The sequence below is a fragment of the Canis aureus genome, chromosome X, assembly GCF_053574225.1.
Source record: "Canis aureus isolate CA01 chromosome X, VMU_Caureus_v.1.0, whole genome shotgun sequence".
NCBI lineage: Eukaryota > Metazoa > Chordata > Mammalia > Carnivora > Canidae > Canis > Canis aureus.
Window position 1 is genome coordinate 67,361,825 of NC_135649.1, and position 121,896 is coordinate 67,483,720.

General features: G+C 41.0%; 2 protein-coding genes and 3 long non-coding RNA genes across 12 annotated transcripts; 1 reads left to right on the forward strand and 4 right to left on the reverse strand.

The window, feature by feature from the left end:
• Positions 1-3,126: 3,126 nt before the first annotated feature.
• Positions 3,127-5,210, reverse strand: LOC144307855 (uncharacterized). The gene is made up of 3 exons (XR_013374543.1): positions 5,168-5,210; positions 4,414-4,489; positions 3,127-4,216 (listed from the first exon to the last, which is right to left on the reverse strand). It is a non-coding gene; the product is annotated as an uncharacterized LOC144307855 (long non-coding RNA).
• A 41,105-nt stretch (positions 5,211-46,315) lies between these two features.
• On the reverse strand, positions 46,316-47,281 carry LOC144307954 (uncharacterized). Its single transcript, XR_013374602.1, has 3 exons — positions 46,975-47,281; positions 46,704-46,776; positions 46,316-46,459 (listed from the first exon to the last, which is right to left on the reverse strand). It is a non-coding gene; the product is annotated as an uncharacterized LOC144307954 (long non-coding RNA).
• A 6,100-nt stretch (positions 47,282-53,381) lies between these two features.
• On the reverse strand, positions 53,382-54,190 carry LOC144309218 (uncharacterized). Its single transcript, XR_013375281.1, has 3 exons — positions 54,032-54,190; positions 53,671-53,822; positions 53,382-53,516 (listed from the first exon to the last, which is right to left on the reverse strand). It is a non-coding gene; the product is annotated as an uncharacterized LOC144309218 (long non-coding RNA).
• Positions 54,191-54,254: 64 nt separating this feature from the next.
• Positions 54,255-87,670, forward strand: LOC144309217 (doublesex- and mab-3-related transcription factor C2-like). 4 transcript variants are annotated; one of them, XM_077890434.1, is made up of 6 exons: positions 54,255-54,421; positions 79,819-80,037; positions 80,139-80,296; positions 80,974-81,110; positions 82,274-82,418; positions 83,395-87,670. In XM_077890434.1, exons 2-6 carry the CDS (start codon positions 79,823-79,825, stop codon positions 83,505-83,507), a joined length of 768 nt encoding a protein of 255 aa, XP_077746560.1. In that variant the 5' UTR covers positions 54,255-54,421; positions 79,819-79,822; the 3' UTR covers positions 83,508-87,670. The 4 variants fall into 4 exon arrangements, with proteins under 4 accessions (XP_077746560.1, XP_077746562.1, XP_077746559.1 ...); XM_077890436.1 differs by lacking the exon at positions 54,255-54,421 and adding an exon at positions 75,105-78,135; XM_077890433.1 differs by lacking the exon at positions 54,255-54,421 and adding an exon at positions 78,161-78,542.
• Positions 87,671-106,604: 18,934 nt separating this feature from the next.
• On the reverse strand, positions 106,605-116,858 carry DMRTC1B (DMRT like family C1B). Of its 5 annotated transcripts, none has more exons than XM_077887537.1 (6): positions 115,833-116,858; positions 113,931-114,149; positions 113,672-113,829; positions 112,858-112,994; positions 111,550-111,694; positions 106,605-110,573 (listed from the first exon to the last, which is right to left on the reverse strand). In XM_077887537.1, the coding sequence occupies exons 2-6, from the start codon at positions 114,143-114,145 to the stop codon at positions 110,461-110,463; spliced, it is 768 nt and encodes a 255-aa protein (XP_077743663.1). In that variant the 5' UTR covers positions 114,146-114,149; positions 115,833-116,858; the 3' UTR covers positions 106,605-110,460. The 5 variants fall into 5 exon arrangements, with proteins under 5 accessions (XP_077743663.1, XP_077743660.1, XP_077743664.1 ...); XM_077887534.1 differs by lacking the exon at positions 115,833-116,858 and adding an exon at positions 115,426-115,808; XM_077887538.1 differs by lacking the exon at positions 115,833-116,858 and adding an exon at positions 114,980-115,385.
• Between the last annotated feature and the right edge of the window lie 5,038 nt (positions 116,859-121,896).

Genomic DNA, 121,896 nt, shown 5'->3' on the forward strand with positions numbered 1-121,896 from the left:
GTCCTTTACTAGCTAAAGTTTTCCATTTTGATTAATATTTGAACATTAAGTCAACCACATTCTGAGTTATACCTCATTTGTTTGTAAAGTGTTATCTTTTTAATGTAATGTTGGGTTCAACTTTACAATATTTTGTTAAAGATTTTTTCATTTATGCTAATGAGTGATATTGGTATGTAATTTTCTTTTAATGTCTTTCTTAAGTTTGTTACCAGATTAATGCTGGCCTCATAAAATGAATTAGGATTGTTCTTTGCTCTATTCTCTCATAAAGTTTGGCTATCTTTAGCATCAATTTTCACCATATAGTGATTGAATTTACCAATGAAACTGAAAAATACAGTGGGATGCCTAAGAATTCTTTAGCAGAGACTGTTCATGGTTTTCATCAGGTTTTTCAAAGGATTTCTCCAAATTGTTAAGAACATTCTGGATATATATATCTGATTGTGGTGGCATATGGTTTTGGCTTTTTTATCTTGTGGAGTTGAGAGACATAGGCTTTGGTAAAAGTTTTTTTAAGTTGTGATGTTCACTTAGACTTCTAATTAAGTGTTGTTAAATGCCTTTTAATAATTTTATGTAGCAAGTAATAATACATTTTCACTCTAGAATATTTTGAAAATTACTCAAATGAATTCTCTGGAGTCTTCCTCCAAGTTTGTCAAGTTAAGGTCAGTTATGCTTCAAAACTTTTCTTTTTTCCTTGAGAATGTTATGTTCTGTTACCTTTCAAGAGAAGCTGAGGAAGAAAAAAAATCCCAAATAAGAAAGAACAACCTGATGTTGGGGGTGATATGTTGTTGGTGGGATTCTGTCTGACAGTGGAGTGGTGATGGTCATGAGTTCATTACAATAATAAAGTTTAAGGTAAACTTTCTCTAGAATCCTGAAGCAACTTCTCTCCTAACGCTGCTCCTTTTGAATCATTGCTCATCTCCCTTATATATGAGGTGTCGGCATATAGAGATAGATAGATGATAGCGCTGAAGATTGATAGCTGAGTAGACAGGTATTATTTCTTCTTAACCCTTCATGGAATAGTCCCACTCAGTATGAGAACTGACGTCTGTGTGTGTGTGTGTATGGGGGGGGGAATCCTGAAAAACTAAATCACTGCCTACTGGTCACAGTTTTCTATTCCATGAATGAGTCAGGAACAAGCAGTAGTGCCCCTAGATGGTGGAGGTATAGCCTCAGAGGGCTAAGTAAAGTGGTATCTCCCTATAGTGAATTCCCCACTCCCACCAACCCTGACAACCTCCATCCCTGAGGGTGCTGCCTATTTTAAACAGATGCTACAAATATGATGAAGGGAAAAATAAGCAAGCATGCCAGCATTATTATAAAACAACCAAGAGAATAACGGTAAAAATTAGGTGAATGTGGTAGTAGAGGAATATTTATATTTAAGGGTCTGTGTTTGTAGCATACATGGTCTCAAATCATGGAATTTGTGTTTGTATTATATCCTTTCCTATGAAGGAAAGAAGAAGGTCAGCTGGTCCTGGGAGAACCTTAAAGTTAGAAAACCTAGGGATTCTCCTGGTTTATCAGAAAGGGGAGACAGTTTGGAAGGGAGAAATCAAGAGACCTAGAGATTGGGACATTGCTGTCACCCAAAGCATTTTGTAAAACAATCCAAAGTTCTCCTGAATGGGGTCTTCCAAGATTCACGGGGAGCAGCAGGTTGGCTTGGCAAGCCACTGTCTTCAGATTGGTTCTGCATAATATCAATCAACACAACAAAGGCCACATGTTCCTCATCTGGATTGTTGACAGCCTGTAGAAAGATAGGAAATATCCTCACTCTAGTAGTCCCTACCAGCCATGTCATTTCTCTCTTCAACTCAGACCTGGGAAAGACACCCAGGGTTCTTCCTTAAGTGATGTCATACTGTGTATACAAGGCTGAGTCTAGAATTGAAGTCTATCCGCTCTTTCCCTTCACCATTAGATTCTTGAGCTATGAGATCCCTTTTGCACATCCCCCACCCCCTGTTTGAGAGTGGTTTGTTTTTATTTGGAAATTATTCTTAGAAAACACAATCTGGACAATAAATGCATCAATTGAGTCTAAATCTCCTAAATAATATAATTGTTGCACTTGATAGTTTCACTTTACTTCTCCTAAATTAATAGGAAAAGTCCTCATGCCATTCTACTGGCATAGATCCTATTCTGAAAAATAAGCAGAAATGTCTATTTCTTTGTCTTTACTAAAATAGAAAATCTTTTTTTGTGACAACTGTGGGATCTGCCCCAACAAATTGGATACTTCTATAATAAAATAAATCATTGTTAGTGTTCATCCAGGCAACCCACAACTCTTCAAATGATCTAAGATGCCACTGCCCAATGCAGAAAGCCTTTCTTGTATTTGCTCGTTCGCTTGTTAAAAAATGTTTATTGAGTGCTTACCATGTGGCAGTCTATCATTGTGAGAGCCAAAAGTCTGTTTTCCATTGTTGAGTAAATTTAAATGTCTGAGGTAATTGAGAGGATTGAAGAATTCCCCTATGCCTACTGAATTTACTTTATCAATTGCCTATCATTTCCATTTTTCCACATAGATATATTTTTGTCCCCTTCATTTGTAATGTGTTGCATACAACAGACTTCCTCTGTCTAAATGCTTCTCTACTCTTCAATTTTGTCTGGTTCAGCTGACTCATTTGAGGTGTTTCCTGGGCCATAACTGCACTGGCACTGCTGATCTTGGCCTATCCAGCTATCCTTTCTCTCTGTTCCATTCCTTTGTTTCCACACAGTGACTCTCCACAATTTTGAAACATATTTAGCCAGATTCCAAGGTTTATCTTGTATTTAAACAGTGGCATGCCATTTTCCCCTAATAAGACAAATTAAAGTAGAAAATGAAGAACTAATTTGTTCAAGTCTTTCTCTTACCCGTTGCGTATAAGTACACAACTCTAAAACTCAGGTCACACAATATAAAATTTAAATATTTCCACAAAATAAAAAGCTAAAACATTATATCCTAAGTTAAAAGCTAAAGAGGTCAGCTTAATCATTGTGCTTCTCTGTCCCCTTCTTTTAACTTGTAGTTAGATACCTTGGAGGCCCATGAATTGCGTGGATGTCCTCTCCCTCTAGCTCCTGAAACATAAGACACTGATTAAGAACATTTTTTTTAAATTCCATGTACTTTGCTTGTTGCTCAATTTTACCACCTATGCTATATTTGAGCTCCAGGAAATCAAGAAAACGAGGACACACAACGTATGATAATGAGTCTTTTTGACAGAACATTGCTGCCAAAGTCAAGAGATAAGAGTTCCCAGGGTGTGGCCAACCACATAAAGCACCTTGGATAAAACAACATCACATAATCTAGCCCTTGCAACTAACTGCAAAAATAACTGTGTTGCCACACTTACACTGCCATATACAAACATCCATTCATATTGACACAAGTCCTGTTAGTAGAAGATACAAGAAACAGTAGCAAAATCACACAAATATTAGTGAAATGATAATAAGACTTTCAATCACTGAGGAGAGTAGACATTATTTAGGTGAATAGTTTTGTAACAACTGTTTAACTATTTGAGGAAGATCAAGGTGACTTTCCAAAGCCATGAGATGAACCTGAATGTCCATCATGATTAAAATATTGTTTAATAACGGAAATCTCAGTTTTTAGAGGTGCACAGTAGAAACAAGAGACGAAACTGAACCAATATCTTAACAATGTTGGTTTGGGCATATGTTTGTGAGGGAAATACACCATTTGTATCGTACAATTTAAATCTTTTTATGTTTTCCTAATAAAAGGGAAAGATAGAATTGTCACATCTTTCATAGGTGAAGTAACGGTGACTTTTAAAACTTTAAGCATATTTTTCCATATTTTCTAGTATCGTAAAAAATTACCACCTCTTGCATTTTGAAAAGGAGAATCTTTGTTAAATCATAGATATACAGAAAAAAGTGTAAGCAATTAAACAAAAATCACTTGAATTACATTGTTCAATAGTATCATTATTAACCGTCTCTATTGCCTTATTGCCCCTCTGTATTGAGTGTGTGTGTGATAAAATTTTATACATTGAGATATTAATGCGTATGTAACATAAAAGGCATTTTTGAGGTTTTTGTAAGTATAATTCACTTACTTGCCCTCTTCCCATCAAATTAAGTCTCGTTTGTGATAACTGTCATATATTGTGGGTGTCAGAAAAGAAGCAAATGCCTTAGAAATCATGAGAGAATAAATAACATGTCAACATAACCAGAGTTTTCAATTACCATCCAGTGTCCTTCTTCTCAAGTGATACCTATTAGAAGCTGGGTAACAGTGAGAACCCTGAATGTGGGGGCAGAAACTCCCCTGGGGCTCCCTATCTAATATCTGGGGTCTAGGGCCCTGGTAAGGCAATGATTTGTTACCAGTGTCTTCATCAATTATAGTCATGATAATTAGCAGGTACAGCCAGCTAACTTTTTCCTGAGTTCTTGCATGGGTCTGAGAAAAATTAGAAAAGAAGGTCAGAATTTATTAAACCAGTACTCTTGTAATGTGGACCTATTGTTTCCCCAGAGGTGTATCCATGACACTGTACAACACTTGGCCCCCTCACAAGGTTTAGGTTTAGGGATTATAGGGGCCATTGCAGAAGTGTAGACTGTTGATTATGCTGGTTGTAGTGCTGTGAGTCAGATTTCTCAAGGCCTGAAAACACGTCTGGATCACCTTCAGCTTAATTTAGTTTGAGTGACATACAACCAGAACAGGCTGTGGCTGACCTCAAGGCTTTCTAGATCAGACATGGTTCATAGGCTGATAAGATTGCATTGGCAAAACGTATATTCCTGCCTGGAGCTCTAGTATACCTGTGAGTTCTCACAGACGAAAGTACTGTGTAGCCTGGGCTGTGTAGCCAGGCTACACAGTAGGCATTCAGGGTTCTAAATTTCACCTAATTCTTTTGGGTCATGTTTCACCCCTGGCTTTCTCTATGCCTGGAACACCCAAGCCCACAACTTCCCCCAAATAAATCTCTCCAGAAGGTAAACCTCCCATGTTCTTCTGGGAGGAATAAAGGAAAACAGTTTTCTGGTTGAGTGGGTCATAGAACAGATCTGGGGGTCTAATACCTCCTTAATAAAGTTTGAAACAATTCTGTGGTTTTTTTATACTTACCACCCACTCCTCTCCTTAAAGATACCTGGTGCCTCCACTTCCTTAGCATTTCTGAGGTACTCTGACTCCAATCTGCTTGCACCTTATTGGCCATAGAACACTGCATCATAATGGGCCTGCTAGGGAGACACAGAAGTAACTATCAGGAAAGATGGGTCCCTGTGCCAGTATCATTAGAGCTTTGGTTTAGTTTTTTTCCCTCTTCCTTGACCTCTTCTGTAAAATAGAATAAAACCTAACCCTGTCACACACCTAGAAATGTTGTAAGATATAAGGAGGTTCCAACTATGAAAGCACTTTATGTTTACAGAGGGGAACAAAAGTTGAATGTTGTCACCATCAGCAATAAGTGACACACAAAGAGATTTAGGCATATCAATTGAACACAGTGTTTATTCTTCATATTTTAAATAATCCACTGGTGGGTTGAGACAGGTGTCTGTACCACAGGATTCCTATATGATATCACTACCCTTTTTGTTCTTACCTTCTGCACCAGTTTACTGGCAGCGTTTTCCCCCATGGAGTGGGGTTGACATCCTATGGAGTGACATCCCACGTAGTACACCTACCTTTTCCAGATGTCTCTTTATTTTAACCTAGCATACACATGTATCCATAATAATTGTTTTTTAAGTTATTTAAATTCCAGTTAGTTAACATATAGTGTAATATTAGTTTCTGGTGTACAATATATTAATTCAACACTTCCACACATCACCCTGTGCTCATCACAGCAAATGCACTCCTTAATCCCCATCACCTATTTAATTCATGCCCTACCCACCTCCCCTCTGACAACCAGCACTTTGTTCTCTATAGTTAAGATTCTTTCTTGGGATCCCTGGGTGGCGCAGCGGTTTGGCGCCTGCCTTTGGCCCAGGGTGCGATCCTGGAGACCCTGGATCAAATCCCACGTCGGGCTCCCGGTGCATGGGGCCTGCTTCTCCCTCTGCCTGTGTCTCTGCCTCTCTCTCTCTCTCTGTGTGTGACTATCATAAATAAATAAAAATTAAAAAAAAGATTCTTGTTGTTTTTCCTCCTTTTTATTTAAAAAAAATTTTTTTAAAAATTTTTAAAAAGGATTTTATTTATTTATTCATGAGAGACACAGAGAGAAAGAGAGGCAGAGACACAGGCAGAGGGAGAAGCAGGCTCCATGCAGGGAGCCTGATGTGGGACTTGATCCCGGAACTCCAGGATCATACCCTGAGCTTGGCAGACACTCAACTGCTGAGCCACCCAGGGATCCCCTGTTTTTCCTCTTTTTATCTCTTTGTTCATTTGTTTTGTTTCTTAAACTCCATATATGAGTGAAATCATATGGTATTTGTCTTTGACTGACTCATTTCACTTAGCGTAAGAATTTCTAGCTCCATCTAAAGTCATTGCAAATGACAAGACTTTAATCCTTTTAATGGCTGAGTAATATTCCACTGTGTGTGTGTGTGTGTGTGTGTGTGTGTGTGTCTGTGTATACACACTATATCCTTTTCCCCCTTGGTTCTAGGGTTAAAGTTAAGATTAAGGCCAGAGTTATGGTTTTGCTTATGGTTATGCTATGCTTATGTTTATGGCTATGGTTATGGTTAGGGCCAGGGCAAGATTATTTGCCTTATATCCTGCAGTTCAGAGATCTCTCCAGAAGCTTACGGTGAGGATTAGCATTAGGGGTTAGGCATTAAGAATCACGGGTTAGGGTTAGGGTTAAGGTTAGGGTTAGGGTCAGGATATGTGCCTGGCATCCTGCTGTTCAGAGACTTCTCCAGAGAATAAAACTCCAGACTTCTGCTGGGGTAAGAATAGACATGGCATTCATGGACTGAGCTGAGGCAAGAAGGCGATTTATGGCTCTAAATACTCTTTAAATAGATATTCAATTACTCCTGCTGTTTTATCTCTACCTTCACACCATTTTTCAGAAATATTCCAATTCTTAAATGTTTGGGATCTTCTCCAGAATAAATAGGCTGTTTCTCACCTTCTCTCATGATAGGATCAGGAACCCACTTTCTCAGATCTAGAGTTGAGGTTAGAGTTAGGCTTAGGGTTAAGGTGAGGATGAGGATATGTGCCTGGTATTCTGCAGTTCAGAGACCTCTCCAGAGGGTTAGGGTTAGGTTTAGGCATTAGGGGTTAGTGGTTAGTGGTTAGAGGTTAGGGGTTAGGGTTAGGGGTTAGGGTTAGGGTTACGGTATGTGCCTGGCATTCAGCACTTCAGGCTCCTCTCTAGGGTATAAAACCCCAGACTTCTGTTGGGGTGAGAATAGACATGGCAGCTATATACTGACCTGAGGCAAGGAGGGGTTTCAAGGCTCTTAATACTCTTTAAGTAGATACTCAATTGTCCCTTCTATTTTTGTCTCTACCTTCACAACCATTTTCAGAAATATTACCTACTCTTAAATGTTTGTATATTCTCCAAAATAACCAGGCTGCTTCTCTGCTTTTCATTATTTTTTGATTGTTTAATGTTTTTACTTAAATTCCAGTTAGTTAACATATAGTGTAATATTAGTTTCAGGTGTACAACATAGTGATCCAACACTTCTATACAATACCCAGTGCTCATCACAGCAAGTGCCTTCCTTAATCCCCATCACCTTTTCAATCCATCTCCCTACCCACCTCATACACAGCAACCACCAGTTTGTTCTCAAGAGTGTTTCCATTCTTGAGAAGATACTAAATCTTTAAGAATTGGTAATATTTCTGAAAATGGCTGTGAAGGTAGAGATAAAAACAGAAGGAACAATTGAATGTGAATTTAAAAAACATTTTGAGGCCCAATTTCTCTTCTTAGCTCAGTAGATAGCTGCCATGTCTGCTCTCACTCTAACAGATGTATAGGGTATTACTCCCTGGAGAGATCTCTGAAGTACCATGATACCAGGCACACACCATAACCCTAACCCTAAACCTAACACTAAGCATAGCTGTAACCCATAGCTCCTGATGTCTACTCATAACTCTTACCCTAATGCTACCCTAAACCTAACACTCTGGAGAGATCTCTGAACTGCAGGATACCAGGCACATACCCTCACCCTGACCCTAAACCTAACCTTCACCCTGTTCCTAACCTTAACACTGGATCTGAGAAATAAAAAGAAAGAAACAGACTCTTAACTATACAGAACAAACCGATAGTGACCAGAGGGTAAGTGAGTGGAGGAATAGGTTAGATGGGTGATGGGAGATTAAGGGGTGCACTTGTGATGAGCCTTGGGTGTTATATAGAAGTTTTGAATCATTATATTATACAAATGAAATGAATGTCACACTATATGCAAACTGGAATTTAAATAAAATCTTTTTTTTTAAAGAGTGTGTTTCTTGGTTTGCCTCTCTCTCGTTTCCCTCTGCCTGCTTATTTGTTTTGTTTCTTATATTTCATATGTAAGTGAAATCACATGATATTTTTCTTTCTCAGACTGACTTATTTTGCTTAGCATAATACTCTCTAGCTCTGTCCATCATTGTAAATGGCAGGATTTTGTTCTTTTTTTATGACTAATATTCCATTGTATTTTTTTATCCATTGTATTTATATACCATACCTTCTTTACCTATTAATTAGCGGGTGGACTCTTGGACTGTTTTCATAGTTTGGCTATTGCAGATAATTCTGCCATAAACATCGTGGTGCATGTATCCCTCTGAATTAGTATTTTTGTGTTCTTTGGGTAAATATCTATGTGCAATTGCTGGAGAGTGGGGCAGTTCCATTTGGAAAGACATTCCATGCTCATGGATTGGAAGAACAAATATAATTAAAATGTCTATACCATCCAAAGCAATCTACACATTTAATGCAATTCCTATAAAAATACCAACAGCACTTTTCACAGAACTGAATCAAACAATCCTATAATTTGTATGTGACACTAAACACCCTGAATAGCCAAAGCCATCTGAAAAAAAGGAAAGAAAAGCTGGAAGCATCAAAATTCTGGACTTCACATCATATGGTACAGCTGTAGTGATCAAAACAGTATATTATTGGCACAAAAATAGACATGTAGATCAATGAACAAAATAGAAAAGCCATCAATGAACCCACAACTCTATAGTCAGTTTTGACAAAACAGGAAAGAGTATCCAATGGGAAAAAGATGGTCTCTTCAGTAAATGGTCTTGGGAAAACTGGAAAGCAACAAGCAAAAGAATGAAACTGAACCACTTTCTTAGAACATACACAAAAATAAATTCAAAATGAACTAAAGACCTAAATGTGAGACTGGAAATCATAAATTCTTAGAGGAGAACACAGGTAGTAACACCTTGGACATCAGCCATAGCAACTTCTTTCTAGATATGTCTCCTGAGGCAAGGGAAAGAAAAGCAAAAAATAATCATTGGGACTTCATGAAAATACTGGCACAAAAACAGACACAGAGATCAATGGAACAGAATAGAGAATCCAGAAGTGGACCCTCAACTTTATGGTCAACTAATATATTCAACAAAGGAGGAAAGACTATCCACTGGAGAATAAAAAAAACAGTCTCTTCAATAAATGGTGCTGGAAAAATTGGACATCCACAAGCAGAAGAAAGAAACTAAGCAACTCTCTTGCACCATACACAATGATAAACTCAAAATGGATGAAAGATCTAAATGTGAGACAAGATTCCATCAAAATCCTAGAGAAGAACACAGGCAACACCCTTTTTGAACTTGGCCACAGTAACTTCTTGCAAGATATATCCACGAAGGCAAAAGAAACAAAAGCAAAAATGAACTATTGGGACTTCATCAAGATAAGAAGCTTCTGCACAGCAAAAGAAACAGTCAACAAAACTAAAAGACAACCTACAGAATGGAAGAAGATATTTACAAATGACCTATCAGATAAAGGGCTAGTATCCAAGATCTATAAAGAACTTACTAAACTCAACAGCAAAGAAACAAACAATCCAGTCATGAAATGGGCAAAAGACATGAAGAGAAATCTCACAGAGGAAGACATAGACATGGCCAACAAGCACATGAGAAAATGCTCTGCATCACTTGCCATCAGGGAAATACAAATCAAAACCACAATGAGATACCACCTCACACCAGTGAGAATGGGGAACACTAACAAGACAGGAAACAACAAATGTTGGAGAAGATGTGGAGAAAGGGCACCCTCTTGCACTGTTGGTGGGAATGTGAACTGGTGCAGCCACTCTGGAAAACTGTGTGGAGGTTCCTCAAAGAGTTCAAAATAGATCTTCCCTACGACCCAGCCATTGCACTGCTGGGGATTTACTCCAAAGATACAGATGTAGTGAAACACCAGGACACCTGCACCCCGATGTTTCTAGCAGCAATGTCCACAATAGCCAAACTGTGAAAGGAGCCTCGGTGTCCATTGAAAGATGAATGGATAAAGAAGACGTGGTTTATGTATACAATGGAATATTACTCAGCCATTAGAAACGACAAATACCCACCATTTTCTTCAACGTGGATGGAACTGGAGGGCATTATGCTGAGTGAAATGAGTCAATCGGAGAAGGACAAACATTATATGGGCTCATTCATTTGGGGAATATAAAAAATAGTGAAAGAGAATAAAGGGGAAAGGAGAAAAAATGAGTGGGAAATATCAGAAAGGGAGACAGAACATGAGAGACTCCTAACTCTGGGAAAAGAACTAGGGGTGGTAGAAAGGGAGGTGGGTGGGGGTTGGGGGTGACTGGGTGACAGGCACTGAGTGGGGCACTTGATGGGATGAGCACTGGATGTTATGCTATATGTTGGCAAACTGAACACCAATAAAAAATAAATTTATAAAATTAAATTAAATTAAAAATAAAAAAATTAATAATAAAAAGATAAAAGATAAAAAATAAAAAGCTTCTGCCCAGCAAAAGGAAATAATCAACAAAACTGAAAGGCAACCTGTGGAATGGGAGAAGATATTTGCAGATGACATATCTGATAAAGGGTTAGTATCCAAAATATATAAAGAACTTATACAACTCAACACTGAACACAAATGATCTAATTTTAAAATGGGCAGAAGATATGAATAGACATTTTTCCAAAGAAGACATCCAGATGGCAATTATACATGTGAAAAGATACTCAACATCACTTGTCATCAGGTAAGTAGAAATCAAAACCACACTATCACCTCACACCTGTCAAAATGGTTAAAATTAACAATATAAGGAACAACACTTGTTGGCAAGGATGTGGAGAAAGGGGAACTCTCTTGCACTGTTGGGATTGCAAACTGGTGCAGCCGATGTGGGATACAGTATGGAGGTTCCTCAAAAAGTTAAAAATAAAACTAGCCTACTATCTGTAACAACTTTTAATAAAAAGAAAAACCTCATAGGCTGTGATAAAATACAGAACATCATGTGAAGGTTAACGTGTCAAGTTGCTTAGGCCATGGTATCTAGATATTTGGTTAAACAGTATTGTGTGCATTTTTGCAAAGGTACTTTTTAGGTTAGATAAACATTTAAATCAGTAAACTTTGAACAAGGTAGATTACCCTTCATTATGTGGGTGGGCCTCATCCAATCAGTTGAAGGCCTTAAATGAAAAAGGTGAAAAGACTGACCTCCCCTGGGGAAGTAGGAATTCTACCTGCAGACTGCTTTTGGACTCAAATTCCCACTCTTCCCTGGGTCTCCAACTTGCCAGTGTACTTGGACTTCCCAGGCCTTACAATTGTGTGAATAAATTCCTTAAGATTAATCTCCCCCCTCTCTTCTATCTAGTCTCTATCTTGAGAGACAGAGAGATAAATAGAGACAGAGAAACTATTTTTATTTTTCTGGGATACTTTACTAATACAGATCACAATTCCTGACTTTCATAAATGAACTGTTAAATACACTTCTTGGTCTCTTATGTTCATATTAATTGTCCTTCAGTAGCCTGCACAATGGAAGTAAATTCTGTAGTAATATGGATTTTTGATAATAATCTTTCTGTATAGGTGATAGGTTCTTGGAGCCAACATCCTCAAAATACAGCTTCCGTTTGATTTAACAAATGGATAACTATGTCTACTCTTATCCTCTTATGACTATAGCAATCAAATATTCTTATACTCAACTGTCATCAAATGTTTCCTAACATATGACTCTGGATAAAGAATACCTGCATGTTCTTATTGAAAAATCAATCTCAGTCATGAACATGAATTCATATCTTCTCATATTGTAAAAAAGTTCAGAACTATAGCAACAAAGAGGACAGAGTGACAATCCTCCTATAATTGACCTCCTGGATATAATCCCTGCTTCCTTTACCTTGGTGTATTGTTGCGTAAAGTGTCTCGCACCATAGTAAGCCTTTGACAAATATTGTTCCCTTCCAGTCCTGTCTTTCCAGGTCTTATAAAAGAGAGAACTTTTGTCTAAACAAAATATCAAATTTAGCAAAGAGAACATTTGAAAATGTAAGTGCAGGAAGTGAAATAAATATGTGTTAGCATTATACTTGTCCCTCTGGCAGGCACTAGGTGTGAAGCCCAAGACAGAGCTATTTTATTTTTTTTTATTTTTTATTTTTTTAAATTTTTTTTACTTATTTATTTACTTATTTAGTCATACAGAGAGAGAGAGAGAGAAGCAGAGACACAGGCAGAGGGAGAAGCAGGCTCCATGCACCAGGAGCCCAATGTGGGATTCGATCCCAGGTCTCCAGGATCGCGCCCTGGGCCAAAGGCAGGTGCTAAACCGCTGCGCCACCCAGGGATCCCCTATTTTAAAGAGACTTGCAGCTTGTTGAGTGTTCTTGAATCCTGTCTTCTTTCCAGCTCTTCTCTCAAGTCAAAGTAATGATTTCTTACTATATTCCATGACAGGCAGAATGAGTATATGGAATATTATTTCACTCTCTCCCAGATAAAAGGCAACTCAGTCTCAGACAAGCTACTCAAACCTTCACTTAAAGTGAAGACTCATCTGTGGATATAAATATGTCCCCAAACTGTGCATATGTCAAATAAGGAGCAGGTCTCAGAACTTTGGTTTTCTTTGCATATTGCACAAATGTGAAAAGGAGAAGTAAAACACATTATATGGTATTGAATGGAGGAAATAGATTATATCTACTCTGACTTTATTTCAAACTAGTGGTTCTGCTTTGAGTGTGCCATGTGCCAGGCACTGCACATTCTCCTTGTCCTGCATGACCTCATTGATTCCTCACAACAACCTATTCTAGTGGGTGTTAGTACCCTTATTATCCTAATGAAGAAGCTAAGGCTCATGTCAATGATGCAGTTTGCCTAAAATCACCCACATCTAGGAAATGTTTGAGCCAGAAACTAATATTTTTTTGCCTGCATGTTCTATACTTTCTTCTATGATATACTGCCTAAAAAGCACATAAGTCTATATGATAACCAGGTGAGACTTAGTCCAAGGAGACATATGAGTTCTCCATCACCACCATTAGCAAGAGGTGATATTGAGTAGAAGTCATACATGTATGTGTGCCTGATCCAGTGTGGTAAGAGAAAAGGTGGAATGTTTTTGGGACTGCCAGTATACCTTGAGTCCATAGGTCCCATAGGTTGAGAAGGCCATTTTTTTCTTGAAATTTGATGTCATCAAGATACCTAAAACAAAGTTGAAAAGAGTGATGATAGAGTATTCTTCTCATTTAATCAATTTTAAATAGAATGTGTGGGAAATATCAGAAAGGGAGACAGAACGTAAAGACTGCTAACTCTGGGAAACGAACTAGGGGTGGTAGAAGGGGAGTAGGGCGGGGGGTGGGAGTGAATGGGTGACGGGCACTGGGTGTTATTCTGTATGTTAGTAAATTGAACACCAATAAAAAAAATGAAAAAAAAAAAAAGAAATAGATTTAGAATTTCATCATTTGGAAGAATGTTAACTCACAGATTCTGGCATTTCCATCCTGATAACCTACCTGACTACTTGAAGGTTTCCTTAGAATTAGCTGAGAATAGTTTTCCAGAGAGTCAGTAGAGTATAGAGTTTGGGTGCACAAATGCTGGAACTGGGATCCCTGTGCTGAAATCTTAGGCTCTGGCACTTATCAGCTGTGTAGATTGGCAAATTACTTATTTATCCACCCTTCTGTTTCTTCATCTCCAAAATAAGGATAACAATATCACCTATACTGTGAGATTCCTGCGGAGATAAAATTAATAAGTATACACAGAGTGCTTATTAGAGTGCTATAAAAATATTAGGTTTTTGAGGCACCCGGGAGTCTGCCTTCAGCTCAGGTCATGATCTCAGGATCCTGGGATCGAGCCTCACATTGGGCTCTCTGCTCAGCAGGGAGCCTGCTTCTCCTTCTCCCTCTGCCTGCCACTCTGCCTGCTGTTTTCTCTCTCTCTCTCTCGCTCTCTCTCTCTCTCATAAATATATATATATATATATATTTATGAGCCATATATATATATGGCTTTCTTATTATCAAATGCATTTATATTATCTATTGATATGTGTAGAGTTTTCTCCTTTTATTTGTTCACCAAGTGAATTACGTTGCACGATTTCCAAATGCTGTTTCTTTTTTTTTTTTTTTTAAAGATTTTATTTATTTATTCATGATAGTCACACAGAGAGAGAGAGAGGCAGAGACACAGGCAGAGGGAGAAGCAGGCTCCATGCAGGGAGCCCGACGTGGGATTCGATCCCGGGTCTCCAGGATCGCGCCCCGGGCCAAAGGCAGGCGCCAAACCGCTGCGCCACCCAGGGATCCCTCCAAATGCTGTTTCATGCATTGATTTGAAAATAATTTATTGTGCACTAATATGATCTGTCTGGCATTCTGGTGCTAGAATAAATTGGTAAACAAAGCTGGCAGTGAAATACTGGCCTTTTGGAGCATTCAGGGGAAGTTGTCAGTTTTATTGAAGATGACCTCAGGACTCAGGGTATCAATATGGCTCAACACAGCAGATACTTTTGGGGGCCTTCTATGTTTAGGCAGCCTTCTAAGCATGTGAGGTAGAGCACAAAACAAAATAGATACACATAATTACCCTTATATTCTAGTGAAGAGAGAGAGAAGCCAAAATAAAATAAATCAGTAAAGGGGATATTAGAAGATAATAAATGCTATGGGGGAAAGAAAACGTTTAGCTTTCTAGATGTAGAAAATCATATCTTCGGGGATCCATGACCAAATGGAGTTTATTCCTGGAATGCAAGGTTTGTTAAACATAATAAATAAAATACAGTTTATATCAAATAAGCAGAGGAAAAGGGGAAATGATTATCTAAATTGATGAAGATAAAATATTTGATAAAATAAAATTCAATGCTTTTGTTGATAATGCTGCTATAAACATTGGAGTGCATTTACGCCTTACAATCTGTATTTTTACATCTTTTGGGCAAATGCCTAGTAGTACAATTGCTGGATTGTGGAGTAGTTCTATTTTTAACTTTTTGAGGAACCTCTATACTGTTCTCCAGAGTGGCTGCACCAGTTTGCATTCCCACCAACAGTGTAAGAAGGTTCCTCTTCTTCCACATCCTTGACAACCTCTGCAGTTTTCACTTTTGTTAATTTTAGACATTCTGACAGGTGTGAAGTAATATCTCATCGCGGTTTTGATTTGTACTTACCTGATGATGAGTGATGTTGAGCAACTGTTCACATGTCTATTAACCATGTGTTTGTCTTCTTTGGAAAAATGTCTGTTCATGTCTTCAACTCAGTTCTTTCTTTTTTTAACTGGAGTTCAATCTGCCAACATATAGCATATCACCCAGTGCTCATCCCATCAAGTGCCCCCATCGGTGCCCATCACTCAGTCACCCCAAACCCCCGCCCACCACCCTTTCCACTAACCCTTGTTTGTTTCCCAGAGTTAGGAGTCTCTCATGTTCTGTCATCCTCACTGATATTTTCACTCATTTCCTCTCCTTTCCCTTTATTCCCTTTCACTAATTTCTATACTTCCCAAATGAATGAGACCATATAATGCTTGTCCTTCTCCAATTGACTTATTTCACTCAGCATAATACCCTCCAGTTCCATCCACATCGAAGCAAGTGGTGGGTATTTGTCATTTCTAACGGCTGAGTAATATTCCGTTGTAGACATATACCACATCTTCTTTATCCATTCATCTTTCGATGGACACCGAGGCTCCTTCCACAGTTTGGCTATTGTGGGCATTGCTGCTAGAAACATCGGGGTGCAGGTGTCCCAGTGTTTCACTACATCTGTGTCTTTGGGGTAAATCCCCAGCAGTGCAATGGCTGGGTCGTAGGGAAGATCTATTTTGAACTCTTTGAGGAACCTCCACACAGTTTTCCAGAGTGGCTGCACCAGTTCACATTCCCACCAACAGTGCAAGAGGGTGCCCTTTCTCCACATCCTCTCCAACATTTGTTGTTTCCTGTCTTGTTAATGTCCCCCATTCTCACTGGTGTGAGGTGGTATCTCATTGTGGTTTGGATTTGTATTTCCCTGATGGCAAGTGATGCAGAGCATTTTTTCGTGTGCTTGTTGGCCATGTCTATGTCTTCTCCGGTGAAATTTCTGTTCATGTCTTCTCCCCATTTCATGATTGGATTGTTTGTTTCTTTGCTGTTGAGTTTACTAAGTTCTTTATAGGTCTTGGATACTAGCCCTTTATCTGATAGGTCATTTGCAAATATCTTCTCCCATTCTGTAGGTTGTCTTTGAGTTTTGTTGACTGTTTTTTGCTGTGCAGAAGCTTTTCCTCTTGATGAAGTCCCAATAATTCATTTCTGCTTTTGTTTCTCTTGCCTTCATGGCTGTATCTTGCAAGAAGTTACTGTGGCCAAGTTCAAAAAGGGTGTTGCCTGTGTTCTCCTCTAGGATTTTGATGGAATCTTGTCTCACATTTAGATCTTTCATCCATTTTGAGTTTGTCTTTGTGTATGGTGTAAGAGAATGGTCTAGTTTCATTCTTCTGCATGTGGATGTCCAATTTTCCCAGCACCATTTATTGAAGAGACTGTCTTTTTTCCAGTGGATAGTCTTTCCTGCGTTGTCGAAAATTAGGTGACCATAGGGTTGAGGGTCCACTTCTGGATTCTCTATTCTGTTCCATTGTTCTATGTGTCATTCAACTCATTTCTTAACTACATTATTTGATTTTGGGGTGTTGAGTTTGATAAGTTCATTATAGATTTTGGATACTAACCCTTTATCAGATATGTCTTTTGGAAGTATCTTCTCCCATTCCATAGCTAAAAGTGGAAAGAGCCCAAGTGACCGTTGACTGATGAATGGTTAACGAAGATTTGATTATATATATATATATGTATATGTATATGTATATAATGAAATATTTAGCCATCAAAAATAATGAAGTCTTGCCATTTATAATGACATGGATGGAGCTAGAGGGTATTATGTTAAGTGAAATAAGTCATTCAGAGAAAGAAAAATGCCATATGGCTTCATTCATTTTCACTCACATGTGGAATTTAGGAAAGAAACCAGAGGAACATATGGGAAGGAGAAAAAAAAGAGAGAGGAGAACAAATCATAAGAGACTCAACAATAGCATTGAGGGTTGATGGAGGGAGGCGGGTGGGGGATGGGCTAAGAAGGTGATGGGAATTAAGGAAAGCACTTGTTATAATGAACACAAGTTGCTATATGTAAGTGGTGAATCACTAAATTCTACTCCTGAAACCAATATAGCACAATATGTTAAGTAACTAGAATTTAAATTAAAATTTGGGTAAATGGTAGGTATTCGTCCTTTCTAATGGGTGACTGGGTGATGGGCACTGAGGAGAACACTTGACGGGATGAGCACTGGGTGCTATACTGTATGTTGGCAAATCGAACTTCAATAAAAAAATATAAAATAAAATAAAATTTGGATAAAAAGTTCAAGATTCTTTTATGATAAAAACACTCAACAAACCATGACTAGAAAGAAACTACTTTAGCATGATAAAAACCATATAAGGAAAGCACATGAATAATAGCTTACACAATGGAAAAGCTTTTTCTCTAAGATTGGGAATAAGACAGGGATCATGTTTTTTCACCATTTCTATTCAACATAGTTTTGCAAGACCTAGGGACGCCTGGGTGGCTTAGCAGTTGAGCATCTGCCCCCGGCTCAGAGCGTGATCCTGGAGTTCCGGGATCCAGTCCCACATTAGGCTCCCTGCATGGAGTCTGCTTCTCCCTCTGCCTGTGTCTCTGCCTCTCTCTGTGTGTCTCTCATGAATAAATAAAAAACATCTTTTAAAAAAATAAAAATAATAAAATAAAAAATAATAAAATTTTAAAAATATTTTTGTAAGACCTAGCTAGAACAATTAGGCAAAGAAAAAAAACAGGCCTACATTTGTAAAGGTAAATATCACATTAACTCTGTCACACATGACATGAACATATATGTAAGAAAGCCTAAAAAAAATCTAAAAAAATCCTTTAGTACTAATAAAATAATTCACTAGATTTGCAGAATACAAAATCAACACACAAAAACTGGTTTAATTTCTGCACATTAATAAAGAATAATCTGAAAAGAAAATTTAAAAATCAGTTCCACATAGAATCATCAAGAACATAAACTGTCTTGAGAGGGGAGAATAGAAATGTAAAGCTTTAGTGTGCATTCAAAGTTAAGTTGCTATCCCCTTAAAATTGACTGCTATAAATATAGCATGTTTGATAATAATCTTTATGAAGGCCACAAAACATAATTCTATAGTAGATACACAAAAGATGAAAAGATTCAAAGTGTACCACTACAGATAAAAATCAAGTATAAAAAAGAGAGACTATAAGAAGAACAAAAGAACAAGGAATTACAAAACAGAAGACAATGAACAAAATATGAATAGTAAGTCCATAATTGTCAATAATTACTTTAAATATCACTGGACTAGGTATTATAATCTAAAACCAGAGTGGCTTGGGACGCCTGGGTGGCTCAGTGGTTGAGCATCTGTCTTTGGCTGCAGAGTGTGATCCCGGGGTTCTGGGATCAAGTCCTCCATCGTGCTCCCTGTGAGGAGCCTGCTTCTCCCTCTGCCTATGTCTCTGCCTCTCTCTCTGTGTATCTCATGAATGAATAAATAAAATCTTTAAATATAAATAAGTAAAACAAGAGTGACTGACTGAATTTTTTTTAAAGGCATGATCCAACTATATGCTTCTTACAAAAGAATCACTTCAGCCTTAAGGACATACACACATTAAAGGGAAGGACTAATATTCCATGCAAATGGAAAACAAAAGAAAGCAGGGATAACTCTACTTATATCATAAAAAATAGATTGTAAGCCAAAGATTTTATCAAGAGACAAAAGAAGGTCACATATAATGATAAACAGGTCAATCTAACAAGAAGTCATAGGTGTAAATATTTGTGCACATGAAAATGAACACCTAAATTTATAAAGCAAATATTAACAGTCCTCATGTTTTGTCACCCTCTCTGATTTTTCCCAATCACTTTCCCTTATAATCTCTTTCATTATTTCTTTTTTTTAAGATTTTATATACTTATTCATGAGACACAGAGAGAGAGAGAGAGAGAGAGAAAGGGAGAGAGAGAGAGGCAGAGACACAGGCAGAGGGAGAGGCAGGCTCCATGCAGGGAGTCTGATGTGGGACTCAATCCTGGAACTCCAGGATCACGCCCTGGGCCAAAGGCTGGCACTAAACCGCTGAGCCACCCAAGGATCCCCCTTTCACTATTTCTTATATTCCCCGTATGAGTGAAACCATATGATGATTGCCCTTCTCCGATTGACTTACCTCACTCAGCATAATGCTCTCCAATTCCTAGCTCTGGGAAACGAACAAAGGGTAGTGGAAGGGGAGGCGGATGGGGTAACTGGGTGATGGGCACTGCGGGCGGCAGTTGATGGGATGAGCACTGGGTGTTATACTATATGTTGGCAAGTTGAATTTCAATAAAAAAATAAAAAAATAAAAAATATTAAAAGCCCTGATGAGAGAAATAGAAGACCATACAATAATCGGGGGGAGGTTAATACCCTACTTTCAATAGTGGATAGATTTGACAGAAAATCAATTAAAGAACATTGGACTTAAACTATACATTAGACCAAATGGACTTAACAGACATTTATGGAACATTCTAACCAACAGCAATAGAACAAACATTCTTATCAAGCACTTATGGAACATCCCTGAGGTACATCATATATTAGGCCACAAAGTATATCCTAAGAAATTTTAAAAGATTAAAATCATATCAAGCATCTTTTTGGATATAGTGATATAAAACTAGAAAACGATTAGAGGATGGAAACTGGAAAATTCACAAATACATGGAGACTAAGCCACATGCTTATGAATGATCAATAGGTCAAAGCAGAAATCAAAACAGAAATAAAAAAAATATTTTGAGACCAATGAAAATGTAAATAAAGCATACCAAAACTGATGGAGAGGGAACCTTATAGCAATGAACATGTATGTTAGGAAAATAAGAAAGATCCCCCCAAATCAACCTACATTAAACATCAAGAAACTATGAAAAGAAGAACAAATCCCAGAGCTTATAGAATTAAAGAAATATCAATTATGAGTGGATACAAATGAAATAGATGCTAAAAGACAATAGAAAAGTTCAATAAACAATGGGCTAGTTTTTTAAAAGCTTAAGAAACTGACAAGCATTTAGCTAGACTCGCCAGGAAAAGAGAGGGCTCCAATAAATAAAATACTGAATGAAAAAGGAGACATGTTACAAATGTTAGCACGTAAATAAAAAAGGATCACAAGAGACCACCATGAACTATTATAAACCAACAAATTGGATAATCTAGACAAAATGGTTAAATTTATCAAAGCATATAACCTATCAAGATGGAGTCATGAAGAAATAGAAAAACTGAATAGGCCAATTTCTAGTAAAGAGAATGAATCAGTAGTCAAACCCTACCAACAAATACAAGTTCAGGGCCAGGTGGCTTCACTGATAAATTATACCACGCATTTCAAGAAGAAATAATACTTGGGACACCTAGGTGACTCAGAGGTTAAGCGTCTGCCTTCAGCTCAGGGCGTGATCCTGGAGTCCTGGGATCGAGTCCCACATCAGACTCCCTGCATGTAGCCTGCTTCTCCCTCTAACCGTGCCTCTGCCTCTCTCTCTCTGTGTCTCTCATGAATAAATAAAATCTTAAAGAAAAGAAGAAATAATACCAATTCTTCCCTAACACTCTTAAAAAAATTGAAGAGGAGGGAGCACTTCAAAACTCATTTTATGATTCAAGCATGATCCTAACACCAAAACCAGACAAGGACACAGCAAGTAAAGGAAATTATAGGCCAATGTCTTTGATGAATATAGATGCGAAATCTGTCAACAAAATATTAGGAAACGAAACTCAGTAATACACTAGAAATGATACACCACAAGCAAGAGGGACTGACACTAGGAATACACGGATGGTTCAGCATCTACAAGTCAATCAATATAATACAATGTTAGGAAAATGAAGTATAGGGGTGCCTGGATGGCTCAGCGGTTGAGCGGCTGCCTTTGACTCAAGGTGTGATCCCGGGGCCCAGGACCAAGTCCCCCATCGGGCTCCCTGTGAGGAGCCTACTTCTCCCTCTGTCTATCTCTCTGCTTCTCTCTGTGTCTCTCAGGGATAAATAAATAAAATCTTAATAAAAAAAGAGAAAAGAAAATGAAGTATAAAAAATCACATGACCATCCCAATAGATGCAGGAAAAGCACTTGACATAATGCAACATCCATTCATGGCAACAACTCTCAACGAAGTGACTATAGAGGGAATACGTCTCAACATAATGAAGGCCATATATGACAAGAACACAGCTAACATCACGCTCAATGGTGAAAAGCTAAAAGCAATTTTCTAAGGCCATAAAAAGACAAGGATGTTCGCTCTCACCCCCCTTTTATTCATTATCATAATAGGAGTCTTAACCAAAGCAGTTAGCCAAGAAAAAATAAGCAGAAGGCATCCAAACTGGGAAGGGAAGAAGTAGAACTGTTTATTTGCAAATGATGTGATATTCCATATGAGAATTCTAGAGACTCCACCAAAAAAAAAAAAGTTAAAAAATGAATTTTAAAAAAGTTGCAGGATACAGAATCAAAGTAAAGTAATCTTTTGCACCTCTACACACTAATAACAAATCATCAGAAAGAGAAATTAAGGGAACAATCCAAATATGATTGCATCAAAAATACCAAGGAACAAATTGATCCAGAGTTAAAAAGCCAACACACAGAAAACCATAAGATGTCGATGGAAAAAATTGAAGAAGTCATGGATTAGAAGATTTAATACTGTTAAAATGTCCATGCTGCCCAAAGGAACCTACAGATTCATCCAGTCTGTATCAAAATCCCAATGGCTTTTTATAGAAATAGAGAAAGCAATCCTAAAATTTATGTAGAATCACAAAATGTCCTGAATAGCCAAAGCAATCTAGAGAAAGTAAAACAAAGTTGGAAGCATTATACGTCTGGGTTTGAAGCATTATACTTCCTGATTTGAAACTATATCACTACTATATAAACTGTATAACTACTACAGTAGTCAAAACAGTATGGCATTGGCATAAAAACAGGCATATTCAACAGTAGAACAGAATAGAGAGCTCAGAAATAACTCCATGCATATGTAGACCATTAATTTATGACAAAAGTGCCAGGAATGTACAATGGGGCAAGGACAGTCCCTTCAATGAATGGTGTTGAGAAAACCAAACAGTCTCACATGAGAAGAAAAAGAAGAGGAGGAGGAGGTGGTGGAGGAGAGGGACTAGAAGGCGAAGATGAGGGCGAAGGTGAGGAAGAAGAAGAGGAAGAAGAAGAGGAGGAGGAGGAGGAGGAAGAGGAAGAAGAAGAAGAAGAAGAAGAAGAAGAAGAAGAAGAAGAAGAAAGAAGAAGAAGAAGAAGAAGAAGAACTGCTATCTTACATCATACATGAAACTCAACCCCAAATTGATTAAACATTTGAACAGAAGTCCTGAAACAATAAAACCCCTAAAGAAAACATAACGAGTAAGCTACCTGACATTGTTCTTCAAAAAGTTTTTCTTAAATTTGACATCAAAACCACAAGCAACAAAAAGTAAACTTAAAAAATGGGACTACATCAAATCAAAATCCTCTGTACAGCAAAGGAAACTGTCAACAAAATGAAAAGGCAACTGATTCATGAAAGAAAATATTTCCAAATCATATACATAAAAATGTGCTAATATGAAAAATATATAATGAATTCATGCAATGCAATAGGGAAAAAACACAATAAAAATGGACAGAAAAAAAATGGACAGAAAATCTAAAGAGGTATCTTTCCATAGAAGACATACAAATAGCCAACAGGTGCATGGAAACACATTCAACATTACTAATCATCAGAGCGTTGGAGACCAAAACCACAATGAGATATGATAGGACATCATGCCTGTCAGAAAGGCTATTATCAAATGACAAGAAAGAATAAGTGCTGTTGAGGATTTGGAGAAAAGAGAATCATCATACATTATCAGTGGGGATGTAAATTGGTGTCTCCTCTATGTAACACAGTATGGATAATGTTCAAAAAGATTAACAATAAACCTCCCATCTGATCCAGCAATTCCACTTCAGAGCATTTATCTGAAGAAAACAAAATCACTGTCTTGAAAGGATGTCATCACGTCATGTTCATTTCAGCTTATTTACAATGGCCAAAACATGGAAACAATCTAAATGTCTATCAACAGATGGATGGATGAAGAAAATCTGAGAAAGATGGCAGAGTAGTAGGAGGGCCCTAGGCTCGCTTCGTCCCTCAAATACAGTCAGATAAATATCAAATCATTCTGAATACCCAAGACATCAATCTGAGGACTGACAGAACAAACTGCACAACTAGCGGGAGGGAGGAGTCCACACCGTGGAAGGTAGGAGGTGGGGAGATGTGGTTTGGGGGAGAAACAGATCATAGGCACTGCACAGGGGAGAGCACCCTGATAGTGGAGAGAGGCAAGAGAGAGAGAAGCACACAGGGGATCCCACAAGGAAAACACTTCCCCAAAGCCATTGACTGGGAAAACAAAAGAGGCTGATTTTTATGAATGTTTACAGCTAGTGGGGCTCAAAGACTGGAGTTTTGGAGGTCTGTGGCATGCCTGAGGGCACTGCAGTTCTCCTGTAGAGAAGGCAGGCATGTAACCCGGGGGCAGACAGCTCGATCTGAGCATCCCCTGAGATGCACTGAGAGAGACAGTTCCCCCTTCTTAGAGCACATCTGAGGGAGGTGGCATTGCCTCTCTGGGGATAAAAGAGCTGGTGGGCTTCATTTCCTTCCCCCACCACCCCTCAGCATAGGCACAGAGACACTTGCTGCGGGCAGTGAACCTGGACATGGCTCCTTGGGGTGCGTGCTCCAAACCCCATGCTCCTGTGCAAGCGTGGTGCGAATGCCCTCCTGGGTCAAACCTGCATCAGTCCTAGTGTGGTGAGACCTTCCTCCAGAGGACAAGCACAAATCCCTGCCGCACCAGGTTCCTAAGGCTTGGGGTTTTGAAACTCAGCTAGCCTGGGTTAGAGCCCAAAATTGCATTGTATAGCAACCTGGACACAGACAGTATGAGAACAGCGATCAGAAAAACACCTAAGATGCACTGGGAGAAATTGTGTGCTCTTTTGGGAGGGCTTCTCTGACAGCAGCAAGCACAAACTCCCCTCTCTAGGGACAAAGGAGCTGGCTGGTGCCATTTCACTCCCCTGCGCCTCAGCATAAACTAACTTGGGTAATAGCACAGTGAAAACACTGGCTGCCTAATCTGTTTACACTAAGCCCCTTCCCTCTGTGATCTGCTGGTGCTGCTTTCCTTGGGCAGCTGTGCCTGAGAACTAGTACAGCAGGCCTCTCCCCCAGAAGACCAACACAAATCCCCACACCCACTACATCTAATGATCACAGAGTTCTGCTTCAGCTCTAGTGGAAAAAGGACCAGGTCTCTTTTAGCAAGCAGACCAGAGCACACCTATCTAAAGATCACCACACTCTGGCCAAGGTCCAAAACTCCCCACTGCAGGCAAGGAGAAACTCTGCTGAGGACTGCCCTGAGGAATAGAGCAGCCATAACACAACAGCAGAGTGCATGCAGCATACCCTAGAGACCCTGGACCAAGCAGCAAGCTCTGGACATTATATGACACCTTCCTCATGAAGCCACTACTCTCAGAAGCAGGAAACATAAACAGGCTTTCCTAATATGTAGAAGACAGAGACCTAGGCACTGTGCAGAGACAGAAGAATTCATTCCAGAGGAAAGAACAAGGTCAGAGCCAGAGATCTAATTGAAACAGATATGAGTAATAATCCTGATCAAGAACTTAAAGCAACAACCATAAGGATATTAGCTGGGCTTGAGGAAAACATAGAAGACATCAGGGATACTCTTACCACAGAGATAAAAGAGCATAAAACCAATCAAGCCAAAATGAAAATGCACTAACTGAGATTCAAAGCTGACTGGGTGGAGGAAGCAAAGGAATAAATAAGTGATATAGAAGATAGAATTAGAGGAGGCGGGGCAAGATGGTGGAAGAGTAGGGTCCCCAAGTCACCTGTCCCTACCAACTTACCTAGATAACTTTCAAATCATCCTGAAAAACTACGAATTCAACCTGACATTTAAAGAGAGAACAGCTGGAATGCTACAGTGAGAAGAGTTCGCCCTTCTATCAAGTACAACTTGTTTGGCCACTCTGCACTGACCAAAATGACTAGAAGGAAAAACTAACCACAAAAGAAAGAATCAGAAACAGTACTCTCTCCCACAGAGTTACAAAATTTGGATTATAATTCAATGTCAAAAAGCCAATTCAGAAGCACAATTATAAAGCTACTGGTGGCTCTAGAAAAAAGCATAAAGGGTTCAAGAGACTTCATGACTGCAGAATTTAGATCTAATCAGGCTGAAAATCAATTAAATGAGATGCAATCCAAAATGGAGGTCCGAACGACGAGGGTTAACGAAGTAGAAGTAGAGTAGAAGAAGGAGTGAGTGACATAGAAGACAAGTTGATGGCAAGGAAGGAAGCTGAGGAAAAAAGAGAAAAACAATTAAAAGATCATGAGGATAGGTTAAGGGAAATAAATGACAGCCTCATAAGGAAAAAATCTATGTTTAATTGGGGTTCCCGAGGGCGCCGAGAGGGACAGAGGACCAGACCGTGTATTTGAACAAATCATAGCTGAGAACTTCCCTAACTTGGGAAGGGAAACAGGCATTCAGATCCAGGAGATAGAGAGATCCCCCCTAAAATCAATAAAAACTGCTCAACACCTCGACTTTTAATAGTGAAACTTGCAAATTCCAAAGATAAAGAGAAGATCCTTAAAGCAAGAAGTGACAAGAGATCCCTAACCTTTAGAGGGAGAAGTATTAGGTTAACAGCAGACCTCTCCACAGAGACCTGGCAGGCCAGAAAGGACTGGCAGAATATATTCAGGGTCCTAAATGAGAAGAACATGCAGCTAGGAATACCCTATCCAGCAAGGCTCTCATTCAGAATAAAAGGAGAGATAAAGAGCTTCCAAGATAGGCAGAAACGGAAAGAATATGTGACCCCCAAACCAGCTCTGCAAGAAACATTAAGGGGGGACTCTGTAAAAGAAATAGGAAGCCCAAGGAAACAATGCACAAAAAAAGGGACGGAATAGGTATCATGATGACACTAAATTCATATCTTTCAATAGTCACTCTGAACGTGAATGGGCTTAATGATCCCATCAAAAGGCACAGGGTTTCAGACTGGATAAAAAAGCAAGACCCATCTATTTGCTGTCTACAAGAGACGCATTTTAGATGTAAGGACACCTCCAGCCTGAAAATAAAAGGTTGGAGAACCATTTACCATTCAAATGGTCCTCAAAAGAAAGCAGGGGTAGCCATCCTTATATCAGTTAAATTACAGTTTATCCCAAAGACTGTAGTAAGAGATGAAGAGGGACACTATATCATACTTAAAGGATCTATCCAACAAGAAGACCTAACAATCATGAATATTTATGCCCCGAATGTGGGAGCTGCCAAGTATATCAATCAATTAATAACCAAAGTTAAGACATGCTTAGATAATAATACACTTACACTTGGCAACTTGAACACAGCACTTTCTACAATCGACAGATCTTCTAAGCACATCTCCAAAGAAACAAGAGCTTTAATGATACACTGGACCAGATGGATTTCACAGATATTTCAGAACGTTACACCCAAACGCAACTGAATACACATTCTTCTCAAGTGCATATGGAACTTTCTCCAGAATAGAACACATACTGGGTCACAAAACAGGTCTCAACCGATACCAAAATATTGGGATCGTCCCCTGCATATTTTCAGACCATAATGCTTTGAAGCTAGAACTAAACCACAAGAAGAAGTTTGGAAGGATTTCAAGCACATGGAGGTTAAGGACCACTCTGCTAAAAGATAAAAGGGTCAACCAAGAAATTAGAGAAGAATTAAAAAGATTCATGGACACTAATGAGAATGAAGATACAACCGCTCAAAATCTTTGGGATACAGCAAAAGCAGTCCTGAGGGGGAAATACAATCGCAATATAAGCATCCATCCAAAAACTGGAAAGAACTCAAATACAAAAGCTAACCTTGCACATAAAGGAGCTGGAGAAAAAATAGCAAATAGACCCTACACCTAGCAGAAGAAGGGAGATAATAAAGATTTGAACAGAACTCAAGGAAATAGAGACTAGAAGAACTGTGGAGCAGATCAACAAAATCAGGAGTTGGTTCTTTGAAAGAATTAATAAGATAGATAAACCATTAGCCAGCCTTATTAAAAAGAAGGGAGAAAAGACTCAAACTAATAAAATCATGAATGAGAAAGGAGAAATCACCACCAATACCAAGGAAATACAAACGATTTTAAAAACTTGTTATGAGCAGCTCTACGCCAAAAAATTAGGCAATGTAGAAGAAATGGACTCATTTCTGGAAAACCACGAACAACCAAAACTGGAACAGGAAGACATAGAAAACCTGAACAGGCCGATAACCAGGGAGGAAATTGAAGCAGTCATCAAAAACCTCCCAAGACACAAAAGTCCAGGGCCAGATGGCTTTCCAGGGGAATTCTATCAAACGTTTAAAGAAGAAACAATACCTATTCTACTAAAGCTGTTCCAAAAGATAGAAAGGGATGGAAGACTTCCAAACTCGTTCTATGAGGCCAGAATCACTTTAATTCCAAAACCAGACAAAGACCCCATCCAAAAGGAGAATTGTAGACCAATATCCCTGATGAACACAGATGCAAGAATTCTCAACAGATGCTAGCCAATGGGATCCAACAATACAATAAGAAGATTATTCACCATGACCAAGTGGGATTTATCCCCGGGATGCAAGGCTGGTTCAACACTCATAAAGCATTCAATGTGACTGATTATATCAGCAAGAGAAAAACAAGAACCATATGATCAGCTCAATAGATGCAGAGAAAGCATTTGACAAAATACAGCATCCATTCCTGATCAAAACTCTTCAGAGTGTAGGGATAGAGGGAATATTCCTCATAATCTTAAAAGCCATCTACGAAAAGCCCACAGCCAATATCATTCTCAATGGGGAAACACTGCGAACCTTCCCCCTAAGATCAGGAATGAGACAGGGATATTCACTCTCACCACTGCTATTCAACATAGTACTAGATGTCCTAGCCTCAGCAATCAGACAACAAAAAGACATAAAAGACATTCAAATTGGCAAAGAAGAAGTCAAACTCTCCCTCTTCACAGATGACATGATACTGTATGCAGAAAACCCAAAAGACTCTACCCCAAGCTTGCTAGAACTCATACAGCAATTTGGCAGTGTGGCAGGATACAACATCAATGCCCAGAAATCAATGGCATTTCTATACATTAACAATGAGACTGAAGAAACAGAACGTAATGAGCCAATCCCACTTACAATTGCACCGAAACGCATAAGATACCTAGGAATAAACCTAACCAAAGAGGTAAAGGATCTATACCCTAAAAACAACAGAACACCTCTGAAATAAATAGAGGAAGACACAAAGAGATGGAAAATATTCCATGCTCATGGATTGGAGGAATTAATATTGTGAAAATGTCAATGTTACCCAGGGAAATTTACACATTTGATGCAATCCCTATCAAAATACCATGGACTTTCTTCAGAGAGTTGGAACAAATCATTGTGAGATTTGTGTGGAATCATAAAAGACCCCGAATAGCCAGGGGAATATTAAAAAGGAAAACCATAGCTGGGGGCATCACAATGCCAGGTTTCAGGTTGTACTAGAAAGCTGTCGTCATCAAGACGGTGTGGTACTGGCACAAAAAGAGACACATAGATTAATGGAACAGAATAGAGAATCCAGAAGTGGACCCTCAACTCTATGGTCAACTAATATTCGACAAAGCAGGAAAGACTATCCACCGGAAAAAAGACAGTCTCTTCAATAAATGGTGCTGGGAAAATTGGACATCCACATGCAGAAGAATGAAACTAGACCATTCTCTTACACCATCCACAGAGACAAACTCAAAATGGATGAAATATCTAAATGTGAGACAAGATTCCATCAACATCCTAGAGAAGAACACAGGCAACACCCTTTTTGAACTTGGCCACAGTAACTTCTTGCAAGATACAAGAGAAACAAAAGCAGAAATGAATTATTGGGACTTCATCCAGAGAAAAAGCTTCTGCACAGCAAAAGAAACAGTCCACAAAACTAAAAGACAACCTACAGAATGGGAGAAGATATTTGCAAATGACCTATCAGATAAAGGGCTAGTATCCAAGACCTATAAAGAACTTAGTAACTCAAACAGCAAAGAAACCAACAATCCAGTCATGAAATGGGCAAGAGACATGAACAGAAATTTCACCAGAGAAGACACAGACACGGCCAACAAGCACATGAGGGAATGCTCTGCATCACTTGCCATCAGGGAAATACAAATCAAAACCACAATGAGATACCACCTCACACCAGTGAGAATGGGGAGCATTAACAAGACAGGAAACAACAAATGTTGGAGAGGATGTGGAGAAAGGGGCACCCTCTTGCACTGTTGGTGGGAATTTGAAATAGTACAGCCACTCTGGAAAACTGTGTGGAAGTTCCTCAAAGAGTTCAAAATAGAACTGCCCTACAACCCAGCCATTGCACTGCTGGGGATTTACCTCAAAGATACAGATGCAGTGAAACGCCAGGACACCTGCACCCTGATGTTTATAGCAGCAATGTCCACATTAGCCAAACTGTGAAAGGAGACTTGGTGTCCATCAATAGATGAATGGATAAAGAAGATGTGGTATATGTATACAATGGAATATTACTCAGTCATTAGAAATGACAAATACCCACCATTTTCTTTGACGTGAATGGAACTGGAGGGCATTATGCTGAGTGAAATAAGTCAATCGGAGAAGGACAAACATTATATGGTCTCATTCGTTTGGGGAATATAAAAATTAGTGAAAGGGAATAAAGGGAAAGGAGAGAATATGAGTGAAAATATCAGTGTGGGTGACAAAACATGAGACACCTAACTCTGGGACACGAACATGGGGTGGTGGAAGGGGAGGTGGGCGGGGGTTCAGTGACTGGGTGATGGGCATGAGCGGGGCACTTGGCGGGATGAGCACTGGGTGTTATGCTAAATGTTGGCAAATTGAACTCCAATAAAAATTTTTAAAAAATAAGATAGAATTTGAAAAAATAATGAAGCTGACCAAAAGAGGGAAAGAAAAGTCTTGAATCATGAGAGCAGACTTAAGTAACTCAGTCATTCCAGGAAAGGTAATAACATTCGTATCATAGGGTCCCAGAAGAAGAAGAGATAGAAGAGGGAGCAGAAGATTTATTTGAGCAAATTATACGTGAAAACTTCCCTAATCTGGCTAAATAAATAGACTTGTATATCCAGGAGGCACAGAGAATTCCCATCAAAATCAGCAAAAGCAGGCCAGCAGCAAGACATGTTGTAGTTAAATTTGCAAAACATAGAGATAACGAAAAAATAGTATAAGAAAAAAAAAAAGCGGCAGGACAAAAGAAGTCCCTAACTCAGAACGGAAGACAAGTAACGTTAGCAGTAGATCTCTCCACAGAAACCTGAAGCCCAGAAGAAAGTGGCATGACATATTCAACGTACTGAATGGGAAAAATCTGCAGCCACGAATATTCTATCCAGCAAGGCTATCATTCAGAAAGGAAACAGAGATGAAGTGTTTCCCAGACAAACAGAAAGAGTTGGTTTTGAGCTTTAGTGCCACCTTATGGAAAGGAAAGGGAGATTAACCTCACCTGGTCTGGTGTGTTGAAAGACCAAGAGAAGGCATAGGGAGCCTAAGAATTTTGCCACAAGAGGGAGCAAGAAGTGTGGAACAAGTGTATCAATAGATCTGAGAAAGCTTCATAATCATCAGCAGGGTGGATGGGAGGTATTTCACTCCTGAAGACCGTAACGACTGGAGGAGGTTACTGACACACACACATCAAATGTGAAGACAGCAGTGCAAAACTTAAGGAATATGCAAAAAATCAAGGAAAGATACCACCACCAAAGGAAAACAATCATCCAGTAACTGACACAAAGATATGGAAATTGGCAAAGCACCCAATAAATCGTTCAAACTACCTTTCTTAAGGAAACTCAATCAGCTACAAGGAAACACAGAAAGAGAATTCACTGAAGTCAGAAAAGCAATTCCTGAGCAAAATGAAATTTTTAACAAATAGACAGAAATCACAAATAAGAACCAAAGAAAATCTGGAGCTGACGAATAGAGTGAATGAACTGAAAGCTGCAATAGAGAGAATCAACAACCAATTGATACAGTAATAGAAAGAATCTGTGAGACAGAAGACAAGAAAAATTTTGAAGTTATCCAGTCAAAGGAGAAAAAAGAAAAAAGAATGAAAAAGTGTGAAGAATGCTTATGTGGTCTACAGGATAACCCCAAAAGAACCAACTTGAGAATTACTGGAGTTCCAGAAGGAGAAGAGAAGGTGAGCAGGGGCGGGGGGGGAGGTGGGTGGGCAGAATGGTCATTTAAAGAAATAATGGCTGACAGCTTCCCAAATCTGGGATATATATTTTTTTATTTCTTTTTATTTTTTCTTTTTATTTTTTAAATAATAAATTTATTTTTTATTGGTGTTCAATTTGCCAACATACAGAATAACACCCAGTGCTCATCCCATCAAGTGCCCCCCTCAGTGCCCGTCACCCATTCACCCCCACCCCCGCCCTCCTCCCCTTCCATCACCCCTAGTTCTTGGTTATCCAAATTCAGGAAGCTCATAGGTCAACAAACAAACTCAACTTAAAGGTATTCTCTCCAAGACAGATTACATTAAACCCACCAAAAGTCAAAGACAAAGAGAGAATCTTAAAAGCAGCAAGAGAAAATAAGTTTGTAATTTACAAGGGAACACAAAAAAGGCTATCAGAGGGTTTCTCAACAGAGACTTCATAGGCCAGGTGAGAGTGAGATAGTAACTCAAGGCGATGAAAGAAAAAACCTGCCAGCCAAGAATACCCTATCCACCAAAGTTATTCTTCAGAAATGAAGGACAGATGAAGACTTCCCCAGGCAAACAAAACCTGAGGAAATTCATCACCACTTGACCTATGACCTACCTTACAAAGATGTGGAGAAGAGTTCTTTAAGGTGAAATGAAAGGATGCAAATTGGTAACATGAAAACATAGGAGTGGTGAAGGTGAGTATACAGTCAATTTCAGGATAACACTGTAATGTGGTGATGTGTTAACCAGTTAAACCTAGTATAAAAGTTAAAAAGCAGGAGTATTAAAAATAACTACAGCTACAATAATTTGTTAATGAATATACAATGTAAAAATATACAATATGCTGGAAAATTGAAGTTAAATAAAATTTAAAAAAAATAAAAAAGTTTTTTAAAAGAGGCAAATGATGACATCCAAAATATAAAAGGAGAAAACAAAGGGTAGAATTTTGTATGCAATTGGAGAGAAATTGTTAGCATAGCATAGACTGTTATATTTATAAGATGTCTTATGTAAGTCTCATGGTAACCAGAAAGCAAAAGCCTATAGCAGATTCACAGAACATAAAGAAAAGGGAATCAAAGCGTACCACTACATTCAGTCGGTTGCCTTTCTGCTTTGTTGATGGCTACCTTTGCTGTGCAAAAGCTTTTTTATTTTGATGCAGTCACAATAGTTTATGTTTGCTTTTGTTTGTTTCCCTTGCCTGAGGGGCCACATCTAGAAAAATGTTGCTAGGGCTGAAGTCAAAGAAATTACTGCCTGTGTTCTCTTCCAGAGCTGTATGGCTTTAGGTCTCATATTTAAGTCTTCAATCCATTAATGTAACATTCTGTGTCAACAGTACTCAAAGAAATTTTTAAAAAGTAAAAGATTTAAAAAATCTAATAACAAAAAGCATACCACTACAGAACATCATAAGTTCACAAAAGAAGGCAGCAAGAGAGGAAGAAAACAACCAGAAAACAATTAATAAGATGGCATTTATAAGTCCTTCTCTATCAATAATTACCCTAAATACAAATGGATTAAATTGTCCTAACATTAGATATAGAGTGCCTGGATATACTTCAAAACAAAACAAAACAAAAACAATACATGCTATCTACAAGAGACTCACTTGAGCTATAAGGGCACAAATGGGTTCAAAGGAAAGAAGGGTCAGAAAGAGATATTCCATGCAAGTCTATCCAAACTAGAACAAGAGTAACTATATTTATATAAGACAAAATACATATTAAGCCCAAAATTATAACAAGATACCAAAAGAGGCCATTATATAATGATCGAAGGTTTTATTCATCAAGAAGATATAGCAATTGTAAATATAAACGCACCCAACATTGGAGCACCAATATATATTAAGTAAACAGATCTGACAGACCCTTCAGATACTTACATATCTGAAGGAAGAAATAGATAACATTAATAGTAGGGAGTTTGAATACCTCACTTACAACAGTGACTATATCATCCAGACGTAAAATCAATAAGGAAGCCTTAGACTCGAACAATATGTTAGATCAAAAGGACCTAACAGACATACACGGAACATACAACACTAGGGGTGTTGGAAGGGGAGGAGGGCGGGGGGTGGGAGTGAATGGGTGACGGGCACTGGGGGTTATTCTGTATGTTAGTAAATTGAACACCAATAAAAAATAAAAAAATAAAAAAATAAAAAAAAGAACAGCAGAATACACATTCTTCTTAATTTGAAACAGAACATTTCACACGATACACCATACAGCAGGTCATAAGACAAGTCTTAGCAAATTTAAGATTCAGATCATTCCATGTGTATTTTCTACCCACAATGGTATGAAATTAGTAATCAATAATAGGAGGAAGGCTAGAAAGTTCACAAATAAATGGAAATTAAACAACATGCTCCCGAACACCTAATGAGCCAAAGAAGAAATCAAAAGGGATAAAAAAAGGGGGGATACTAAAATATATGTTGAAAGAAAGGAAAGTGGAAACACAACATACCAAAATGTATGGGATGCAACAAATGTAGTTCCAAGAGGGAAGTTTTATAGCAATGAACACTTACCTTAGGGAAAAAAAAAAACCAAAAAACTGACCAAATATAAGCAACCTAAATTTACACCTGAAACTAGAAAAAGAACAAACGGCCCAAAGTATTCACAAGGTGTGATGTTACAAAAATCAGAACAGATGTAGATTAAATAGCGGGCAGAGAAACAATAAAAAGATCAGTGAAACTAAGAGCTGGTTTTTTCAAAAAAGATACACAAATTTGGGGATCCCCGGGTGGCTCAGCGGTTTAGCGCCTGCCTTCCGCCCAGGGCGTGATCCTGGAGTCCCGGATCAGGTCCCGCATCAGGCTCCCTGCATGGAACCTGCTTCTCCCTCTGCCTGTGTCTCTGCCTCTCTCTGTGTCTCTCATGAATGAATAAATAAAATCTTAAAAAGAAAAGATACACAAATTTGACAAACCTTTAGAAGACAAGAAAAAAGGGAGAAGACTGAAATAAATGGAATCAGAATTGGGAGAGGAGACATTATAACTGATTGGCAGAAAGACAAAGGATCATAAGAAACTACTATAAACAATTATATGCCAAAAAATTGGGTAATCTAAAAGAAATGTTAAATTTCTGGAAACTTTCAACCTACCAAGACTGATTCATGAAAAAATAAAAAATCTGATCAAACCAATTGCTAAGTAAGGAGAGTGAATTAGTAATTAAAAACTTCCCTAGCCAGGGGTGGGGTAGAGGGGGGCAGGGTAGCTTATTTGGTTGGGCCTGTGACTCCTGATTTGGCTCAGGTCGTGATCTCATGGGTTTCAGGATGGAGCCCTGCATCGGGCTCTGCACTCAGTGGGGAATCTGCTTGAGATTCTCTCCCTCTGCGCACCTCTCCCCAAATTGTACTTGCTCTCTCTCTAAAATAAATAAATAAATCTTTAAGAAGAAAAAAAAAACTCCCAACAAGTAAAGCCCAAGATCAAATGGTTTCACTGGTGAAGTGTATTAAATATTTAAAGAAGATTAACTCCAATTCTTCTCAAACTCTTCCAAATAATTGAAGAGGAAATATGGCCAAACTCCTCTCACATGTCCAGCATTAGCCTGGTACCAAAGTCAGACAGGAACACTGCAAGAAATGAAAACTACAGTCCAATATCCTTGATGAACATAGATGCAGAAATTCTCAACAAAATATCTGCAAAGCAAACTCAACCAGATACTGAAAGGATAATACATCATAATCAAGCGAAAATTATCCCTGAAATGCAAGTATGGTTCAATATACACAAATCAATAAATGGGGTACACTCCATTAATAAAACGAAGCTAAAACTTATAGAAAAAAAGCTTTTGGCAAAATGCAACATCTTTTCATTATAAAAATCTCTCAAAAAACTGGATATCAAAAGAAAATACTTCAAAGTTGTAAAGGTCTTGCATGACAAGCCCAAAGCTAACTTCCTACACAACAGTGAAAGTTTGAAATCTTTTCCTCTAAAATCAGGAACAAGACAAGAGTGCCCACTGTCCCCGTTCCTATGTAACATAGTGTGGGAAGTCCTAGCCAGAGCAATCAGGCAAGAAAAAAAAAAAAAAAAAAGAAGTGACATCTAAATCAGAAAAGAACTAGTGAAATTGTCTTTGTTTGCAGATAATATAATCTCATATATAAAACACCCTAAAGAGGGCAACCCTGGTGGCTCAGTGGTTTAACGCCGCCTTGAGCCCAGGGCCTGATCCTGGAGACTGGGGATGGAGTCCCATGTCGGGCTCACTGCATAGAGGGAGTTGGGCCCTCTTCTCCCTCTGCCTGTGTCTCTGCCTCTCTCTCTCTCTCTCTCTCTCTCTCTGTCTGTCTTGAATAAATAAATAAAATATTTTTAAAAAATCCTAAACAGTCCACCTAAACATTAGAATTAATCAACTAACTTAAAGTTGCAAGACACAAAATCAGCATACAGAAATCAATTGTTTCTATACGTTAACAATAAATTACCAAAAGAAGATGAAGAAAACAATCCCACTCACAAAGGCATCCAAAACAATAAAATACTTAGAAATAAACTTAAAGGGATCCCTGGGTGGCGCAGCGGTTTGGCGCCTTCCTTTGACCAAGGGCGCGATCCTGGAGACCCGGGATTGGATCCCATGTCGGGCTCCCGGTGCATGGAGCCTGCTTCTCCCTCTGCCTGTGTCTCTGCCTCTCTCTCTCTCTCTCTGTGTGACTATCATAAATAAATAAAAAATTTAAAAAAAGAAATAAACTTAAAAATATTTTTTCCTTAGAAATATGTTTAACCAAGGAAGTGAAAGATCTGTACACTGAAAACTACGAGACTCTTATGAAAGAACTTGAAGAAGGCACAAATGGAAAGATAGCTGCATTCATAGATCGGAAGAATGAACACTGGTAAAAAGCCCATACTAACCAAAGCCAATTATAGATTCAATAGAATCCTTATAAAAATTCCTACAGCATCTTTTCACAGAAATAGAAAGAAACAATTCTAAAATTTCTAGGGAACCACAAAAGTCCCTGATGAGCCAAAGCAATCTTGAGAAAGAAGAGCAAAGCAGGGTGCATCACACTTCCTAATTTCAAACCATACTACAAAGCTATTTTAACCAAAACAGTGGTAGTGGCATAAAAATGGACATGTAGGCCAATGGAGGAGAATCAAGTACCCAGAAATAAGCCCTCACCTATAAGGTCAACTAAGATTTGGTAAGGGAACCAAAAATATTCAATAGGGAAAGGATAATTTCTCAATAATTATGGGGTTGGAAAAACTGGATAACCACATGCAGAAGAAGGTAATTGGATCCCTGTCTTACACCACTCACAAAAATTAAGTCAAAATGGATTAAAGACTTAAACATAAGATCTGAAACCAAACATCTCCTAGAAGAAAGCGTAGTGAAAAAGGCTCTTGACATTGGTCTTGGCAATGACATTTTGGAGATGACAACAAAAGTACAAGCAGCAGAGGCAAAAAATTAATATGTGGGACTGCATCCACTAAAAAGCTTCTGAACAGCAAAATAAACAATCAACAAAATGAAAAGGCAACCTACAGAATGGGGGGGTTAGTTGTAAATCACATATTTCATATAATATCCAAAATATGTAAAGAATTCATACAAATCAATAGCAAAAAATCCCTAAGAAACCTAAGACGATTCAAATAGACATTTTCCCCCAAAGAAGGCATACAAATGTCTATGAAAAGATGCTCATCATTAATAATCGAGGTGATGCAAAGCAAAGCTGCCATGAGATACCATCTCACAGCTGTTGGAATGATTGTCATCAAAATGACAAAAGATAAGTGTTGGCAAGGCAGTGGTGGAGAAAAGGGAACCCTTGTAGACTGTTGTTGGGAATGTAAATTGATACAGCCACTATGAAAAATAGTATGGAGCCTTTTCTAAAACTTAAAAATAGAACTACCATGTGGTCCAGCTATCTTGCTTCTGGGTATATACCCAAAGGGAATGAAGTCATGATATCAAGGAGATATCTGCATTTCCATGCTCATTGTAGCATTATTCACAATAAGCAAGACATGAAAACAACCTAAGTTGTGTCCACAGATGAATGGATAAAGAAGATGTGTTGTATATACACAATGGCATATTATTCAGTCATCAGAAAGAAGGAAATCCTGCTGTTTGCAACAACACGTGTGGACCTTGAGGACATTATGCAAAGTGAAATAAGCCAGACAGATAAAGGTAAAAACTGCATCACATCACTTATATGTGGGATCTAAAGAGAACAAACTCAGAAATGGCGAGTAAAGTGGTGCTTACCAGGGGTACGGGGTGGTGGTGGTGGAGGAAATGGGGGGATATTGGTCAAAAGGTACAAGCTTTCAGTTATAAGTTGAATAGATTTGGGGGTTCTAATGTACAGCATGGTGGCTATAGTTAATAATACCTCATTATACACTTGGAATTTGCTAAGAGTGTAGATCTTAAGAGTTCTCACTGCAAAAAAAGCAAAGGGAAATAATAATGTGAGGTGATGGAGGTGTAAGGTAGCACACAGGGTGTTGATCATTTCTCAATATATAAAGCTATCAAATCAACACATCATATACTTTAAACTTAATGTTGTATCTCAATTATAAAATCAAAGGTAAAAAGGTTGGCTAACCTGGCACCTAAGAACTGAATGTATAGAACCTATACATTCAGCTTTGATATACACAACTTTTGATATGTAGTCATAACATAATAAATCTCTAGTGGATTTTTTTCTTTTCCTCTCCTCTTCTTTTTTGTTTTTGATTTTTTTAAAGATTTTATTTATTGATTCACGAGAGACATGGAGAGAGAGGCAGAGGCACAGGCAGCGGGAGAAGCAGGCTCTGTGCAGGAAGCCTGATGCGGGACTGGATCCCCGGACTCTGGGAGCACTCCCTGAGCCAAAGGCAGATGCTCAACCGCTGAGCCACCCAGGCGTCCCTTGGTTTTGATTTCTAATTCAATGTCCATTATGTCTGATATGGAAACAAATAAAGCTAGAAAAAAATGCTGAAACAAAATATGTGGGCAAAGACCTGAATAGCTGTTTCTCCAAAGGCAATATTCCAGGGGCGCTTGGGTGGCTCAGTCAGTTAAGCGTCCGGCCCTTGGTTTCAGCTCAGGTCATGATCTCAGGGTCCTGAGAGCAAGCCCAGCTTTGGGCTTCTCACTCAGTAGGGAGTCTGCTCCCCCTTTCTCCCTCTGCCCCTCCCCCCCCCATGTGTGGGCGCATGCACGGACGAGCGCGCGCGCACACACACACTCTCTCACAAATTAATTAATTAATTAATCTTTAAAAAATAGAATAAAGGCAATATTCCAAAGGCCAATAAGCAAACAAAAGGATGCTTAGTCATTAAAGAAATACAAACCAAAACTACAATGGGATGTCATTTCACGCTCAACAAGATGGCTATAATAAGACGGACAATAACAGAGGCTAGAGAATATGTAGAGAAGGCAGCGCTCTCCTACATTGCTGGTGGGAACGTAAAATGGTGCAATCCCTGTGAAAAACAGTATGGCAATTCCTCTCAAGTGGTTAAACATACCGTATGACCCAGTAATTGCACTCCTAGGCATATAGCCCCAAACAACTGAAAACATAGGCCCGCACATAAACTTTTACAGGATTGGTCATAACGGCAATATTTTTTTTTATTGGTGTTCAATTTACTAACATACAGAATAACAACCAGTGCCCGTCACCCATTCACTCCCACCCCCCGCCCTCCTCCCCTTCTACCACCCCTAGTTCGTTTCCCAGAGTTAGCAGTCTTTATGTTCTGTCTCCCTTTCTGATATTTCCCACACATTTCTTCTCCCTTCCCTTATTTTCCCTTTCACTATTATTTATATTCCCCAAATGAATGAGAACATATAATGTTTGTCCTTCTCCGACTGACTTACTTCACATAACGGCAATATTTATAATAGCTAAAAGGTGTAAACGACCCCAATGCCCATCACCTGAGGAACAGATATCAGCGGTATGTCCATACAAGAGAGTATTTTCATCCCAAAAAAAGATGAAGTACTGATACATAACACAACATGTGTGAACCTTGTAAATATTGTGTTAAGTGAAATAAGCCATCACAAAGACCACATATTGTATAATTTCATTTACATGAGGTGTCCAGAATAGGGAAATCCACAAGACAGAAAAGAGACCAATGGTTTTGTAGGGTTGGGGGTTGGGGGCAATGGAGAATGACTGTTAATGACCGTGGGGTTTCTTCTGGGGATGATGAAACTGTTCTAAAATTGATTGGTGATGGTTTCACAGCTCTGCAACTATACTAAAACCCACTCAATTGTACACCTTAAGAGGGTGATTTTTTTTGTATGTGAATTATATCTCAATAAGAAAGAGATATATGTTTAGATATTGATAAGCGTTGGCAAGTGACTCTCCAAAAAGGCAGTACTAATTCACACTCATAGGCATAGCATAGGATGGCATGAACTTTTCTTCATCCTTCACATTTGATGTTGTCAACATTTTAAAATTCTGCAAATTTGATTGTTGGAATATGGGGAGGTGTTGGTGAAAGTGTCCCTTACATAAACAGTGAGGGTACACGACTGGTCTTCCCTTGGATCCTTTCACAGGTCAGGCCTTGGGGATACAGAGATGAATGAAACTCAGCTACTGCTTTAGGTCCCGGAGTACAGGGGACAAGAAAAGGGACAATTATAACAGAGAGGAATGGAAAGAGACTTTGGGGGCTCTGAGAGAGCTCAGGCTGAATATGCAGTGTTAGGTGATAAATTGAGGGTCAGTGAAGGTTTCCCGATGGTGGGAGATCCTTAAGCGAGAAGTGAGCCAGGATCGGTACCCCAAGAAGTCTGACACAATAAGGTGAGTTTGTGCAGCTGCAGGTAACCAGATCCAGCTCTCCATTCTGTGCATTAGTGGAAGTCGAGGTCAGCCATGGGAGGCAGAGCAGGATTAGAAAATCATGGCCTGGCACGACCCAGGGCACTTTAACTCAGTTATTAAAAATCTCGATGTTCATTCAGGGACCAGACTGAATCTTGAGAGACCCTTACAAGTTCTATCCCTCTAGGACACACCAGAATATATCCAGGGCATTACCCAGAACTTCTGAAAAGTTTCAGTGTGGCTTAAGGCAGTGACATCTGCCTTCACCTCCAGAGACCTGGGCTAGGAGATGCCATTGACCCCACAGCTCCAGCCTGTGGAGTTGGATGCTTTAGGTAGGATGAGGGGCCTGAGGTATCAGTCAGTATCTTAGGGAGAAGATCCAATGGGAAGCCACATGAAAAAGAGCCCCCCAGTGCAACAGTGCCCAAGGGGATTCTATATCAAGTCTTTGTGGCTGGCACAGAAGGCAGCTGCAAATGTACCAATCCTCTAAACGGCACACCAACAGAGGTTGTGAGAGCCAAACTGTTCAAGATTTCACATTATACACAGGAAAACTGAGGCCTGAGTGGAAGAAGAAAGGGACTTGTCTGAGCCTGAACAGGGGTGTTGATAGCTCCCCTGGGTTGACAGAATGAGAACAGGGGTATTTGTGGTCAGATGGTGATTGAGGACAGTGTGATTTGTATTGATAGATCAAACATGTCTTCCTCTGGAGCTGAGGAATTTCAGAAGCAAAGGGCCTGGGCAAAGAAGGAAGCAGATGGATCCAAATGGGTCATGATGGCAAAGAGGGCCTGGGGTGGGTCAGGACAGCCAGGATTCAAATTAGTCAGCAGTGATGTTCCTGTAAGGGTACAATGTGTGATTCATTCTCTCTCTCTGTCTCTCTGTCTCTGTCTCTGTCTCTCTCTTTCTGTGTGTGTGTGTGTGTGTGTGTGTGTGTGTGTGTGTGTAAGTCAGCCCCTCTGGTGGGTGGTCAATATGGTTGTGGAGGGTTGCTGAGAAACAAAGGTGAAGTCTTACTGCCAAGTCTTGCTCCATTAAACCCCACCATTGCCACTTGAGTTTGTAGTGCTGATGCCAAATTATGCCCCCCTGTTTACCCACTGAATTGGATGGAGAGTGGCACCATCACAGCCAAGGATCCTCCCTCCAAGCACTGTCTTGAAATGAAAGAGGGCATGAGGAGGCCTAATAATCTTGTCCCTTGAGCCTGGGATCTGTCAGCAGTGGCTGACATCTATTTCTATATCCCCCGTGTTCTCACACCTTTTGCCCTACCTACACTTGGCCAGACAATGTTCATTTCAGGAATGCAGAAAGGCCTTTGGCATTCCCAGGGAGACTGCTCTCAGTCCAGATTTTGGAAACATCCAGCTTCTGCTGGGCAGGAGGCTCTGTACTTCATGGTGGAAGAAATAAAAAGAATACTGCTCACAGTTGTCCCAGATCAGAGGGTATAGGCACAATAAAGGCTTAAAGAAAACAGGCCCACTGACTCAATCTTTCAATAAACATTTGTTGGGTTCCTGCTGTATGTAAAATCCCTGTGTCGGGTACTGGTTGTTCCTGCCCCAGAGATGAGAGTCTGGGTGAGACAGTCATGCAAGTTAACCCTCCAGAGGTGACGGTTTAGCATATGAAATGCTGTGATGAGGGGAAAGGACCTGGTATGTTTGTGTGCACAGCAGAGGGTGAACGGGTGGCCAAGGTCTGGGGAGATCTGATAACAAGAAATGATTTTTTAAAAAAATAGGAATAGGAACACAAGAGACCAGAAGGACAAGTGGAAGACCGAATAGGGAAATGGCGGTTTCAGAGGAGTGCAAAGGCCCTGAGGCAGGGCAGAACTGAAAGTTCTTTTTTGGGGACAAAAGGCAAATTTTAGACATGACATGTTGGAGAGAGAGAGAGAGAGAGAGCTGTAGGAGAGAAACAGAGTCCAAATGTTTAGGTGCAAAATCTCAAGGAAGGTCCTGGAGACAAAATCCTGGATGGAAAGGGTCTCTTACAGAATAGGCTCATTTTGGATCTGGGTGATCCAGAAAGATGTCTCCATTCCTGGTCTTGACTGTGTCCTGAGCTCCTGTCCTTGTGCAGTTTTCTATGTCGTGTAAACTGGTCTTTCTGAATGTACCACCTCTAGGGAATCATGGAGAGGGCCACCTAAGTTTGAGTTGTTCCCCTGAAGCCTGTAACCAGGGACCATCCTCTGTGGCCTGGAGGACCTGGAGACCAGCACATGATGAGACTACTGATATGAGTTTATCTCAAATAAACAAGGAAAACATAAGAAAGTGCTGGGTATTTAGTAGGTGTGAAGCAAGTGGGAAGAGGCAGGATTGTGGGGATGGAGGAAGAGAAGGAGGGAGTGAGGAAGGTAGGGACACAGAGAAGGGAGCAACAATGGAGGGAGGGAGAGAGAAATGTGAATATTTGTGCCTTTGTGTAAGGGATATAGCTTTCAGCTGGGACTGCCCCCTCACACCAGAATTTTTTAGCAAAGTATCCACTCTGATATGCCTCCTTTCCTAGAGAACAAATGCTACTTGGTGCTATTGGTAGGAAGATATTTTTGCCTGGGTTTGGTTGTGTTTCTGTGTGTATGTTTGTTTGTTTGTACGTTTGCTTGTTTTTGAGTCCTGGAAATCTCGTGGATCACTGGAGAGCTCCTGTGAGGCAGATGCAGGGTCCCAGATCAACTATGTCAATACTCATGGTTGCCATTTACTGAGGGCCTAGTGTCTATCAGACATTCTGTCATGTGGGTTTTAAATTGACAGTTATTTTCCAACAATCCTGCAAGTCAATTATCCGCCAAATAGTAGAGAAGAGCAAACTGAGCCAGAGACTTCAAGTGATGTGCCCAAGGCGACACAGGCGATTAGTGACAAGGCTGGGACTAGACAGCAGGTCAGACTAAGATGTGGGCACATTCTGTGCCACTGTGGCCCCTGGGAAGCGCTTCCCAGCCTGAGTCAGGCCTCTGTCTCTTGCCCCTAGCCTCCAAAGATTCCTGCTGTTTTAATTACTATTTACCACTGCATAACAAATTACCCCCAAACATGGCATCTTAAAAGGATACACAGTTACTACCTCAGGGGTTTGTGGATCAGGAACCACCACGGGTATGACTTAACTGGATCCTCTACTTCCCATCCTTCACAAGGCTGTGATCAAGTCTCTGTCAGCCCAGGAATGGTGGTCTCATCTAAAGACTCAACTGGGGGAAGATCCACTTCCAAGCTCACCCATGTGGCTATTGACAGGATGCAGTTCCTCATGGGTTATTGGTCTGAGGGCCTCAGTTCCTCTCTGGATGTTGGTCAGAGACTGCCATCAGTTACTTGCCATGTGGCCCTCTCCATCAGGACAAGAACACAGAAAGAGCCAGGGAGAGAGAGAATGAATTCCAGCAAGATGAAAGTCAGAGTCTTGATCTAGCCTAAATTCAGACATGGCATGCCATCACTTTTGCTGAATTCTATTGGTTAGGAGCAAGTTACTAGGTCCAGCCCACCCTCAAGGAGAATGGACTCTACTGGGGCATGAGTGCCAGGATGTGGGGATCTGTAGAAACCCTTTTAGAAGGCAACCTGCCATACTTGCTCTCTGTACCCATTTCAGTAGAGTGAGCCCCTGCTGGTATCAGGCACCTTGATGGAATTAATGGTTGGTGGGTCACCTTGAACAGTGCTGTGTGATCTGGTTATCTCAGCCAGCTTCCAGTGGGCCCATTGGATGGGTCTCATCAGGACTCGGATCTGCCTGATCCTGCCTTCTTCTCCATCTCCACCATTAAGATGGTCATGGAGCCCATGGGGTGTGGACAACAGCTGGCAAAAGACCAGCTACCTGTATGGGATGGAACACTTGAGCAGGGCTGGGACCCAGGATGGTGTCCCCAGCCTCTCCTACTAAAACAGATGAAGAGCTCAGCTCCCACACTGAGATGGCGCCCTCCTCAGAAGAGAAAAAAAGTTTAAGGGGTGGGAGAGGGTTGGGTTTGGGGTTATCTGTAAAATCTGTGGTGGTGTTCTTGCTTTTGCCCTCTGGGCTGGGGTTCAGCGTTGTATAATCCCCCATGTTTATGAGGAGGCATCGGGGAACCATTTCTAAGGGGGTGTGGGAGTCACCCATGCAGGAGGGGGAACTGCTATGAAGCTGCATGAAGACTGGGATTATTCAGACACCGGGAAGGGGGATGTACTTTAGGGAGGACATGAGTGAGCATGGGTTGGGGATGATATACACGTGTCCATGATATTTAATTCAAAGGTAGAGAGGGATCTGAAGCACTTATGGCAAAGTCTTATCAGATAGGGGTGGTGGCTACTGAATTGCCCTCTGTTTTTCTGCAAGTTTGAAATAGTATAGTAGACAATACTCTAAAAGTGGAAAATACAAGAGGAGGATGGACTCTCAGAGCCCCTGTACCCCACATTTCCTCAGTATGACTCAGAACCAAATGCAGGAAGTTGAAGGGCCTGGTGAGCTCAGGAGTTTCCAAGGAACCAAGTGGTTCCATTAGGCCGTGGGGGCATGGACTACAGGGGGCTGGACTCCCTGAGCAGAGCCTTAGGCAGGAGCAGAGCAGTTCCCAGAAAATCCCAGGCTTTTCCCAATTCCTGGAAGCACTCACCAGACTCAGCTCTTCCCCTACTGCCATTTTATTGCAATACATACTAAGAGCAGCTTACAAAGAGACATGGTGTCAAAATATGAGATAAATGACCTGAGGTAATGGATGAATGAGGCCACGTGCTGTAAGGAACTCTTTCCAAGGGTGGAGTGAGAGTCATTGTGGTCTGATTAGAACTTAGTGGCTCTCATACCTCTAAAAGCCTTGAGTTTGGTGACATCTCCACTCCTTCTGACCTGACCTCCCTGTCCCTTTACTCATGACTCTCGTCCCCACCCCCATGGCTGCCACTCAGTCATGGCCCAACAGCCATCTTTTCTGAAATGTCTGAAACCAGTAGAACGATTACTCCCTATCAACACAGTCCTATCCCAACAGTGGCTGAGAAACAAGCAGTACTGTTCCAAGGCACAGGAGTACTGATTTATCTGGCTAAGTGATGTGGTAACCCCCTCTCCCCACCCTCACCCTCCCCCAGTGCCCTCACCAAAAGAGGTAAACCATAAACCACGGGAGGCAGATGCTGGTGTGGAAAAGGACAATAAATATCATGAAGCCAAAGGAATCGAGTGTGGCACATTTATTTTAAGCTAGTGACCGAGAAACTGGGAAAATTGGGGCATGTGGCAGCAGGGGGTCAGGCTGGATTACTGTTCATGGGTGTGCGCGGGTCCTGTGGCCTCAGTTTCTGAGTTTCTGGTATTCTCCCCTATAAGGGCAAAGCAGAGTGACAATTGGGCCCTTGGGAGCCCTCGAGGAAGTCAGGCCTGGCCTGGGGGCTAGAGGGGTTGAGCAGGAAGGAGAGTTGTGCTGGCTTGGCTGTGAGCAGTGAGAGAGGCAGTGGCTGGCTCTGAGCTCTCACCCAAAGGGCTTGGTGAAGTATGCCAAGGCTCTCTGGAGCCAGTTCTTTCAAGACCCTTGGGGACCAGCAGGCTCCCTAGGCCAGCCTGTACCTTTGAATGAGTTCTCCGTGATGCTGACAAAGTACATGAAGGGCACAGTGTCTTCAGCTGAGTCAGTTCTGTTCTGGAAAATAGAGAAGGATCATTCTGGCCAGTACTGACACTCATTCTTCTTTCTTCAAGTGTTTGTCGAGGGCCTGCCTACTACGTGCATACAAAGCACAGTTTTCGGCACTGGGGATACGACACTGAACTCTAGAGACCCAGATCCTAGCCCTCCTGGACCTGATGATCTGTGATGCTAGAGGGAAACCAGACTCACCAGGTCGGGACTCAGAAGCAGCAGCAGCAGCAGCAGCAGCAGCAACAGCAGACTGCCAGGGAAGTTCATGTTTTCTGTGAACGTGATGTGCATGTCGTGTGTGAAAGGAGTTATTGTCGGAGGCCAGCAGAGCTCTTTATGCTTCTGGGTATAGAGAGGTTAAGGGCCTGTCCCCTCCTTGAAACTCCAATCTGCCTCCCTGGCCCAGATTTCCACCATTCCATCCTGCAGATGAGTACACTGTGTTCTCTGACACTCCTTCAGCTACTGAAATGTTTCATTGACCAATATCATCGTTTCCTTTTCCTCTCCCTCACTCTCCCTTAAACCCACTTCAATCAGGCTTCCAGCTTCCCCACTCTACTTTAACATAGATGGTTAAGTGACTAATCAAAAGTGACGGCTCCCAACTTTTACTTTACTCTACTTATGAATACATATAAGCCTAAAGACTTAAGGGAAGTCTGATTTGTGCATTATTTTGAGCTCTAATGAAATTCAAACCCAGGTCACTGTTGGTTATACTTTCTCCTCACCAGCCTCCTCCTCCTATCCAGAAACTCATTTTGTAGATAGGAAGGCTCTGCCAAGTTCCTGAAACTGCCCCTGAATTCGCAATGAGCAGAGCCCCAGCTTTGCTGGGGATGCATAGTCAAACTCCAGGCTACTCTTCCATGTGTTAGTGAAAGCCGAGGTAGGACATTTGAAGGAAGCACTAATCTAGAAACTTGTGTCTCAGAGACCCCCAAGACCTTTGTCTGTAATTCTTGAGAGTCAAGCTGTTCCATCAAGGCTCAGGCTCAGCTCTGGGAACCCCTCCCGAGGTCCTGACCTTGAGGATGCCCAGGGGGACTGTCCGGGGCTTAAAACAGATTTTCTAGAACACTGCAATGGGTCTTAAGGCCATGACATCTGAGCTCCCTGGGCCCTGTGCTAGGAAGCATCAGTTGTCCCAGCCTGCTTCTAGTTTTGGTCTATGGCAGCAGAAAAAAGGAGACTTGGGAGATGCGCAGTAAGGTAAATATATCACAGCTGGTTATTCTGTGCTAAATCGACTCTAAAGAATCTGCCCCAATTCACACAACATCAGTGTGTGATACCCATTTGGCATCATTAATTTTTTTTAATGTTTGTCAATTCGCAATTTGAAAATTGTAACCTCATTGCTATTTTATCTCCATTATTGTTTGTGTTGTTGAGCTCCTATTCTTTTTGCATTGGCCATTTGTAATGTTGTACACGGACTGTTCAATTTGTTGCTAACTTTCCTATCGTTGTTTGTTTGTGGGTGTGTGTTTCTTGAGTTGTTTCATCAGAATTCTCTCTGCATGTCATAAATATGATTCTTAGTCTGTCCTAATTGAAGAACATGTTTGCCCTCAGCCTCTCGCTCATCTTTGCATTTTATTTCTTGTGTCTTCTCACATGGCTGCTTTTCATCTGGGGCATACATACGGGCTGGTTTATTTAGTCCTCACCATAACCATGCAAAGTTGGTAATACTTGCCCCGATTTTCAAATTGGGAAAACAAGACTTTGAGAAGGTACAATGACTTGCCCCCAGATGCTGATCTGAGATCCTATCCTTTGTGTGTGCAAGAATCAGAAACTGAGCAATGAGTTGGGCCCATGGTAGGCTGTCAGCTAACACTAAGGCCTCTTCACACTTGCCTCCTCCCAGGCATAGAGGTAATAAAGTACACCGCAAAACTATCCCCCTTTTACCCACCAAAGAATGAGCCTACTTTAAACCCCCACAACAAGGTATTGCAGAAGAATGGGACATGATATGGGGCCTGCTGGACAGAAGAACACTGTAATGAGGGTCAGGATATCTGCAGGCCAGCCCCAGACCCATCACTGACTGTGACCTTGGCTAAGTAGCTGACTCTGTCTTGACCATTCCTCTAAAATCAAAATAACAGTTCTGAAAAAGAAGATGCGATATTCCCCCCAGCAGTCATTTTGGCAACCCATAGCCCTCCTCACTGCAAGCTCTCAGCTATTGCTAGTGTCTTCATGATTTTCATGCAAATAGCTGCTGGCCCAGGTCTAAAGAACAAATCAGATCCAAAGCCTACCCTAAAGGGCTTGACCTCAAGGAAACTGCTGAGTGTTGGCTCTGGGCCCAGTTCAACACCTGCTGCTCTGTGAAAGGACCATCCCACTTAATCCTCACAGCCCTTCCGTGAGGCAGAAGGTATTATTCCTATGGATCACTGTACTCATCCCCCCCTCCCCAAAGGGTAACAACATCAGTCCTCAACCCCTCAATAAAGCTGTGGAGATTAATGAGGCAAATCCAACAGCACTGGGAGGTATTAAGAAGCACGGAGCGTGATACAAGTGCAATGGATTACTCATTCAGTCAACTGCAGAAACACACACACACACACACACACACACACACACACACACACACGAGAGCTGTTTCCAGTCCATATGAGATAAATGGTTACTGTTACCACTATTCATTACTGAATGCCCACTGCTGAGAATATGCCTGACAGAGTTACAAATACCACCCCCCCCCCCAAATCATGGTTTCTGTCCTGTAGGGAAATGTGGCAAGTCACTGTTACTGGGAACCAGGTTTTTCCTGGCACTCCTCTACAAGTTTTATGCCATTTAGTTCTCATGGCAAGTAGAGAACATAAAGGTTATGATTTCTAAGCCTACCTCCTGCCTCTGAAGGTGGCCAGTGATGAACAAAATTGGCTGACAGGGTCATGGATACAAGCAAAGCCCACCTTGCTGCCCACTAGTGAGATCTCAGTACATTTCCTTACACTGGAGTCACAGAAAAACCGAGTCCCTCCTTATAACTGGTTAGAGTGAAGGAAGGATAACTGGTGCAGGGAGGATGGTCTCTCAAGAGTGGGACTGGTCCTCGGGAGTGTTCTCTCCCTTGAGAAGGCTAAAAGATTGAGTTGCCTACCCCGGGAAGCTGAGGGCCCCACGCTGGAAGTCCCAGTGATATGCAGCTTTCCACGTACAGTAAGAAAATGGAAGATGAATGTGATTTGATATGGACCCCTATGACATTCGCTCACTCATTATTCTGTGCCTGAAAGGCTCACCATTAGACTCCATCTTTTGCATGAGACCAGTGATTTTCACACCGTGCTAGGGAGCTCCCCAGAGGTCTGCAGAATTGCCTCAGGGGATCATAGGGAGCAATGGGTGAAAGGTAGAGCAGATGTACTTCTTTTTCCCCTTGGATTACCACCATCATTTCATTAGTAGAAATAATTTCCCAGTGGGGTGTGGCATGGGATGAGATTGGCCAGTGAGTGGTGGCAACGGTCTCTAGGTGACCTTGTCACCCGGGAACCCCAACACCCTTAAATGTAGCTCTGCTGGGTGTAGGACTGCAAGTACAGAATGCCCATCCTCAAGACAATGAGCTGACACAGAGTAGGTCAGGATTTCATGGCTCCTAGGCGGGGACAGTGGTGCTTAGGCCACACTGCTGTAACAGAAGGCCCCTTGTCTTGGATTGACCAGGGACCATATCCTGGTTCTGGATCCCTTCGTGGGGATGTGACCCCAGAATGGAGCTCACACACCACCCCACTTCTTTTGGATGACTGTAGGATAAAGCAAGTATGTGTGAAACCCCTATAACACAGCAGGCTGTATAATGTTTGGCAGAGCTGAGGACAAATACTTCCACCTTCCTAAGGCTGCCCAGAATTCATTGGGATATAGCAACAGAGAGAATGAGGGTAGGTGAGACCAAAAAGAACATGGTTCATCTCTTGCTCGTTTGCTTGCTTGCGCACTCCAATGGTCATCCTATTCACCATAAGAGCTGGGAGATCCTGCTGATCCCATGCCCCCTTCCGAGGAACTATCCATTCTCTTCACCTACCTGAGCCATCCCCTCAGGTTCAAGAATTGTGACATGATGCAGTTAGGGGTGAGGGTAGGGATGTAAGCAAAGGGGGAGAGCTCAGAACTCGGGTTCAGTCATAGTTTAGAAACAAAGATGGAAAATTCCTGACGAACACCCTTCCCTACTACTGACCTCTCTGTCCCCTTCCACCATGTAATTGGCCTTTGTGTGCTTAGAGTGTTCAAAGGGTAATGGGGCCCCTTTTAAAGTGTACAAGTTCACTCATTCCCAGTCATGGTGGACAGTAAGGGGAGGCATATTTGAGGGCTTTGCGTTTTGTTTTGTTTTGTTTTTTGGCTGATTCTGAGCCTTCCACAGCCAGAGAAGAATCAGAGGGCTTAAGGATGTGCACAGCTAGGAGAACATGACTGACTGAGAACGCAGGCAATCACTTCTAAAAATGCTGAGCCCGCAGAGAGGGAAGAGCTTGCTCAAGGTCAGCCAGAAAGATCATGGTTCCCCCAGAAAGGGAGAACAGGGATGTTAATGGGAAGGCATAAGGGGGAATATCCTGTGAGTCTGAGGCTGGCAGAGGAAATTAACTCTTGCTCTGAGGCTGTGGAATTCAAAGGCCTGTACAAAGTGGGAGGCAGAGAAGATCATGTGGCACATCAAAGCTAGGAGGGGCCGAAGTGGGTGATGCCAACCTGAGTTCACATCAACAGCAGAGGTGTTCCTTTCAAGAGATGATGTGTAGGGTTGTGTCTGGGTGATCAGTCAGCATCTGGTGGGTAGGGGTAGGTGGCACTGGGCCTGGGGAGGAGGAGCTTAGAAAATAAAATTCTCAGATTTGAAAATCCTTAGATAAGGTGGGATTGTGCCGAGGACGAAGAACAGAAGTGAGGGCTCCTTATTGCCAGGTCCTGCTTTGTTTTTGTTTTTTAAGATTTTATTTATTCATGAAAAAGAGAGAGAGAGAGAGACAGAGACACAGTCAGAGGGAGAAGCAGGCTCAGAGACAGAGACACAGTCAGAGGGAGAAGCAGGCTCCATGTAGGGAGCCTGATGCGGGACTTGATGTGGGACTGGATCCCGGGACTCCAGGATTACGCCCTGGGCCAAAGGCAGGCGCCAAACCGCTGAGCCACCCAGGGATCCCTTAAGTCCTGCTTTGTTAATTCCCATCTCTGCTGCTTGGGTTTCAGGGTTGGCTGTCGAGTTGTGTCCCATGTTTATCCACCAGTTTTTACCATATCATTTCTTGTTTCCACAAATATTCGTATCCTACACACACACACACACACACACACACACACACACACTCCCCAACACCCCCAGTCATGTCCGGTGACTTGCTGTGACAGCAGCTATGAAGGAGTGAATGCCCAATAGTCTCCTCAGGCCCTAATTGTTGGAGCTCCTCTCCTCTTTTGGACAGGGCTGAGACCCATGGTGTGAGGTCTCAGTGCCTTTTGGAGAAGCAGCAATATGGAGCTGAGTTAGGGGCAAGGTTGGGACAACAGAGGCATTGTGGGAAGACAGGTGGTTCCTAGGCCATCAGGAATGGCTGCAGAAACACCAGACACAAAGCAAACCAGTCACACTAAGTTAACAGCTTCCTCTGTTCTGTTCCTCTCAGGTCTTGGCTGCCCTTCAGGGATATAGGAAAAGGGCTATGAAAGGGCTATGGGCCTCCCAAATGTTGTTTGGTGCCTGAAACCTACCCCACCGGAGCTTCATTAGTGTTTAAAGATATTGAACCTCTGAAAAACTAAAGAACAATTAATTCACACAGCAAGCCCTGTGCAAGTACTTTTTCCTCTCCTGGCTTTGTGTAGGGGACTATGCGAGTTAGGAGGAAATAATATTTTGGTGTTCCTGTGTGCTAGTTAGGCTCTTTGATATTAAAGAGCACATCCTATGTCTTTGCGTGTGATTTGGGGTGTTGCAATATCTAACAGGGCTTCTACACGTTGTTGGGTTAAAGGGACAAATATGCTCCAACCACTCTGATAGACTGACCTCCTCTACTGATATTATGTTGCAGTACATATCAAGGTCACCTCAGGAAGGGGGAAAAACACCCTTATCATGAAAATGAACAATCCGTACTTAAAGAGGAGGTTGCCAATCTTGTGCCTGAGTCCGGGTGCTTGGGAGCTGACTATACGCTTATGAGTCAACCAGTTTTTCTTAGGCTCCAGAGATTCTTTTTGCACGTGTTCCTCCCCCCTCCCCTCCATATAAGCCCTGCCCAGTTATTTTTGAATATGAAAACTCTGTGTGGTATTGGGTCATTTCTGCAGTCATTTCCCCATTAGGGTCAGAGCTGCCTCCTGGGAAACACTCACTCTTCATTGGCTAAAGCTATCACAACCGTGACTGAAGAACCATCAGCAGTGCCCCAAGAAGGAGGGTGTACAGCCTATTGAGCTAAGTAAGATGCTAACTCCCTCCCTCTGCCACCCCACCACCACAACTGACAACCCCCAATTCACCTAAGGCTGGAGTCAGTGTTGCAAATTACAGTGTTGAAAAGTTGAAGCAGAAACGGTCAAGTGTGCCAGCATTTATTTCAGGCCCAGTGACCAAGAAACTGGAGAAAGCAGGGAGCATGTGGCAGCAGAAGGGGGCTCGATCACCATTTATGGGTCTGTCTCTGTGGACCCCGTGGTCTCAGTTTCCGAATGTCTGGTATCCTTCCCTACAAAGGCGAAGCAGAGTGACAAACTGTACCCTTGGGAACTCTGGGGAAGTCAGGCCTGGCCTGGGGGCTTCGTGGGTTGAGTAGGAAGGGGAGGCATGCTTGGCTTGGTTGTGAGCAGTGAGAGAGGCAGAGGCTGGCTCTGAGCTCTCACCTGAAGGACCTGGTGAAACATGGTAGGGTACTCTGGAACCAACTCCTTCAAGACCCTTAGGGACTAGCAGGCTCTCTAGGTGAGCCTGTGCCATTGGATGTATCCTCTGTAGTGTCAGACCAAAAACCACATTCCTTGGTGTCTTTCCCATTCTGGAAAACAAACAAACAAACAAACACAAAGAGTAAATAGCCTCATCCTAGTGGTCCCTGCCTTCCCTGACATTCATTAACTCATTCAACAAGTATTACGTGCATCCCTGGCCCTATTCCAGGTGCGAGGGATACAGCAGGGACTGCTATAGGTCAAACCCCAGCCCCTTGCGGCTGACACTGCAGGATAACAGGGAAAGCAGACTCACTAGGTCAGGAGGTGGAAGGAAGGGAATGAAGATCATACTTCTAGGAGAGTGTGATGTGCCAGTAGTGATGGACAGGACTTCCCTGAAGAGACCAGTAGAACTCCTCACTCTGCTAAGGGGAAAGAGGCTAAGGGCCTGGCCCCTCTACACCCCTCCAGCCCCTCCAGCCCCGCCCTGTCTTTTCTCCCTCCTACAGCTTAGTGCACTGTGCCCAAGCAGTGGATACATTTCTTTTCTGTGACATCCCCCCACCCCGTTCCTGTGCCTTTTACTCCCACCCCTCCTGTGTCTTTTTCTTTCTTTCTTTCTCTTAGTTTCTCTGAACCTCCCAGAAGGCTCAAGCCAGGTTTTTGTTCGCTGACCAAAAAAGCAGAGGTGTTCAGGCAGATGGTAAGTTGTTATTTGATGGGGATGCCATAGACAGGAGTGTTCATGTGGGCCCTCCCCAGAGTTAGATTCGTAGGATTATGTACATCAAAACTCTGATGGGGGGGGGGGTTGTGCGGACCCAAATGAATTATTAAAGCAAATGAACTAGGTGATGGCATCCATAGTCCAATCAACAGCAGAGCTTTTTCTCTCAGTGGGTTATGTGAGATACCATGTCTATGAGTCAGCATCCAGTGGGTAGTGGACAGGTGGTTTGGGGCCTCATGGGTAGCTTGGAAAATGTAAGGGACAGAGGGGAAGGGTCTGGGCTGGGCTAGGTTGAAAGCAAAACAAGTGAGGTAAGGGCTCATTGTTGCCTAGCTCTGCTATATGAAATTTCATCTTTGAACTTGGGTTTCAAGTGAAGCTGTCTATTTATGCTCCCTTTTTGCCACTGAGAACCATGAGAGTCTGGGCCACTGACTCTAAGGGAGCTTCCTTGCAAATAGGATCTGGGAGGGAAAGAGGAAGTAGGTTGCCTCAGAATCTTTTATTTGGTTTCTGAAGCAATAGTGTGGTTTAAGCAAGCATCTCTTATATAACTGTCAGGATACAAGGCTAATCTTCTCTGGTGGCCTATCAGTGGGCCATGGCCTGGGGTTATAGGAATGAATGAGGCTTGGTTGCTGCTTCAAGCCACTCTGTGCAAGGGAAGCTGAGAAAAGGATGATTACAGTAGAGAGCAATGGAACGAACTTTACATGGCTTTGGGAGGACCAAGAAGGGACAGCCACCCAACCTTGGGAGTTAGAAGAGAGTCTTGGAGATTTCCCAGAGAAGGCATGCCTGAAATGGGTGAGGAAAGAAGTTACCAGGAAATAGAGAAAGGGGAGTGCTTTGCAAGCAGAAACCCAAGGCAATAAAGTGAGTTTTTGTAACCGAAAAATAAGCAGACCCTGTTGTGGGGATTAAGTAGAAGTCAAGGTCAGTCATGAGGTTCCAGTACAGAAGTAGAAAACGGTGCGACACAGAGATACTGAACTCTGTTTTTTTTTAAGAAGCAAAAGGGTGGTTTTTGTTTTGTTTTGTTTTGTTTTGTTTTGTTGGTGTTTGTTTGTAATTTTGATAACAGTCCATTGATTATTTTCCCTTTGTGATTCACACTTTTTTGATTGAATGTTCTACCTAAGATATCTTTGCCTAACTTCGTGACACAAAAATTTTCTCATATGTTTTCTTGTAGATTTTCAATTTTATAATGTGCACTTAGATCTATGATTTATTTTGAGTTAATTTTCTGCATACAGCATGAGGTATTGAAGTTTTGTTTGTGCTTTCTTTTTCCGTGTGGAGATACACTTTTCCCAGTACCACTAGTTAATTATTAGTTAATTTCATTACCTTAGAACCTTTGCCACAAACCAACTTACCATATACGTCTAGGTCTATTTCTGGGCTATTTTATCCTTTGATCCATATATCTATTTTTACAGTATTTTTATAGTACCACACTATCATGAATACCATGCCTTTATATTAAGTCAGGGAACTTGGTAGTGTGAGTCCTCCATCTTTGTTCCTTTCCAAATGGCCTTGGTTATTTTATGTCCTTTGCATTTCCACATAAAAAGCTATTTGAGATAGCTTTTCATTTTAATTGTGATTATGTATTATGGTGAACCCCTAGAAGAATTACCAGAGAATTGGCATCTTAAAACTTTTTTGAGTCTTCTGATCCATGAACATAGCACATCTCCATTTACTTAGGTCTTTAATTTCGTTCAGCAATATTTTATAGGTATCTGTGTATAAGTCTTGCACAGATTACATTAAAATTCTCAATAGATATTCCAATTATTTTGCTGCTATTATAAGTGACATTTAAGAAAATTTCCATCTCTTCCTCTGTGAGATTTCTCTTCATGTCTTTTGCCCGTTTCATGATTGGATTGTTTGTTTCTTTGCTGTTGAGTTTAATAAGTTCTTTATAAATCTTGGAAAGTAGCCCTTTATCTGATATGTCATTTGCAAACATGCACATGAGAAAATGCTCTGCATCACTTGCCATCAGGGAAATACAAATCAAAACCACAATGAGATACCACCTCACACCAGTGAGAATGGGGAAAATTAACAAGGCAGGAAAGCACAAATGTTGGAGAGGATGCGGAGAAAAGGGAACCCTCTTACACTGTTGGTGGGAATGTGAACTGGTGCAGCCACTCTGGAAAACTGTGTGGAGGTTCCTCAAAGAGTTAAAAATAGACCTGCCCTACGAACCAGCAATTGTACTGTTGGGGATTTACCCCAAAAATACAGATGCAATGAAATGCCGGGACACCTGCACCCCGATGTTTCTAGCAGCAACGTCCACAATAGCCAAACTGTGGAAGGAGCCTCGGTGTCCATCGAAAGATGAATGGATAAAGAAGATGTGGTTTAAAAAAAAAAAAGAAGATGTGGTTTATGTATACAATGGAATATTACTCAGCCATTAGAAACAACAAATACCCACCATTTGCTTTGACGTGGATGGAACTGGAGGCTATTATGCTGAGTGAAGTAAGTCAATCGGAGAAGGACAAACAGCGTATGTTCTCATTCATTTGGGGAATATAAATAATAGTGAAAGGGAATATAAGGGAAGGGAGAAGAAATGTGTGGGAAATATCAGAAAGGGAGACAGAACATAAAGACTCCTAACTCTGGGAAACGAACTGGGGGTGGTGGAAGGGGAGGAGGGTGGGGGGTGGGGGTGAATGGGTGACGCGCACTGAGGGAGGCACTTGACGGGATGAGCACTGGGTGTTATTCTGTATGTTGGTAAATTGAACACCAATAAAAAATAAATTTATTATAAAAAAAGAAAATTTCCATCTCCAGTTATTTGTTCTTAGTATATTGAAATAAAAAGAACTTTTCTTTATATTGACTTTGTATCCTGTGACCTTATTAAATCGTTTATTAGATCTGGGAGATGATTTTTGTTTCTTGTTTTTTTTTTCTTTCCCTAGATTAGTATTTTCTTTGTAGACAACCTGATTTGTGAAAATAAAGACAGCTTTTTACTTCTTCCTTTTCTATCTGCATGCCTTTTATTTCCTTTTCCTGCTTTATCTCATCAACTAGGACCTGAAATATAACATCAAATAGACACAGTACGAGTGGACATTTGGCCATATTCTTAATCTTATGGGAGAAGCATTCAGTCTTTCACCATTGATTATGATGTCAGCAGCAGGTTTTTGGTAGAATTACTTTATCAGGTTGAGGATGTTCCCTCATGCTCGTAAGTTACCGGCTGTGGGTGTGTTTGTTTGTCCGTTTGTTAGTTTTTTTATTTTTATTTTATTTATTTATTTTTTTTACCACGAATGGATGTTTTATATTATCAAATGACTGTTCTGTTGTATATTGTGATAATTATTTCTTTTCTTTCATTCCCTCAGTATGGCAAAATACTGTATGTATTTTTTAAATGTTAAAATGGCCTTGTATTCCTAGGATAAACTATGCCTGGTCACGGATTATACTTTTCACATGTCCTTGGATTCAAATTTCTAAACTTTTGTTAGTGAGTTTTACCTCAATGTTCATCAAGGATATTAGTCTGTAGTGCTTTCTTTCCCTTGTAATGTCATTTTCTATTTTTTTTTTTTGTATAAAACTCATGCTGCCCTCATAAAATGAATTGGCCAGTGTTTCTCCTAGATTTTCTGGAAAAGGTCTGTAGGACTGTTAGTATTTTTTTCCTTTTAAATGTGTGATACTGTTCACCAGTGAAGCCATCTAGGACCAAAGTTTTCTTTATGAAAAAATCTTGAATTACAAATTCAATGTCCACATATTTGTGTATTTTCCAGTTTCTCTTCTGCTGCTAATTTTAGTTTCACTCCATTGTGATTGGGAAAAAAAAGTACTTAGCACGATTTCCATCTCTTCAAATTTATTAGGGCTTGTTTTGTGGACTATCATACGGTTGATCCTGGAGAATGTTCCAGGTGCACTAGAGAAAAATGTGTATTTTTTTTGTTTGGGGGTGGAGTGCTCTGTATGTTTGTTAGATACCATTGCTCTGTAGGGTTGTTCAAATCCTGTATTTCCTCGTTGATCTTCTGTGTGGTAGTTCTATTCATCACTAAGTGTGAGTCCTGAAGTCTCCTCCTATCATTGTAGAGCTGACCATGTCTTCCTTCAATTCTGCTAATGTTTTCCTCATATATTTTGGAGTTCTGATATTTGGTGCAAATATGTTTATAATTATCATATATTCCTGGTTCATCGACCCCTCTATCATTATATAATGACCTTCATTGTCTCTTTTGACAGTATTTTTTCTTAAATCCTACTTTGTGTGATATTAGTATCACCACTCCAGCTCTTTTGTTTTTGTTTTTAGTTACTATTTTAGGGGAGAATCTCCCATCTTTTCACTTTCAGCTTCTGTGTGTCCTTAGATCTTAAGTGAGTTTGTAGTAGATAGCATATAGTTGGATCATTTTTTTAAGAAAACTATTCTGCCAATCTGTGTCTCTTAATTGAAGAGTTTAATGCATTTGATACATTTGAAGTAATTGCTGGTAGGGAAACATTTTTTCATTTTATTATTTGTTTTCTGTATTCCTTGCAATTTGTTTGTTCCTCATTTCCTCCATTACTTTCTTCCTTATGTTTAGTTGCTTTTTGTGGTTTCACATTTAGATTCTCGTCTTGTCTTTCTGTGTGTGTACTCAGTAGACATCTTCTTTGTGGCCGCCATGGGAATTGCATCAAACATTCTACTGAAGTATGACAATATATCTTAAATTGATCCCAACTTAACTTCAATTGCCTACAAAAACTCTAGTCCTTTTACAGTTTTGCTTCTCTTTTTATATTATTGATTTCACAACTTTTATATTTATATACTGTGTACCCATTAACATGGGCTTATTATTATTTTTTATGCATTTCTCCCTCATATTCTATAGGAAACAAAAATAAAGTTACAAATGAAAATTACAGTAACATACGTTTTTATCTGTCCATATATTTACCTTTACTGGACAACTTATAGGACAATTCACATGGCTTCAAATTACTGTCTAGAGTCCTTTAGTTTCAACTTGAGGGACTCCCTTTAACATATCTTGCATGGCAGGCCTAGTGGTAATGAACTCCATCAGCTTTTGTTTCTTTGGGAGTGCCTTAATCTCTCTGTTGTTTTTGAAGGACAGTGTTGCTGGATATAGTGCTCTTGGTTGACAGTACTTTTCTTTCAGCACTTAAATATATCATCTCACTATCTTCCGGATGTCAAGGATTCTGCTGAGAAATTTGCTAGTAGTCTTCTTAGGGGTCCCTTATACATAATGAATCACTTTTCTCTTGCTCTTTTGAGGATTCTCTCTTTGTCCTTGGCTTTTGACAGGTTGGTTACAATGTGTCTTGGGGTGGGTGTCTTTGTGTTTATCTTGCTTGAATCCTTCAGTTTCTTGGATTCGAATAAGTATGTCTTTCTTCAAATTTGGTAAGTTTTCAGCCATTATCTCTTTGAATAATCTCTCTTATTCAATGCTCCCTTACCCTTTTGGGACTCCCATAGTGCATATATTGTTTCACCTGATGAAATTCTGGAAGCCTCTTAGTCTTTCTTCACTTTGATTCTTCCTTTTTCCCTTTTGCTCCTCAGAATCAATAATTTCAAATAATCTCTTTTCAAGTCCATTGATTATTTCTTCTGCTTGTCCAAGTCTGCTGTTGAAACCCTCTAGTGAATTTATCATTTCAGGCACTGTATTTTCCATTCCTAGAGTTTTTGTTCGGCACCTTAAAAACTAATTTGTCTTTGTTGCTATTAGCCTTTCATTCCTATATCATCTTCATGATTCCCTTTAGCTCTTTGTCTCTGTTTTCCTTTAGCTCTTTGAACATATTTAAAAGAGTTCTTGTAAAGTCTTGATCTAGTAATTTTGATGCATGTGTTTCTTTAGGGACAGGCTCTGGAGATCTCTATCTAGCTATCATCTATCTACCTACCTATATATTCTTTTTAATGGGCCTCCCCCCCCCCCACCATGTACCTTACTCTTCTTCTTTACTGTATTTTGGAACCATACGTTATTGATTTGAGGCCCTTGTTCTTTTATAATATAAGCATTTAATGCAATAAATTTTCCTGTAAGCACTGCTTTATCTGCATCCCTCAAATTTTGTTCTGCTGTGCTTTCATTTCTATTCAATTGAAAACATTTTCTAATTTCTTTTGTGATGTCTTCTTTGGCTTATGGGTTATGAAAATATTTCTTGTTTAATTTCCAAGAAATTTGGGATTTTTTTGCTATGTTTATGTTATTGGTTTATCATTTATTGCTGTCACAGTCAGAAAATCTGCTCTGTATGATTTCAGCCGCTATACATTTCTTGAGACTTGTTTTAAGACCCAACACAGAGTCTGTCTTCATGTAATATCCAACTCTGCCTCTGGTCATATCCTTTGGTATGATGTGCCTGATAATCATATACACACTCGGCTATCTGTTGATTAGTATTTGCATGATTAGTATTCTCTACACTCTCGCCTATTAATTTCTAATCTATTTGCATCTTTGTATATACTATCTATAAGTTGTTGTACAAAGCATATAGTGTGGTTTTAGTTTTTTCCATCCGGCAATGTATCTTTTTCTTCAAGTGTCTAGGTCCTTTAAATCTAGTGTAATTATCAATACATTTTGTTTGAAACCACAAACTTGATAGTAGTTTACTATTTGTCACATTTGTTCTCTGTTCTTTGTTCCTCTCATTTGTTACCTATCACTATTTATTTTACTCTCATGGTTACTCTTGGGGTTACAATATGCACCTTTAGCTTATCATACTCTACCTTCAAATAAGAGACACCATTTCACATACAGTGACATTTGCTCCTCTGGCATTTTGCTGGCATCCTCTGCATATATTTTACTTCTACATATGTGGTAAACACCATTGCCCTTTCATATTAATTGGTTATAAGTAGCCAATTATCTTCAATCATTTTTTAAATGAGAAAATGATATCTTTTATATATCTGTACATGTGTTTTATTCATTCATTCCTTTTGGCCAATCCAAGTTTCTGTGTGGTATCATTTTACTTATGACTGCAGAATTCCCTTTAACTAACCTTTCTTTTAGTAAAGATGTGCTTGTGATGATCCAATCCATGTTATTTTGCTTTAAATAGCTTCAATTCCCCATTTTTTAGAACAGTTTGTCAAGATTCAACTAACTCATTTAAATTCTACAATTCAACTTATTTGAGCAAATCCAAGAGTTGTGCAGCCATCACTATAATAAACTTAGAATATCTTCACATGTTAAATACTCTATGTCCGTTACCTGCCACTTCCCCTTTATTCCACAACTGCATCGCCTGAGCTTTAAGCAATGATTAATCTACTTTCCGAATTTGCAGATGTGCCTCTTCTGGACATTTCATATAAATGAAATCATAATGTGTGTGGTCTTTTGTGACTATCTTTTTTTTTTTTTTACATAGAATAATGTTTTCAAGTTTCATCGATGTTGTATCATGTATCAGTGTTTCATTCCTTTTTAAAATTTTTTATTTATGCATTTATTTTAACTGAAGTATAGTTGACATATAGTATTATATTCATCTCAGGTGTACAACATAGTGATGGGACAATTACATACATTACAAAATGCTCACTCCAATAAATGTGATTATCATCTGTCACTATACAAAGTTATAATGATATTATTGACTATATTTTCTACACTGTACTTTTCATCCCCATTTAGTTCATCACTGGAAGTTTGTGCCTCTTCATCCCCAAAGTAGTTGACTGCTCTGCTTACCACCCCCAACCTTCTACCCTCTGGCTACCACCAAGTTCGTTCTCTATGTTTATGAGTCTGCTTCTATCTTATTTCTGCTGTTGTTCGTTCATTTGTTTGCTTTGCTTTGTAGGTTGCACATATAAGTGAAATCATATGGTATTGGTCTTTTACTGTCTGGCTTATTTCACTTAGTACAATACCCTCTAGGGCCCTTCATGTTGTCACGAATGGCAAGAGTTCATTGCTTTTTTTAATGACCAAATAAAGTTTCATTGTGTATATATACCACATCTTCTTTATCCCTTTGTCTATTAACAGATACTTCCATATTGTGGCTATTGTAAACGAAGCTATGATGAACACGGGCGTGCATAAATCCTCTCAAATTAGTGGTTTTGTTCTCTTTGAGTAAATATCGAGAAGTGGAATTACTGGATTGTGTGATCTTTAATTTTCTGAGGAATTTGCATACTGTTTTCCAGAGTGAAAACTCAGAAATTTCCAACTTACATTCCCACCAACAGTACACAAGGGTTCCCTTTTCTCCGCGTCCTCACCAACACTTGTTATTTCTTCCCGTTTTATACTAGCCATTGTGACTGGTGTGAGGCCGTATCTCCTTCTGGTTTTGATATGCATGTCCCTAATGATTAGTTATATTGAGCATCGTTTCATGTGTCTGTTGGTCATCTGTATACCTCCATTGGAAAAATGTCTATTTAGGTCCTCTGTTAATTTTTAAATCAGTTTATTTGTTTTTTTTTTTTCTTACTTTGTTTCTTTGCTTGTTTTTGGTATTGAGTTTTCTGAGTTCTTTATATATTTTGGATACTAAGTCCTTATTGGATATGTCATTTGTGAATATCTTCTCCCATTTAGTAGGCTGCCTCTTTGTTTTGTTGATGGTTACTTTCACTGTGCCAGACCTTTTTAGTTTGATATAGTCCCACTTGTTTATTTTTGCTTTTGCTTTCCTTGCCTAGAGAGACATATCCAGAAAAATATTGCTAAAGCCCATGTCTATGAGTTTACTACCCAAGTTTTCTTTTAGAAGTTTTATGGTTTCAAGGCATGCATTTAGGTCTATAATCCATTTTAAGTTTGTTTTTGTGTATGGTGTAAGAAAGTGGTCCAGTTTCCTTCTTTTGCACTGTCCAGTTTTTTGTAGCTGTCCAGTTTTCCCAAAGACTCCTTTTTGGAGAGATTGCTTTTATTTTATTTTATTTTTTGAAGAGACTGCCTTTGCCCATTGTATGTTCCTGCCTCCCTTGTCATGAAGTAATTGACCACATATATGTGGGTTTATTTCTGGGCTCTCTATTCTGTTCCATTGATCTGTGTGTCTATTTCTGTGCTGGTACCATATTGTTTTGACGACCTATAGCTTTGCAGTATAGTTAGAAATCTGGGATTCTGATACCTCAGGCTTTCGTCTTCTTTCTCAAGATTGCTCTGACTATCCAAGGTCCTTGGTGGCTCCATACAAATTTTAGGATCCTTTGCTCTAGTTCTGTGAAAAATACTGCTGGTATTTTGATAGGGATTCCATTGAATCTGTAGATTGCTCTATGTAGTGTGAACATGTAGACAATATTAATTCTTCCATTCCGAGAGCATGGTACATCTTTCCATTTATATATGTCATCTTCAGTTTCTTCCTACTCTACCAGCTTCCTGAGTGTTTTCCAGTACTATGTTTCTATAGCCAAATAACATTTCATTGTGTGGATAGATCACATTTTATGTATCCATTCATCAGTTGATGGCCATTTGTTTTGTTTCCACTTTGGGGGCATTATAATAAAAAATAATACTGCTGTGGACATTGGTATGCAAGTTTTTATGTGGATATATATTTTAATTTTTCTTGGGTTTATACCAAGGACTGGAATTGCTTGGTTATATGATAAGCCTGTGTTTAATATTTGAGAGAATGGCAGACAGTTTTCCAAAGCATATGCACCATTTTACATCCCAATCAATAATGCTTGAGGATTCAAATTTTTCCACATCATCAACAACAATCATTTTTATGATTTCATGCCTTTTTGTTTTTAGCTATTCTAGTGGGCATAAGTAAAATAGATTCTCATTGTGGTTTTTATTTGCATTTCCCTAAGGATGAATGGCATCAAGTTACTTTTCAAGTGCTTCTTGGCCATTTCCCTAATCTTTTTGGGGAAACCAACTATTCACATAATTTCCCCGTTTCTCAAGGAGTTTATATATTTTATCATTGGTTTGTAAAACTAATTTATATCATCTTGGTACAGGTCCCTTATGCTTATATGATTTCCAAATACTTTTCCCCTTCTGCAAGTTCTCTTTTCACTTTCTTGATGTTATTATTTGCAGCAAATAAAGTTTTTAAAAATCTGATGAAGCCCAGCATATCTTTTCATTTTGTTCATTGGCCTTTTGGTGGTATATCTAAGAAAACACTGCCTAAACCAATGTCATGACAATTACTGCTATGCTTTCTTCTAGGAGTTCTATACTTTTAGCTCATACATTTAGATCTGTGATCCATTTTGAATAAATTTTTGTATATGGAGTGAAATAAGGATTGGGTCCAATTTCATTCTTTTGTATGTGGATATCCAGTTGTCCCAGTAACATTTGTTGAAAACACTCCTTTTTACCCCATACAATTACCTTGCCACCTGTTTGAAAATCAATAGACTGTAAGTGTGAAAGTTTTTTTGATGGATTTGCAATTTGATTCCATTAATCTATACAAATATCCTTACACTAAGCCCACACTGTCTTGATTGCTGGAACCTCCTAGTAAGATTTGAAATTGGGAAGTTCGAGGCCTCCAACTTTAATCTTCTTTTTAAAGATTGCCTTGGCTATCCTGGAATACTTGAATTACCATGAGGGTTTTGAGATCAGCTTATTTTTGTAAAGAAGTCAGCTGGGGTTTTGTTGGAAATCACGATGTATCTATAGATGTGTTTGGGGCGTATTGCCAGGTTAATAATATTTAGTTTCCCAAACAATGGGCAGGGAATGGCTTTCCTTTTCCCCCCCCCCTCCTTTTTATAAATTGTGGTAAAATATGCATGATGTAAAATTTAACATTTAACCATTTTTTGGCATACACCTCTGTTTCATTAAGTACACTCATGTTGTTGTGCAACCATCAACATTTTCATCTCCAGAATCTTTTCATTTACCCCAAATGAAACTCTGTACCCATGAAACACTAACTCTTCGCTACCCTTCTCTCCCCCACAATCCCTGGCAGCCACCATTCTGCTTTCTATCTGTATGATGTTCTGCCAATAGCTCCTTTGCCGTTTACTGTTCGTTTCATTTACATGTAATGTAATTAATGATAAGGTAGGATTTATTTCTGCCGTTGTCATTTTTTCCTCAAGTTTTTATGTTTTTCTCTCACATCGTAGAGGTGCCATTTTGTGTGAAAAATATTTTCTCTCCTACTCTTTTTATTCCCTTATTGTTACTACAGTTTTGAATTATTTTCTTAGTGGTTGCCTCACAGATTACAATTAAGATTTTAATCTTAAAGAATTTAACTCAGATTAATACCAGCTTAATTTCAATATTATGTAAAAAATTTGATCTTGTATAGCTCTGGACCCTCCAGCTCCTTTGTAGTGTTATTGTCATAAAAATTACACCTTTATGCCTTTTAAGCCTATCCAGATAGTTCTATAATTATTGCTTTGTGCACTTGTATTTGATGCTCTTTATTTCTTCATGTAGATTGGAGTCACTCTCTGGTGTCTTTGGGGGGCTTCCTCTTAATATTTCTTGTAAGGCAGGCCTGCCAGTGATAAATTCACTCAGTTTTTCCTTATCTGAGAATGGGTTTATTTCACCTTCATCTTTGAAGGATAGTCTTGCTGGATAGAGAATTCTTGGCTGAGTCTTTCTTTCGGTGCTTTGAATATGACTTCCCACTACCTTCTGTTCCTCATGGTTTCTGGTGAGAAGTCAGCTGTTAATCTTACTAGGGAATCCCTTGTATGTGATGAGCTGCTTTTGTATCTCTGCTTTCAACCTTCTCTCACTGTCTTTGGTTTCCAGGAGTTTGACTAAGCTGTTTCTAGGTGCAGATCTCCTTGAGTCTGTCCTCCATGGAGTTTCAGATCTTTTGGTTTCTCTGGATTAATAATTGTAATAAGATTTGGGAAATATTTGGCCAGCCATTGTTTTTCTAATATTCTTTCTTCCCCTTCCTCTCCTCTCCTCTCCTCTCCTCTCCTCTCCTCCAGGAACTCTCATTATGCATAAGCTGGTGTGCTTAATCATGTCCTACAAGGTCTCTGAGGCTGTGTTCATCTTTCTTCATTATCTTTTCTTTCTTTTCCTCAGACTGTACTGCCCCAGTTGGCTTTAACTTCCAAGTTTCGTGATTCTTTTTAATCTCAATTGCAATTTCTGTTGAACTGTCTAGTGAATTTTTCTTTGTAATTATTGTACTTTTCAACTCCAGAATTTCTGTTTGATATTTTTAAAGCGATTTCTATCTCTTTGCTGACGTGTCTATTTAATGAATCATCAGTCTCACACTTTCCATTAATTCATAAGACATGGTTTCCATTAGATGTTGAACATATTTACAACAGTTGATTTAAAGTCTCTGTCCAGTAAGTCCAATGTCTGGGTATCCCTGCGTATGCTCCATACTTCTCTGTTTCTTTGCATGCCAGATAGGATTTGGTCAAAAGCTGGACATCTATTCTAAGTAATAGAACGTGGCAACTCTAGAATTCAGATTCTGCCCCCTTTCCAGGTTTTATTGTTGCTGTTCGTTTTTGGTATCCTTGTTGTCATTGGTCTGCTTAGTGACTTTTCTGAACTACTTCTGTAAAGTCCATATCCTCTGTTGCATGTGGCCACTGAATTCACTGCTTGGCTAGCTTAGTGGTTATCTTGTGGAGGCCGAGAAAATTAAGGCCATTCCACCTCAAGTTTAGCATTAGCACAAGTACAGCCATCCCAGGCCCCTGTGAATAAGAGCTGAACTTTACAGGAAAAACTGCAGAATGTCCTTGACAGGGAATCCCATATCAGAAAGATTACAGAGCTCAAAACACCCTGGACAGAGACAGAAAATCCTGTGTTGGAAGGAAAACAGATCTTAAGAAACTCCCCCACCCTTTCCCCCATATCAGAATGAAAAAAATTCCTCCACCCCTTCTGAAAATACCCTAGACCAGCCCATAAAAACCCAGCTGTAACCCACCGTGGGGTCCAAGCCCCTGCACTGCTGTGTGGAGTATACTTGGACCCAAGCTCCAGCTTGTAAATAAACCCTCATGCGTTTGCATTGGTGTCAGCTCCTTGGTGGTTTCTCGGATACATAATCTTGGGCACAACAATCTAATGATTGGGCAGAGGTGCCTTTAAATGATTGTAGCTGCTAAGATGCTCAGTTGTTGACATGGAGCCCTGTGTGTATGTTGGGCATGCCTTCAACACTCAGCCAGGCAGTTGTCTACTCTGTGTCAGCCTTCATTCCGGCTTTCTCAGAGCCTCAAAATAAAGCAGAGTTGAGAGCATGGGGCCTTTTGGGGTCTCTCCAGAGCATACTGTAGTCTTGGGAATGGTTCCGGCCTTCCAGATTCATAGGGATAATGTCATAGCTTTTTAAAGTCCCTACAGACATCTTATTCCTCAGTTTCTCCTTTGAAGGTTTAGGTTCACTTATTGTTCACCGCAAGTGTTACCTACTGCCTGAGGCAGTTGCAATGTTAAACAATTGCTCCTAAATGTTTTTGACAAATGCCCCCAGGGAATGGGCACTTCAAATGGGCAAGCTCTGAGTCAGTCCAAATACAGACAGCCGTGTGAGTGGGGTCATCCAGGAAACAACCAGACAGATCAAATGATGACAGTTGTCTGGGAATGAAACTTTGCAGGAGGCCCATCTCCTTTCTGTTCCCTCTGGCAGCTGCCAAGCTGCTGGCTTTTACTGCAACTGTAGACTGTCCAGAGTCAAGGCTATCACAGGGTTGCAGAGAGGGGCATGGGAATATGACCGGTTAAAATGCCACCAAAAACTCACTCTTCCTACTGAGATTCATCTGTCTCTCTAGAATAAACATACTGAGGTTGTTGCATGCTTTTGGTGAATTTCCAGAGTTCTGAAAACATTGATTCTGAAATTTTCTGCCAGTTTTTTTCATGGATTTTAGGGAAGACAGAATTTTCAGAGGTTCTTCCTCTGCCGGCTTTGGCCGGCTTCCAGTACAACCTTTCACTGTGCTTGTCTATCATGGTGTTTGTTGCTGTGCTTTGCACTTACATGTCTCTCGACAAATGACTTTTGTTGGTCACTGACCACGTGAAAGGGACCACAATAGGAGCTGTGGGAGCAAAGATATATAAGGTACTATCTTTGATCTCAAAGGTGTCACTCTTGAAAATAAATGAATTTAACTGGAATATTTAAAGCGTAATGATTGCCAAGTCTGCATCTGGTCATCAAATTGTATCTTTTTTTAAAAAAAAGATTTTATTTATTGATTTATTGATTTAGAGACAGACCATGTGAGCACACAGGGGGAGGGGCAGTAGGAGAGGAAGAGAAGCAGACTTCCTGCTGACCATGAAGCCTGAGGCAGGACTCAATCCCATGGCCCTGAGATCATGACCTGAGCCAAAATCAAGAGCGGGATGCTTAACTGACTGAGCCACTCAGGCACCCCAGTCACCAAATTAAATCTTAATTCAGTTCAGTGGCAGTTAGTTTTGGCCTCCATGTCTTAAATATAACCAGGTCTTCACCAGGATATTTGGCAGCAAGCCTGGACTAATATCTCTGGTCACAACTAATTTCACCCCTAATCCCTTCAGGAAGCTGAGAGCCTCAAGTGAATAAGAGGGCAGATGAAGAACTGCAGAGATCTCCCATATGAAGAGTTAGAAAGAGAGATCCATTTGAACAGCCAGTCTCAGTTTTCATAATTCCATAGCACCAAGTTAGTACTTTACACTGAAATGGTTTATTTTTATATTGATGCAGCCCACCGCCCTGCTGGTTATTGATAGACTTCTGAGCAAAACATAGAAGAGACCCAAAAGACTACTCTTCACACCACAGAATGGAAATATAGCTCCATCTTTCTCCTTTTGAATCAATCTCTGCATACTCAACAAATATCACTTGGCCGTTGACCCAAGAGTCCCACAGTAGCCTTTATAAAATCTGAGTTTACATATAATGTCTATTTATGTGAAACCCTTTGAACTGCAAGAGATGCCTGCTAACATACAACCTGTTTGTTCAGGGCCTGATTACTCAAGGAACTCTGGAACCTTGGATAAATATGTCTGTAAAGTTGTCAAGGAGCCCACAAGTGACAATTAAGATAGATGATTTTTAATTTGAAACTTGGTTCTACCACTTCTTAGTTGGGCAAATTACTTAGTTTCTCCTAGTCTCAGATTTCCAGTTTTCAAAACTTGGAATAATCACGGGGGTGAGTACTAAATGTGACAATGTTTATAGAACATTTAGCACACTACCTGGCAAATAGCGAATGCCCCCAAAATATTAGCTCTAATTACTATTGACAAACCTCCAAAATGCCACAAACCCGCAAAATCTATTACGGTGACCCAAATTAAGAGATTCAGAATTCATTTGCCTCATTTGGCCAACAATGAGTTCCTCCCTCCGTGTGCTTGCACAGATGGACAGTGGCCAGGAGAAGAGCCCCCTGTTATGCTTCGTGATGTTGGGTGACAACAAAATCAACTTGCCGAAAATGAATGCATTTACCAAGTGACAAATTTGACACATCTACTGAATTTCTCATTTGTCATTTTAACAGCTTTTATAGGAAAGCTCATATTTGGTTATTGAAGCTGAAGTATGTTTCTGAATATTAACTTCAATGAAGTAGATATACCTTAGAAATTGGGGGAAATTTTTTTTAAAATAAAAATAAAAGAAATTGGGGAAAACATCCAAAGTTACAGACTGAGAAATTGCCCCTCAAAACTATTATTTCTTTTTTTTTCCAAACTATTATTTCAACCTAAAATCTGGGTTTTACTTATGATAGAATTGTTTTAATTATTCCTGATTTATCCGGGAATCTTTTGAATATAAATTTCTGTTTCTTCAAAGCACATGCATTTGGGGGTATACTTTTCAAATAGCGTATTAAATAGATGTGCTTATTTCTTCCAATTAGAGTTTCTAGTCAAGGACAAATATATTGAATTCAAAATCTGTATTTAATTTTAATTTTAATTTAAAATTCAATTATTTTAAGTTGGATTAAAATTGAATTTAAATTTAATTTTAAATTCAAACACATGCTAAAAATCAGGACTTATAATTAAATTCATACAGAGACTTCTGAAGCTTCTGGGAAGATAGAGTAGAAGTACATTTCCCTATTCTTCCCACTAACTACAACCTAAAACTCTAGGCACCATATATAAAATAAACACAGGACTCTGCAAAGTGGAGAGGAGTAGGCAGAACAACTAGGGGTCTCGGAACCAAAGGAAGGACAAAATGGTGAGTTCCCCTGGTTTTCTGTCCGTGTCATATATCCCAGACTTTGAGCTGAGGAAGCCAGCTACCCAGAAATGACAAAAGGCACAAGCAAACCAGTGATGATGACAACCATGACAATGAAAACAAGGACAACAACAACAACAACAACAAAAACAAAACAGCTGCAACAAAAGGCTGCCGTCTCTAGCACAAGGGTCAAAAAAGTGACAGCTTAGCAAGACAGGAGGAAAACCCTTTGACAATAACTGTTCCACTTCAGCCAACTACCACAGAACAACCCATGGACTCGCCCCCACGCAAGCCAGCAAAGGTCTAATGGGAAGCCTAGAATTCCACATTTGACTGGAAGAAACAGGAGCCATTCTGCCCCTCCTATGTTAGTGGAAATCAATCACGTGGAAGTTCGGGAGGTATAATTAAATTATACCTCCACCAGGCAGTAAGGAGGAGATCTGCCCTATCTCTGCTGAAATGATTTTAGGACTTTTAATGGCACTCATTGGTAAGGAGGCCACCCAATCTATGGACTAAAGGGAAAATGTTCCAGCACATCAAGAAATGAATCGAACTGAATGGAAATGCTTATAAAACATACCAAAATTTGTGGGATGAAGCTAAAGCATTGCTGAAAGGCAAACTCATATCTTTAAGGGCTTCCGTTAAGTAAAAGGAAACCATCAAATCAATAGTCTAAGTTCTCAGCTTCAGGAAACTAGAAGAAGACGAAGAGCAAAATAAACCCTAAGTGAGCAGAAGGAAGGCAACATTAAAGATAAAGCCCAATAATCAATGAAATATAAAACAGAAGACAATAGAGAAAATCAGTGAAACAAAAATCTGGTTCCTTGAAAAGATCCATAAAACTTAGAAACCTCTAGTAAGACCGACAAAATTAACTTACAATGATTCACTACATTTGCACATATTTACTGAAGGACATTAATAGCCCTATCCACGATAGTCGACATAGGATCTACTTTAGAAACCTAACTACCCATGCTCTCATTATGTATCACACAGTGGAAAGAAGAGTAAGGGAAATATTGGACTCTTGGTTTATTTTTATTTTATTTTTCAAAAGATTTTATTTATTTATTCATGAGAGACACAGAGAGAGGCAGAGACACAGGCAGAGGGAGAAGCAGGCTCCATGCAGGGAGCCCAATGCAGGACACGATCCTGGGACCCCAGGATCATGCCCTGAGCCAAAGGCAGATGCTCAACCTCTGAGCCACACAGGCATCCCTGGACTCTTGGTTTAAAACAACAATGAAATTCGATTTTCAGCATAACAGCTAGATTGTTGTCCTTCATGACACAAACTATTTTTTGTAATACCTCCTGTAATTAGCTCAAATTCTTTTGTAAGTGATAGAATAGATTCCACAGTATCTGTTTATCTGTGCCACGAGTTCAATTTTTTTTTTTTTAAGCTACGAATCATGGCTTTGCAAATTGGAAAGTCCTTGGAGACAAAATGTACCTAAAGCATCAATTGGTCAAGGTCTCATGTCTCACAACTTGTGTAATGATAAAAATAAGGTATTTGAAACTTCTTTCAGATTTGGAATCAATTCCTCTTTCACATTGTTGGTAAGGTCTGGTATTATATATAGACATAGCTGAAGATCTTCTGCGTTTTGTAAAATATAATATATGGTGTCACTGTTTTCTAACATACGTTCTGTGACTGAAATAATGTTTTTTTTATTTATGTTTCTTGGCATGTGTCCATCTAAAATGTTTGCATGCGTGTGCACACGTGTGCATGTGCACACACGCACATGTGCATGCACAAAAGGTCTAAGCCATTTTATAGTGATTAAATTTATAACCCAGGTCATCTTAACAATTTTTTTTAAATAGACTTTATTTTTCAGAGCAATTTTAGGTTCAATTTCTGCAAAACTGAGCAGAAAGTACAGAGAGTTCTCATATACCCTCCGACCCTACACATGCATAGCCTCCCCAGCTGTCAACATCCCCCACCAGAGTGGTACATTTGTCACAATTGATGAACCTACATTGATACATCATTATTACTCCAAATTCATAGTTTATGTTAGAGGTCACTCTTGATGTTGTACATTTGATGGGTTTGGATGAATATATAATGACATGTATCCACCAGTGTAGTGTCATACAAAATACTTTCACTGCTCTAAAAATACTCAATGCCCTGCCTATCCATCCCCTCCTTTCCCCCCGAACCCTGGGCAACCACTGATCTTTTTACTGTCCCCATAGTTTCTTCTTTTCCAGAATGTCGTGTAGTTGGAATCACAGTATATAGCATTTTTCCAACTGGCTTTTTTTTTTTTCACTTAGTAATATAGGTTAAGGTTCTTCCATGTTTTTTCACAACCTGATATTTCTTTTCTTTTTAGTGCTGAATAATATTTCATTGTATGAAAATGATACCACAGTTTATCCATTCATCTACTTAAGGACATCTTAATTGCTTCCAAATGTTGGAAAATGTGAATTAAGCTGAAACTAACATCCACGTGTAGGTTTTTGTGTCGACATAAGTTTTTATCACATTTGAGAATACACCAAAAACATAACTGCTGGGTCACATGGTAGGTTTTGTAAGAAACTGCCAAACTGTCTTCCAAAGTGGCTGTAGCATTTTTCATCCCCACCATCAGTAGGTGAGAGTTCCTGTTGCTTCACATCCTACAGTGTTTGGTTTTATCAGTGCTTTGGATGTTGGCCATTCCAATAGATTTATGGTAATATTGCATACTGTGTCTGTCTGTTACAGCCTGGGTAATTGAATGCGATCTAGTTTCCATTTCACTAATTTACTACTCAGCTATGTCAAATCTGTCTAACATATCCAGTGAGTATTTTTATTGAGGTGAAATTCACATAACATAAAATCAGCCATCTAGAAACATACAATTCAGTGGCTTTTTGTACATTTGCAATGTTGTGCATGCCCATTTCTGTCTTGTTTCCTCAAAAGATTTTCACCAACCCAACAGAAAGCCTTGTACCAGTGAACTGGTCCCTCCTCATACCCCCTCCTCCTGGGAACTATCAATATTCTTTTGATCTCTATAGCTTTAACTACTCTGGACATTGCATATAAAGAGCATCATACAATGTGTGACCTTTTGCTTATGGTTACTTACGGAGCACAATGTTTTTGAGGTTCATCCATATTGTATGTCTCAATACTTCATCCCTGTTGATGACTGAGCAATACTCTCCACAGTGTGGTGTGTATATATCATGGTCTGTTTATCCATTCTTTCATGGTCATTAGGGTTGTTTCCAGATTTGGGCTGCTCTTAGCCTGATTTTTCAGATGGGAAAACCAAGACACAGAGAGGCGAGTAACTTGTGCAAAGTCAAACATCTGGTGAAGTGGGGAGCTGAGGTTCAATTTTAAGCAGTTTGTTTTCAGAGTCCTTCTTTTTGAACATGCCCTCATTTGATGGTGAGGAGATACTGTATTCCAAGCACCATAGCGTTTCTTCTGCCTCCCCAGGCAAAGCCGATTGTTTCCTTCTCCACTTTCCCAAGGCATTGCTTATTTGAAATCAACTGTACCATGAAACTTAAAGATTCCTGGGCACTAACTTTCCATCAATGTGACCTCTAGCTTTGGCTTTATCAAACTTGAGCAAGATAAGGAAATGAAGAGGATAAACCAAGACATGTACTTTTTTTTTCTTCAAATTTTATTTATTTTTATTTTTTTAAATAAATTTATTTTTTATTGGTGTTCAATTTACCAACATACAGAATAACACCCAGTGCTCATCCCGTCAAGTGCCCCCCTCAGTGCCCGTCACCCATTCACCCCCACCCCCCGCCCTCCTCCCCTTCTACCACCCCTAGTTTGTTTCCCAGAGTTAGGAGTCTTTATGTTCTGCCAAGACATGTACTTAAAATGACCCCATTCTTTTCTCTTTTTTTCCCCATAATGACCCCGTGTGGAAAATATTATTATTTTGCAATGGAATGTCAATACTAATAACCAAAACATGCTAAAAACCAATAAAATGGATGGAAATTGAGAGAGTAATGCTCAGCATCATACTTCATCAGGGAAATGGAAATTTTAAAAAACAATTGTTAAAAACGTTGTTGCTGTTATTGTTGCTAATTTCAGGCACTAGATTTTGTCATTATGTTTGGACTGTTAGAGAACTTCTTATCAAATTCATCTTAAATTTGTTTACATTTCTCTTGATATTGTCCACTTTGTTCTCTTTATATTTCTTTGAGCACAACAAATGAATAACTTTTCATCATTCTCTGCTGTTGCAAACACAACAGCAGCAACAGCAACAAGGTGGGGGGCTGGGGGCTGGGATGCTCATCTTTACAGCAAAATGTCTGTCAATGAAAAAGTAGAAAGGAATGATATCAATAGAAAGTCATCATTTTCCAACACCAAGGTAAGAATCAAATCAGACTAGAGCCAGCAACAAAAACTAAGGCCAAGAGGTGAAATTCTGTGGGGAGGAAACAGAATTCCCACACGGTATCAAAATGTCATGCTACGGACTGCTTGTAAGTCACAGAGGGACAAAGGTATCTTTACAATGGACGGAGCTGCCCAACAATACCATAAATAAGTGATCAAACTGAGTAGTGCCAATAGCAGCACTGACAGCTAGACAAACTGACCTTGGGAGCTTCCGGATGTGATGTAATGTAACTAGCCATCACCTATTTAGTATCCTTGCCAAAAATGTTAAACCAAAATCATCTAAATGAGAGGAGAATATCAGGCAAGGCCATATTGCGGACACGTTGGAAGCAAACAGGCCTAGGCTCTTGGAAAATGTCATTGACATGGAAGATTTAAGTTGAGGGACTGTTTGGGACTAGAAGATACTAAAGAGACATGACAACTGAATGCAATGCATGATACTTGATTGAACTGTTGACCCTCAAAAGGACATCATTGGGACAAGTGCGGGAAATTTGAATATGGAGTGTGTATGGACTTAATAATGTTACCATGCCACTGTTAAATTTCTTCAACGTGACAATAATAATATGGTTAGACAAGGGTGTTTGGAACCTGGGTGGTTAGGCAAAAAGAAGAAAAAGGGAGAGATAAAGCAATAGGATAATATGGAATCTAGGTAAAAGAATGTTCACTCTTCCACTTTGTGCGCTTTGAATCTCTTTTCAAATGGATAGTTGAGGGAAATGAATCTCTCATATTTTAGAGTTACATGATGAAGTGTTCCACAATAAAAATAAGATGGCTTATGGTATCTCCTTGAAAATTATCTGGAGGAGACTGAGGGGAGAAGATATATATGAAATGAAATTGGCTATGAGTTGTTAATCGTTGCAGCCCAGTGATGGATACTTGGAGGCGCCCTCACTATTCTCTCTTGTACAGTGTGCTCAAAGGGTGGCTCCCCCTCCAGCAGCATCTGCATCACCAGGGAACTTGTCAGAAAAGCAAACTCTGGGTCCCACCTCTGACTTTTTAGTCTGAGACTGTAGATGTAGAGCTCAGCAATCTGTTTTCACAAGCTCTTTGGCTTATTTGGATTCTGATGCAAGCTAATGGGCCAGGACCAACAGCACTACTGTAATGAACCTGGAGACTGTAAGTTTCTGTACAAACCCTATTTGTATACACTTGAAACTATCCACAGTACAACTTGAGAAAAAAAATGAATAAAACTGGCCCCACAGCTGTTTACTGGTAATATTTTAATAAAGTCTCAAGACAGAGAATCCCGATGCTATACAAAAACTTCCAGAGGATAGAAAAGAGAACCTATCCCCCAACTCAGTCTATGAGACTAGAAAACCTTGATGCTGGAAGCAGCAAGGATAGTATGAGAAAGACAAACTTCAGGTTGATCTTCCTCATGAGCAGAAAACACAAAAATCCTAAGCAAAATTTTAGCAAACTGAACCCACCAGCATCTACAAAAGATGATCCACCATAACAAAGCTACATTTGTCCTAAGAGAGCAAAGCTGGATTCACATTAAGAACAACAACGACAACAACAACAACAACAAAAAACAACTATAGATGGAAGGGGGCAAGAGAGAGATTTATGTGTTGCCAACATATTCTGTTGCTTGCTCTAGGTGCTAACTGAATGTGTATGTTTAATTTTTGAAAACTCATTAAGATACATGCTTATGATTTTTGTCATTTTGTGATTAGAAGTTTCATTAAAGATTTTGAAAAAAAGCATCTACAAATAACAGCCACTGTATTAACAGACTAGACAAATAGACCCTTGATCATTTCAATAGAGACAAAAATGTAAAATTCAATATCTATCCATGATTTTTGAAACAAACTCGTTAAGCTGGAAATATAAGGGAAGCTCCTTAATTGTATAAAGGGAAAGAAAAAAGAAAAGAGAAAGAAAGGAAGGAAGGAGAAAGGAAAGAGAGAAAGGAAGAAGAAAGGAGAAGAAAGAAAGGAGAGAGGAAGGGAGGGAGAAAAAAAAACAGTGAAACAGCAAACATATTTTATTATGGAAATGTTGGCAGCATTCTATTTAATACGAGGGAAAACTCAGGTCCAATTTCGTCATGTCTCTTCAGCCTTGTGTGGAGGCCCGAGCTAGCCGGTAGAGGCTTGAGAAACCTGTACATTGATTACTGTGCTTCTGTAACTCACAGATTCGTGAAAAACAGCAGAATGTCTAAAGACAAATTATTAGATATCGCAGAGTATTTAGCAGGGTGGCTGACTTTAAGGTCTATATAGTTTTTAAACAGCCAAATGGATTCCTATAAGTTAGATACAATCAGAAAATGCCATTTTAAACAGGTATCAAGTACAAGAGCAACAACACTCTAGAATATCTTGGGATAAATGCAAGAAAGGATGTACAAGATCTGAATGTACAAAAGATAAAACTAAACACTAAACTGAAAGGTTAAAACGTTAAGGAAAACCTACCTAACTGGAGAGACATGCCATGTTGGTGACTAGGAGGGCTGGGTGTCCTGAAGATAGTCAATTCTCCCCTAGCTCATCCACAGATTTAAAGAAAATGCAACCCCAAACCGTTACAAATGAGCTTTCAAGGAACGTGGCATGCTGATTCTGACGTTTATACTGGAAGGGAAGAATAAGGAAGATATGCTTGAAGATTACGAATAAGATGTGGGGACTTGCCCAACCATAGATCAGGATGTCATATCAAGAGGTAAAAACTAAGATGGTGTAGTACTGGCACAGTTATAGACAAATTTATCTGTGGAACAGAAGAGGGAGCTCAGACACGGAGACACGCAAAGATGGAACAAAATGACTCAGGCACCGCCAAATGTACCCTGGGGGTACAGAATCCCCCCACACCACCCGGGACCCCGCCGCCCATTGACAATCCCTGACAGGGGAATATGGATGAATCTTAAAAACACACGGTGAATTTTGTAAAGGTAAGTTACAGAATACCAAGGACATGAGTTAAATATGCACGCACATGTAATATTTCACATCCAAAGAGAGAAAAGCCTGCCAGCCTGTGTCTGGGAAGCACAAAGTTTCACTTCACTTCACGAGTTAGAGTCTGGTTTGGTAAAGCCGCCACACCAAGGCAAGAGGAGAGGGGGCGGGACTTTGTTGGATGAGCTTCGATGGAACTCAAAGCTCATTGGTCGCTGGCCTCAGCTTGGGAGGTGGAAGGCAGCGCTGGAAGCTCATTGGCCTTTGTGGGAAGGGCGGGAAAGAGAGAGAGAGAGAGAGAGAGAGAGAGAGAGAGAGAGAGAGTGAGAGCGAGAGACAGCTGGGTCCTCCTTCCCACCTCTTGTCCCTGCTGTTGGATTCTGATCTATGGGAAGCTGAGGTAACATTACCTCAGCTGGCATTAGGAATCGGACCCTCGACCCTTCGACCCTCGTTCTCCACACACCTTCTTTCACCCCTCCGTCCTTTCCTCTATTCCTCCCTCCCTCCTGCTTGGGATGACCAACTGTGTCTCTTCTCCTCCACCTCAGTGGGGTACCTCCGCCAGCTCCTGATATACCTCGCACTCTGCCCCACCCCCCGCCGCCCCCCTCACCAACCAACAACCACCAAATGCCTGTGGGAGGAAACCCTTGCCTCAGCCCCCTGACCCCTGGCCTCTGGAACCTGAGGTGGAGCTCATGTCCCTGCCTTTGATTCTGATGTGGTAGTGGCAGCGAATGATTGGGCTGCCTGAGATGCGGTGGTGCACCCCATGTGTGAGGGACCAGGAGGTGGACCATTGAAGTGTGAAGAGGAAAGAGGAGTGTGAAAGATTGCTGAGAGGTTGTTCAGGGAATACGTGGGTTTGCATGAAAGCAAAGAGGGTGTGTTGGCGGAAGAAAGCAATTAGTGCAGTGAGGAGTTGGCTGTTGACTAGATCAGGGTCTGGCATTGGATAGGGGGCTCAACGAGGATCTGGTCACTAAACACTGGAAGGGATGAATAAAAATAATTATTGAAAGAGGGGCTTGGGATCCAGCATCATAATATAATTTCGTGGTGCGCAAAGGGGGTGTCAGCTTAAAGGGGGTGTGTGTGAGAAAATAATTAAGATTACGGTAGGGTGCAAGAAGAGAGTCCGAATGAGGTGTGAGAGGAAAGTTGAATGTAGGACATACATGAGACTAATAATAGAATTCAGGGGGGAGGGGGGAAAGGGGGGCTAGGGCTAGAATCATGAGTAGGGAGTGAATGAATGCAGGAGGTCAGGAAGACAATTGCGGAGGTGGAGACCAGGAAAAATAGTGCAGTATGGCTGAGTACAGGATGATACACGGGAAGGGGAGGGCAGTAATTGTTGAAGGGGGCACAAGAGTGCATGAGTATGCCTGAACATGGGGTCTATGTGGAGTGAAGGAAAGCAACGAGAATAATGATTGGATTGAAAGTTTACAGGAACCATGCCAAGAGTTTCTTGGAATGAGACTGTGTGTGAGTGGGGCTTCCTGGGAAGGAGGCTCTGTGAGCAAGAAGGGTGGATGGGATCTGATTTCAGCGGTGAGCTGGGTGAAGGAGAAAGCCAGGCACCTCAGGTGGGGTTTTCAAAGGGCAGAGGAAGTACGTTGAGGGTAAGGGGATCATGTAGCCATCCTGACCTCCGCTCCTGGCCCTAGAACCATGGATCCCAATGAGATGCCTGCTGTGCCCTGCTGCCCCTCAGACTCCCCCACTGGTCTTGAGACCGGAGCCCCATGGGGGATTGAACTTGGCCCCAAAAGAGCTGTAAGTCGCTGTGTCCACTGCTACAACCACGGCTTCACTGAGCAAATCAAGGACCAGGAGCACTTCTGCCCCTTCCAGGCCTGCGATTGTCACAAGTGTGCCTTTTTCTCGTGAGTATGGTGTCTGACAAAGGGTGTGTGTGTGTGGGTGGGGGGGTGCGTGGGCCTCCTCTAAATGTGACTGACTGTAGGCCTGCAATTCCCCACTTTAGGGAGCACCGCAGTGTCTTGCCTGCTGAGAGTGCCTTGAACAAGGAGCAGGGGGCACACCTAAAGAGGCATCTGGCTCAAGGACTGACAAGGAGTGGGGCCTCCCTTCCCAAAGCTCACGGCCATGTCACAAAGTTGACCATTCATGCAGGAGTCATCAGTGAGTGTCTCTGGCCAGGGAGAACATCTGAGTTTGGGGTTAGGGATCATTGAGCAGTTCTGTCACCAGTCCTACTACCCAATTTTGATGTCGCCTTGGCAAGTTACTCCTCGGTCCTTTAGCTGTCCCACCTATAAAACTTCATCAATATTAGTTACCAAGTGTGGGTGCGAAGGAGAGAATGGGGGGTGGGGTGGTCTAAATGGTCCATCTAAATGAGATGAGACCTCAGACTGGGGGTGAGGAAGAGTGGGGTGGGGTCAGGGGGAAAGGCTCACCTAAAGTGTCCCCAGCTTCCCACAGCTGGGAAGGAGAACCTCATGTCCCAGCTTGAGGCCCACCGCTGTGCAGCCCCCGGGGAGGTAAGGAGAGTCTGGGGCCTGTGGGGGAGGTTCCCATCTCACCCACTGCCCAGACTCTTCTCTGTGTCCTGAAGACAGGGGTTCCCTCCCTAACCCTACTGCAGCTTGCCGTGTGACCTTGGGAAAATACCATTTCTGCTCTCTGGGCCTCGGTTCCTCAGGTGGAAAATAAAGAGTGGGAACTGGCTGGTCTTCCAGGTCTTCTCAGCCCTGACATTCTGGGCTCCTATCCTCATCCCAGAACATACCCATACATATGTCCTCTCCGTGGCCGGCCTGGTGCCTGACTCCACCCTGTGCTCTCTGCTCCTGCAGGCAAGCACCCAAGGAGCTCTGCTGACTGGTCAGGCCCCAAAACCTTTGTCTCCATCTTGGACTCCAGCAGCCTTGAGGATGCAACTAACAATTTCTGTTTCGAGGAAGACCCACAGGATCCCTGCCCTGCGCAGCCTGTGAGTAAAGTGAGAAGGGACATGGAGCTAGTTGTATATTATGTTATTGTGTGCCCAGCCTTTGTGCTTGATGTTGTGGGAGAGAGAAGGAAGGAGTGGAGGAGGCAGCCAATGAGGAGGAGAAGGAGGGGGAGGAGAGGAGCAGGACAAGAAGTGGCAGGGGGAGGAGGAGGGGCGTGTGGAGATGGCAGCATATCGGACTAGCGGGCACGGGCAGGGCTCTCCCAGCCTTGCCATTGCCTATTCGTGAGGCTTATGACAAGTGACATTACACTTCCCAGCCTCCGTTTCCCTAGCGGTGTACTGATAGGGACAATATCCTACACCTATAGCACTGACAAGAGGACTAAGCCAAGGCGTGCCACCATAGCAGGACTTCAACTAATGGAGGCTATTATTCCACATGAAACACATTGATGGGATAGAAGGTCCTGCTGAAAGGAGGGCCACGATGGTGAGGGTCACAAGGCCCGGGGTGGGGAGTCCAGAGGTCATTAGAGAAAGCTTCCTGCCCATTAGATGAGCCAAGCTGGTCCTTCAAGTTCCATGGGGATTGGGGAATATGGAGGTGAGAACCAGTCCCTGCACAAGGGACAGCGATCACATCCCTCCAGGTGCCTTGCACATTAAAACACAGACACCTGTGATTTCCCATAATCGTCACTGTGGCCCTGGGAGTTTTGGAAATGCTGGCAGGAATTAGTGTTCCAGGAGAGATACAGAAGAAGGACATAGAAAGGGAAGGAAAACAGACCAAACAGGGGAAAGGACTTGTGCGAGCCACAACGACTAATAGCCAGCAGGCATTCAGACTCCCACATCCAGATATTGCAAAGTCCTGGCCCTGTCTCTCTCTACTGGTAGTATATGTCTGCCTGCCAGAGGGTTTAATCCTCTGGCCTCTCTTCTTGTTTCTAGATGCTCAACCCTGGTCCTCCAGCCCTGTGCCATCCTTGGCCCTGTCCTACTGCAGCCACAGATTCTGGGAAAATAGCGGGGTCCACAACCCTGGCAGGGGCCAAGCTTAGTGAATGGGAAGAGCAGATGGCCTTGGGGTGGGGGTGGGGCCTTGAGCAGAATCCGGGACTGAAGGGGCACTTGCCACATGAGGTGGGGAGGCGTGGGTTTTCGCTTCCCATTCTCTCACACCCTTTCCCTGGCAGGCTCCTGAAGCCTCTGACCAGGACTTGGTTTCTGCCTCAGAGTGGCAGCGGAAGCTGGAAGCAGCCGAGGCTCTGCTGATTCTGAGAGACTCTACCCAGGAGTCTTCTGGCTCCATCTTCCTGCTACAGCCCTGCGTGGCAGCAGGTAGCCCGGTCCTTGAAAGGAGAACGTGGAGTGGTGGGGATGGTTGGGAAATGGGAGGGCATTGTGGTAAGCAGGGCCTAACTGGGAGGTCAGAGTTGGTGGGTTGAACCTCCTTGGGCCCAGGCACCCAAGCTCCTCAGTCTGATGCTGGAGATGGCAGTTGATGGTTGCTCACTCAGTCGAGCTCCGTGCTCAACAGCAAATGCCCCTAGCACCCTAGCATCAAGAAACAAGGAAACCGAGACCCCGTGAGTGGCAGGGACTTGCCCTGGGGCATGCAGCCTATCAAGTGGAACACCCAGGTCCCCTCACTCCCAGCCCAGAGCTTTCTATCCACACCCCTACAGTTCTGCTGTGGTGGGCAGGATATGCATAGGTGATGAGAGCCTAGGCTGGAGGGTGATCTGCTCTCTGATTCCAGTCTCCATGTGGAGCCTGGATGCCTTTACACTTCCCTTGTGTTTTGTGGCTAAATTTCATTGATGAGCCTGGAGAGGAAGGAACAGAGGAAGTCTGAGGAGAGGTAGATGCCTGAGAAGGCTGAGAGGGAAGGATGGTCATTCCTAGACGAAAATGTTGGATGGGGTATGGTGCACGAGTGAAGCAGCAACCTGAGTGAAGGAGGAACTGCTGGAACAGAAGGGGGCGAAGCCGGAGAGGCTGCCAATCACAGAGGTCTGGAATGCCAGGCTTAGGGGCTAGACCAGAAACTGTGCGTGGTGAGGAGGCAGGGAATGTGTGAACTAGGGAGGAGTATATTCAAAGATATTGGGCTCAACAGAAAGAAATGTGGTGGCTCTGATGGAGGGACTGGAGGAGGCAAGACCTGAGATGAGCAAATCAGCGAGGAAGAGTTCTGTGCTGTAGTCTGTAAGTCCAGGTGACAAAGCCTAGATTGGGTGGAACAAAAAAGAGGAGGGAGCCAGGAGAGGAAATGGATCTGACCTGGCTCTGATGCCTTCCTTTCTATCTGCAGCTCCTGCTGGAGATACAGGACTCCAGCCTCCTAGCCCCTCTCTGAGACCCAGGCCAGCCACCACTATTTCTCTGCCTATTGGACATCTGGGGTGCATCTCCCTCTTGAGCTAGAAGCCCAGAAGAGAAGGCCTCACTAGAGTACTGCTTATTTATGCATTTGCAAAGTGTTTAATGTCCAGTATGCTTAACATGTTTTTTTTTTTTTTAACCTGCAGGTTCTTTTACAGGCTTTTTCAGGCCCTTTTTATTATAGGGGGCAATTTTTGGCTGAGGGTGGATATTCTTGTACCGCCATCCCTTACTGCCTTGGATTCTGGGGCCTTTTTGTGCGACTGAAGCTGATCATTCTCTCAATAGGGTTCTCTGAAAGGTCATACATTCATATGCCAGAGTTTTCATTTGACTTGTGACCGCAAACATAGCTGTGCACTCATGTACGTATCCATGCTTGTCAAAATACAAGGACGTTTTCATTTTGTATCTAGGTTTATGTGTGTGAACAAATAGTAAACCCTTGTTGTTGTAAGGCAGTGAGATATAGGTGTTGTTTGTTACCACAGTATAACGTAGACCATCCTGACTCTGGTGGACTTGTTCAATTTGCTTTCCAAAGTGAGAATCCCCCTACTCAATAACTGGGATTTCGTAACACGACTAGAGAAGAAAATGGTAGTGGGGAAAAGAAAAAGGCGTTAAGGGTTTTTACTCATTGAGCAAGTAAGTGCCTACCCTCTGCCTGGCACAGACTGTTTCCAGCTGTCCATAGGGCCCCAAATTGAGTTGTCTGCAGGGTCAAGCAGGTCTTATAAATGAGTGGAACAGCCCAGATAGGCTCTGGTCAACTGACAGTGCATTTTCTACCTAAGGGGCCAGGTGGCACCTGGCTCTAGCCGATTGTTGCCATGCAGGAATGTAGACTCTGCATTGCCACATCTCCTGATTTTTCAAGAGAAAAAATCCAGAATTCCAGATATCTACGTAAAATATCTCAATTTTAAAATGTTGGCTCTGGTTTCCTCTTTAAGACCTCTACATGAGCCAAGGAAAACATCCATTCAGGCCAACTATGACCAAGCGAATGCCAGGCTGATTCTAGTCCAATGTGTATTTTACAGTGGGGGACACTGAAGCCAACCAGGGCCAGAAGAATCAAAGAGGGGAGGTGAATTAGACCCAGAGCCTATTTTTGAAGGACCCATGAAATATGAGGAAGAATCAATATCATTTCTTGATTTTGTGCCCCCTGTATGCTGAAGACATATAGCCTCACAGCAGGTCTCTGAGCTAGGCATTATTACCCCCCACTTGCACAAGTGTTTTGGGGGAAATTTTTAGCCAAAGATGGGTGGGAGAGGACTCCCTTCTCTTTACCAGGCCCTGAATTAGCTAATAATTTACATTCTAAAAAGTTATCTATCTATCTATCTATCTATCTCTATATATCTAAACCATTGAATGAAAGGTTCAAAGTTTGAAGAGGCAGACATCCAGTCAGAAGAGTCTCAAAAATAGTCTCTTTGTTTTGTACTCAAGGTAACAACATGTAGTAGTGGATCCGATCTTACCTCCACTTGTTTCTCAGTCCTCTGCTGATGTTCCAAACAAAGGAAGAGCTGGCGACCCTGCCCCAAAGGCAGAAAGCTCAATTGGATATGCCCCGTCGCTATTTCCCATTGTGTTTTCTCCCTCCTTCCTTGCCTCCCTCATATTTACCCAAGATGACTGATGGTGATGACAACTTATGCTTTCAGGCCTTGAGAAGTCAGGCTTCTAATCAGCCTTATCTAATCCCAGCTAAACATGCAAAGCCACTTGGCACATAGGGGAAGACTGACATCCATCTCAAGCTTTCCTCCCTTCCCTGATTTGCCCCTTAAAGCAGTGACCCGAAACCCCTCTTCTCCCAGATATTAGATAAACAAGCCCACATAATCACAGAGGAAGGAAGCTGTGTCACGTGGAAAAGGACTAAAGCCCTGTTGTGCAACTGCATCCTAGGTGCGCCACAGTCTCACAGCTGAATTGGTAAAAGGGAAATTCTATTTGGGGTTAAAGGATGTGGCATGAGAAGAGGGAGGAAAAGAGAAATAAAGTGATGGAGACTGGGAGAAGGAGTGAGCCCCTTTGTCCTGTACCCTTTCATTTTTCTGAGTCCCGCCTGTCCTTCTATGCAGAACCTTTTAGGCCTGATACTGATGCTTCAGCCCCCCTGCCACTCCACTTCCCCACACCCCATAAATGCATGCACACAAGCGCACTTGTGTGGGTACACTGCTTTTTATGCCTTTTTAAAAAGCCTCTTCACGGTGGCAAATTATGGGCATCTTAGGACTTTGTCATAAATGAGGAAATATCCATCTATTTTGTCATGTACTCCTCCAGTTCACAGATTCAAAACATCACTTTGTAGAATAAATAGTGTGAGTTAGGCCTCGACTCTCATGTGTTCTACAACGGCATTGTTTGGATCTGAGGATATCCACCACATGAGAGTATCTGCAGAGTGGATCAATTTCAACCAGGGGTATGCCTGTAAGTGTTTAACAACAGGCTCTCTGGGGGAGGGGGTGGCTTGAGGGGAAATGCCCTTTGTTGTAGCATTTGCCAATTTCAAGCTACTGACACCAGGTCAATTAGTGCAGAGTTGGGAAGGGATGCATTTTCAGGTACAATACATGGGCAGGTACAACAAATGGGCATAACCTGAAGAACATAGGTAACAGGAAAGTGTAGGAAAAATAATTAAAAATTGATGAGTTTTTTTTTTTTTGTTTCCAGTATAATGCATGTCTTGTAATTGATACTTTATATAATTTAGTCTTTAAAACAGCTGTGTTCAACAGCTGGCTTGCAGAACTCCTGAAAAATTAAGTTGGCTCTTATGTTCCAGTATGAGTCCCGTCCAGTATTCTGCCACTTTCAGTCCTTGCCCAGAAAGGCACCTCTTCAATAGTAGGTCACGTGAACCCTGCAGGGCCATCAAGGCCTGACACCACTGGTTTCTGGCCAAGAAGAGCTTAACATGTAGGGAAAGTATTAATTATTAATGAAAAAATGGAATGATCTGGAACAAATATTGAGCACAATGAATTGTCAGAAGTATTTGTGGGTGAACATGTGTTTTCAGAGACAGCCAACATTGGGTAGAAGTGGGAAGTGGGGACACCAGGATAAGCAAAACCCATGCAGCAGCATATTCAACAGATTCTTTGAAGTCTGAAGGAATGGAGCAACTGGTACTTCCCAGCCATCAGATTTGTATCTCTCATCAGAGAGAGAGACATTCAATATACTCTCTCCTCCTTAGATAAGTGCTGCATCCTCTATATAAACTCTTTCACTTTGCCCTTTTTAAAATTTTATTTAAATTCAATTAATTAACATATAATGTAATATTGGTTTCAGAGGTAGAGGTCGGTGATTCCTCAGTCTTATCTAATACCCAGTGCTCATTACATCATGTGCCCTCCTTAATGTTCATCACCCAGTTACTCTGTCCTCCCAACCCTCTCCCCTCCACTTTGCCTTTTTTCACTTAAAAACATAGCCTTCATTGTTATGTATAGGCACCATGTTATACAGCAGATCTCTAGAACATACTCATTTTGAATAACCGTAATTTTATATCCATTAAACAACTCTCCATATTCCCCTTCCCTCCTCTCCTGGCAACCACCATTCTATTGTCTATTTCCATAAGTTTGACTGTATTCGATGTTTTTCTTAAGAGGTATTGTCCATTTAAGAATATGTTAAGAGGGTAAATCTCATGTTAAGTTTTCTTATCACAAGAAAGCAGAAACAAAACAAAATAATGAAGGGACACAGAAGGACTCCTAGAGGTGATGGGTATGTTTATTACCTTGATCATGGAGATGGTTACCTGGATGTGTGCATATACCCAAACTCGTGAAATTGTATACATTACTATGTGCAGGGTTGTTGTTTTTTTTTTTTTTTGTACAAATTATACCTCAGTAAATCTGAAAAAAAAAACAACAACACCCAGTATCCATGAGACCACTCCATAGTGCAATGTAGAGACATCTCCCACTCCTTGCAACAGTTATAGAGTATGCCACTGTGTGAAGGTACCATAATTTAGTCAGCTAGTCTTCTATTGATGCACACTTTGGTTGTTTCTATTCTGGCTGTTATGAATACAGCCACAATGAATAAAATTGTGACATAATCTTTAGCAATATTTATCAATATATCTTTGAAATTGATCCCTAGATGCACTATTGCTGAATAAAGGGTGAAAATACATGTAATCTTGCTCATTATTGTCACGCTCCCTTTCATAAAGGTTGTGGCATAGCAACCAACAGCCAAAGCAATCTTCAATGAGGAGAACAAAGCAGGAGATACCACAGTTCCTTATTTCAAAATAGATTACAGGGATCCCTGGGTGGCGCAGCGGTTTGGCGCCTGCCTTTGGCCCAGGGCGCGATCCTGGAAACCCAGGATCGAATCCCACATCGGGCTCCCTGCATGGAGCCTGCTTCTCCCTCTGCATATGTCTCTGCCTCTCTCTCTCTCTGTGTGACTATCATGAATAAATAAATAAAATCTTTAAAAAAATAGATTACAAAACTATAGTAATCAAAACAATATGGCACTGGCCTAAACACAGACACCTAGACCAAGGGGACAGATATGGGAGCCTGGATATAAATCCATGCATCTATAGTCAGCTAATATATCAGCTAAGAATATCTTGTCAAATATATCTCTTGACAAGAGTCAAGAACACTCAAGAAGAAAAGGCAGTCTCCCCAACAAATGGTGCTGGGAAAAGTGGAATTTCACATGGAAAAGAATGAAATTGGACCCCTATTTTGCCCCATCTACAAAAATTAACTCAAAATGGAATAAAAACTTAAATATAAGACCTGAAGCCATAAAACTCCTGGAAGAGAACACAGGGAAAAGTCTCCTTGATATTAGCCTTGGCTATGATTTTATGGATGTGACGCCCAAAGCCCAAGCAACAAAAGCAACAATGAACAAGTGGGACTACATCAAAATAAAAAGCTTCTGCTCCCAAACGTAATTAGAGTGAAAAAGCCAAGACAGAAACAATATGTACTCTATAATTCATAATCGTTAAGACTGTCAAAGTCAGTATATGGTAGTGGAAGTTGGAATAATGGCTCCTCAGGCAGGGGGCTCTACGAAGTTCTACTTCTAAATGTGTTTGTGGATGCATGGGTGTATCACTTTGTGGATTCAGGTACACATTTTGATTTGTGTAGTTTGTGGATATATGTTACTAAGATGTACTTAAAACTTAGGAAATAAACGAATTGAAAAGACAAAAGCAAAGGAATAACGGACAGTTAGGATGCATGGATATAAATCATTTGGTATTTTAATATACAGAAAATCATTGCCTTCTAATTGTTTCATATTCCGTAGACACACTAAAAACTCCATGGGGACAAAATCTGTACCTCATTCGTTTTTACATCTCCCGAATGTCCACAATAGTATAAGTCAGAGTAGTTATCCTATATATACATAACGACAATTTTTGAATGTTCTATTAATAGAATTCTCTACAATGAATATAACAAATGAGTGAGTTTCTACAATAAAAAATGATAAAGAGCTTCTGCACAACAAAATGAATGATCAACAGAATGAAAAGGCAACCTACAGAATGTGAGAAAATATTTGCACAATCACATATCTGATAAGGAGTTTACATCAAAAAAAAAAAAAAAACAGAAGGAACTCAATAGTAGAAAAGCAAATGATCCAAATAAAAAATGGACGAAGGACCTGAATAGGCATTTTTCATTATTACTTTTAACCATAATCCTATTGTGGTCAGAGGCCATCCTCTGTATGATTCAATTCCTGTGACATTTGTGGAGTCTGATTATGGCCCAATATCTGATCAGTTTTTCTATACGTTAAGTGTGTGTGGGGGGGTGGGGTGTGTGTGTGTGTGTTTGAACTGGATGTGCATCCTGCATTTTGTGGGGGTGGTGTTTTACAAAGGCCCATCATTTCACATTTGCTAATCATGTTGTTTAAGTCCTCTATACTCTCACTGATTTTGTTTTTTTGTTTTTTGTTTTTTGTTTTTTTTTTTGTCTCTTACATCAGTTACTGAGAGAGGTGTCGATAAACCGACCACAATGATTGCAGATTTGTGGACTTCTCTTTGAAGTTCTGTCAATTTGTACATTGTATAGTTTTGACTATGCTTTTCATTGTATACCAGCTTCAATTATCTAACTTCCTGGTAAATTATGTCATTTCAAACTGTCTCCTTTTTTTTCTATAATAATGCATTTTGCCTTAAAGTCCTTTTTGGTCAATATCAGTAGAGCTAAACCCATGTGGTATGTCTATTGTTTTGCATCCTTTTAATTGCAAACTTTCTGCATATGCTTAGGTTGTAAAGTGTGTCTCCTGTGAGGTACACATAATTTGATTTCCTTTTTATTGTCCAGTCTGATTGTGTTTTCTTTTTTGACTGCCTTTTACATTTCGTGTATTAACTGTCTCATTTTTCTATTTTCCATTTATTCCAGCTCTTCCTGTTTCCACCCGTCACTGTCCTATCCTTGCTTTCTTTTGGATTGATTATTGTTTTGATTTGACATTTCACTTTTCTTGCTTATTTGTCTGTTATCGTGAACACTCTCTCTAAAAAGTGGTCCCCCTAAAAATTACAACATGCCTCCTCAACTTATGAAAGTCTGACCTTCATACTTTTATCACCCTCTTGGACAATACAAGATCTTAGAACATTTCGTCTTGATTTATTTCCCTCCCTAATTTCATGGCATCTTACAGCATCCTTTCAATTAATACTTAAAGCCTCCGTATTATGCTGAGTGAAGTAAGTCAGTCGGAGAAGGACAAACATTATATGTTCTCATTCATTTGGGGAATATAAATAATAGTGAAAGGGAATATAAGGGAAGGGAGAAGAAATGTGTGGGAAATATCAGAAAGGGAGACAGAACGTAAAGACTGCTAACTCTGGGAAACGAACTAGGGGTGGTGGAAGGGGAGGAGGGCGGGGGGTGAGAGTGAATGGGTGACGGGCACTGGGGGTTATTCTGTATGTTAGTAAATTGAACACCAATAAAAAATAAATTAAAAAAAATACTTAAAGCCTCCAACGACATTATGGTTATAGTTTTACACAGTCATATCTATTTGGAGTTACTATAATATTTATTGTTTTCTTCACTCTTCTTGCATCTCAAATTCCATTCAGTTTCATTTTCCTTCTACCTTTCAAATTTTATGTCATGTGAAGATGGTTTCTCATTGTTTTGTTTGGTATTTCCCTCATTACCAGTTGGGGGTGAATGTACTTTCATACTTTCTGGCTGTGTGTATGGCCTCATCTGTGAATTTCCTTCTATGGATTGCTTCTGTGAATTACCGGATACCAAAACTGAGGATCATGGGAGTGTGACAGAATAAATTTAAGTGTCAGCAGAAAATGTCGGGGTGGTTGTGGAACCAGACTGTGTTCTCTTTCCTCCAGGTGTGGTTGAGCTAATACAAGTATAGATCTAGGGATCTGTGGGTCTGGGATAAGGGGGTGGACAGGTGGTCATGGGACCCTGGGTCCTGAATGGTGATGATGCAGCCACATGATCAAGGTGAAGGGGTCTAGATGGGGCTGTAACATGGAAGGCATAGCGATGAGGGAGCTTGCTGAGGGCAGCCTGGTGGAATCTGACAGCTGTTGGGGTAAGTGAAGAAGGCAGCCAACTGTCTGGTAAGTTCCCTGTCTCTGTGCTCCTGGCCTATCAGGGCCCTCAGCAAAAGAAGGGAAACAGTTTACAGATGAAGCAGAGCCTGCCGACTCAGTTTCCCAGATCAACAAATTCTGTCACTAGGCCGACTGAACTTGTGTGCCTCCTTCCAGTTGCCATGATTGGATGGTATTGATTTCTCCATCAGAGGCCCATGATGCGTAGTTGTCACTCTTCTTATGATATTTGCAATTGTTGGTGATCATTGACTAGACCTGTGAAATTCTTTAGAAATTTTGTAGTTCTCATATTCTACAATCATTTTATCTTTTGATCATCCTGAAGGAGAGTTCGATAAAGCAAATGCCCACTCTTCTATGTTATTTATCAGTTATCAAAATTATGGGTTTACTCCCTAGCATTCCTCATTGGGGTACAATTATTTTTGTAACGGTGTGCCTATTACATAGATGTGTTTCGGGTCATTAGAGTTATTATCTTTATCAATGCTTGTCTTTGACTAGGTGGATATATCCTTTCGACATGGTCCTGATAGTTTTGGGTGGATTTATTCCTACTGGTATAACAAAGTGTTCCAGGCTCATCTTGTGCTTTTCTTCTCCCGGGCCTGGAATCGATCATCTCCCCAAATTTCCTTGGCTACTTTCAGTGGGAAATGATATTGGGATATCATAGTCTGGGCAGTACTTGTGTTCATTGCTACTGGGCTGGCCATTGTTTCTAGGCCTTTTGCATTGGATTCCGGCTTCCATCACCCACCTGAGGTTCTCCTTGCTGTGATGAACACTTTGGACCCACCCTCCTCTCCACTTTGCACGTCTTACCCCTCAGAGGGGAGATGTGCTCCCTTTGCCAGCCCTGGTCCCACAGTGAGGGACCATGCAGTGTCTTGCTGCAATTACCTTTGTTCCGCCACATTAGGAAGAGATGCTTCCCCTGTTCCTTAACTTGGGCAAGTCTCTTCCCTTCCAGGCCTCTGTTTCCACACCTGGAAAACAAAGAAAGTGGAATTCTATGTCTCTGAGACCCTATCCTTTTATCCAGCTGCTGTTAAGGTAATCCCAGTTTCCTGAACAATAAAAGTATCACTGTCTTGTTCGGAGCGTGGAGAACCCTGGGAACTAAGAAGCTTGGCAGAGGAAATGGCGATCTTTGTGGACGACTTCCCCTCAGAGCTGAAGGGCAAAGAGTCTCTATACTGGGAGGTCCTCGGTATCCCCAGAGGGCTCTGGAGAGGGGCTCTTTAGGAAAGGCTTCTCAGGCTTCAGCATCCCAACCCCTCCTGACCCTGCCCCCTCCCTGACCTGGTTGGAGGTAGGGAGACCTCCAACCAACCCTTAAGAAAGATGGATTCTAAAGGTGTATCTAGAAAGCACAGACACGCCTTAGTCCTTATCTGGGGAGAGGTTGCTCTTTTGGCCTTTTACAGCAGGAAAATGGAGCCTTTGGCTTCCAAATACTGACTCCTCCTCAGACTCAGCCAATACAGCTCTGACCCCAGCAGAGGTGTCCTATACTGGTAAACTCACCAGGACAAGGGCCACTGGAAAAGGAGTCAGCTGATCAGGTTTTAAACCATAGCTTTAACCCTTCACTATCCTTGTAACCTTGGGCTGGGTACCTAGCTCTCCTGATCTTATTTATAATCATTTTGAGAAGTAGTCATGGCATTGCTTATGGACCAATGTACAGGCAGAGGTCCAGTACTGACCCCTGGTTATTTTATCCTCTTTAACACCAGGATCCCGTGCCTCAAATGTGAAGGCCAGTCCTGACACTGGGAAATATTATTATTTTGCATCTTTGTATGTTGTGTATCCCTTGACTAATTTTGGTAGATATAGTTGATTTTTGCAACTTTTGTGTTTTAACTTCCATACTGGCTTTCTGAGTGTTTAATCTACTACCTTTGCTATATGCTTGCTTTTATCTTTATTTTTCATAATTTTCTTACTGCTGGTGATAGCTTTCTCTTTCCACTTGAAGAAGTCCCTTTAACATTTTTTGTAAGGCTGGTCTAGTGATGGTGAGCTCCTTTATCTTTTGTCTGGTAAACTCTTCATCTCCTCCTCAATTCTGAATGCTATCTTTGCCGAGCAGAGCATTCTTCATTGTAGGTTTTGTCCTTTCAGCCCTTTGAGCGTATCATGCCACTCTCTCGTGGCCTGCAAAGTTTCTGCTGAAAGATCAGCTGATATCCCTACGGAGTTTCCCCTTGTTTGTAACTGTTTTCTCTTGCTGCTTTAAAAGGTTTCCATTCTCATTACGTTTTGCCATTTTAATTACTATGCATCTTGGTGTGGACCTCCTTGGGTTCATCTTGTAACACAACATTTTGTTGATTAAAAATATATACATCCCAAACAACAATGCACATTTTTCAAGAACACATACAAAGAAAACTGAACAGGTAACTTCTGAGACCGTTACACATCAACCAGAGGAGAATGATAGTATGAGTAAAAGGGAATCGTTGAATGAATAAAATAGAGAACTTAGAAGATCAAAGGCAATAATGTGCTACTAACCCAGGAGTTTGTTTGCTTTAATCTTCAGCTTTTGGAGGTGGGGAATCAAGCAAACAAGACAAAATCAAAATAATGAATTGTGCTTCTTCCTCCAGCAACGGTGGATTAGGCAATTCAGAATATCCCTCCCACTGAGACACTATAGAAAATTGGTACCCACCATGACTCTAGATGGCTCAAATAGCTATCCAGGTGGTGAAAAGTTACCAAGCCAAGGTCCTAGAGAACATCTAAGCAGAAAGCTATGAGACTGATATTAGATATTAGGTGTTTAACAAATTGAGAATAAAAAGCTGAGTGCTGAACAGTGCTTTTTACAGCCTCATGAGGCTTGGATGGCAAAATAAAAAAGTCCAGAGCCCGCCAAGGGTAATGGTCTTGGTGAGGGACACTGACAAAGGCTGCACTCTAGGTATAACAGTGAAAAGGAAACAAATTCAAAGAATGTGGACCAGCACTGGGGAATCTCAGGAGTCCATAAAAATCTTAATCTCTAACATCAGATTTATATAATTGCAGAATGCTAATGTCCAAAGTTCCTGGAAGCAGCAACAGATAATCATCTGTGGAAGTATTTAAAATAAACCAAAGAGCAGCCCGGGTGGCTCAGCGGTTTAGCGCCGCCTTCAGCCCAGGGCGCGATCCTGGAGAACCAGGATAGAGTCCCATGTCAGGCTCCCTGCATGGAGCCTGCTTCTCCCTCTGCCTTGTGTCTCTGCCCCCCTCCTCTCTCTCTGTGTCTCATGAATAAATAAGCAACATCTTTAAAAAAATAAATAAAATCAACCACAACTTGAAATGATATTTATGAATGATTCTTTAAAAAGAAAATATCAGATACACACTGCAAGAAATATATGAAGAGATGAAGAATGAATGAAAATGAGAAAAATGACAGGCCATAGATCCACAAAGCTCTTGATATTGGAATTTTTTGGTGCACACCTAAAATACACACATGCAAACACACACACACACACACACACACACACACAAGTTATGCTTACTATGTCCAAGGATATAAAAGGAAAGAATGACAATACTGACAGAATATTAATGCATAAACATGACACAAAAATTTTGAAAAAGAACCAGCTATAATTTTGGAACCATAAAATGTATTAACTGATATTAATTCTGAGGTGTTTTACAACACCAACAACAATTCTCTGATTCTCCAGACACAAGCTGGATGCTCCACAATTAAATTAAATTCTGACACTACTACCCTGAGTTAGTGCAGACTTCATGGGTCAAGGGTTCAATCCTCAAAGACTGCCTCCAACTTCCAATGCCAGTCAAAAGTCTCAGGCCTCCCAAACTGCCCTTCCTAATGTTGGTGGGCTTGATCTAATCAGCCTGCATAGAGCACAATGGCTGACCTTCCTCTGTGGGACATTATCCTTTTCCCATCTTTGGACTCAAACCAAACTATCAGCATTTCCCAAGTCTTGAGCCTTGATTAATTTATTATAAGTGGCTTACACAATCATGGATTCTGACACATCCCAATATCTGCCAGTTGAGTCAGCAATCTGGTGTAGTTACAGTGCAAAGACCAACAGGCTCAAGATTTGATGTCCCACAGAGGAAGGTCAGCCATTGTGTTCCATGCAGGCTGATTAGATCAAGCCCACCAACATTAGGAAGGGCAGTCTGCTTTACTCAGCCTGTTGCCTTAAATGTGAATCTCATCCAAAATCACTCTTGCAGAAATACCTGGAGTAATGTTTGGCCAAACATATGGGCATGCCATGGCCCAATCAAGTTAACACATAAAATTAACCACCACCTCAAGTGTGCACAGGAAATATCTTAGGAAGAATATCCACCTTGCTTGTAAGGGGGAAAAAGAGTACATTACAAGGAGTTTTCACAAGAGTATACAGCAAGGGCACTCCTTAATCCCCATCACCTATTTAACCCATCCCCTCACCCACTTCCCTTCTGGTAACCGTCAGTTTGTTCTCTATAGTTAAGAGTCTGTTTCTTGGTTTGCCTCCCTCTCTCTTTTTTTCCCCCTTTGCTCGTTTGTTTTGTTTCCTAAATTCCACATATAAGTGGAATCATATGGTATTTATTTGTCTTTCTCTGATTGATTGATTTCACTTGGCATAATACTCTCTAGCTCCATCCATGTCATTGCAAATAGCAAGATTTCACTCTTTTTTATGGATGAGTAATATTCCATTGTGTGTGTGTATACATACATATATATCATATATATCATCTTCTTTTTCCATTAATCAGATACTTGGGCTGTTTCCATATTTTGGCTATTGTAGATAATGCTGCTATAAACATCGAGGTGCATGTACCCCTTGGAATTAGAATTCCAAATTCACATTTTCAATGTGATCTGTCATCATTGCCCTTAGTGCAGTTTATGGTCCAGTATGATTCCTATGTGTGGGCTTTATGAGGAAAGAGAGACTTGTACTTACAGTGTAGAATTATTTTTGGTCATTGTGAGCAAAGCTTAAAAAGGTTTAAGAAATCAATATTCTTCTTACAATTTCCCAAAGAAAAAGTAATTTATAACTATAGAAAATGTGAGAGATGCTCTCCAACCCTTCCCGAATTTCCATGTTTCCATCTGGAATTACAGTGGTTCTGACAGGTCTCCCTTCATATATTTAATATTGGGGATCTGCTGGCTATGAGTTTTCTTCACTTTTTTGTCTGGAAAAAAAGTTTTTTGGGATAAAATATATATCACATAGAATTTACCATGTAAACAACTTTTAAGTGTAGAGTTCTATACCCGTTAAACAATAATTTCCTATTTCCCCCTCACTCTTGCACCTGGCATTCACCATTCTACTCTCTGTGTCTATGAATTTGACTCCAAGTAATTCATATAAGCGGATTCATAAAATATTTGTCCTTTTTGGCTGGCTTATTTTACTTAATATTTTCAAGTTTTATCCACATTGCAGTATGTATCAGAATTTCATTCCTCTTTTGAGGCCAAATAATATTCAATTGTATGTAAATACATTTCGTTTATCCATTTATTTGTCATTGGACACTTGAGTTGTTTCCACCTTTTCGACTATTATGAATAACACTTCTTTGAACATGACTGCATAAATATATGTCTCTTTACCTTCAGTTCTTTTGGGTATATACCCAGCAGTAGAATATGCTTTATGTTTAACTTTTTCAGCGACTGCCATACTGCCTACCATGGTGGTTGTACCATTTTACATTCCCATCAACAATTCACAAGGGTCCCGGTTTCTCCATATTCTTTCCAAGGCTTATTTCTTTTTTGAATATAATAGCAAATTCTAATGGGTGTGAAGTGGTGTCTCATTGTGATTTTCATTTGCATTTTCCTGATGACTAGTGATTTTGTGCATCTTTTCACGTGCTTATTGGGCATGTGTATATCTTCCCTAGAAAAATGTCTATTCAAATATCTTTTGCCCATTTTTGAATTGGGCTGTTTATTTTTTTGGTTGAAGAGTTGTAGGTGTTCTTTCTGTGTTCTGGACATCAATCCCTTATCAGGTATATGGTTTGCAAATATTTTCTCCGTCCCTCTCCCCACCCATGGGTTGGCTTTCCGCTCTATTGATAGTGTCCTTTGATGCACAAAAAGGAACATATTTTTATTTCAGTTCACTTTTTAGGATTTTTGCTTTTTAGAAAGATTGATTGATTGATTGATTGATTTTTATTTAGAATAACACTAGGCAGGAAAAAAAATTCCAGGACAAGTCAAGAAACAGAGAGACAGAGAGGCAGAGAAACAGAAGTTATGGTTAAAAAGGAAAAAGCTTTATATGTTAGTACCTTTAAAGGCTTTCCCCCACTCTTTACTTTTTGAATATAAGGCTGGCATTTTTATTTTACTCTGGACCCCACAAGTTATGTAACCAGCCACTTTTAACAACCCTTCCAGTGATTCTGATGTAAGGCCAGGATTGAGAGCAACTGGAGCAAATGACCTTTTTATTTTTTAATTTTGTTTAGTGACTTTTTTATTTGAGTATAGTTCATACACAATGTTACATCAGTTTCAGGTGTACAACATAGTGATTCAACTTCTCTATGCGTTATGTTGCACTCCCCACAAGTGTAGCTACCGTTTGTCACCATATGATGCTGTTACAATATCATTGAGTATATTCCCTATGTTGTGCCTTTTATTCCCATGACTTATTTAGGCAAGCATTTCCTTTTAGACCCTTAACAATATTTACCCGTTTTCCTTGATTTCCGTATTTCCTATTGAGGAGTTGGCTATAGGTCTACTTGTTGTTTCTTTGAAGGGGATGTATCTTTTCTCTTTGACCACTTTTCAGGTTTCTCTTTGTCTCTGATTTCATGTAGCCCTGTTATGATATGTTTATTCATGGCTCTCTTATCCTACTGAGGCTCACAGACCTTCTTAAATCTATGGCTTGATATTTTTGGTCAGTATTGGAAAATTCTCCTCCATTATTTCAAACACTGCTTCTCTCTCTCCTTCCCTTAAAGATACAGATAAATACGACCTTCTACTTGAATCCCCTACCCTCTCTTCTCCATGTTACTTCCTTTGTGTCTCCAAACTTTATTCCAGATATTGTATTTTAGCCATTGTACTTTACCTATTGTTTGTATTTCTAATGTACAGTATATGTAAATCTCTTTTTTACATTTTAATCTTCTATTCAACCTATCTTTTGATTTATGTGACATAATAAGAAATATATAGTTGGTCTTTGTCCCTAGTTCCTGACACAGAGCACCTAAATCCCTTGGAATTTCCTGGGTGACAGGAGCACTTTATGTTCCAATATGACAATTCTTGGCTTGGCAAGCCCCTAGATGGTAGCTTCAGAATAGAAACTGGTTTCCAGAAAGATCGAACCTTGATAAGAAGCCTGGAAATTTCATTTCCATACCCCTCCAACCTCAGAAGAAGGGGCAACAGCTGGAGATTGGGTTAATAATCAATCATGCCTATGTGATGAAACCTCCATAAAACCCCCTAAACAATGGAGTGCAGAAAGCTTCTGGCAAACACATCCACATGCTAGGAGGGTGGCATACCCCAACTCCACAGGGGAAGAAGCTCCTGCAATTGGGACCCATCCAGACCTTGCCCGATGTACCTCTTCATCCTGCTGTTCATTTCTATGTTTCATATAATATCCTTTATTTAAAAAAAATCAGTAAGTGTAAATAGAGTGTATTTCTGAGTTTGTGACCCATTCTAGAAAATTAACAAACCTGAAGAGGGAGGGAGCCATGGGTACTCCTAAATTATAAACAACCAGTTGAAGGGCAGTTTGGGAGGCCTGAGACTTTTGACTGGCATTGGAAGTTGGAGGCAGTCTTTGAGGATTGAACCCTTGACCCATGAAGTCTGCACTAACTCAGGGTAGTAGTGTCAGAATTTAATTTAATTGTGGAGCATCCAGCTTGTGTCTGGAGAATCAGAGAATTGTTGTTGGTGTTGTAAAACACCTCAGAATTAATATCAGTTAATACATTTTATGGTTCCAAAATTATAGCTGGTTCTTTTTCAAAATTTTTGTGTCATGTTTATGCATTAATATTCTGTCAGTATTGTCATTCTTTCCTTTTATATCCTTGGACATAGTAAGCATAACTTGTGTGTGTGTGTGTGTGTGTGTGTGTGTGTGTGTGTTTGCATGTGTGTATTTTAGGTGTGCACCAAAAAATTCCAATATCAAGAGCTTTGTGGATCTATGGCCTGTCATTTTTCTCATTTTCATTCATTCTTCATCTCTTCATATATTTCTTGCAGTGTGTATCTGATATTTTCTTTTTAAAGAATCATTCATAAATATCATTTCAAGTTGTGGTTGATTTTATTTATTTTTTTAAAGATGTTGCTTATTTATTCATGAGACACAGAGAGAGAGGAGGGGGGCAGAGACACAAGGCAGAGGGAGAAGCAGGCTCCATGCAGGGAGCCTGACATGGGACTCTATCCTGGTTCTCCAGGATCGCGCCCTGGGCTGAAGGCGGCGCTAAACCGCTGAGCCACCCGGGCTGCTCTTTGGTTTATTTTAAATACTTCCACAGATGATTATCTGTTGCTGCTTCCAGGAACTTTGGACATTAGCATTCTGCAATTATATAAATCTGATGTTAGAGATTAAGATTTTTATGGACTCCTGAGATTCCCCAGTGCTGGTCCACATTCTTTGAATTTGTTTCCTTTTCACTGTTATACCTAGAGTGCAGCCTTTGTCAGTGTCCCTCACCAAGACCATTACCCTTGGCGGGCTCTGGACTTTTTTATTTTGCCATCCAAGCCTCATGAGGCTGTAAAAAGCACTGTTCAGCACTCAGCTTTTTATTCTCAATTTGTTAAACACCTAATATCTAATATCAGTCTCATAGCTTTCTGCTTAGATGTTCTCTAGGACCTTGGCTTGGTAACTTTTCACCACCTGGATAGCTATTTGAGCCATCTAGAGTCATGGTGGGTACCAATTTTCTATAGTGTCTCAGTGGGAGGGATATTCTGAATTGCCTAATCCACCGTTGCTGGAGGAAGAAGCACAATTCATTATTTTGATTTTGTCTTGTTTGCTTGATTCCCCACCTCCAAAAGCTGAAGATTAAAGCAAACAAACTCCTGGGTTAGTAGCACATTATTGCCTTTGATCTTCTAAGTTCTCTATTTTATTCATTCAACGATTCCCTTTTACTCATACTATCATTCTCCTCTGGTTGATGTGTAACGGTCTCAGAAGTTACCTGTTCAGTTTTCTTTGTATGTGTTCTTGAAAAATGTGCATTGTTGTTTGGGATGTATATATTTTTAATCAACAAAATGTTGTGTTACAAGATGAACCCAAGGAGGTCCACACCAAGATGCATAGTAATTAAAATGGCAAAACGTAATGAGAATGGAAACCTTTTAAAGCAGCAAGAGAAAACAGTTACAAACAAGGGGAAACTCCGTAGGGATATCAGCTGATCTTTCAGCAGAAACTTTGCAGGCCACGAGAGAGTGGCATGATACGCTCAAAGGGCTGAAAGGACAAAACCTACAATGAAGAATGCTCTGCTCGGCAAAGATAGCATTCAGAATTGAGGAGGAGATGAAGAGTTTACCAGACAAAAGATAAAGGAGCTCACCATCACTAGACCAGCCTTACAAAAAATGTTAAAGGGACTTCTTCAAGTGGAAAGAGAAAGCTATCACCAGCAGTAAGAAAATTATGAAAAATAAAGATAAAAGCAAGCATATAGCAAAGGTAGTAGATTAAACACTCAGAAAGCCAGTATGGAAGTTAAAACACAAAAGTTGCAAAAATCAACTATATCTACCAAAATTAGTCAAGGGATACACAACATACAAAGATGCAAAATAATAATATTTCCCAGTGTCAGGACTGGCCTTCACATTTGAGGCACGGGATCCTGGTGTTAAAGAGGATAAAATAACCAGGGGTCAGTACTGGACCTCTGCCTGTACATTGGTCCATAAGCAATGCCATGACTACTTCTCAAAATGATTATAAATAAGATCAGGAGAGCTAGGTACCCAGCCCAAGGTTACAAGGATAGTGAAGGGTTAAAGCTATGGTTTAAAACCTGATCAGCTGACTCCTTTTCCAGTGGCCCTTGTCCTGGTGAGTTTACCAGTATAGGACACCTCTGCTGGGGTCAGAGCTGTATTGGCTGAGTCTGAGGAGGAGTCAGTATTTGGAAGCCAAAGGCTCCATTTTCCTGCTGTAAAAGGCCAAAAGAGCAACCTCTCCCCAGATAAGGACTAAGGCGTGTCTGTGCTTTCTAGATACACCTTTAGAATCCATCTTTCTTAAGGGTTGGTTGGAGGTCTCCCTACCTCCAACCAGGTCAGGGAGGGGGCAGGGTCAGGAGGGGTTGGGATGCTGAAGCCTGAGAAGCCTTTCCTAAAGAGCCCCTCTCCAGAGCCCTCTGGGGATACCGAGGACCTCCCAGTATAGAGACTCTTTGCCCTTCAGCTCTGAGGGGAAGTCGTCCACAAAGATCGCCATTTCCTCTGCCAAGCTTCTTAGTTCCCAGGGTTCTCCACGCTCCGAACAAGACAGTGATACTTTTATTGTTCAGGAAACTGGGATTACCTTAACAGCAGCTGGATAAAAGGATAGGGTCTCAGAGACATAGAATTCCACTTTCTTTGTTTTCCAGGTGTGGAAACAGAGGCCTGGAAGGGAAGAGACTTGCCCAAGTTAAGGAACAGGGGAAGCATCTCTTCCTAATGTGGCGGAACAAAGGTAATTGCAGCAAGACACTGCATGGTCCCTCACTGTGGGACCAGGGCTGGCAAAGGGAGCACATCTCCCCTCTGAGGGGTAAGACGTGCAAAGTGGAGAGGAGGGTGGGTCCAAAGTGTTCATCACAGCAAGGAGAACCTCAGGTGGGTGATGGAAGCCGGAATCCAATGCAAAAGGCCTAGAAACAATGGCCAGCCCAGTAGCAATGAACACAAGTACTGCCCAGACTATGATATCCCAATATCATTTCCCACTGAAAGTAGCCAAGGAAATTTGGGGAGATGATCGATTCCAGGCCCGGGAGAAGAAAAGCACAAGATGAGCCTGGAACACTTTGTTATACCAGTAGGAATAAATCCACCCAAAACTATCAGGACCATGTCGAAAGGATATATCCACCTAGTCAAAGACAAGCATTGATAAAGATAATAACTCTAATGACCCGAAACACATCTATGTAATAGGCACACCGTTACAAAAATAATTGTACCCCAATGAGGAATGCTAGGGAGTAAACCCATAATTTTGATAACTGATAAATAACATAGAAGAGTGGGCATTTGCTTTATCGAACTCTCCTTCAGGATGATCAAAAGATAAAATGATTGTAGAATATGAGAACTACAAAATTTCTAAAGAATTTCACAGGTCTAGTCAATGATCACCAACAATTGCAAATATCATAAGAAGAGTGACAACTACGCATCATGGGCCTCTGATGGAGAAATCAATACCATCCAATCATGGCAACTGGAAGGAGGCACACAAGTTCAGTCGGCCTAGTGACAGAATTTGTTGATCTGGGAAACTGAGTCGGCAGGCTCTGCTTCATCTGTAAACTGTTTCCCTTCTTTTGCTGAGGGCCCTGATAGGCCAGGAGCACAGAGACAGGGAACTTACCAGACAGTTGGCTGCCTTCTTCACTTACCCCAACAGCTGTCAGATTCCACCAGGCTGCCCTCAGCAAGCTCCCTCATCGCTATGCCTTCCATGTTACAGCCCCATCTAGACCCCTTCACCTTGATCATGTGGCTGCATCATCACCATTCAGGACCCAGGGTCCCATGACCACCTGTCCACCCCCTTATCCCAGACCCACAGATCCCTAGATCTATACTTGTATTAGCTCAACCACACCTGGAGGAAAGAGAACACAGTCTGGTTCCACAACCACCCCGACATTTTCTGCTGACACTTAAATTTATTCTGTCACACTCCCATGATCCTCAGTTTTGGTATCCGGTAATTCACAGAAGCAATCCATAGAAGGAAATTCACAGATGAGGCCATACACACAGCCAGAAAGTATGAAAGTACATTCACCCCCAACTGGTAATGAGGGAAATACCAAACAAAACAATGAGAAACCATCTTCACATGACATAAAATTTGAAAGGTAGAAGGAAAATGAAACTGAATGGAATTTGAGATGCAAGAAGAGTGAAGAAAACAATAAATATTATAGTAACTCCAAATAGATATGACTGTGTAAAACTATAACCATAATGTCGTTGGAGGCTTTAAGTATTTTTTTTAATTTATTTTTTATTGGTGTTCAATTTACTAACATACAGAATAACCCCCAGTGCCCGTCACCCATTCACTCTCACCCCCCGCCCTCCTCCCCTTCCACCACCCCTAGTTCGTTTCCCAGAGTTAGCAGTCTTTACGTTCTGTCTCCCTTTCTGATATTTCCCACACATTTCTTCTCCCTTCCCTTATATTCCCTTTCACTATTATTTATATTCCCCAAATGAATGAGAACATATAATGTTTGTCCTTCTCCGACTGACTTACTTCACTCAGCATAATACGGAGGCTTTAAGTATTAATTGAAAGGATGCTGTAAGATGCCATGAAATTAGGGAGGGAAATAAATCAAGACGAAATGTTCTAAGATCTTGTATTGTCCAAGAGGGTGATAAAAGTATGAAGGTCAGACTTTCATAAGTTGAGGAGGCATGTTGTAATTTTTAGGGGGACCACTTTTTAGAGAGAGTGTTCACGATAACAGACAAATAAGCAAGAAAAGTGAAATGTCAAATCAAAACAATAATCAATCCAAAAGAAAGCAAGGATAGGACAGTGACGGGTGGAAACAGGAAGAGCTGGAATAAATGGAAAATAGAAAAATGAGACAGTTAATACACGAAATGTAAAAGGCAGTCAAAAAAGAAAACACAATCAGACTGGACAATAAAAAGGAAATCAAATTATGTGTACCTCACAGGAGACACACTTTACAACCTAAGCATATGCAGAAAGTTTGCAATTAAAAGGATGCAAAACAATAGACATACCACATGGGTTTAGCTCTACTGATATTGACCAAAAAGGACTTTAAGGCAAAATGCATTATTATAGAAAAAAAAGGAGACAGTTTGAAATGACATAATTTACCAGGAAGTTAGATAATTGAAGCTGGTATACAATGAAAAGCATAGTCAAAACTATACAATGTACAAATTGACAGAACTTCAAAGAGAAGTCCACAAATCTGCAATCATTGTGGTCGGTTTATCGACACCTCTCTCAGTAACTGATGTAAGAGACAAAAAAAAAAACAAAAAACAAAAAACAAAAAAACAAAATCAGTGAGAGTATAGAGGACTTAAACAACATGATTAGCAAATGTGAAATGATGGGCCTTTGTAAAACACCACCCCCACAAAATGCAGGATGCACATCCAGTTCAAACACACACACACACACCCCACCCCCCCACACACACTTAACGTATAGAAAAACTGATCAGATATTGGGCCATAATCAGACTCCACAAATGTCACAGGAATTGAATCATACAGAGGATGGCCTCTGACCACAATAGGATTATGGTTAAAAGTAATAATGAAAAATGCCTATTCAGGTCCTTCGTCCATTTTTTATTTGGATCATTTGCTTTTCTACTATTGAGTTCCTTCTGTTTTTTTTTTTTTTTTGATGTAAACTCCTTATCAGATATGTGATTGTGCAAATATTTTCTCACATTCTGTAGGTTGCCTTTTCATTCTGTTGATCATTCATTTTGTTGTGCAGAAGCTCTTTATCATTTTTTATTGTAGAAACTCACTCATTTGTTATATTCATTGTAGAGAATTCTATTAATAGAACATTCAAAAATTGTCGTTATGTATATATAGGATAACTACTCTGACTTATACTATTGTGGACATTCGGGAGATGTAAAAACGAATGAGGTACAGATTTTGTCCCCATGGAGTTTTTAGTGTGTCTACGGAATATGAAACAATTAGAAGGCAATGATTTTCTGTATATTAAAATACCAAATGATTTATATCCATGCATCCTAACTGTCCGTTATTCCTTTGCTTTTGTCTTTTCAATTCGTTTATTTCCTAAGTTTTAAGTACATCTTAGTAACATATATCCACAAACTACACAAATCAAAATGTGTACCTGAATCCACAAAGTGATACACCCATGCATCCACAAACACATTTAGAAGTAGAACTTCGTAGAGCCCCCTGCCTGAGGAGCCATTATTCCAACTTCCACTACCATATACTGACTTTGACAGTCTTAACGATTATGAATTATAGAGTACATATTGTTTCTGTCTTGGCTTTTTCACTCTAATTACGTTTGGGAGCAGAAGCTTTTTATTTTGATGTAGTCCCACTTGTTCATTGTTGCTTTTGTTGCTTGGGCTTTGGGCGTCACATCCATAAAATCATAGCCAAGGCTAATATCAAGGAGACTTTTCCCTGTGTTCTCTTCCAGGAGTTTTATGGCTTCAGGTCTTATATTTAAGTTTTTATTCCATTTTGAGTTAATTTTTGTAGATGGGGCAAAATAGGGGTCCAATTTCATTCTTTTCCATGTGAAATTCCACTTTTCCCAGCACCATTTGTTGGGGAGACTGCCTTTTCTTCTTGAGTGTTCTTGACTCTTGTCAAGAGATATATTTGACAAGATATTCTTAGCTGATATATTAGCTGACTATAGATGCATGGATTTATATCCAGGCTCCCATATCTGTCCCCTTGGTCTAGGTGTCTGTGTTTAGGCCAGTGCCATATTGTTTTGATTACTATAGTTTTGTAATCTATTTTTTTAAAGATTTTATTTATTTATTCATGATAGTCACACAGAGAGAGAGAGAGGCAGAGACATATGCAGAGGGAGAAGCAGGCTCCATGCAGGGAGCCCGATGTGGGATTCGATCCTGGGTTTCCAGGATCGCGCCCTGGGCCAAAGGCAGGCGCCAAACCGCTGCGCCACCCAGGGATCCCTGTAATCTATTTTGAAATAAGGAACTGTGGTATCTCCTGCTTTGTTCTCCTCATTGAAGATTGCTTTGGCTGTTGGTTGCTATGCCACAACCTTTATGAAAGGGAGCGTGACAATAATGAGCAAGATTACATGTATTTTCACCCTTTATTCAGCAATAGTGCATCTAGGGATCAATTTCAAAGATATATTGATAAATATTGCTAAAGATTATGTCACAATTTTATTCATTGTGGCTGTATTCATAACAGCCAGAATAGAAACAACCAAAGTGTGCATCAATAGAAGACTAGCTGACTAAATTATGGTACCTTCACACAGTGGCATACTCTATAACTGTTGCAAGGAGTGGGAGATGTCTCTACATTGCACTATGGAGTGGTCTCATGGATACTGGGTGTTGTTGTTTTTTTTTTCAGATTTACTGAGGTATAATTTGTACAAAAAAAAAAAAAAACAACAACCCTGCACATAGTAATGTATACAATTTCACGAGTTTGGGTATATGCACACATCCAGGTAACCATCTCCATGATCAAGGTAATAAACATACCCATCACCTCTAGGAGTCCTTCTGTGTCCCTTCATTATTTTGTTTTGTTTCTGCTTTCTTGTGATAAGAAAACTTAACATGAGATTTACCCTCTTAACATATTCTTAAATGGACAATACCTCTTAAGAAAAACATCGAATACAGTCAAACTTATGGAAATAGACAATAGAATGGTGGTTGCCAGGAGAGGAGGGAAGGGGAATATGGAGAGTTGTTTAATGGATATAAAATTACGGTTATTCAAAATGAGTATGTTCTAGAGATCTGCTGTATAACATGGTGCCTATACATAACAATGAAGGCTATGTTTTTAAGTGAAAAAAGGCAAAGTGGAGGGGAGAGGGTTGGGAGGACAGAGTAACTGGGTGATGAACATTAAGGAGGGCACATGATGTAATGAGCACTGGGTATTAGATAAGACTGAGGAATCACCGACCTCTACCTCTGAAACCAATATTACATTATATGTTAATTAATTGAATTTAAATAAAATTTTAAAAAGGGCAAAGTGAAAGAGTTTATATAGAGGATGCAGCACTTATCTAAGGAGGAGAGAGTATATTGAATGTCTCTCTCTCTGATGAGAGATACAAATCTGATGGCTGGGAAGTACCAGTTGCTCCATTCCTTCAGACTTCAAAGAATCTGTTGAATATGCTGCTGCATGGGTTTTGCTTATCCTGGTGTCCCCACTTCCCACTTCTACCCAATGTTGGCTGTCTCTGAAAACACATGTTCACCCACAAATACTTCTGACAATTCATTGTGCTCAATATTTGTTCCAGATCATTCCATTTTTTCATTAATAATTAATACTTTCCCTACATGTTAAGCTCTTCTTGGCCAGAAACCAGTGGTGTCAGGCCTTGATGGCCCTGCAGGGTTCACGTGACCTACTATTGAAGAGGTGCCTTTCTGGGCAAGGACTGAAAGTGGCAGAATACTGGACGGGACTCATACTGGAACATAAGAGCCAACTTAATTTTTCAGGAGTTCTGCAAGCCAGCTGTTGAACACAGCTGTTTTAAAGACTAAATTATATAAAGTATCAATTACAAGACATGCATTATACTGGAAACAAAAAAAAAAAAACTCATCAATTTTTAATTATTTTTCCTACACTTTCCTGTTACCTATGTTCTTCAGGTTATGCCCATTTGTTGTACCTGCCCATGTATTGTACCTGAAAATGCATCCCTTCCCAACTCTGCACTAATTGACCTGGTGTCAGTAGCTTGAAATTGGCAAATGCTACAACAAAGGGCATTTCCCCTCAAGCCACCCCCTCCCCCAGAGAGCCTGTTGTTAAACACTTACAGGCATACCCCTGGTTGAAATTGATCCACTCTGCAGATACTCTCATGTGGTGGATATCCTCAGATCCAAACAATGCCGTTGTAGAACACATGAGAGTCGAGGCCTAACTCACACTATTTATTCTACAAAGTGATGTTTTGAATCTGTGAACTGGAGGAGTACATGACAAAATAGATGGATATTTCCTCATTTATGACAAAGTCCTAAGATGCCCATAATTTGCCACCGTGAAGAGGCTTTTTAAAAAGGCATAAAAAGCAGTGTACCCACACAAGTGCGCTTGTGTGCATGCATTTATGGGGTGTGGGGAAGTGGAGTGGCAGGGGGGCTGAAGCATCAGTATCAGGCCTAAAAGGTTCTGCATAGAAGGACAGGCGGGACTCAGAAAAATGAAAGGGTACAGGACAAAGGGGCTCACTCCTTCTCCCAGTCTCCATCACTTTATTTCTCTTTTCCTCCCTCTTCTCATGCCACATCCTTTAACCCCAAATAGAATTTCCCTTTTACCAATTCAGCTGTGAGACTGTGGCGCACCTAGGATGCAGTTGCACAACAGGGCTTTAGTCCTTTTCCACGTGACACAGCTTCCTTCCTCTGTGATTATGTGGGCTTGTTTATCTAATATCTGGGAGAAGAGGGGTTTCGGGTCACTGCTTTAAGGGGCAAATCAGGGAAGGGAGGAAAGCTTGAGATGGATGTCAGTCTTCCCCTATGTGCCAAGTGGCTTTGCATGTTTAGCTGGGATTAGATAAGGCTGATTAGAAGCCTGACTTCTCAAGGCCTGAAAGCATAAGTTGTCATCACCATCAGTCATCTTGGGTAAATATGAGGGAGGCAAGGAAGGAGGGAGAAAACACAATGGGAAATAGCGACGGGGCATATCCAATTGAGCTTTCTGCCTTTGGGGCAGGGTCGCCAGCTCTTCCTTTGTTTGGAACATCAGCAGAGGACTGAGAAACAAGTGGAGGTAAGATCGGATCCACTACTACATGTTGTTACCTTGAGTACAAAACAAAGAGACTATTTTTGAGACTCTTCTGACTGGATGTCTGCCTCTTCAAACTTTGAACCTTTCATTCAATGGTTTAGATATATAGAGATAGATAGATAGATAGATAGATAACTTTTTAGAATGTAAATTATTAGCTAATTCAGGGCCTGGTAAAGAGAAGGGAGTCCTCTCCCACCCATCTTTGGCTAAAAATTTCCCCCAAAACACTTGTGCAAGTGGGGGGTAATAATGCCTAGCTCAGAGACCTGCTGTGAGGCTATATGTCTTCAGCATACAGGGGGCACAAAATCAAGAAATGATATTGATTCTTCCTCATATTTCATGGGTCCTTCAAAAATAGGCTCTGGGTCTAATTCACCTCCCCTCTTTGATTCTTCTGGCCCTGGTTGGCTTCAGTGTCCCCCACTGTAAAATACACATTGGACTAGAATCAGCCTGGCATTCGCTTGGTCATAGTTGGCCTGAATGGATGTTTTCCTTGGCTCATGTAGAGGTCTTAAAGAGGAAACCAGAGCCAACATTTTAAAATTGAGATATTTTACGTAGATATCTGGAATTCTGGATTTTTTCTCTTGAAAAATCAGGAGATGTGGCAATGCAGAGTCTACATTCCTGCATGGCAACAATCGGCTAGAGCCAGGTGCCACCTGGCCCCTTAGGTAGAAAATGCACTGTCAGTTGACCAGAGCCTATCTGGGCTGTTCCACTCATTTATAAGACCTGCTTGACCCTGCAGACAACTCAATTTGGGGCCCTATGGACAGCTGGAAACAGTCTGTGCCAGGCAGAGGGTAGGCACTTACTTGCTCAATGAGTAAAAACCCTTAACGCCTTTTTCTTTTCCCCACTACCATTTTCTTCTCTAGTCGTGTTACGAAATCCCAGTTATTGAGTAGGGGGATTCTCACTTTGGAAAGCAAATTGAACAAGTCCACCAGAGTCAGGATGGTCTACGTTATACTGTGGTAACAAACAACACCTATATCTCACTGCCTTACAACAACAAGGGTTTACTATTTGTTCACACACATAAACCTAGATACAAAATGAAAACGTCCTTGTATTTTGACAAGCATGGATACGTACATGAGTGCACAGCTATGTTTGCGGTCACAAGTCAAATGAAAACTCTGGCATATGAATGTATGACCTTTCAGAGAACCCTATTGAGAGAATGATCAGCTTCAGTCGCACAAAAAGGCCCCAGAATCCAAGGCAGTAAGGGATGGCGGTACAAGAATATCCACCCTCAGCCAAAAATTGCCCCCTATAATAAAAAGGGCCTGAAAAAGCCTGTAAAAGAACCTGCAGGTTAAAAAAAAAAAAAACATGTTAAGCATACTGGACATTAAACACTTTGCAAATGCATAAATAAGCAGTACTCTAGTGAGGCCTTCTCTTCTGGGCTTCTAGCTCAAGAGGGAGATGCACCCCAGATGTCCAATAGGCAGAGAAATAGTGGTGGCTGGCCTGGGTCTCAGAGAGGGGCTAGGAGGCTGGAGTCCTGTATCTCCAGCAGGAGCTGCAGATAGAAAGGAAGGCATCAGAGCCAGGTCAGATCCATTTCCTCTCCTGGCTCCCTCCTCTTTTTTGTTCCACCCAATCTAGGCTTTGTCACCTGGACTTACAGACTACAGCACAGAACTCTTCCTCGCTGATTTGCTCATCTCAGGTCTTGCCTCCTCCAGTCCCTCCATCAGAGCCACCACATTTCTTTCTGTTGAGCCCAATATCTTTGAATATACTCCTCCCTAGTTCACACATTCCCTGCCTCCTCACCACGCACAGTTTCTGGTCTAGCCCCTAAGCCTGGCATTCCAGACCTCTGTGATTGGCAGCCTCTCCGGCTTCGCCCCCTTCTGTTCCAGCAGTTCCTCCTTCACTCAGGTTGCTGCTTCACTCGTGCACCATACCCCATCCAACATTTTCGTCTAGGAATGACCATCCTTCCCTCTCAGCCTTCTCAGGCATCTACCTCTCCTCAGACTTCCTCTGTTCCTTCCTCTCCAGGCTCATCAATGAAATTTAGCCACAAAACACAAGGGAAGTGTAAAGGCATCCAGGCTCCACATGGAGACTGGAATCAGAGAGCAGATCACCCTCCAGCCTAGGCTCTCATCACCTATGCATATCCTGCCCACCACAGCAGAACTGTAGGGGTGTGGATAGAAAGCTCTGGGCTGGGAGTGAGGGGACCTGGGTGTTCCACTTGATAGGCTGCATGCCCCAGGGCAAGTCCCTGCCACTCACGGGGTCTCGGTTTCCTTGTTTCTTGATGCTAGGGTGCTAGGGGCATTTGCTGTTGAGCACGGAGCTCGACTGAGTGAGCAACCATCAACTGCCATCTCCAGCATCAGACTGAGGAGCTTGGGTGCCTGGGCCCAAGGAGGTTCAACCCACCAACTCTGACCTCCCAGTTAGGCCCTGCTTACCACAATGCCCTCCCATTTCCCAACCATCCCCACCACTCCACGTTCTCCTTTCAAGGACCGGGCTACCTGCTGCCACGCAGGGCTGTAGCAGGAAGATGGAGCCAGAAGACTCCTGGGTAGAGTCTCTCAGAATCAGCAGAGCCTCGGCTGCTTCCAGCTTCCGCTGCCACTCTGAGGCAGAAACCAAGTCCTGGTCAGAGGCTTCAGGAGCCTGCCAGGGAAAGGGTGTGAGAGAATGGGAAGCGAAAACCCACGCCTCCCCACCTCATGTGGCAAGTGCCCCTTCAGTCCCGGATTCTGCTCAAGGCCCCACCCCCACCCCAAGGCCATCTGCTCTTCCCATTCACTAAGCTTGGCCCCTGCCAGGGTTGTGGACCCCGCTATTTTCCCAGAATCTGTGGCTGCAGTAGGACAGGGCCAAGGATGGCACAGGGCTGGAGGACCAGGGTTGAGCATCTAGAAACAAGAAGAGAGGCCAGAGGATTAAACCCTCTGGCAGGCAGACATATACTACCAGTAGAGAGAGACAGGGCCAGGACTTTGCAATATCTGGATGTGGGAGTCTGAATGCCTGCTGGCTATTAGTCGTTGTGGCTCGCACAAGTCCTTTCCCCTGTTTGGTCTGTTTTCCTTCCCTTTCTATGTCCTTCTTCTGTATCTCTCCTGGAACACTAATTCCTGCCAGCATTTCCAAAACTCCCAGGGCCACAGTGACGATTATGGGAAATCACAGGTGTCTGTGTTTTAATGTGCAAGGCACCTGGAGGGATGTGATCGCTGTCCCTTGTGCAGGGACTGGTTCTCACCTCCATATTCCCCAATCCCCATGGAACTTGAAGGACCAGCTTGGCTCATCTAATGGGCAGGAAGCTTTCTCTAATGACCTCTGGACTCCCCACCCCGGGCCTTGTGACCCTCACCATCGTGGCCCTCCTTTCAGCAGGACCTTCTATCCCATCAATGTGTTTCATGTGGAATAATAGCCTCCATTAGTTGAAGTCCTGCTATGGTGGCACGCCTTGGCTTAGTCCTCTTGTCAGTGCTATAGGTGTAGGATATTGTCCCTATCAGTACACCGCTAGGGAAACGGAGGCTGGGAAGTGTAATGTCACTTGTCATAAGCCTCACGAATAGGCAATGGCAAGGCTGGGAGAGCCCTGCCCGTGCCCGCTAGTCCGATATGCTGCCATCTCCACACGCCCCTCCTCCTCCCCCTGCCACTTCTTGTCCTGCTCCTCTCCTCCCCCTCCTTCTCCTCCTCATTGGCTGCCTCCTCCACTCCTTCCTTCTCTCTCCCACAACATCAAGCACAAAGGCTGGGCACACAATAACATAATATACAACTAGCTCCATGTCCCTTCTCACTTTACTCACAGGCTGCGCAGGGCAGGGATCCTGTGGGTCTTCCTCGAAACAGAAATTGTTAGTTGCATCCTCAAGGCTGCTGGAGTCCAAGATGGAGACAAAGGTTTTGGGGCCTGACCAGTCAGCAGAGCTCCTTGGGTGCTTGCCTGCAGGAGCAGAGAGCACAGGGTGGAGTCAGGCACCAGGCCGGCCACGGAGAGGACATATGTATGGGTATGTTCTGGGATGAGGATAGGAGCCCAGAATGTCAGGGCTGAGAAGACCTGGAAGACCAGCCAGTTCCCACTCTTTATTTTCCACCTGAGGAACCGAGGCCCAGAGAGCAGAAATGGTATTTTCCCAAGGTCACACGGCAAGCTGCAGTAGGGTTAGGGAGGGAACCCCTGTCTTCAGGACACAGAGAAGAGTCTGGGCAGTGGGTGAGATGGGAACCTCCCCCACAGGCCCCAGACTCTCCTTACCTCCCCGGGGGCTGCACAGCGGTGGGCCTCAAGCTGGGACATGAGGTTCTCCTTCCCAGCTGTGGGAAGCTGGGGACACTTTAGGTGAGCCTTTCCCCCTGACCCCACCCCACTCTTCCTCACCCCCAGTCTGAGGTCTCATCTCATTTAGATGGACCATTTAGACCACCCCACCCCCCATTCTCTCCTTCGCACCCACACTTGGTAACTAATATTGATGAAGTTTTATAGGTGGGACAGCTAAAGGACCGAGGAGTAACTTGCCAAGGCGACATCAAAATTGGGTAGTAGGACTGGTGACAGAACTGCTCAATGATCCCTAACCCCAAACTCAGATGTTCTCCCTGGCCAGAGACACTCACTGATGACTCCTGCATGAATGGTCAACTTTGTGACATGGCCGTGAGCTTTGGGAAGGGAGGCCCCACTCCTTGTCAGTCCTTGAGCCAGATGCCTCTTTAGGTGTGCCCCCTGCTCCTTGTTCAAGGCACTCTCAGCAGGCAAGACACTGCGGTGCTCCCTAAAGTGGGGAATTGCAGGCCTACAGTCAGTCACATTTAGAGGAGGCCCACGCACCCCCCCACCCACACACACACACCCTTTGTCAGACACCATACTCACGAGAAAAAGGCACACTTGTGACAATCGCAGGCCTGGAAGGGGCAGAAGTGCTCCTGGTCCTTGATTTGCTCAGTGAAGCCGTGGTTGTAGCAGTGGACACAGCGACTTACAGCTCTTTTGGGGCCAAGTTCAATCCCCCATGGGGCTCCGGTCTCAAGACCAGTGGGGGAGTCTGAGGGGCAGCAGGGCACAGCAGGCATCTCATTGGGATCCATGGTTCTAGGGCCAGGAGCGGAGGTCAGGATGGCTACATGATCCCCTTACCCTCAACGTACTTCCTCTGCCCTTTGAAAACCCCACCTGAGGTGCCTGGCTTTCTCCTTCACCCAGCTCACCGCTGAAATCAGATCCCATCCACCCTTCTTGCTCACAGAGCCTCCTTCCCAGGAAGCCCCACTCACACACAGTCTCATTCCAAGAAACTCTTGGCATGGTTCCTGTAAACTTTCAATCCAATCATTATTCTCGTTGCTTTCCTTCACTCCACATAGACCCCATGTTCAGGCATACTCATGCACTCTTGTGCCCCCTTCAACAATTACTGCCCTCCCCTTCCCGTGTATCATCCTGTACTCAGCCATACTGCACTATTTTTCCTGGTCTCCACCTCCGCAATTGTCTTCCTGACCTCCTGCATTCATTCACTCCCTACTCATGATTCTAGCCCTAGCCCCCCTTTCCCCCCTCCCCCCTGAATTCTATTATTAGTCTCATGTATGTCCTACATTCAACTTTCCTCTCACACCTCATTCGGACTCTCTTCTTGCACCCTACCGTAATCTTAATTATTTTCTCACACACACCCCCTTTAAGCTGACACCCCCTTTGCGCACCACGAAATTATATTATGATGCTGGATCCCAAGCCCCTCTTTCAATAATTATTTTTATTCATCCCTTCCAGTGTTTAGTGACCAGATCCTCGTTGAGCCCCCTATCCAATGCCAGACCCTGATCTAGTCAACAGCCAACTCCTCACTGCACTAATTGCTTTCTTCCGCCAACACACCCTCTTTGCTTTCATGCAAACCCACGTATTCCCTGAACAACCTCTCAGCAATCTTTCACACTCCTCTTTCCTCTTCACACTTCAATGGTCCACCTCCTGGTCCCTCACACATGGGGTGCACCACCGCATCTCAGGCAGCCCAATCATTCGCTGCCACTACCACATCAGAATCAAAGGCAGGGACATGAGCTCCACCTCAGGTTCCAGAGGCCAGGGGTCAGGGGGCTGAGGCAAGGGTTTCCTCCCACAGGCATTTGGTGGTTGTTGGTTGGTGAGGGGGGCGGCGGGGGGTGGGGCAGAGTGCGAGGTATATCAGGAGCTGGCGGAGGTACCCCACTGAGGTGGAGGAGAAGAGACACAGTTGGTCATCCCAAGCAGGAGGGAGGGAGGAATAGAGGAAAGGACGGAGGGGTGAAAGAAGGTGTGTGGAGAACGAGGGTCGAAGGGTCGAGGGTCCGATTCCTAATGCCAGCTGAGGTAATGTTACCTCAGCTTCCCATAGATCAGAATCCAACAGCAGGGACAAGAGGTGGGAAGGAGGACCCAGCTGTCTCTCGCTCTCACTCTCTCTCTCTCTCTCTCTCTCTCTCTCTCTCTCTCTCTCTTTCCCGCCCTTCCCACAAAGGCCAATGAGCTTCCAGCGCTGCCTTCCACCTCCCAAGCTGAGGCCAGCGACCAATGAGCTTTGAGTTCCATCGAAGCTCATCCAACAAAGTCCCGCCCCCTCTCCTCTTGCCTTGGTGTGGCGGCTTTACCAAACCAGACTCTAACTCGTGAAGTGAAGTGAAACTTTGTGCTTCCCAGACACAGGCTGGCAGGCTTTTCTCTCTTTGGATGTGAAATATTACATGTGCGTGCATATTTAACTCATGTCCTTGGTATTCTGTAACTTACCTTTACAAAATTCACCGTGTGTTTTTAAGATTCATCCATATTCCCCTGTCAGGGATTGTCAATGGGCGGCGGGGTCCCGGGTGGTGTGGGGGGATTCTGTACCCCCAGGGTACATTTGGCGGTGCCTGAGTCATTTTGTTCCATCTTTGCGTGTCTCCGTGTCTGAGCTCCCTCTTCTGTTCCACAGATAAATTTGTCTATAACTGTGCCAGTACTACACCATCTTAGTTTTTACCTCTTGATATGACATCCTGATCTATGGTTGGGCAAGTCCCCACATCTTATTCGTAATCTTCAAGCATATCTTCCTTATTCTTCCCTTCCAGTATAAACGTCAGAATCAGCATGCCACGTTCCTTGAAAGCTCATTTGTAACGGTTTGGGGTTGCATTTTCTTTAAATCTGTGGATGAGCTAGGGGAGAATTGACTATCTTCAGGACACCCAGCCCTCCTAGTCACCAACATGGCATGTCTCTCCAGTTAGGTAGGTTTTCCTTAACGTTTTAACCTTTCAGTTTAGTGTTTAGTTTTATCTTTTGTACATTCAGATCTTGTACATCCTTTCTTGCATTTATCCCAAGATATTCTAGAGTGTTGTTGCTCTTGTACTTGATACCTGTTTAAAATGGCATTTTCTGATTGTATCTAACTTATAGGAATCCATTTGGCTGTTTAAAAACTATATAGACCTTAAAGTCAGCCACCCTGCTAAATACTCTGCGATATCTAATAATTTGTCTTTAGACATTCTGCTGTTTTTCACGAATCTGTGAGTTACAGAAGCACAGTAATCAATGTACAGGTTTCTCAAGCCTCTACCGGCTAGCTCGGGCCTCCACACAAGGCTGAAGAGACATGACGAAATTGGACCTGAGTTTTCCCTCGTATTAAATAGAATGCTGCCAACATTTCCATAATAAAATATGTTTGCTGTTTCACTGTTTTTTTTTCTCCCTCCCTTCCTCTCTCCTTTCTTTCTTCTCCTTTCTTCTTCCTTTCTCTCTTTCCTTTCTCCTTCCTTCCTTTCTTTCTCTTTTCTTTTTTCTTTCCCTTTATACAATTAAGGAGCTTCCCTTATATTTCCAGCTTAACGAGTTTGTTTCAAAAATCATGGATAGAGGCAGCCCCAGTGGCGCAGCGGTTTAGCGCCGCCTGCTGCCCAGGGCGTGATCCTGGAGACCCTGGATCGAGTCCCACGTGAGGCTCCCTGCATGAAGCCTGCTTCTCCCTCTGCCTATCTTTCTGTCTCTCTCTCTCTCTCTGTATCTTTTTTGTGTCTCTTGAAATGATTAAGATTCTATTTGTTTAGTGTGTTGATAGTGGCTGTTGTTTGTTGATGCTTTTTTCAAAATCTTTAATGCAGGTTCTAATCACAAAAGTAAAAATCATAAACGTGTATCTTTATGAGTTTTCAAAAATTAAACATAAACGTTCAGTTAACACCGAGGACAAGCAAACAGAATATATTGGCAACAAAATCTCTCTCATGCCCCCTTCCAGCTATAGTTTTCTTTGTTTTTTTTTTTTATTTTAAACCAGCCTTGCTATTACTATCATTTCTTTTTCTTCCTTCCTTCCTTCCTTCCTTCCTTCCTTTCTTTCTTTCTTTCTTTCTTTCTTTCTTTCTTTCTTTCTTTCTTTTTTGGCAAACCTTTTGCTATAAAGATGATCATCCCAGCCCCCCATCCGATACCTTGTTGCTGTTGCTGCTGTTGTTTTTTGCAGCAGCAGAGAATGATGAAAAGTCATTTGTTTGTTGTGTTCAAAGAAATATAAAGGGAACAAAGTGGACAATATCAAGAGAAAGGTAAACAAATTGAAAATGAATTTGATAAGAAGTTCTCTAACAGTCCAAACATAATGACAAAATCCAGTGACTGAAATTAACAACAAAAACAACAAAATTTTTAACAACTGTTAATAGAATCTGAGTTTTAAATTTGGTCAGCTATAAAAATGGCTTGCTCACACACACACACACACACACACACATGCAAACATTTTAGATGGACATATGCTAAGAAATATAAATTTAAAAACTTTATTTCAGTTACAGAATGTATATCAGAAAATTATGACACCATATATTATATTTTACACAAAGCAGAAGATCTTCAACTAAGTCTATATAATACAAGACCTTTCTGACAATATGAACAAAGAATTGATTCAAAATCTGAAAAAAGTCAAATAACTTATTTTTACCACACTCGAGTTATGAGACATGAGACCCTGGCCAATTGATAATTCAGGTACATTTTGTCTCCAAAGGCTTTCCAATTAGCAAAGCCATATTTGTAGCTTTAAAAAATTGAACTCGGGCAGCCCGGGTGGCTCCGTGGTTTGGCGCTGCCTTCAGCCCAGGGCGTGATCCTAGAGACCTGGGATCAAGTCCCACGTTAGGCTCCCTGCATGGAGCCTGATTCTCCCTCTGCCTGTGTCTCTGCCTCTCTCTCTCTCTCTCTCTCTGTCTCCTCTCTGTGTATTCTCATGAATAAACAAAATCTTTTAAAAATAATAAATAAAAACTAAAAATTGAACTCATGGCACAGATATTGTGGAATCCGTTCTATCACTTACAATAGAATTTGAGCTAATATCAGGAGATATTACAAAAAAATAGTTTCTGTCATGAAGGAGAACAATCTAGCTGTTATGCTGGAAATCAAATTTCATTGTTGTTTTAAAGCAAGAGCCCAATGTTTCCTTACTCATCTTCCCACTGTGTGAACAATATTGAGACGATGGATACTTAAGTTCCTAAAGTAGACTATATGTCAATTATGGATATAATTATTAATGTCATTCAGTAAATATGTGCAAATGCAGTGAATCATTGGAGGTTAATTTTGTCAGTGTTGTTAGAGGTTCGTAAGTTTTATGGATGTTTTCAAAGAACCAGATTTTTGTTTCATTGATTTTCCCTATTATTTTTTGTTTTCAACTTTATTGATCACTGAACCTATTTGTTTATGAGACATATACAAATATACTGTATGTTATTGCTCATATCTGAAGTCTAAAAAAGCTGAATTGTAGAAACAGAGAGTAGAATGTGGTAACCAGAATGTGGTTACCAGAATGGAAGTTGGGGAAAATGGGGAGATGTTGTTCTAAGGATACCATGCTCCACTTAGAAAATGTATTACTTCTGGAGATGTAATGCATAGCATTTTGATTATAGTTAACCATACTATATTATACACTTAAAAGTTGCTGAGAGGGTACATCGTAAATATTCTCATTACAAAAATGAAATTATAATTATCTGAGGTGATGAAGGTGTTAGCTAACATGTTTGTTATATTGCATGTATCCATTGCAATATATATCAAATCAACAGGTTGTACAACTTCAGCTTACACAATGTTATATGTTAAGTGTATCTCAATAAAGCTTAGAGGAAAGAAATAAAATGCACTCAGATTGGAAAGAAAAATAAAAATGTTTCTATTCACAGACACCATGTTTATCTATGTAGAAAATCCAAAGGAATCTACAAAACAAACTAAAATGACTAAGAGGCAAAATTAGCAAGATTACAGAATACATACTCAAGATATGAAAAATGAATTTTATTGTTTATATACTATCAATAATTAGAAATTGAATTTTTCATTTCTTAAGTCACAAAGGAATATAAAATAAATATATAATCAATAATAAAGCTAAAAGCTGGCTCTGGGAAAGACTAATAAAATAGACAAACTTTTGGGCAGGTTCATTCTACAAAAAAGAGAGAAGTCACAAAGAAACTATGTCAGGAGTACAAAGGATGACATAATCAGATTCTGAGGAGACTTAAAAGTTATAAGCAGCTTTGCACAACTTTATACAAATAAATTCCGACCCCCAAAGGATATTTGGCAAGATCTGGAGACTGGCTATTACATCTAGGGATGGGGAGGATGGTACCATGGACATCTAGTTGATAGAGGCCAAGAATGATGCTAAACATCCTACAGGTGCAGGACAGCCTCCACAACAAAAAATCATCAAGTACAAAATGTCAATAGTGCAAATATTAAGAAACCCTGACCTGAATTAAATTGGCAGGCTTCTATGGAAACATTAATAAACAAAGTGACCAAAGAAGAATTGAAAATCTGTATAATGGAATTGAAATAGTTTTCAAAAATCTACCTATTCCCAAAAGACACCGGTGGTGAGAGAGTTCTATCAATACTTCACGGAACACAAAATTTTCATTTCATATAAACAACTTTAGAAAATAGAAAAGAAGGGGAAATTCCAAACTTATTTCACAAGCAAGTATAACCTTAATATTAAAATCAAACAAGGACTCCATAAAAAATAATATAGGCCAATATAATGTAAAAATTAAAATGAAAAAATCCTAAATAAAATTAGTGAATTGAATCTAGTGCATATTAAAAGGGGAATCCATCTTAACCAAGTGTGCTTTATCTTAGCAATAAAAATATGGTTCACCATAAGGAAACCTAGCAATATAATTCACACACTAACCAAGTAAAGGAATAAACAAATGATTATTTTCAATACATGCAGGAATATCATTCAATAAAATTCAATATTCATTCATAATACTATTAATATTAAAGCTTTAGGAAGCCAAAGAGAAAAAGAAATTATTTTAATGTAATAAATGTTATCTTCTAGAAACCTACTGAAGACATATTTAATATGAAACATTAGAAACATTAGAACCAATCTATTAAAGTCAAGAACAAGGGGCGCCTGGGTGGCTCAGTCAGTTATGTGGCTGCCTTCAGCTCAGGGAGTGATCCCAGAGTCCTGGGATGGAGCCCCCCATCCCCCCACCCCCACCCCAAACCCGGCAGCCAGCTCCCTACTAGATGGGGAGCCTGTTTCTCCCTCTCCCTCTGCTTGCCACTCCCCCTGCTTGTGCTCTTTCTCTTTCTCTCTCTTTGTCAAATAAATAAATAAAAATCTTAAAAAATATAAAGTCAGGAACAAGAAAGTATAACCAGTATCTCCACTGTAAGTGTTCTAAAGATTTGGAAGGTAAAGACACAACTGTTACTATTTGCAAATGATATGCTACCACTCTAGAAAATCCAAAATATCACTTTCAAACATCTAGTGAGTTAACACGAAAAGTGGATATAAGATAAACATACAAACATATTTTCCTATACATAATAACTAATTAAAATGTAATATCAGGAAGAAATCTTAATAGCAGCAGAAACTACAAAGTACTAGGCATTAAACTTACAAAAAAAACCCTTACAAACAAAAAGGGCACAGCCTTCATGGAGAAAACTATAAAGTTTACTAAAAGAAATAAAAGAAGTCCTGAATAAATATACATTATTTGTAGACAGGAAAGTATTTGATAGTATTTATACTATCAATATGTCCATTCTTCCCAAACAAATCTATAAATTTAATGCAATTACAATAAAAATCAGGATTTCCTTCAAACCTGACCAAATAATTCTAAAGTTCATATGAAAGATTAAAGATTGATAATGGCCAAGGCACTGCAATATTGATGAAGGAATGGAAAAATAGATTAAAGGAAAAGACTAGTGATCCAGAAACAGGCCCATGTGTATAATCAAAGTAGCATTTCAATACAATAGGAAAAGAATAACTCATTAAGTGGCTAACCATTTAGGAAAATACTAAGTTAAATTTCTATCAAAATCCACTTATACAACAACAACAACAAAAAAAACCAAAAAAAAAAAAAAAAAAAAGAACCACAGGGGAGTATCTTCTGATTCTGTGTTCTTTAAGTCCCTTGGCTTCTCCTGGAAGTTGTCCGTCTAGCTGGTGTTCTGGGGGAGGGGCCTGTTGTGCTGATTTTCAGGTGTTAGCAGTTGGGGGAGCTGCTGTGCCCCTGCCTGGTGCAGGGCTCAGTGGGGGTTGTTTACCCCGTGAGGCCGCAGGAGGAACAGCCCCAGTGGCGGGGCAGCAGAATTTAGAGCTAATCAGGCAGAAATTAAAAATCAATTGAATGAGATGCAATCCAAACCAGAAGTCCTAACGACGAGGGTTAACGAGGTGGAAGAACGAGTGAGTGACATAGAAGACAAGTTGATAGCAAAGAGG

Excerpts from the sequence above, each read along its gene's own strand:
- LOC144309217 (XM_077890433.1), top strand. The coding sequence starts at position 78,334 with ATGGAACTCAAAGCTCATTGGTCGCTGGCCTCAGCTTGGGAGGTGGAA. Across the intron at positions 78,543-79,818 it reads CTGATCTATGGGAAGCTGAG|AACCATGGATCCCAATGAGA; the intron begins GTAACATTACCT and ends TCCTGGCCCTAG. Across the intron at positions 80,038-80,138 it reads CACAAGTGTGCCTTTTTCTC|GGAGCACCGCAGTGTCTTGC; the intron begins GTGAGTATGGTG and ends TCCCCACTTTAG.
- DMRTC1B (XM_077887534.1), bottom strand. The coding sequence starts at position 115,634 with ATGGAACTCAAAGCTCATTGGTCGCTGGCCTCAGCTTGGGAGGTGGAA. Across the intron at positions 111,695-112,857 it reads ATCCCTGCCCTGCGCAGCCT|GCTCCTGAAGCCTCTGACCA; the intron begins GTGAGTAAAGTG and ends TTTCCCTGGCAG. Across the intron at positions 110,574-111,549 it reads ACAGCCCTGCGTGGCAGCAG|CTCCTGCTGGAGATACAGGA; the intron begins GTAGCCCGGTCC and ends TTCTATCTGCAG.